This window comes from Drosophila novamexicana, unplaced genomic scaffold, assembly GCF_003285875.2.
Source record: "Drosophila novamexicana strain 15010-1031.04,08,12 unplaced genomic scaffold, DnovRS2.1 tig00000193-arrow-pilon, whole genome shotgun sequence".
Lineage (NCBI taxonomy): Eukaryota > Metazoa > Arthropoda > Insecta > Diptera > Drosophilidae > Drosophila > Drosophila novamexicana.
In genome coordinates this window covers 3,106,511-3,231,086 of record NW_020824787.1, presented here as the reverse complement: position 1 = coordinate 3,231,086, position 124,576 = coordinate 3,106,511, and the positions used below count along the sequence as shown (strand labels likewise).

The 124,576-nt window shown below is 37.8% G+C and overlaps 7 protein-coding genes across 8 annotated transcripts in view; 3 read left to right on the top strand and 4 right to left on the bottom strand.

Annotated features, from left to right (window-relative positions):
- Positions 1 to 6,494: 6,494 nt before the first annotated feature.
- On the bottom strand, positions 6,495 to 7,406 carry LOC115759253 (protein FAM8A1-like). The gene has a single exon (XM_030700154.1). The coding sequence runs from the start codon at positions 7,404 to 7,406 to the stop codon at positions 6,495 to 6,497; it is 912 nt and encodes a 303-aa protein (XP_030556014.1).
- A 21,926-nt stretch (positions 7,407 to 29,332) lies between these two features.
- Positions 29,333 to 60,984, bottom strand: LOC115758776 (polypeptide N-acetylgalactosaminyltransferase 2). The gene is made up of 7 exons (XM_030699542.1): positions 60,805 to 60,984; positions 58,823 to 59,042; positions 32,189 to 32,667; positions 31,956 to 32,122; positions 30,585 to 31,272; positions 30,327 to 30,499; positions 29,333 to 30,014 (listed from the first exon to the last, which is right to left on the bottom strand). Exons 2-7 carry the CDS (start codon positions 58,907 to 58,909, stop codon positions 29,713 to 29,715), a joined length of 1,896 nt encoding a protein of 631 aa, XP_030555402.1. The 5' UTR covers positions 58,910 to 59,042; positions 60,805 to 60,984; the 3' UTR covers positions 29,333 to 29,712.
- Positions 39,480 to 40,277, bottom strand: LOC115758777. The gene is made up of 2 exons (XM_030699543.1): positions 40,071 to 40,277; positions 39,480 to 39,983 (listed from the first exon to the last, which is right to left on the bottom strand). Exons 1-2 carry the CDS (start codon positions 40,165 to 40,167, stop codon positions 39,643 to 39,645), a joined length of 438 nt encoding a protein of 145 aa, XP_030555403.1. The 5' UTR covers positions 40,168 to 40,277; the 3' UTR covers positions 39,480 to 39,642.
- Positions 60,985 to 81,662: 20,678 nt separating the features above from the next.
- Positions 81,663 to 82,457, top strand: LOC115759098 (60S ribosomal protein L10-like). The gene has a single exon (XM_030699932.1). The coding sequence runs from the start codon at positions 81,743 to 81,745 to the stop codon at positions 82,400 to 82,402; it is 660 nt and encodes a 219-aa protein (XP_030555792.1). The 5' UTR covers positions 81,663 to 81,742; the 3' UTR covers positions 82,403 to 82,457.
- Positions 82,458 to 91,840: 9,383 nt separating this feature from the next.
- On the top strand, positions 91,841 to 93,772 carry LOC115758784 (lipase 3). The gene is made up of 3 exons (XM_030699555.1): positions 91,841 to 91,995; positions 92,509 to 93,234; positions 93,299 to 93,772. Exons 1-3 carry the CDS (start codon positions 91,894 to 91,896, stop codon positions 93,692 to 93,694), a joined length of 1,224 nt encoding a protein of 407 aa, XP_030555415.1. The 5' UTR covers positions 91,841 to 91,893; the 3' UTR covers positions 93,695 to 93,772.
- A 19,077-nt stretch (positions 93,773 to 112,849) lies between these two features.
- LOC115759252 (mucin-5AC) lies at positions 112,850 to 118,741 on the top strand. Its single transcript, XM_030700153.1, has 5 exons — positions 112,850 to 113,232; positions 113,294 to 113,374; positions 114,020 to 116,314; positions 117,167 to 117,950; positions 117,984 to 118,741. The coding sequence occupies exons 1-5, from the start codon at positions 112,947 to 112,949 to the stop codon at positions 118,429 to 118,431; spliced, it is 3,894 nt and encodes a 1,297-aa protein (XP_030556013.1). The 5' UTR covers positions 112,850 to 112,946; the 3' UTR covers positions 118,432 to 118,741.
- A 1,454-nt stretch (positions 118,742 to 120,195) lies between these two features.
- Positions 120,196 to 124,576, bottom strand: part of LOC115759134 (protein rhomboid) — an 18,049-nt gene continuing 13,668 nt past the window's right edge. Inside the window, exons 1-4 of one of the 2 annotated variants that reach the window (XM_030699983.1) lie at positions 123,339 to 123,634; positions 121,213 to 121,356; positions 120,947 to 121,126; positions 120,196 to 120,592 (exon numbers count right to left, since the gene is read on the bottom strand). In XM_030699983.1, the coding sequence (XP_030555843.1) occupies positions 120,365 to 120,592; positions 120,947 to 121,126; positions 121,213 to 121,356; positions 123,339 to 123,533 (747 nt within the window). In that variant the 5' untranslated portion in view covers positions 123,534 to 123,634 and the 3' untranslated portion in view covers positions 120,196 to 120,364. Of the gene's footprint in view, positions 120,593 to 120,946; positions 121,127 to 121,212; positions 121,357 to 123,338; positions 123,635 to 124,576 lie in introns of those variants that run through there. The other variant, XM_030699984.1, reaches the window with a different exon arrangement.

Below are 124,576 nucleotides of genomic sequence, written 5' to 3'. Positions count from 1 at the left end.
TTTTGTTGGGCTTTTTTTTCTGGTTGCCTTTTCTAGTAATTTGGCTCGTTTAATTATGCGACGCTCTGATTCGTTGTTGTTGTTGTTGTTGTTTACAGCTGACAGAAAGCTTTGGGCCGACTCGACACTCACATGACAACCCAATTAGTTAGCACTCAATGTGGGACAGCAGGGCGGATTCCAAACAGATTAAAAACATTCGGCATATACGAGTTTTTGAGTCAACTTTTGCCAAATTCGAAATGGAATAATGCGCTGTTTTTTGTTCAAGCTTAAATAGAAATTAATTATCAGAAATGTTTTTGGGGAACTGGGAGACTCAGTAGCCAAAGTACCCGAAGTACATTTAATTCAAAGCGATATAATGAATGTAAATGTTTTGTAAATGTATAGAAATGTTTTTTTTTTTGCTAACCAATCAATTTAAGTAGGAGTGACAGACTAGCAGATACCCTGCACTGTGATGTATATATATACAAAAGTATATACAGAAGTGCATAAGCCCTTTGTTATTGATAGAAATAGAGGGTATTTAGATGATAGTTTTGTTACTGATAAAGGATATATATATATATATATTGATAAATGGTTCGACTTTTGATAACATTCTTAAACTTGGCCCTTTTACTCTGTATATATATCGGAATAGGACGGATCGCACTTCTATAATAGTTAGCTGCCTTAGAAAAACTTTTTTCAATATAACTTATGCTTCCTATATAAGTATAAACCCTATTTTATTAACATCGGACTACTATATCATATAGCTCCTTAGAAAGAATCGCTCAAAATATGTTTATGTTTTTCAACTTACTCTCAACAAACTAAGCAACTCGAAGCTCCACAATTCTCTGCAAAACCTTAAACCACTTGCCAAAAAAGGGCATTTAATCTTCGGCTTACTGTTCTTTACCATTTTGTTGGCCTCTTTCAGTTGGCTGCCGAGCTGCGCTCTCGACATTTTTGTTTTATTCGCTGGCGAATCCTTTGGAGGCCTTTAGTTTTATAATTGTTTCGGGGCGTTGTTGTTCGTTTATTATTGTTGTTATTTTTCGACAGATTCGTTTTGGACGCTCACAGTTCCCCTTTCCGCTCTGAAATTGTTTTATTTATACTCGCCTGCGGGCTGCGGGGAACGGCGTTGGCGTGGGCGTGAGCGTGGGCGTGGGTGTTGGTTATGGGCGCGGATTTGGCTCAGATCGGGCGCAATTTGCATTTTCGCGCGAAATTGTGTGTTGTGAGGCGTGTGAATAATGTGTGAGCTTACAGCAGCTACGAGCTGCCCCCACTCCAATGCACCCCACACACCCCACACACCCCACATACCCCACATACCCCACATACCCCAACACCCCCCTTGCCCGAGCGCTATTCACTCAGTTTTTGGTAGGTGGCTGCGTCGCTTGGGTGCCATTATAATGATTTGTAGTCGTGGCAATCTAATTAATGCTGTCGCAAAACAGGAAACAGATAAAGAATTCCCAGGCCCAAGCACTTGCCACTAATTGTGCCACCAAATGTGGCAGCAGTAGCAAATGCCGTCCCCCAATGCTGTCCACGCCGGTTTATCTGCAAGTTTTCTTCAGCCGAGTCGTTGATGGCTTTTGTCATTACATTTTCATGGCTTATTTTAAAATATATACACAAACCGACAGACAGTCCAAGTTTGATTCTTAACGAGCTGTTTGTTAGCATCTGCCACAGAATCCTCCTGTTTCCTGATCCCTTTATGCTGTTTGTGCTTGTGCTGCTCCCCGAATTTGATTTGGCCCCAAAAGGTAGGCAACACTTTTGCAAAATACAATGCAACTTCAATGAAGAACTAACACGCTAACAGCTAACGTGTAGCTTGCATAAATTATTTGCAGCATGTGTGTTTCTTTTTGTTTGTTAAAAGTGTGTTTATTTGAACAAGTTTGTGCAACATTTTTTTTAGCAAGTCTTAACTAGCTTAGTTAGTGCGAACTCTATTGTTGGCACTTACGAAAGTTTGTCAAAGCTTAACTGATTTCCCTTTGGAATATCCTTTCGCTCAAGCTACGTCCCATCTTTTTTTTTTTTTTAAATATATAATTTTGGTGAACAATTTGACAAAAATACATTATGCACTTTTTGGCTATTCTTCTAGTTGCTCCTTAAAAATTAATATGAAAATTAATATTAAAAAAAAAAAATTCTCAATATAATAATATTTTAGAATTTTATATATTTAAATGTGACAAATACTTGGTCAATTTTTCTCCTTCCTCTTCTGCCAAAACGCAACTCATTTTTATAAGATTTAACTTTTCTAGTATTTTATATATTTTTTTTATTTATTTAAAATCCACAATAAATTCATTTTCTGGTCTCGACTTGTGCTCTTTATTAATTAAAACATTTCATTTTAATTTATTTAAAACATTTTTCTGATCACACACTTTTGGAAATCTTCCCAAATATTTTATTCACTTTTTGTAGCAAAACTTTTGTACGCTTAAAATAATGAAAATAATTTTTAAATTTTAACTGATCTCTGTCAATATTTATTTTGAGCTGCAGAACTCTCGATTCCAACATTTTATAATGTTTTTTCGCAAGCTTTCAACTTGATTAACACTTGACTCATTGTCATCAGATAAATATTACCTAGTTTTGCATACGCCAGCTTTTAGTGTGTTGTGTTTTCTGAATAGAAAAAAATAGAAAAGAACTCTCACTAATAAAAAGCTTAATGAAATGCTGCTCAAGTGTGTTACAATGTAAGTTGATTTTCTCACTTTTGTTGCCACATTCTTCAAAAACTCTCTCTACCCAATTTACGATGCTGTTCCACACTCTAGAAACTTGGGTTTTTTCTTTGGCTGGTTCTTCAAATACGCCACATTCGCATCATTCGCATCATTCGCCACATTCAACTTGACCAGTGCAAGCTGTTGCATCTTAAGTAGCACTCGACACTGTTTCTTTCCCATTCTCATTCATTCACTCAGGCATTCATTCATGCATTCGTGCATGCACTCACTTATTCAACTTCTCCTCACTTCTCTTCGTTTCTCTCACTTGAATTCAAAGTTTTTTGTTTTTCTGCTCGTTTGTTGTTGTCAACTTTTTAATTACGTTATGTTCCTGAAAATGTTTATGACTGCCAACTAACAAATGCCAGCAAATTCAGCTGTGTGTTTGTATGCAAATCTCTCTCTCTGTGTGTGTGCGTGCTTGTGTGTGTATGTGTGGTGTAAGCCGCCTTTTGTGTTGTGCAATGGCAAAAGTTTGTACACAGAGCGCTTTAGAGTAAGAGTTTGTAGAGTTTTGCGGGTGTATCTATAACTGAAAGTATCTCAATGTTGCATTCGTTTATTGCAGTTGAAATCTTAGTTTGAATATAGTTTTACCCAAGGGATGCCCATTTGCAATAAATGTGCAATAGGGTAACATAAAACTGTGCAGAAAGTTGTAAAACCTGATGGCTATAGTTGATAGGAGTTGAGGAGTGTGAATGCGCTAAATATAGTTAACTTTTATGCATATCATGTGTAATATACTTAAGTCATAGGTGTCTAAAAGTCGGCAGGTCGCCGGTTCAAATTCAACAGCACTTGTCAGTTACTTATTCAAAGACGAACGCTTTAAGGTCCGGGATTTAATTTATTATATAAAAATAAAAGCTATTTTGCTTTAATTAATATTTTTTCTGCAATATTAAATAAAAGTTGAATTTATTAAAATAAAAATTTAAACTGTTTTGCTTAAACTTTTTTTCCTATTTATTTAAAAAATTACTTTGGTATAGTATTTTTTTTTCTAAAATTAAATAAAAATTTAATTTATTTAAAAATATACAATTACAATATTTAATTAAAATATTATTTATTAAAATAAAATTGCAAGCAATTTTGTTATTTTATTTTTTTTGTTGTCCGATATTTTAAAACAAAATTGTGTTTATTTTTATTTTAATATTTTTTTTCCGTAATATTTAAACAAATTTTTAGTTTTTATTATACTAATTCTTTTTCATTTTATTTAATTAAGTAATCTTTGTTTTTCTGTCAGGGTATTAAAACTGCGGCACTTTAAAGAACACAGTTCTTATTTGTGTTAATTGAATTTTATTATTGCAAGAACTGGAAGTTTATGGGCCTTTGTTGGTTGCCAGCTTTTCGAGTTGCCTTTCTGCTGTTTAAACGCACACATAGTTGACTTTGCTGGGTGTGAGTGTGTGTGGGTGTGTGTGTATCAAATAGCAATTACCCAACATGGCAACACACACTCACACTCACACCCACCCAAGGAGAGGGAGAGGGGGGGGGGGGGGGGCTGTTGAGGCAGTTGCGGAAAATTGTAGAGCCCTCGCTTTATTTATTTATTTTTTCTCAATATTATCTTATATTTACTTGAACTTATATTTGCTCTGTGCTGTTTGTTTTGTGCATGCCATTGGGTTGACTTGATTTCTTGACATGCTTCCCCTTACGTGGAAATATGATCAATTTTTACAAAAATTCTGAAAATTGCCACAAGCCACAAAAAAAAAAAAAGCTAAGGCAAAGACAAGAGAAATAATCTGTTTGTAGTATATCGAGAGCTCTTGTCGTCGGTTTATTGAAATTGCGTATTGAATTGCAATGCGAATGGAAGTATGGAGAAAATCAAAGGCCGCCGGCTAGACACACGCTTCAAGGATGTGCTCTTTTATTTTTTTTGATTTGCAGGATATTAAAATTGTGAGTTCAACTTTGTGCTTATTGACATAATAATTCAATGATTGTGAAATTGAACATGAAATCGTTTGCTGACTCAGGCGTAAAAATTCAAAGTTTTCTATGGTAACACAAAGGTTAAGAAGTATTTTTTGGGGTTAAGCGCTTGTGCATTGAAAAATTTTTAAGTGTTATGTATATTAGACTCGTTTCTCAGAATCAGAGCAAGGCTATCAATGTCATCAAGGCGTTCAGGTTATTATTTGCTCTTTCTCAATATTTATCAGGCAGCTTAGCTACCGGTTATTTAATTGACATGAATGTTACTACTTCATCTTTTAATGGAGCTTACATTTGGTTAAAAATGGTTAATTGACTACGAATTTGTATTGTTGTCATCTCTAAGGAAATCTTATTAAAAGTAAGAGTGTTCTCGCCGAGTGTGTCCGACTAGGTGATACCCTGCACTTTTTACAACCAAAGCTAAATATAAATAATTTTGAGTGAGGGTGTCGACGCTTTGTACGAAAAAAAGCACACATGATTCTTTCGCAGCTGGCTATAGGGTATCATGAAGACGGGCACAAACCATGCACATACTCAAATCGTAATTGAAGTTCAAGATATTTTCAATGGAAACCTAAGTGAAATTAGCTACTTAAATGATTATAAAGCAGTCGTCACGACCATGCTTTAGCTTGGTTAATTAATAGTCCCCGGTTGAATTGCGAATTTATTTTTAATTAGCGGTAAGCGGGGCATAACCGTGTTGCTGCACAAGTATAAGTAGGTCGTGCAAGAATATTGTAGCTGCAACCATATCTGAGGCAGAGCACATATTAAATGCCCGTGACTGCGTGTCAACATGATGTAATTGCACACAACACAACAGAGATGTGTACACACACACACACACACACGCACACACATAGCGTGATGCTGATTGCATTGTCCTTTCGATGTCCTGGCCACTCGTTGCGGTCACGTTGCTCATTTTCGCATAATGTTTTATGCACAACTAAATACAAATGTGCTTTAATGAGCGGCGAACTAGCCGACCAGCTGACCAGTCATGCGGTTAATTTATTATGCAAAACGGGGTTTCACAAACGAGAGAGAGAGTGCTATGCTAGACACTCTGAAAACTAATAATACGCCATTGTCCTTACACACAACAATTACTTGCACGCGTAGCTTACACTTTAGCATATCAGCAGCGGCTACTGCTGCAGTAGGTCGTTAAATGCAGCAGCCAAAAATTCATGTTGCAACATAAACGTGGCATACTTTTTGGCATTGCAACGGCAAACGGCACTTGCCAGGGGGCTTAGTGCATGGCAACCTAAAACATTTATCATGGCCAACATGTTGTTGGCCTCTTGATTAACACCTTAAAAGCCAGCGAACAGCTCAAATAAATGTAAAATTTCTGAAACTGAAAGCCCAGGCGCTCGCATACTGTATACCCTGTAGCAGTCAATGGGCCACGGGGGGGTTGACTTAATCATTTAGTCTAGAGTATGAAAAAAAGATACTAAATCTCCACTTGATATTGATATCAAAGCTTTATATCAATAAGAAATATAGCAAAAATATATATCTTTATATATATGTATCTTATAAAAGTATGACAATATTATTTATAGAGCGCGTGGCTTTAAACGGGAATATCCCTAATATGTATATAGTTTTCCATAAATATGGACATATTAACAAATAGAGGGCTTTAGAAAATTAATAAAAAATAACATATATTTATGCAAGATTTATTATATGATTTGTGAAAACTCCTCGAACGATATTTGTTGGATTCTAATCTTGATGCGGGCGCAGCTGATGCAGTTGCTCGACGCTGGGGCCCTCGATAACGGCTGTTTTTGTTATAATATCGTAGGTGGTGCGATTGTTCTTCAAAAATATCAATACCACACAGATGGGAAAGAAGACGGTCATGACCATGTTTTTAACAAATGCCCGCAGAAAAGATCTCATAAAACACGGCGTTTCGCCAGGATAAACCAGGGCCCAGAACGGTTCGCGCTGTGATTGGAATATGAAATGGGGCGCCGCATTTAGACGCAGCGGCAACATCGCCTCAACATAGACGACACGGATATTCATCAGGGATTTGCCGGGCGTGGCGCCATTGTTGTAGGTCGTCCAGAGGCACTCGTAGAAGCAGACAATCAGCTTGGTTAGCAGTATGATGGCCAGCAAATTGTAGGACAGCGATATAATGTCCATGGATAGATCGAACAATGTCGTAAACGTGCTCTCCTCCTTGAGGGTTTTGCTCAGGATGCTCTTCTCGAAATCGATATTGAACAAATGAAAGAACAGAAATGCGACAATCACCTTCAATATAAACGTGATCAGTGAATCCACAATCTCGGCGAGAGTGCGCTTCCAAAAGGGCGCCACCTGCACTCGAGTACCGCCAAATCGACGCACCAGCTCCCGTTGATGCATATCGTCCAGCACGCGAATCGCATTGAAACGCGGACGCACAGACCTCGGTTCCAGTGCCATTGGCTGGTACAGCGCACCAAAGTGGAAATAGTTGTCGTTATAGTTGAAGATGAGAAAGTTGGGCAACATTTGGACTGCCCTGGCCTGTTGGGCCCATTCGGCCAGGCTGGCGAAATATGCCTCCTTTGGGCTACACGCTTTGGGCTTCTCGTATGCTGTCTCCTCGGCGTGTACTTTTTTCTGTGCTGCGTCCATGATTTGCTTAAATTAATGTTTATTTTTGAAGTTTATTTATTCAATATATACGTATACATATATATAAAATTTATATATTCTACTGTGTCCAATTTTTTTTATAGTTTTAGAGATTGACGTGTCGAACAAATGCTAAAGTTTATAAATATGGCAGTCATATTTAAAGCTTGACATAAAAAAATGACAAAATATTATGTCTTCACACTCCTGTCTACAGGGTATCTGCTAGTCATATCATTCATCAACAGGGTATCTCCTAGTCTCATTATTTACTCACACGGGGTGTCTACAGGGTGTCTCCTAGTCTTAACATGTTTCACTCTTATCTACAGTGTATCTCCTTATCGTAAAATTAGTTCACACTCTTGTCTATAGAGTATCTCCTAGTCTCATCATTTGTTTAGACTCTTGTCTACAGGGTATCTTCTAGTCGTGCATTTGTTAACACCGTTTTTTTATTGTTGCTGCTAGTTTGTTGTGTGCATTTAATATTTGTGTTATTTGTATGGCTCGTTGGATATTGTCCAAAATATATACATTCCTGTGTATATTGTATGTGTTTGTGTGTGTGTGTGTGTGTGTGTGTGTGTGTGTGTGTGTGTGTGTGTGTGTGTGTGTGTGTGTGGCACATGGCATATGCGAGTTTCATAAGTCCTGAGCGGTGTCCTGTGTCCTGTGTCCCGATTTAGCCTGGCAGCGCGGCGAACGCCTTTGGATTTGCATGTGTTGCAGTGCGGGATTTGCAGCTGTGTAGAACGTGCCAGAGAAGCAACTAGCCAATGCCAATGTGACGCATACTAAACCCAACAACAGAAAAAACGAACAACAAGAACAACAACAGCGCACGCGAAATTCTGTTTAGCTTAAACGGATTTTAAAAGCCCTTGCAAAACACTTGTGCACACCAAGGATTACAAGGATGGGGCGGTTGCAGCAACTGCTCAATCCCAAGCGAAATGTACTCAGAAATTGACACAAATTGAGAGATGGTCAGAGATGGAGAGGAAGAGAGAGAGAGGAAGAGGGAGAGGGAGGAGAGGCGGTGCAAATGTGTTTTAGGGAAACGATTGCAATAATTTCAAATCTAAAAGACAAAGTAAGGATATGTTTGGCACGCTGAAGATTAAAATATTATTATTATTATTATAATTAACTATAATACATGCATATTATATTCCAAATAATGCTATAGTTATTTACAACAAAAGAACGCTACCGTCTAGGTCTTCAGCTCATAAATTAAATATATATCCATCTAGCCGTGTCCATATGTCTGTCGATCTCAGAACCTTTAGGATATAGAGATTTGACATTTTAAACCCAGTTCCAATGCATGAGCCCGTTCAGTTTTAATCGTTTTAATCATCGTTAAATGGCCCTACTTTCATTAATTGGCATTATCAAATCATCTTAGGCTTGCCTCTCTTCCATTAAATTGATATAAGTAGATAATAAAATTCTGTTCTTTCAGCATATCTTAATACGTATATATTAACGACATTTCACTTTTTGGATAGCTCTTCCCATTTCGCTGAAAATTTGAATGAAAACACATTTCCGCAGGAAGCGCTTTTATTTGCTTTTATAAGGAGATTTTGTAATACCAGCCTCGTGTACAATCTTTTTTACCCATTGTAAAAGTAAAACATATCGCTGCTCATTTCAAAACATCTAAAAATAGTTTTCATACTTTTTATACCTCGCTTCGCTAAAACTCTGTGCGCTGTTTCATTTGTGCAGCGAGCTTTCTATTTCACTCATTTGGACGATTCTATTATCATGGTTTTTGCATTGTTTTAGGGATTCCCTTTGAGCGACTCTGCCAAATACTGTCCATTGTCCTGTTCAGTCTCTGTCTGGTCGCTTGGCATTGTGTTACACATTTTTCATATGCTCTACATGCCTGTCCTCCAATAGATTCACATGGTTAGTCATAAATAAACTGCAGTCCTTATCTCTCTCACTCAGTCTTCCTCCTTTCTCATTTTTCCCTCTCCTCTCTCGAGTATCTCCCTCGCTCTGTGTCTCTTTGTGTTTATCTAACATATTTCGTTTCCTCTTAAGGCTCTTAAAACCTTTGACAAAAACGCAATAGAAGAACGTATTTGAAATGAATGAAAACCAAAATATTTGTCATTGGGTTATGGTTGCCATGTGGAGTGTCATGTAGTTTGCCATGTGGATTGCCAAGTGGATTGTCATGTGGATTCCCAATTGCCAAGTGCGATTTATCGTCTACGCAATAACAAAGTTTCAATTGTTTCGAGCTTTGCGCAAGGTTTTCAACTTTGTAACTTTTTGCGTGTTGCTTTGAATACACTGTTCTCGAAGTATAAAAAGAGTATATTGGCTTTGGCTAGGCAAATATTCGATGATGATGTTCAACTGCTTTAGTCTTAGAGCCAGACTCACCAACTGCCAGGTGGACTACTGCCTGATCTGCTCTAGGGATCGAAAACTTCGCGAAGCTTCTCAATGAAGTCAAATTCTTCGAGTCACGAGCTCTGTCACTGATTTCGGCTGTGCACTGTGAACAGGGTATTTTGCAGTCGGTCGCGGCCAAAATGCTGGCAGTGGGAGGGGGCAACAGCTGGCTTCTCACAAAAAGAAATGGTTACCCGGACTTGTCATTAAAATCATATGGTGCATTGGTCAGAAGCGGGCTGACTGGATAACCAACCCCAGAAAAATTAAAAAAAAAAAATACACTGTCGAAAGTTCAGTTATTGCTGACACTTTTTTCCAACCGCAAAACGGCGTCAGAATACGCCGGAACGTGTTGGCAGAGCTAGTACGGTGCTCATATTTCTCGCAGATACCGCGGCTAGTCAGTGCTTGAACACTCTAAAAATATTTATTAATATAACTTTTATAAGAGTATAACATTTACAAGTTTTTTAACATTTTTAGAAGTAAAATGCATACAGGTTTTTTTGATTTTCAAAAAGAGCTTTTAATGTGCCTGAAATTTGTTTTAAAATGGTTTCAAATGGGCTCAAGAGAGTTTCAGGAGAGTTTCAGAAGGCCTTAGCCAGAGACATAAAGAGTACTAAAAAAAATTTTTAAGGAGTTTTAAAAGAAATTAAATGAAGTTAACATGTTTAACAAACATTTCAAAGGCAGAAATAGTTGAAAAATTAGGAATCGTTTCTATAAAGATAATTAAACAGTTAAAAAAAAATTTGTTGAAAAACTGAAAATATATATTATTATAAAATTTGTATCTCATTTGAAAGTGTTTTTAAATGCGGTTAAAAGTTTAAAAAATTTAAGAAAAAAGTGTTGAGAAATGGTCTAATTTCTTCTATATATATACTTATATCAAATATAGAAAGATTCTAAAAAGTAGATGAAAAGCATTTTAAAATGCTTAGTTTTATGCATTGCGAGGGCAGATCTATTTACATTTAGACAAAAATCATAATGCCCTCAGGCCAAGGGTATTGCAAGTGTTATAAAAATAGATGGGCAACGTCGTCTGGCCGCAATGCAAAAGTTTCCAATATCAGACTGGCGAAAATTCATTCAGTATTCACGAGTATGCACAAGTATTCCCTGGTCTACACTCTGGTCTATGGCGGCTGCTGCTGCGTGGGAGGTCAGCGTGTGGCCAGTGTGTGTGGTGTGTGTGTGTGTGTGTGGTTTGTGTGGTGTGTGTGGGTGTTGGCTTCTAATGCTGTCAGCTCCGGTAGCCGCGTGCATAGAATTTCATGACGTCATTAGTGTTAATGACATCAGAACTGTGCATAATGCAACACAAGTTTAAATATTGCTGCCACACTTTGGCTTTGGCTTCTTATGCCACACATAATGAAAACTTGCATGTTGCAAATGAGCAGCAGCAGAAAAAAAAGAAAAATAAAAAAAATGGTTGGAAAATAAAGGAAAATGTGAACGCTTTCCATTGAAAATAATGAGCCATAAAGTGCACGCAATTACAGTTATGTGCGTGGCTGGGGAGGAGAAAGGATTGCTGTGAAAAATATCTAGAAATTGTGTTGCTTTGTGGTGCTGCCTTTCAGCAAATAGTTGAAAGGCTTTTTCCCCATTCAGGCCTCTATGTGTGTGTGTGTGTGTGTGTTGGGCCTTTTGTCCTTGCCACAAGCTGTTTGCCAAGATGGCAGATTGTATTTCACTCAAAGTTCAGAGACACAATTTTGAGCGCAGTTAACAAAACAGTTTCCAATCTTGAATCATTAATAGGAGACATTCAACTTTCAAAAAGAAACAAAACTCTGTTCTCATTTGCACTTGAAATACAAATTTAAATATTTAAATTGTCGCCTTGCTGATTGGTTTTCTGTTCAGGAGTACAAGAATGTATTCTATGGAAGTTGCCTTTGTTGCACTTGAACTAAATTAGTTTGAAATTTGCAAAGGGTGTATTTCACTTCTATGAACCAGTCTGAAAATTAACTTTAAATGTTTCAAAGTGTGTTCAGTTTTGTGGAAGAGGTTTAAAGTAATTAAGTCTAGTTCGAACTTCTAAAAATGTCAGAGTTATTTTTATTCAATAAGCTCATTTCAAAATAATTCCAAGCTGGTTCAAAAGTATATTGAAAAGGCTTCTTTTTCCGCGAGAGAGAGAGAGCTAGGAAGAAATATTTACTGTAGTTACCCCCTTTAATTCGATATAGACAAAGGTCAAAATATCCCACTCCCATAACTCGGTCAAAAATCAACCGATTTGCACGAGTCTTGTTTTTTTTGTACATAGTTTTCCCTCTAGATTAATCTGGCATTCAAATCTGAATACATAATTTTTAGTCGAAATTCATGTCAAAATCTTACCCCTTAGATTCGTACCTCTAAGATTCGTATATAGACATGACATAGTTCGAAATTTCCCACCCCCATAACTTGGTCAAAAATCAACCAATTTTCATGAGTCTTGTTTATTTTAACATAGTTTTCCCTCTTGATTAATTTGGCATTCAAATCTCAATACATAATTTTTAGTCGAAATTCATGTCAATATCTTAACCCTTAGATTCGTACCTCTAAGATTCGTATATAGACATGACATAGTTCGAAATTTCCCACCCCCATAACTTGGTCAAAAATCAACAGATATGCACGAGTCTTGTTTTTTTGTACATAGTTTTCCCTCTAGATTAATCTGGCATTCAAATCTCAATACATAATTTTTAGTCGAAATTCATGTCAAAATCTTACCCCTAAGATTCGTATACAGACATAGGTCGAAATTTCCCACCCCCATAACTTGGTCAAAACTCTACCGATTTTCAAAAGTCTTGGCTTTTTGTACATAGTTTTCCCTCTAGATTAATCTGGCATTCAAATCTCAATACATCATTTTTAGTCGAAATTCATGTCAAAATCTTACCCCTAAGATTCGTATACAGACATATGTAGGTCGAAATTTCCCACCCCCATAACTTGGTCAAAACTCTACCGATTTTCAAAAGTCTTGGCTTTTTGTACATAGTTTTCCCTCTAGATTAATTTGGCATTCAAATCTCAATACATAATTTTTAGTCGAAATTCATGTCAAAATCTTACCCCTAAGATTCGTATACAGACATATGTAGGTCGAAATTTCCCACCCCCATAACTTGGTCAAAACTCTACCGATTTTCAAAAGTCCTGGCTTTTTGTACATAGTTTTCCCTCTAGATTAATCTGGCATTCAAATCTCAATACATAATTTTTAATCGAATATCGTGTCAAAATCCTACCCCTTAGATTCGTACCTCTAAGATTCGTATATAGACATGACATAGTTCGAAATTTCTCACTCCCATAACTTGGTCAAAAATCAATCAATTTTCATGAGTCTTGATTATTTTTACATAGTTTTCCCTCTAGATTAATTTGGCATTCAAATCTCAATACATAATTTTTAGTCGAAATTCATGTCAAAATCTTACCCGTGAGAGTCGTATACAGACATAGGTCGAAATTTCCCACCCCCATAACTTGGTCAAATCTCTACCGATTTTCAAAACTCTTGGCTTTTTGTACATAGTTTTCCCTCTAGATTAATCTGGCATTCAAATCTCAATACATAAGTTTTAATCGAATATCGTGTCAAAATCTTACCCCTTAGATTCGTACCTCTAAGATTCGTATATAGACATGACATAGTTCGAAATTTCTCACTCCCATAACTTGGTCAAAAATCAATCAATTTTCATGAGTCTTGATTATTTTTACATAGTTTTCCCTCTAGATTAATTTGGCATTCAAATCTCAATACATAATTTTTAGTCGAAATTCATGTCAAAATCTTACCCCTACGATTCGTATACAGACATAGGTCGAAATTTCCCACCCCCATAACTTGGTCAAAACTCTACCGATTTTCAAAAGTCCTGGCTTTTTGTACATAGTTTTCCCTCTAGATTAATCTGGCATTCAAATCTCAATACATAATTTTTAGTCGAAATTCATGTCAAAATCTTACCCCTTAGATTCGTACCTCCAAGATTCGTATATAGACATGACATAGTTCGAAATTTCCCACCCCCATAACTTGGTCAAAAATCAACCAATTTTCATGAATCTTGTTTATTTTTACATAGTTTTCCCTCTAGATTAATCTGGCATTCAAATCTCAATACATAATTTGTAGTCGAAATTCATGTCAAAATCTTACCCCTAAATTTCGTACCTCTAAGATTACAGAATCTTACAGAAATAGTTCGAAATTTCCCACCCCCATAACTTGGTCAAAAATCAACCAATTTGCATGAGTCTTGTTTATTTTTACATTTTTTTTAGTCGAAATTCATGTCAAAATCTTGCTCCTAAGATTCGTATATAGACATGGATCAAAATTTTTTTACTCCCTCTAGATCAATTTGGCAGATAGGTAAAAATGTTCCACTTTCATAATACATAAAAATATTCTTTCAAAAACATTCTTGTAAATATTATTTTTACTTACATTTAGCTCCGTTAATGTCTTTTACTACATTAACTGGCTAATGGGCTTCTCTTAGCATCTATTTAATTATCTTATTTAATAAGCTGTTACAAGTTTGCCAGCAATTAACTTGCCTAAAAATTGCAATTGTTAACAGTTTTCCAGTACTTTTCATTTTTGCTTAGCTGCTCTTAGCCTGGCTAAGCTTCTAAGGATGCAACACGAAAGTTATTAACTCTCATTTTGATAGCTTTAAATTATTAGCTAAATGAAACAAGCGCAAAAATAGAAATGCGCAACGCGGACAAACTAAAATTTACCAGCAACAGCTAAGATAAGTTCGTGCATGTCGGCTGTGCCCGGCTGGCAAATACCCTCAAATCAGCGATGAGCTGTCGCCATTTCTTCCTTCTTCTTCATTCGATACTCAGGACGGAATATACTTGAATAATCTGGTGTTTCAATCTTCGGAAAGTAAATGTGACATCTTAAAGTACGTATCAAAGCGCAAAGTTGAGGCTTTAAAAATATGAGTTTAATTCAATTTCGTGGGAATTCGGTAGTCATATTAATAGTTTGGCTAGTTGTTGAAGCTTCTGAGAGCCTTCAGGAAAGAAGTACTAGTTCTCACTGATCTGAGCAGGCAAATTGACCTATGACCTATGAGGACCTCGAATAGCCTTTAAACAGACATTCTGATATGGTTAGATTACCTCGCCAATTGAGGTTAATCAGGACTCTGTGAACCAAATTACAAGACTCTAGCTCTTATAGTCCTTAAATCGACTCGTTACACTGGTTAAACTTCGCGTTCCAAGTGTTTAGCACGAAAAGTTCCTAAGATAAAGGGATAAACAATTAGATATGGCTAAATCGTCTCGGCTGTTTAAGTTGAAGAGGAATTTAAATACAGGTTCACAGAAGCTGCCTTCTGTTTGTTACATACAACTACGAGCAAGACCTTAATACCCCCTTTATCCATTTGCAATGGGTACAGGGTATAAAAAAAAACTTGGCCAAAACTCTGGACCAAGACGTGGCGAAAACAAGAGCTAGCCAACGGGAAATGGCAAACAACAACAAACTTTTGACTGGCTGCTGCTGCTGCTGGGGCTTGCCAGTAATTGCACAGTTGTTGCCTTGCCAGTTGCAGTTGCAGTTGGGCGCGAAAATTGCCAAAGTAGAAGAAGAAGCAGAAGCAAACTTCAAATGCGCCAAAAGGCAACATTATAGAAGCCACCGGCTACAGCTTCTTTTCCGCTGTTGCTGCTGCTGTTGCTGGAGGAGACGGGACCGCCAGCACTCGAATTCTCAGTCCGTTTTAACCGCGCGCCCGCTTTGTTTTTCAATTTGCGCCGCAGGCAGCCGCACACAAATTAAATTGGCAAGCGCTTTACGAGGTGTTGGGCGCCATTCACAGTATTTTTTTATGGCTAGACACACACACAAATACATGTTTTTTGTTTTATATGCAGCTTCTAGCCTTATCCGTTCATGGTTTTTTGCATTATTTTATACATATTTTATTTTATACGAATGGTTCCTTTGCATTTTTCATTACCAGCCCAACCAATTGCCGTTGACAACGTCGGGTTTTTTTTTCCCCCTCCCAAAAGGATGCGATCAACAACAGCATTCGACATTCGACAGTCGACAGCAAGGACAAGCCCACAAAATAAATTTTAAATTGATATCAATAATATATTTGTGGACTTGGTAGGCACAATCGCAATCATGTAAAGGTCTTACCTCACCCAACTTCCGCACAGAATGTGCCATCAGTTGAGAAGCGGGTAGAAGGGCGCAACAGCAGGATGCCGTGTAAGTGGTTGCTGATGAGCTGCCATTGATGATGCCCCACAACATGATTGCTATTATTAACTCATAGCACATGAAATTACATATTTACAATATGTTTTTTTTCTTCCGTTGACTTAACCAACGGCAGCGATTCGAGCGGAAGCTTTTTCTGTTGACAGCTACGAAAGAGTTTTCCAGCAAAATGTGGCGTAAAACAAAAGAGAAAACAATACAAATGATTGGGTAATATTAAATACCCTGTTTGATGTACCTCGCTTATGTGCTAAGCTTGGTAAATATCTTGATAAAGAAAGTTTTCCAAAAACCTTTTTTCTTGATAGGTTCTTCCCATTGAAGCTGTTTGATATAGAAGTTCAAAGTTTGCTACCTTGGAAAATAATAAAGTATGTTTTACAAGATTATCTTAAACTTACGCGCGTACAAGCTTTGACCCATTATTTCCATCTGGGGCGTGAATTTAACGATACATGTGAAATACGTTGTGTATGAGTTTTCACAAACATCTTTGAAAATGAATTAGGCGGCGATCAGTTGAAAAGGGTTTTCTATTACCATTTTCACAGATTCTTCCACATCGGGATTTCTTGATGAAAGTCACAATTACAACAACTCTAGAGTATTTAATGTTCGTCTTTTTGTTAACCTTTGACTCATGAGCATTTCAAAATACACATTCATAAAAATACATTTTCTTTAGCATAAAAAAATAACTTCTATGCCGAACTCTATTAAATGTTATTTCTATGATATTGTATTGTATTGGTTTTTCTTTTGGCCCATGGAAAATGCAATTAAACCATGACATATTTCATCCCATGAAAATGTAGGGGAAAAATCTTGTTTTTCGATTTTGGAAATAAAAGAGAAGCCATTTTAAAATCCGAAACGTGTCGCTTGCCAACCGCAAACTGAATGTCACGCGCGAAAAAAAAGAATGAAAGAAAATGTCAAAAATGACGCATGCAGTGCGAATAAGAACAACAACAAAAGATGGGGCCAAACAGCCGAACAAGGGCAGCAAAACGGAAGCCAGAAACTCGTGCCATTTTGGCTGCAATTCGTGTATTTTTAATTAAACCCAGCGACAATTTGACATCAATATCGAAATTAAGATCTTGCAGGCAGGAAACTCGCAACAGAAACGCGACTGGGGGGCGGCCACATTCCAGCTGAAGGGGGCGGGGTGGGGGGAGCATGTTGAACATACGACTCCACTTGCAGTTATGGTGGACGGAATTGTAGGGTGGGGGGGGGGGGGGGGGAGGAGGAGGGGGGGCAGCTACCGCTTGCCTCATACAACGGATATCCGCTGCAACAATTTTCACAATTTTGTTTTGTCATTTTCAATTTTGCACACTGCGTGTGCGAGGGCGTGGGCGTGGCTAGTCGAAGGGACTGGGGGCCGGATATTGATGTGAGAACATGTGCTCGTCGACCCCATATGTGTTGTATACCGCCGCTGCAGGTCCTTCAAGCCTGACACACAAAGATACGAGCATAAATTGACGCGGCAATAAAACATTTGCCGGCAAGCAGAGGGGTGGTGGGCGGGTCTTGGGGTAATGGGAAGTGTTGGTAAATGCTGGCGCAATTGTCGAGTAACGGCAAAATAATTACGAAGTCTGCAGCAGACGCAAAATGTGACATCAAAATGCAAAAATCGTTGTACTCGAAGCCTGGTAAAAAAAACTTAATGAAACACTAAAAAATGTTGCAAAAGATAAATCGTGGCAAATATGCCGAAAAAGCACTAAAAGTACATTTAAAAAATCATTTATCTATATATGCAGGGCGCGAATGAATCTTTGACTTGACGAATATTTGATGCCCTTGATGATCGATTCATAAATTGATTGTTTTTATAGCAACGGCTAAATCGAGTAGGGATTAGGCTTGAAAGCAGTTCTTCTTATTTTTCAATTCGAGTAAACAAATCGGTTATTGAAGTTTTAAGAAAGAAAAAACGATATAAAACGAACCAGTAAGAGGCTCTAGTCAGGAGCTCCCGACTAGGGGATACCCTGAACCCTCTTCTTCCAACACCAAATGGAAATATATTTACTATTCTAGAAGCTATATGTCAAGTTTGGTTACTCTAGCTCTTATTATTTATAAAAAATTGACAATAAAACAGTATTACGATATAGATTTTTATCGATTACTTGGAAACGGGGCAAGCTATCGATTATCGAAAACAAACTCGAGCTGCGCAGGCACTAGATTCTTGAGATTCCTGCTTTCATACATACGGACAAACGGACAGACGGACATGGCTAGATCGACTCGGCTCGGATCGAACCTACCTTTTGAACGATTGAAGGTTTTCCACTCAACCGATCGTTCCTATGCCAGCGATATGATAAAGTCGTTCGTCTGCATCAGAAAAACGGACCTAAGGAAAGTTTCATGACGATGTCAATAAAAATGAGAGACTATACGCCTAGAAATAGATACACGAGCAGACGAACAGATGGATATGGCTATTTTCACTCGGTTGCTTATGTTGATCTAGAATAAATATACTTTATGGGGTCGGAGATGTCATTCTCTATGCATTACAGTACCCTCTACAGGACATTATAATTTTAGTTTTTTTTAGTTTCTCGCTTATTGGGATTCACGTAATTATCGGTAATTACTTTTTGTAATTTGAAGAAGTAAAGCATTCGATTGGGGCAAATTATTCGATTTGTGGAAATTGGAATAAGATCTCCACAGTGAAGTTATTAAATATCAATCGAAATAATTTAGTTTAATATAATTTTTTAATTAAGTGAACAACATAAATTTAACTTATCTTAATAAGTACAGCTTAATAGTGGGAGTCAATAAACTGGCATCATACCAAAGTGTGAATACTCTACCAACATATATTTATATGTAAGCAAGTAAATGGTGTGCAAAATAAACTATTGAATGTCAATAAAAAAGCAAAATATACCGTGAATTTTCATAAATGTTTTTCGGTGTGGCAAGGGGGCGGGGCTTGGCAGTTGTGGGCGTTAACTGGCAACAGCTTGTTGACACTCAAAAGTGCAAAAAAACTGTTGTTGTTTTTTTATAGCTTTTTGTAATCTAAATTAAAAATGCATAAGCGTTTACGAAGGGCCCGTGGGTTGTTATAAATGGAAAGGCTTATCGAATTAAGATCTGTTTTGTTATTGACAGCCCGTTGTATTTTAGTTTTTAAATAAATGCAACTCTTATGTGAAGCCCAATAGCACTCAACTGTGAATATTTGAATATGAGTGTGAATATTTGCTATGCTTTGGCAGAATTGGAAGAGCATTTACATGAGGATAAGTCTCACTTATAGGGAGAGAGAGAAACTGTTAAAAATGAATATTTTGCGATTTTTAGAATAATGATTGATGGTATAAACTAAAATAAATAGAGCTTACAAGATGTTTTGAAACAAATTAAGCTATTTGCTGGCATGCGCTTAAAAGTATGCTACACAAAATTGATTGCTTATCCCGATACTGGAAGCCATTTAAAATCTCAAGAATTTGTACCGTTAGGCAACGAAAAAGTTTAGCTAACACATAACTTGGCTGCAATTTAAGCTGCCGGCTAAGCTTGAAGCTGCGAAAGGAATAAAATGTATTAAATAATGCCAAACATACAACAATAAACAGCGGCACGCACACACACGAACATAAAAAACATATACATATAAAAGAAAAAAGAAATGGGCCAAATGAATAAAAATGATTGCGGCAATGCAGCAAAGTGAAGACAAAGGGAGACACGCGGCAGACGAACGAGTGCGAGGCAATAAAGCAAGCAACACATCTGCCGCACAAGTGTAAGCGAGTGGGAAGATAAGACGCAGGCACACACACACCCACACACATACACAGAGAGACGCACGCGTTGAAAGTTTTCAATTTTTACGACTTCATTAGAAACGCATGATGAGCAATAATGATAGAGCGTCGAGAAGGGGGAGGGGGGGGGGGGGGGGGTAAGGGCTGCTCGCAGCTGCTGCGCTATGCCAGACACTCGCAAAACTACAAATACAACTACAACTACAGCGACAACAATAATAACAAGCAGACCACAAAACCGAAAAAGGGGCAGAAACCCAAACCACAAACGCAAAAGGTCATAGCGAGTGGGAGAGAGAGAGAGCGAGAGAGCGAGAGACGAAGACGGAGCAAGCAGCTGCAGAGAGCAGAAGGCGTTGGCATTGCCGCTGGCAGAATTGCCAGCATAATGAAGGAAGTGAAGCAGCTGGAAAATTACTCCACACACTTTATGAATGAGTGTCGCTTAAGTGGCCGAATGTGTGACTTTGGAGAGGGCGGCAAAAAGCGCAGGGCTTGACTGATGAATAGCAAAAACGAGAGAGAGAGAGAGAGAGAGGGCGACAAGTGCTTGACTGTAATGAAAGTTTAAATTGTTTTTGTTTCCTGAATACTTAGGCAAATGTGTAATAACATGCGTTACATTTTGTATTGTTGTTGTTCTTTTTGCCTAACAAATTTGGTTTTCATGGCAAAAAAAAATGAGAGCGAGCTTAGCAGAAATGTATGTGTATGAGATGGGTGCATGCATATGTATGTGTATGCGTATGCACACTCAAAAAGGCTACTCATGATAACTATTTGGTTAGAAGGAGACGGCATATGCTAAGCTGCTAACTGTGCAATTGTTGGAATTACCCATGCTGGAATGGAATTGACGATCTTTGAATTCATTCTACTTGTGTGTATGTATGTAGAGACAGAAATGCTTAGCTTTTTGCTTTGACTTTAAAGCCTTTTACAATACTGGAGCAAAATTTATGATCGTCGATAAACGATTTTCTTATATTTATTAAAACGAAAACAAAACTCAAGCTAGAATTATTTTTAAATTGAAATAAATATTAAATAAATAAAAGAAAAAATCGCTAAAGCTAGAATTAAAAGATTTCTTTTAACTTGAACCAATTGAATCTACTTATAAAGTCTGTGAATTTTCCGACAACTCCTCATTCCTACACTTTAAGCAACCTTTTAATCTCACCATTTTTTTCAAATTTAAACAAACGCCGCCTTGAGTAAAGTTATTAAAGATTTTGCCAATTGCTTGAAATCTATTCGGTACGAATTAACTTTGTAATCGACTTAGAAAAACTTGTTTCTTTATCAAATCAAAGGCAACCATCGCAAATATTTGCCCGAAAAAAAAAGAAAAAAAAAACGAAAGAATAAAAAAATTAAAACAGACAAACTCAAATGAAAGCCAATAAAATACTTGCAGGACAGTAAAAACAATTTGTCGACTTGCTTTTAGTCCCGACTCCTTCGACTAGCCGCCGGGCGACTTCTGTGCAACTTTCCGTTTCCGTTTCACTAATTTCATTTACTACGCCAACTGAGGCAGAAGCTGTAGAACTTGTTAACTGGTAATTGATTTCATTAAGTTCTTGGACTGGTGGCAAAGTGCAAATTCTCTCAAAGCGACAACCATAATATTTCTGCAGTACCAGAGCAATATCAAATTATTGTCGCTGTCATAGCAAAATGGCATTGACAACTTGTCCGACACGTTCAGCATATGTTTTTGCTCTTTCTTTTTTTAATATTTGTTGGCTGGCTGGTTCCGATTTGTTCGCCAAATAGTTCGAACGGAACAAACAGATTAGTTTTTTTTTTTTTTTTAGCTTAAACTCTGGCGGACCCGTTTAGCAATATTGACAATTGATCAGTATGCGGCTATGGCAGATGTACATTTTTCAACTATTTCCGCTACGACTCCCATGAAGTATTAGCTTAGGGTATTGGGGCAGAGGCATTAAGCATGCGACATGTTTGAGGTTTTCGTTTTTATTTTTCTCTATGATTGTTTATTCCTTTGAACTATATTTTTAACATTTGCCTTCATTTTATCTGATTATTTGCCTATATATTATATTTTTAATTATATTTTTAAATATTTGTATGTGTATTATTATGTTATTTACATCATTTTTAAGTGAGTGGCATATATATTTATATTCCATCAAACCCAATTATATAGATTAACCCTAACTTTGTCTGAATTTTTGCATTTTCATTTATTTTTTACTTATCTATATATCTATCTCTCTCTCTCTCTCTCTCTCTCTCTCTCTCTATGCCTATGTACATACCATTTTATTCTTCAAATTGTTTATAGTTATTTTTTTTTGAATATTTAATAGACTAATTATTTCATATAATCCATAGATACATTGTCTTTATCTTCTTCTTATCTTCTTCTCTGTTATTAACTTCTAACCTTGTGTCTCATCTCTTCTTCGTACTGAATATCCTTATTAAGTTTTGAGTCTTAATCTTTATATTTTCTCAGAATTTAGTTTCGCCCGCTATTTGAAAGTGCATCTAAGCTTCGGTTGAACCACTAACCAGACATTTTCGCGTGCATTTTTTTCTGTTATTCCTTTTTGTGCTTGTCATTTGCAGTTTGTGTGTCGCTGACATTGTTATCCTTTCGTTCGGTTGCTTATCCCTGTCAACTGGCAAATGGAACACGGCTTTCGCTTTGCCATATGAAATCTGAAATCTGCGCGTTAAGCAAGCAATCTCTCTTTTCGTTTTCGTTGTCATTTTCCTTTTCGTTTTCGTTTTCCTTTTCAATTTCTCTTTTTCCGTCATCCTTGCCCGTTGCGCCGCCATGCAAAATGGTTGAGCTTCATTTATCACCCGATGTTGACTTTTATGTGCACCATAACTTCGGACACTGGATGCTTTGGCTTTCGCTCAGACATTGATTTGACTTTCGAATCCCAGAATATGCTGTCCAAGTGGCCAGAATACGCTTGATTATCTCAATTGCGCTCCCCTTTGGGAGGAAGGGTCGTGGGTAATTCACACGTTGCCTTTCACTTCAATCAATTGCATCTGTAATTGGTTGCAGTTGTCTTCATTGTTGTTCCTGTTGTTGGTGTTGTTGTTGTAATTGGCAACTGCTTTTGCTTTGCTTCCTTCTGGGAAATCACTCTATTTACATATAATCAAGCGAATGCAAATTGATGGGGTTTTAACTCTACGAATACTCACTAGTACCCACGTGTCAGTCAGCTAATTTATGGGCCACATACATTTAATCGATCGGCATTTACTTTGGCGCATAATTAGAAGGTTAACCGCGGTACTTGGTTTTAATTATTGCCATGGTTATACCAGATGGACTAACTGGTAATAACCCAGTTATTAAATTTAACCATTTTCACATGTATTAACTTCGTCTTTCCAATGTGGTTACAATTTACGACAGGCTATTAAATGTGTGGGCTATTTAGAGTTTTGCTGATAGATTGATGAGCAAATCAAGTTATCTGTGGTCCACATCGTTTCATTAGTGGAACATATTTTCTATGCTTTCGTAATCACAGTGTTGTAAAACGTAATGCAAAGTTAGCAAATAAAATAAATGATATGCTTCGTTGAAAGCAAATGCTATTTTTTAATGATAAAATTTCCTTAAAACTTCCTAAAACTTTCTTAAAATGCTGCTTGTTTTAACTGGTTATACAACACTGACTGACAAAACTTTTACCGTACAGCGTTGTAAAAGGCTTTTGGAATAGAATATATCAGCATTATTATGCAGTATGTCTTTAACTAATAATTTAAAAACATCTGAGCCTTTTTATTAAAATAAAAATTGTTGCCAGTTCTTCTTCTTTATCTTAGCTCTTATCACGTTTTTATTTATATTTACCGCACAATACCAGCGTTAATTATGCATTAAATACAATAACCTTTGGCTAACCGCATCAATATTTAAGCATTAAATGTTTGCAATCGGAATTTCCTGGCATATACAACACCCTGTTAAATGGTTTCATTATTAATGCATGGGGTTTAAAACACATGTTTTGGCATTCCCTGCAGCAGGCACGTGTATGTTTATGTGCGAAAAGTAAGAATAATCAGGGCGATGGAGAAGAATGTAACGGTTAGGAGATGCCCTGTGAATGATCTTAAGCCAGGGAAATCAAGTTTTTGTGCTCAAAATCAGGCCAATTTCTTAGTCTTTTCTTTCAAGCACATTATTGCATATTTTTAGTTAAGATATATGACTCTGAATTGGGAAATACTAAAAAAAACACCTTATAAAGATTTTTATATATTTTAGGAAAACATTGTTTGATTCTATTATTTTTCTTACTTTCTTAAATAAGTTATATATTTGTTGTGGAGAAACTGGATTGAATTTTGCATAAGTAGGGGTCTGAGATATGAGTGTAAAAAACAAAATTTCACATTCTTAGGTTTGAAATGTTAAATAAAATAAACCGAGCAACGTCGGGTGATTTTATCTAGTATACACCAAGAATATTTACACAGGCGAATGCTAAGCTGTACAGATTGTTTCAACTGAACTTTTATTACTTATTTAGAAAATATTTATGTATGACATAGGTACTCGCAGAACCAGTATGCCACTTTTTAGAAATTTGATGGCTACAGGGTATCGAAACAAAAGTAAACTGAAACTAAGGGAAAAATACCACTAAATAAGCAAAGACTTTGGCTCGCTCGCTCACTTAGCCGGGCTCTCCAAATAGTTGGCCGGGGCACTTGAGCAATGCGAACGCAGGACATTAGACGCCACCAATGCTGCCATAAATTGAAGCCTGTGGCAGCATCTACGTGCCGCAGCTGGCAACGACATGCACGGACTTGTGCCATGTGCCTCAATATTTGGCCACGGAACGGTAATGCCATTGTTGTTTCTGTGGGCGCTTGTTATTGTTTTTGTAGGCGTGCGTGCGTTAAGGACCAACACTTTATGACTGTGCGTATGTGTGTGTGTGTGCTTTCCAATTAAGCCTGATAGATAAAGTACAACATGAAACTGAGGTGAAAGCCAAAGTTGGACTTGGCTAAGACAATGCCAAAACAAGCGTAGACAGCATTGGCTTGTTATGTCAGCGACACAGGAAGACACACACACACACAGGCGCACACACACACGCACAAACACACACACACACAATCAGCGACGAGTGTCAAAAAGCGTTGCCTGCTTCTAGGCGCCTGCTGTAAGCCGCTCACATTAACTCAGCTGCAACCTGTGGGACAGCCCCCAGCCATACCCACGCCCGTCTCTCTTAACTCGACAATCAATGAACATTTGCCTAATCTCAGTTTTTCACTTTGGAAAATTGCGCTGCCGTTGTTGGCGCTGTTTGGCTTTTGTCATTTTGGCGCGCTTCGAGGTTATTATTCAATTTTCGCACAAATTGCGCACATAAGCGGATTAGGTTGACAAACACATACCCTGCACAACACAACCCAGCACCGCCCCACACTGGCCATGTGCAGCTCGAAAACAAGCTATAAATCAGCTTAAATTTACACTTTGCCTGTGACAGCTTCAGCATACAAAATAAAATAAATAGAACGACAAAAAATGTGAACAAACGCAAATTTTCTCTTCTTCAAATATTTTTCATGCGTGCGTCCTGTAATCGATATTAAAATCCGCTTAGCTTTATCTCCCATTTGTTTTTTCCTCAAGTATTTTCTCGATGTCGCCGTCAACAATGGCCCAAATGTAATAACAAGTCTTTTATGTGTGTTCCTTCCTCCAGCCCAATCGCCCATTTGTTCAGCTCGAGCAAGGCAAGTGTTAATGAAGCTGAAACCGAATATCACATCGACTTTTGGCAGGTTGAAATTGTGTAGTATACTAAATAGAAGGCGGCCTATATATTACCTTTGTTGCAGGTGTGAACAAAAGACTTGTCTTAAAAAGCAGGATATGTAAGGGTTAGAGTTAGAAAAGTTAATAATATATAAAAATATAAATTTCGATAGGCTTCTCGGTCTCATGATCTCTCAAAGTTGGGAACAAATTTGGCATGTCAGCTGTTCAATATTCTCTAAAATTGCGAGAGATAAACTCTCTTTGAAATTTATAAAGCTACAGATTCTAATCGTGGGCAACTACAATAATAAAATACACAACCAAGCGAACTCCTTTGCTAGAAATATCAAGTAAAACCCAATAAAAACAAGCTCAGCTTTTGAGAGGCTTTAATTTCCAGCCGAGCATCTCGCTCTCAATATGCCCCTATTGACTCGTAATTCTGGCCAATTTATATGTGGTCAACTCAGGTGCTTAACGTGTTTTTAATTATGCCTCAACGACAGGCTCATTACGAGAGCGCTGCACATGAGTTAAACAACGTTTGAGAGGCCCATGATTAATGTATGAGAGGCCGAAGGACGACAGGACGACAGGAGGACGGGGCAACATGACTGCAGGAAGTGAGAAGCCACGGCTGATAATGACTGAAAGTGTGCACAACAACATCCGAGCTACTGAAACACACATGAGTGTGTGTGCGCGTGTGTATGTTTTTGGCACGTAAACTGGCAATGACGTAAGGCGTTAGGCGTAAGGCATCTACGTAACGAAAGAGCGCGATAAAATTGCGGAAGCGCTGAGAATGCCGATGGCATCGTCCCGCAGCTAATGATGAAAATGTCGCCTATACCCATTGAAAAAAGCAGAGGGTATATTGGTAATGTGCAGCATAAGAAGGAGCTCAGCAGAAAACGGACCCCATCGCGTACAAGTTATTTAAGAATACGTCTTTCGTTAATTGCATCAGCTGAACTCCGTAGCAAAGAGTCTGTTTTTTGGCAGGTATAAGCTTCATATAGGGTATCTGCTAGTCGAGCTTGATTGGGTAGAGCTGTTGTTGTTTGTTGCTTTTTAAGTGCCACGGGCCAATCGCATCGTCAACCTTTTTCACCTCTTTTGTATGCCCAACACATGCGTTGTCTACACTAAAGAATATGTAAGGAACATTTGGAAGGTGGAGGGGAAGTGTGCACGGCATGTGCAGGTGGGAAAAATGTAACTCACCTGTCAGGCAGGCAAACAAGCTAAACGCTACAGCCATACAGCAGGCTAACCATATGGGGCTCAGGTTTCCTGACACTCTCATAAACGATTCAGATTCCGTTCCAGTTGCCTGTCCTCCACCAGGCCCCCCTCGCTGCCTCTGTGTGGACTATCTCTGGCTTAAAGTTGTCGTTGGCAGCAGCCTTGGCGTATCCGTTGCGCCGTATAGCGACTGGCTTCAGTTCCGCTGAGGTTTTCATACGGAAATCGGTTTGTCTTACGGCTGCCTGCACATGCGGCTTGCCAAATGCCGCTGCATTTGTTGAATTTCTTATGCACAGCAGCAGATGACAACGAGTCTGAAGTAACTTAAGATATAAGATAAAGATGTTCTTGAATTGAAAAGCTTTTTGATTTCGCCATTGCCAAGTGGCAATGCAAATTCCGCGCTGCGCAAGCTCTCAAGCTGTCGTAAGCGTTCGAATAGGTTGGGAATTGGAAGCAAACAATTAAATGCTTTAAATTAAGTATTTAAAGCTATTTTTGAAGACAATTGTAAAAATGTGTCTTATTTTTGAGAATTGCTTTCAATATATATAAGCGCGTATTGAAGAATCTCTATAATTATTGTTGATAACTTTAATTTGACATATTTTGTTCTTAAACTCAAATATTCACCTAAGTTTCACTTTTTGCAAACTTCTTGCGCAAATCCACTCATATTTCGCAATTGCCACAAGTCGAATTTGAATCGTTTCGAGTTGTTATGGAAACACCTGCTCAAATATTTTATCTCTGGCTTGTAGATGCGGCAAACGAGCATGTTTTATGTAAGGCTTTTATGCTGTTCATGTTTACACAGACAGGCCACCAATTCCCTACGGCGCCACACCCGTGGCATCCACTTACCTTTAGATAATTTAAAGTGTCTGCCCTGCTTTTGCTTTTTATGATGCCTTAAAAAAAATATATATAAAAAAATGACAAAATTAGCGCAACAAACTCGCGTCTTACGTGTCGTATGCGCAATGTGCCGAAAGTTGTTGACTTTGCTGCGAAAGATGAGAATGTTAAGTCGTTTAACCTACATGCTGCACATTAGAGTATGCGTTGAGTACTTGACGCTTGACAGATTTGATGACCCGGCCCCCTGCCCCATCCAAAGTCCCCGCCAGCTGCGGCCGTTTCAGCAATTACATTAAGTATACGCCGGGCTGTTCAGAGTTTTTCTCGCTTGCCGCTCAAGTTTTACGGTGTTTGCTTACTTTTGATTTTGGTGTAGAATAAACCACATTTTGCATTTAGTTTTATAATTGTTTTTGCAATTTTTATTTGACGTAAATGAAAAACGCATTTCAATTTATTACGCATACGCACTGTATGCGGGCAAATAAATATACAATACTCGTATTTGGTTTTTTCTTCTTTTCTCTGGATTTTCAAATTTTCCCCTTTCGTTTCATAAAAACTATCAAAATTCATTTACACACAACAACAACAAAAGAGAAAACTCATCAAAATTAACAATCATTTTATACATAAAATAGAAAAAAATAAAGTAAATGGAATGTCAAATTGATTTGGACATAAACAAAAGGCTCAACAATATGCACAATTTAAATGCTCGTTCGTGTGTGTTTCTGTTAAGTAGAAAAACATGCTTCCTTTTATGGTGAAATTGGAAATTTTCAATAAATTATTTGCGAGCAATTGAATAATAAAAATTTTAAAAAATTAGTTTTTTTGTAAATTTTTTTTCAGTTTGGCCTTGCTTTAAACAATAATAATATATACACTTAAAATTTGTTGTTGTTCTTCTTTTTTTTTTTAAAGGTTTTATATACTTAAATTTATAACTAAAACTAATGATAACATTTCTCTCTCTCCCACTGCTGCGTCTTCTGCTTCTTTTGCTCCAGTTTTCTTATTTATTTTCTTGTTAGTTTTATGCTCTGAATAGTTGGAATTGTTTTTTTGCTCTATGTTCGGCTGCTAGCTAGATGGAAAGTGTTTGCTTTCAACGGTTAATTGACTTGAGGAATGTGTGTTAAAAATTGAGTTGAGTTGAGCTGAGTTCAGTGTTGGTTAATGGAAATTAATGTTGAGTTCTTAAGCAGTTTGCGAAAAGTATTGTACGAGTACATGCGTAACACATATATGTATTTTTTAATATATTTTTTAAATATTTTTTTTTTTACATATACAAAAATTAATCAGTCTAAGTACGTGTTTTTATTTTTTTTGTATGCATTGTGTTGGAAAAGCATACATATACATATGCACATACATATATATATATATATATATATATATATATATATATATATATATAGACATATTTATACATATACATATGTAAAAATATATGCCAATGCATTTTAACAATTTTTAGCCGCAACGGCTAGACTTATACACATCCAACTTTAACTTAAATATGGTATAGTTGAAACTTTTGTTTTTGTTGTTTTTCTTTTATATATAAACCCATTCTTGTACTTGTCGTATTTAAGTTTGTGTGTGTGTATTTCTGTGTAACTGAGTATATGTGTGTGGTTAACCGTATTTCAAACATAGAAACCACATACTACATCATTATCATCAACGTCATCAAATCCGAACTGTTGTAACTTATATATCACGACCCACACTCCCACTTTTTCCTTGCCAGCAGAACGTCTTTTTTCAGGGAGCCTCAAATTCTCGTCGTATCGTAATTTTCTCTATTTAGTTGGTCGATTCCTGCATTTGTTCTTTAGTTTCTCACGCATATTTGGTAAAGGCCCAACGTTGCGTGGACAGCGCCGAATTGCAGCCCTGCGCACTGATGCCCTGCTCATTGTGATCCCGACTATCCAGACACACATTGATCTTGTTGTGTTTCACGAGACCGCCGTCCCGCATGATCCAGCGTTGGTTTTCCGTATCGTCGCATGACTTCAGCACCACCTGCGAACCGCGGGCGAACTGGACGAGCGTCAGGCAGAGATCATCGTGCTTGATTTCGCCACGTTTCGAGTACGCCCATTCCTGATTGCCGCCCGTATTGTGGCAGGGGAATAGACCTGTAAATGAGTTAATGAAACAAAATGGTAGTGTTGCAAAATGCAATAATCTCAATACGCAAAGTTTGCTTATAGAATTTGCTGGAGTTTATCAGGCTTTAGTGTTAGAAAGCGTTTGATAAACGTTTCAAGCTAGCTAGTTACAAATTACAAATTACAATTACAATTAATTCAGTGCCGTAAGTGTTGCAAAGTACAATACTTCTGATAATTAATAACAAAAATGTTGTTTTTAATATATTATATAAATCCACCATAACAACCTTTTAAATTATAAACTTATTCGAATTTGTTTTTTTCTCTTTCACTTACCCACAGTGCCGTCAATTACATGACCCATAGTATCCAAGCATTCGGTTGTATCCTGTCTGAACTGTCCCACCTCTTGTGGCTCAGGCGCCTGCAGATCGGGATAGACGTTCTCCAAATACCATTTGAACGGCTTGCAATGTAATTTCTCCTTCAGAGCCAAACGATCATCAATGCTGAAGGGGGCAAACAAAACAAAAAGCAGAAGCAACAAATTGAGATTAAGATTCGTAGCTAGCTTTGCTTACGCCTATAACTCACTTGCCAAACGGAATATTCTTGGCCAGCGGCACCGCATTGTAATAGTGCTGCTTGTAGTCATCCATCCAGACCTCGGCGGCACGTCGTGTATTTCTGGCAAAGACATTGCCACTGCCGCCGGGGAAGGTGTAAGGATGACGCTTGCGGAACACATGGCCAACACGACTGCAGGGTATTATCTCCAGGCTGCCACCACATTGCCACACCCTGAACGAGATTTCCAAATTCTCACCGCCCCACACATCCATCTTCATATCGTATTTGCCCAGCTTATTGAAGTACGCCTTATCGATGACAAACAGCCCTCCCGCAATCATGGGCGTGCGTATGGCAGTGGTTGGATCATTGTGCCGGGCCGCACGCTCCGTGGGGCTCAGATATTCCCATTTGAATATCAGATTCCAATCGAAACCGCCGCGCAGATCCGCCGAGGCGCCAATATACTGAAAGTTGTCCATGCTAATCACATCGATGACGGGGCATACCACACGCGTGGGATCCTCACGCACACGTTCCAAGAGTGGCTCCAGCCATTGCTCGTTGCACTCCACGTGGCTGTCGAGGAAGGTCAAAACGCTGCTAACGGCTGCATCGGCACCGCGTACACGCGATCTGACTAAACCCTCGCGTTTATCGTTGCGTATAATGCGCACCTTGTCGATCTTGGCCAGCTCCAGACCGTCCTCGGCTAGAAGGCGGAGTTAGATAGCAAGAGATAGTTACATTTTGGTAAGTTTCACATTATAGAAATCTTTTATTTATAAACTTTATTATTGCTATATATGAGCTGGTATAAAAAAAGTCGCTAGTTTAATTGCAGGTCTGGGCAGCTAGTATTGCAATCTGATCTTAGGATCATATTTGTATAGAAGAAATTTATCGATAGGTTCACTTTCTTAACTCGGGCACTATCCGAGTTATAAAGTTTAAATTGTCTATTTATGTGCCTCGCATCTTATTAACATATTCTGCAAAAGTGGTCCAAGCGTAAACGTTTTATACTTTTAGAAATTATGAAGATATGCGGACAAATCAAATACTCATATGTAAATTGTATATACGGGTTCACAGTCTCAGCATAAATCTGATCTAAGAGAAATATTCATGATTCTCATATTCCAAACTCTTTACCTAACAAAATTTATAGAAATCTCCTGTCTTCATCAGTAATTCACAATTTTGACGCAGCATATATTTGACATATATTGCTTTGTTAAAATGTGAATTGAAATATATCCCAGATAAAAGATCGAAATTAACGTGCTTGCAGAAAGCCGAGTGAAATGTTTGAAATATATAAGGGTTGGGCCTTAAGTTGGTGCTCAAGAAATCTGAAAAACCAAACAAATCGTAATCAATACAAATACTTACGATGATCACTGTAATCATCGACCAGCACAATTTCGCGTATTAGGTGCTCAGGACTGCGATTCAGAACGCTGACAATGGTGCGCAAAAGCGTTGATCTGGCTTCATTGTGGAAGGTAATGATGACGCTCGTCTCGGGCAGATCCTCACGATACTTTTTCGTGCGGCACCTAAAGAACAAATGCCAAATTGCAGCATCAGTTCAGATTGTGCTATGTCTTTTCATTTTCACTTACATGGGATTCCGGGTGTCGGGTATTTCGCGATTGCTGGGCAGCGCATCGCTGGCCTCCTGATTGAAGCGATTCCGTATGTACGGATCCTCGCCGCTGCGCAGCCCACCGCCGCGTATGTAGCCTGCCTCGTCAAAGTACTCGACCTCGCCGCCGCGAGCGCTCGGCCCAACGGCCAGCCGACCGCCGACTGTGCCGCCGGCGCTGCCGCTGATGCCTTGAGAGGTCTCCTCCAGAGCCACAATGCCATTCAACTTGAGGCCATGCACCGCATTGCGTTCAAAGTCCTTTACAGAGCCGATTAAAATGACATTGCCACCGGGATCATCGGCGCCGCTGCCACCGATGCCGCCAGCCACACGTATGCCAGAGTTGGCAGCCGGCGCCCACTGACGAGATGTCGATGCGCCTGCCGATATATCGTCCTGATACTGTTGCATGGCCGTTGCCACCTCACGCAACCGCAGTGCTCGATTTTCAACCTGAATAGCGAGAGAGAGGGAGAGAGAGAGAGAGAGAGTTGCCCCATTTAATTTATTTCTTTAATCTGCGGTACTTTGGTGACGCCGCCAATGCGGCAATAATTCAACACAACTGCAAACAGACGCTTGTTGAAGATGGGTAGGGGGGGGGGGGGGGGTGCAGGATTAGAGCGTTCTACAACTTGCAACAGAACCGGGAGGGAGGCAACAAAAAAAAAACCTCTTCAGTTTACACTTTTCGAGCCAGAGGCTGACTTATGGCTCAGAGCGCACAGCACAAAAATTGTTGTTTGCCAGTTTCGTGTTTTGTTTCAAAGATTCATAATCTATAAAGAGTGGCAAAGGTGCCGTGGTCTGACCCAGTTGCAGTTTGCTTAAACCGGAAAAAATACACTTTAGTTTATATGCGACAAGTTTTGGGTATGCAATAAATTGTTTGAAACTCTTTCTAAGTTTAAGACAATGCCGGAATGTAATGTGTGCAGTTTAAGTATACCAGCAGAGAGAAATATCGATTATTAAAATCGAATATCTTGGAAGTACTTTTATATGTATATAATCCTATCTTATATGTATATAATTCATTTCTTATATTTACTAATATCCTAAACGCTTTGAGTTTATATTTTTGTAAAAAGACTAAGAATATATAATATACATTATATTCATAATGATATATATTCAAAACTTATTGTAAATTGCGATTATTATAGATTTGTAGCGATTATTTTCGACCTGTCCTTTGGTCAAAAAATAGTCTTTCGTTGAAATTATAAACATTAATATTTGCCTCAATAGTATAACGTATTAAAGTTAAAGTAAATCAAAAGGCTGGTCGCAGGCTGCCCCACGTCCAGCTTAAGCTTGTATGTGTCAAGTTTTCCAAAACTTGTGCGAAAATCTCAATCAAATTGCAAAACCCTGAAAAGGGTAGCAGCTGCTGAGGAAACACTGCCAAACTTCCTTGTACAGAGTTCAATTGGCCGCCATTTGGTCTTAAAGTTCGATGAAGAGGCAGAGCGTAAACTTTGGGACTTAACTAATGATCCATTGCTTTGTTGTTGTTGTTGCTGTATTTGTTGCTTAAAGCTATTAAAAAAGCCAAATATTGACCGACTGCAGGCTCGCTCACTCATTCCTTTAATCGAGCGAGACAGAGTGAAAAAACGAGAATGAGAAAGAGACGTCGGGCGAGGCGTCCCTTGGTCATCGTGAGCGCTGCCCTTGACTCGATTATTAATTGCCTTCTATATTTGAATCTATTTGTCATGCTTTTTCCAAAGCCAAAGTACAGGGCACAAAAATAAACGTTGCTTGTATTGCAGACCCTCATTTGTTATACGCTGCGTATGCGTGTTTTTTTTTTTATATATTTTTAATTTTTAGCATAGTGCGTCACGTTTCAAATTCGACTTTCGTTTCATTTGACTAGGTTTTGGTTTAGCATTTTCTTACGATTTACATGAGACGTGCGCCTTTTAACGCCATTTCGAACCCATTTTTTATTGCGATTCAAAGGAGCGCAACAGCCCCAACTCAAGAGAGCTTTCAGCACATTCAACACGAGACACAAGTCGCCAAGACTTTTGGCCCCTTTCAGCGGGCAACGTGTCTGCATTTTAAAATATGTTTTTAAAATGCTCTCAAAGCTTGAATTATGTGACTTTCTGCATTTGTTTCAATTGAAGAGAAAGGATGCGCGAGAAGGGTTTTTGTGCGTCTGTTTGGTGCTCATTATATATAAGCTCTTGTTTTTGCTTGTTTAAAAATCACAGCTGAAATGTTTGGCTTAATTTTTAAATTTAGAATGTACCTTTATTTAAAAGTAGAAGTTAAATTAAGTGTAACTTGCAAATTCTGTTTAAATTTCCCTTTAGATTTTATTTCATCTAAGCAAATTGGCACTTTCAAGTCAACAATAAAGAAATCTCACGCAGCTAAAGTCTTATAACTTCATATTTCTTCATATATAAAGAAATTCCAGTTAAATATTATTATGTATTTACCAACACTTTTGCTTTTTAATAAACTACTCGATTTATCAAAATATTTATGTTCACAGTAAGATACCTCCACTAAAGACTTATTCCCGTCTTAAGCCAACTATAAATATTGTGCTCATCTAAATGCGCATTTTATATGAGTGTGTCTCTCTTTACATTGCCCATAACAATGTTCTTAGTCTGTTTCTGTATCAGATGAGCTTATGGTATAAAATCATGATGCATTCAGCTGCGATGCCATTGGATATTATCCTTAATTACGAGCAGAGATTGAGCTGCTTTTTACTTTTGTGCATACACTAAGTGACGGGTGGGCTAAGGGAAAATGAAAGAATAAAGTACAAGAAGAAGAAGAAAAAGAAAACTGTGTGTGATATGTGACAATGGAGTCTGTGTAAAATGCAGACAACAAAAGACGATAATGAACATGGTGACAATAAACAAGCATTGTGCATGGAAAGCCGACAAGAAAATACCTTAGCAAGTGTATTAAGTACATGTTCAGAATGATATCGACTATGTTTATCGAATAAGAACTTTGATAATGTGTATCGAATACTGCATCGAGTATTTATATCACATGTGCATATTGTCTGTGTGTTTATATATGTTATCCAATTATTTTGTTTCCAAATCATATCCAATCAAATCGAAACGAGTATCTTTTACAAACTTGTATATCGAAGCAGTCTGTCGTATGTGTATATCGAATACTTATATCTTATATCTTCATCGCTTCGTATATCGAATTTAAGTTTAGATGATGTATGATTACGTAACACTATCTGTCATGTTTTTATTAATCATTTTTAGGGTGTGTGTCTAATTGATTTTGACTTCGTATTCCCATCTGTAACTAACATCTTTATCGACTATGTGAATCGACTTTTTCTATCGAGATATACATAAATAATAAGTACATATCGAATATATATTATAATGGCTATCGTTTATCGACTATATGTGCATCACTACAAATCAACTTCAATGCCTTGCAAGGTCGCAACTCGACACATAATCAACGTACCCTTTGTAGTGCTCAGAAATGGCTGTGTGGGTGCACACTGCGTATACGCAATGTTCCAGACATGAACTAGTACGCTTCTTATCGCAGGTCATCCCAGTATGAAATAGGTATTGTACGGATACCCCCACTTAAATCACATTCCTCCACTAACCGACTTCAGTTGCCATGCAAATGCCATTGGCAACAGTTTCAATTTTGCCATTCGATTTGTCGCTTTTGCATCGCTCTTCGCTCATGTGTAACTTAATTAGTTTCATTGTTTGTGTTGTGTGTGTTGTGTTGTGTTGTGTGTGTTGGTCGAATGAGAGTGGGAGGGGACGATGGTGGGGTAGTTTGGGGACTTATGGTCATTGATTGGCTGCGATGCTGTGTGCCCGGACGCTTTATGTGCTGAACTGTGTAAGCGGCTTATTTGTAGATCATTATGCGCATTTTGTAGTTGTAATTGACAGCAGCAACAATCGAGAACACAACCAAAGCTGAACTCGACCCTGGAACAACCTCAACACAGTAACCCGTATGCAATCGATATATTGGTTATTAACTTGTTACTGCCACTAATTAGGCATAAATCAAATGATTGTGTTTTGCCGTTATAATAAATGGCACCCCTTCCCCACTCTCAAAACTAGTTTTATAGATGGGCTCAACACGAAAATTGGCAAAGTTTTTATGCGTGGTTGCAATTCCTGATAACAATTGCCAGTATGTGCTTAAACTGTTTTGATAATCAGGCTAGTAAACACCTCTTATTTACTTATTAACAACATTTGAATTTACGAATCCTCTATTTATTTTAAAGATATATAGATCTTACCATATCTGTTTGGTTGCCAATTTTGGGTTGTGATTAAACATCTCTAAGAATATATGTAGGTGCAATATTTCCAGTAAAATTTAAATGTTTATTCAAAATTATAAATAAATTACTTCACTTAAATTAAAAAAGTAATATTATATTCTTTTTTACATATTTTACACGTTTTCCCAACAATTTTGGCTACTATAAACTAACGGCTAAACTAATCTTCGCGAACTGTATCTTATGCCTTGAACCGAGCTACCTTTATTTAATTTATTTTTGTGTGTGCAAACCTCAGTTGAAATACTTTTTGCCAGCCGTAACATACAGAGTCTCTCATTCATCACACTGTGCTGAAACAGAGCTTAATCAGGGTATAATATTATATTTCTGTTTGCGTTGCCATCAAAACTAGCGACTGCCAGGCTCATATTCCATTCTATAAATAACCACGATTGCTCCCCAGTGTGCAGCACGTGTCAGACATACGCTATATACTATATATCTTTATATATATAATATATCTGAAATGTGATTAAGCTGCTGGGCACTTCAGCACTTAAGTGTGCAATCCGTTTTGTGGAACGTGATATTTGGGGCTTAACTAAACACGACGCTTATTTCAGCACCTTTTGTTCGACCATCAATCAATCAAGCGTTCAATAGACACTTATGTATATTGACCCAAACTACACAATTTCCCATTGCTGCTCATCCAAACTGTGTCATTAGTCAATCTGCAACAACAACAACAACAACAGCAAACAATCTCATCGATATGGTTGAGGCCGCGCAACAAGTTGCCACAAATGGATTTTATTTTATTTTTCTTTTTTTTTTTTGGTTTTGGCCTTTTTCGATAGCTCTATATCTTATGAAAAGTTCAACGTTTGAGTTCAATGTCTTGTCTTCTATTTTTTTTTGCTATTTGTATTTTGTTGTTTTCTCTTTTTTTTTTGGTTTTTTACAAACAACTCGAAACAAATCATTGAAATTAGTTCGGACTTTAATGGTTTTCAGCTTTAAATGGCAGCTGCGCAACAAAATAAAAGTAAGAGTGCTCGAGGCAAGTGCACTCGACTGCACGATACCCTGCAGCCAAAAAAGTGCTTTAAATAAGCATAATACACATTATCCAACTGTTTATGAGCTTAAAGGTATTAATAAAACTCTCATGTAGAGAGATAGCATGGCCAAAGATTAAGTCAAAATTTGAAATGTTCCAAATGTGGTCTTGCGCCTGTTTTAAACAAAAGTTCATTCCGTCTTGTCGGGTGTAGGGTATAAATATTATATATCTATTAAATATTTTTTATATAATTACTTTTCATCTGCTTTCGAATATTCAAACACATCTGCCTGCAACTGTCTAAGTGTCTTCTTCATGCTTGCAATTAAAATCAAATTTTTAGCCCAAGATGAATTTTTATACACTGTTCACAAAGCAACAAAGCAGTATATATATATATATATATATATATATATATATATATATATATATCTATTTTGCTTTTAAAGGCAAAAAGTTTATTTTTATTATTAATTTTTTTTAAATTAATTTTATTATTATTATAATTATTTTATTTTTATCAGAATTTTATTATTATTATTCTATCTTAAAAATGATGTTATTATTATTATTTTATTTCTTATTTTTATATGCATTTTATTATTTTTCTTACAAGTAAAACTTTTATTATTCGCCAATAATTAATTTAAATGCAATAAAAGAGCATTTTTAACAAAGTTTAGTTCTTTGCCATTTCTGTAAGCCAACATTTTGTACGTATTTAAAATTTCCATTAAAATTTTGTGCCCAAGTCAGGTTTCATTTTCAATTCTGTTATTCTTGGCTGTGTGTGTATTTGTGTGTGTGTGTTAGCCTGTCTTTGGTGTGTTTGTATGTTGCCAACTGTCTGCAGACGAAAATATTTTTGTGTTTTGTCGAATCAATATTTTTGGGCGTGCATAGATTTTTAATTGAATTGTGTTGTTTCTTTTTGTTGTCATTTTGTTGGCTTTCGGTTCTGGCGTTGAACAACAATGCCACATGCTGAACGATGGGTTGCTTGGTTAGTTGCTTGGTTGGGTGTGCCCCGCATTCGATTCTTGGCATGTGCAAGCCCAGGTGAAAGGCCTAAACCAATTCACAATGCGCTTTGCCATACAATTTGTATTAAATCCGAATTCTCAGAATTGCATTAAGCATAGAAAGCCATAATATAGCTTAAATGAAATATTATTGAGTTTGATTCCAACTATGGCAGCTTTGGCCAAAGTATTGAAGATGTAGCCCGTTTGCTGGCAAATGTTATCCGTCTCTTTGACGTTAACAAAGACATTTCGGGTGAAAACAAATTTGATACGTTCCAATTACTAAATTATGCACTCTACTTGGCAGCTGCCACACATGAAACTACGCGATGGGAAAATCATTCAGCTGGAAGACTGAATAGCTGAGTTCAGAAAAAAAAAACAGATACATAAATAAATAAAATAGAAACACAAAACACGAAACACGTAAAAACCAAACGAACCAAAGCTGGGGTTAAGCTTCAGCGATTGAGGGGCGAAAAAAAACATAAATGAAAACATGAAAAGAAAATGCTGGCGAAAATGTTCACTAATTAAGAAAAAGAAAATATATATAAAAGTAAATGAAGCTGAAGCAAAATAACAAAAAACAAAAGCAAATTTGGGACGCCGAAGCTAAAGATAAAAATTAATATATATATGTATCGAATGATATATAATATAATGATAAACAAATTTCCAGTAATAATTGTTACGACTGCACAGTGATAACATCTGATGCAGAAAGGTTTGAAGCGAAGAATTTCTTATAAAAATTCTTTCTTTGTAGACCTTTTGTTTCTAGCAGTTCCTTGAACTCTACAGACCATGTCTTACAACATATAGCTGCTCAAGAAGCCTAGTTTCTATACGTTAAGTCCCTAGACAAATAAACTGAAACTTTGCGCAAGATTTCGAATACATTATATTTGCATCGCTTTAACTGCACGCACAAAATTCTAACAGTGAGTAAAACAATTATTTAAAAAAAAATGCTAGACTTTTTCAAGTCTTCCTAAATAACGCTCATTCCTGAAGGTTTGCGTTATATGCTCAGGTAAATTGGTTGACTAATTTCTTGGCTTATCGCTGCTAGGCTTCTCGGGACTGATGTCGGCCAGCATCTTTTGTGTTTCCTGCGCCAGATTCACCAGTGTGCCCAGATCACGTTCCAAGGTATCAATGCGCTTCTTTTGCAGCTCAATAACATTTAGAAAGCGTTCAATCTCCTGGCCGCGCGACATGGCCAGTGCACGCCAATAGACAACATCATCGGTGACATCAACATAATCGGCCATCGATTTGGCATGATTCAAACGCTTCTGCAGCATCAGCACAACCTGGGCCAGGGTGTGCAGGCTCAAGCGTCTGTTAACAGCTTTCACCTTTATTTCACTGTCCCCGGCGGAAGCTAAAGCGAAAGAATCAGGCATGCTAACGTCCAAATTCGGATATATTTCATCCCCCATAATATAATCTTTGGGTTTTTTATGAATACTTAGTTCATTGGGTTCACCAGGCTCTGCTATGATCTTCAGATTGCTCATCATATCAACGGCTTCGTTAACCAGTTGATTATCCAAAGTGTTGTCCATGTTCTTGATAAACTGATTCAAATAGCGCGACTTTAAAATTAAAATCTAAAATATTAATTTGGACTTTCTGCCTGGTTGATTGGATAAAATTTTCAAAACAAATTTCATTTGATATATATTTATAAACATACATATATTTCTCTTTTTGTAGCACACGGCAGAGCTTACTCTGAAAGGTGAAATATTCGACAACATTCTCTGTTGACTATTTCATACGAAACTTTATTTTAAAGCCGCTTTTTGAGCAATTGGCACAACATTTGGCTCCCAACCGAAATCTTATTTCTTTTACTTGATTTCTATCATAAAAACCTTAATTGCTGCGTGAACATTTCCGCAGAAAATTTTCACTCGCCAGCTTCAATTTCCGTGCGTCGCATCTTTATATATATATATTATATTTTTTATGGCACATTTAACAACACACGAAATCTTGTACATGGCTAATTTCCAATTCGAGACCCCAAACATTTTCTCTCTCTACTTTTAATGAGCTGCTAGCTTTAAGTTTTGATATTGTTTCCATTTTCACTGAGGTCACATTCACATTAAGACATTTGCACGTTGATGATTGCAATAGAGCGATAGAAATGTTTTTTCCTAATGTGCAATTTCTTAATGTAATTTGTCATGAAAAGCAAGTGCAGAGGTGATCGGCTTGCAGATGCCCCGTGCTAAATCTTTGTTGCTCTCATATGCATAAAAGTAGTATTACTTTATTTTGAAACATTTCAATTTATACGTCTAGAAGTGCAGCCAAATTATATATGGGAAATATGACTTTGGTAGGAAAAGACTCCAGTCTTTAATTTAACTAAGATCCATAACAGGCAGAATTTATGCTAACCTTCTTATTTTGTATGAAGAATCAATTATCATTAACAGAATAAATAAAAAAATAATTGCGATTTATTCATACAGACATATGCTAAACACTTTAGTCTTAACTATTTCTGCAGAAATGTGTTGGCATTTTCCAAACATAAAGTAAATCGTGTGTACAAATATGCATCCCTCGCGTCTTAGTTCTAAACCCCAAGCACGCTGAGCTCAGCAAGGATACAGACCTCTTTATCACTCTTGTCTGCCCATAGACCTTGTTTTTTATGGCTATAGGGTATATAAAAAGGTTAACAAACTTTACAAGCAAATGGCAGGCGCTTATCAGATTTGCCTGTCAATCGGCTGCTTTTGGGCAATTTGCGAAAGCCGCAAGGCAACAAAAATTTGTTGGCCCAAAAAGTGCAAACTGTAAACATGACGAGTAATTTATTGTCTTTGGCCAAACAATGGCAATGTTAAATGCGTTGAATGCTCCACAAAATATGGTACAAATAAATAAATAAATAAATAAATGTATATAATTTATAAACTATTACGAGGCCGTTGCATGTGTGAAATGCACTGCAGCTGCAGTTAATTGGCCTTAGAGGTTAATTGAAAAATCTCTCACATGCAGACACGTAAAGCTGTGTACAACCTGCCTTTCCCCCCACCCGAAACTCTCTCCATGTGCTTTGTAGATCTATCTTTTACTCACACACTCACAGTCAGCTGTTGCTTTGGTGTCTCGCTGTGATTGTGGCAATGCGAAGTTGCGCAACTTGAAATTCATTTGCTGCAGATGAGACTGGGGCGGCGAGACGAGCAGATGCCAAACCGAATTGCGGCCAAAGCAACAATTGCAAATTGTTGTGTAGCAGAGTATTGTGCATGTGTGTGCATGTGTGTGTGGCATCTTCACGACGATGGGGCAACAAAGTCGCGGAGTCAAAAGCCTTCCTTGTGTCTTATGGCTAAGTAGCTGCAGCTGTCGGTTAACTCGTCTCCAAATTCAGCCTTCATTTTTGGTTAAGACCAAAAACCAACAAGCTGGCGGCCTTTTCTCTCGGGCTGCCAACATGCAAAACTCAATTAACCAATTTCTTTGGCGGGGGCAGGGGTCCTCTGCCAGTTGGGGCTTACGCTAAGCAGCCAAAAAATTAAACCACAAATTTTGTTGCTGATGGAAAGTTGTTTTCTTTTAGTTAAGCCTAAAACTTTCGACGCAAAGAACTTAATTTAATTTACAAAACATCACTTTTACTCATAAGCTTAACTTTAAAGTAATTTATATACTTAAAGATATACCTAAAGATTTTAATGTATTATCTCTATATATAAAACTGTTTGTCTTGACTGATTGGTGATCAACGCACAGCCCGTTAAGATGGGGTTTCGAGAAACTCTACCCAAATGTCTTATAAAATCGCGAAATCAAAGATCTTTCAAATTAATTTACGGAGTGTTTTACTTTAACCATAACTCGGTCAAAAATCAAACGATTTTCATTAGTCTTGGCTTTTCCTACATAGTTTTCCCTCTAGATTAATCTGGAATTCAAATCCCAATACATAATTTTTAGTCGAAATTCATGTCAAAATCTTACCCCTAAGATTCGTATATAGACATAGGTCGAAAATCCCACTCCCATAACTTGATCAAAACCCGACCGATTTGCATGAGTCTTGGTATTTATACATAGTTTTCCCTTTAGATTAATCTGGCATTCAAACTTGAATACATAATTTTTAGTCTAAATTCATGTCAAAATCTTACCCCTAAGATTCTTGTATAGACATAGGTCGAAATTTCGCACTCCCATAACTTGGTCAAAACCCGACCGATTTGCATGAGTCTTGGTATTTATACATAGTTTTCCCTTTAGATTAATCTGGCATTCAAACTTGAATACATAATTTTTAGTCTAAATTCATGTCAAAATCTTACCCCTAAGATTCGTATATAGACATAGGTCGAAATTTCCCACTCCCATAACTTGGTCAAAACCCGACCGATTTGCATGAGTCTTGGTATTTATACATAGTTTTCCCTCTAGATTAATCTGGCATTCAAATCCCAATACATAATTTTTAGTCGAAATTCATGTCAAAATCTTACCCCTAAGATTCGTATACAGACATAGGTCGAAATTTCCCACCCCCATAACTTGGTCAAAACTCTACCGATTTTCAAAAGTCTTGGCTTTTTGTACATAGTTTTCCCTCTAGATTAATCTGGCATTCAAATCTCAATACATAATTTTTAGTCGACATTCATGTCAAAATCTTACCCCTAAGATTCGTACCTCTAAGATTCGTATATAGACATGACATATTTCAAAATTTCCCACCCCCATAACTTGGTCAAAAATCAACCAATTTTCATGAGTCTTGTTTATTTTTACATAGTTTTCCCTCTAGATTAATCTGGCATTCAAATCTCAATCCATAATTTTTAGTCGAAATTCATGTCAAAATCTTACCCCTGAGATTCGTATACAGACATAGGTCGAAATTTCCCACCCCCATAACTTGGTCAAAACTCTACCGATTTTCAAAAGTCTTGGCTTTTTGTACATAGTTTTCCCTCTAGATTAATCTGGCATTCAAATCTCAATACATAATTTTTAGTCGAAATTCATGTCAAAATCTTACCCCTAAGATTCGTACCTCTAAGATTCGTATATAGACATGACATATTTCAAAATTTCCCACCCCCATAACTTGTTCAAAAATCAAAGAATTTTCATGAGTCTTGTTTATTTTTACATAGTTTTCCCTCTAGATTAATCTGGCATTCAAATCTCAATACATAATTTTTAGTCGAAATTCATGTCAAAATCTTACCCCTGAGATTCGTATACAGACATAGGTCGAAATTTCCCACCCCCATAACTTGGTCAAAACTCTACCGATTTTCAAAAGTCTTGGCTTTTTGTACATAGTTTTCCCTCTAGATTAATCTGGCATTCAAATCTCAATACATAATTTTTAGTCGAAATTCATGTCAAAATCTTACCCCTAAGATTCGTACCTCTAAGATTCGTATATAGACATGACATATTTCAAAATTTCCCACCCCCATAACTTGGTCAAAAATCAACCAATTTTCATGAGTCTTGTTTATTTTTACATAGTTTTCCCTCTAGATTAATCTGGCATTCAAATCTCAATACATAATTTTTAGTCGAAATTCATGTCAAAATCTTACCCCTGAGATTCGTATACAGACATAGGTCGAAATTTCCCACCCCCATAGCTTGGTCAAAACTCTACCAATTTTCAAAAGTCTTGGCTTTTTGTACATAGTTTTCCCTCTTGATTAATCTGGCATTCAAATCTCAATACATAATTTTTAGTCGAAATTCATGTCAAAATCTTACCCCTGAGATTCGTACCTCTAAGATTCGTATATAGACATGACATATTTCAAAATTTCCCACCCCCATAACTTGGTCAAAAATCAACCAATTTTCATGAGTCTTGTTTATTTTTACATAGTTTTCCCTCTAGATTAATCTGGCATTCAAATCTCAATACATAATTTTTAGTCGAAATTCATGTCAAAATCTTACCCCTGAGATTCGTATACAGACATAAGTCGAAATTTCCCACCCCCATAACTTGGTCAAAACTCTACCGATTTTCAAAAGTCTTGGCTTTTTGTACATAGTTTTCCCTCTAGATTAATCTGGCATTCAAATCTCAATACATAATTTTTAGTCGAAATTCATGTCAAAATCTTACTCCTAAGATTCGTTTATAGACATAGCTCGAAATTTCCCACTCCCACAAGTTGGTCAAAAATTAACCGATTTTCAAAAGTCTTGGCTTTTTGTACATAGTTTTCCCTCTAGATTAATCTGGCATTCAAATCTCAATACATAATTTTTAGTCGAAATTCATGTCAAAATCTTACCCCTGAGATTCGTATACAGACATAAGTCGAAATTTCCCACCCCCATAACTTGGTCAAAACTCTACCGATTTTCAAAAGTCTTGGCTTTTTGTACATAGTTTTCCCTCTAGATTAATCTGGCATTCAAATCTCAATACATAATTTTTAATCGAATATCGTGTCAAAATCTTACCCCTTAGATTCGTACCTCTAAGATTCGTATATAGACATGACATAGTTCGAAATTTCCCACTCCCATAAGTTGGTCAAAAATCAACCAATTTTCATGAGTCTTGTTTATTTTTACATAATTTTCCCCTTAGATTAATTTGGCGTTCAAATCTCAATACATAATTTTTAGTCGAAATTCATGTCAAAATCTTACCCCTGAGATTCGTATACAGACATTGGTCGAAATTTCCCACCTCCATAACTTGGTTTGACGAGTTTTGGCTTTTTGTTCATTATTGTTTATTTCTAGATAAGTGTGGCATCTAAACCTGGCAACATTATGATTTGACCAAGTGTCAAAATTTATATGAAAATGGTACCCTCAAATATCCTAGTTAAATATAGCTCAAAATTTGTCACCCCATTGGTATTTAATAATGTTTATTTATTAAGATATTTATTTATTTAAAAGGTAAGAAGCATTTAAGAAAGCCGGAAATAAGTTGATTCAAACTAAAGTATGCCTCCTAAGTTCGCCTAATTATTCTTTTTCTTCCTTAGGGTATTTTTGATAAATTATATATAGAGATTGACTTTAATCAGAGAATTACTTTGTGAAAGAATTATTTCATCTTTTAGCTATGTCCTTAGCATATTTTAGAAGCTTGCAACATGCAGAAAGTCCATTAAAAGCCTCTTGAGTATACATGAATTTCAACTTTAAGAACTTAAGACTATTCAAAGACTTTCAGCAGGTTTTAGATAAATAACAACTAAGCAACAAAATAATTGTTGGCAGCTCTTAAGATTTTAGTCTCAGAAAATCTGCCTGAAATGTTTGCAAATTAAGTTCAAGCTCTGCTTTGACTTTGAGATATATAATATGCTAACTAGAAATATTTGCTTTATTAACCCGAAAGCCTCTTAACTCTTAACTCTTAGCCCTTAGCGCTTGCCGTTGCCCTAGACTTGACTAATATTTCAGAGTGTTGGCGTGCGGCAGACGTTGTGGCCGTTGGTGGCAAATTGAAGTAACTGCCACAGAGGCGGCAATAAATTGCATGTTGCATAAATAGCAGCAGCAGCGGCAACAGCAGCGGCAACAGCAGCGGTAGCAGCAGATGTTACATGTGTTAGTGTGACTGTGTGTGTGTGTGTGTGTGTGTGTGTGTGTGTGTGTGTGTGTGTGTCTGTGTGTGTGTGTGTGTATTTGTGTCAAAATTGCCGCAATGAGTGCAACTTTGACTCGACTGCAGCTTAAGTGGCCATGTTTGCCGCTGCTTGCAACTGCCACTGAATGTTGCGGCTGCCACGGCTGCAACAAGAGAATCTCTTCATAAAATATATTGAAAGTGCTTTGCATAAATTTTAGCTGCCAGTGTGCCCAAGACAATGCATTATTGCCACTGGCTTTGTTGCCTTTTGCTCTTTATGTTGGCAACCACAGACAGCGTCTGCAAAGTCTTTGTTCGCATTTCGGGCGAGAATCAATTAAGGCCGCAGTCGCAGCTGCAGATGATGAAGTGACATTTGGGAACTGAACTTTCAATTGGTTTTCGTTTACAAGCGGGTTCGATCTGAAGACTTAGCCCAATCATTAGTCAAATTCGAATGTAACTCAATTAAAAATCGGGTCATTCATTAAGGCAAACACTCGAGTCGAGTGGCCAGACCCCACGCCCACCCATGACGCATGCATAAAAGAATATGCCATGATGTCGAGCACTAGGCGCAGATGTGGCATCAATGTGAACTGAACTAAACAAACTAGAACTCAAATGCAGAGTGCTTTGAAGGGCAGCAGACGTTTTGTACGCTCATCAGTCAAGCGCTGAGCTCATAGCCTATGGCTGTTATAGATACAGATACAGATACATATGCATAGATAGATTCCAAGCATTTGATGGATGCATGCCATAACAACAACTAACAAGGGCGAACAACACAAATGCGACAAATTGCCAATTGCGCGACTTTTACACACACTCACACACACAATGTGGCACACGCGCGCATAAAAATGCCGCAGTTGGAGATACAAATGTATCTCAAGCTGAGTGTGACGCATTCTAATTAGACAGCTCTTGCCAGCGACCATAGCTATGGTCCGTTTATGGCTCGCATTTGTTTAGCCAAACAATTTGATCAACATGTCAATGTCAACAGCAGCCACATGGAACGACATGAACCGCATACAGACACATCGAGTATACGCCCTGTGGTTATTCAGCTTTTGTTTTACTTTCTCTACCCTGTACCCATAAAACGATTGCAAGGCATAGAATTAAGGATGTTTTATTTAGGCAACGAAAGAGAAATTGGCGTCTCGCACAGCATTAAGTATATATTTTAGTCTGAATGAAGAACTGACTCCATCTAACCCCACTGTCGCTTTGTAAACTTTGTGTTTCGCATTAGAACTGTAAAAGATATTTCACTTTTTAGAGATCTTCGCCTGGTTCACTTATTATTAGAACCTAATTTGCATATCATGCAGCTGTGGCAAAATAGGCCCATTCGCCATCCAAGCTAGCTGCAGGGTATTTCATAGTCGTCTACCCTTGCGCTCTCAAACTAGTTTCATATTAAATCGCAAATTATGTTCGGCCACTAAAGAGTTGTTTATTTTATAAGCCCATTTCGAAGTAATTAGCTTAATAATTCCCATAATTTTCGAATATTTTGACCGCAAAAAAAACCATTTACTATTTTACGCTGCTGCAAAAATTATTTAATATTTATTATTTAATATTTAATTCGATAGCCTTTTCGGCATGTGGCTTCAATAGCGGCTTTTAATCGACGCAATAATGAAGCTCAACAGCCTTTATATAAGCTGTGTTTATTATTAGACCACAGATTTTGTGAATATTTTACAAACTGTTTATGTTATGTACCCTGTACCGTGTTGAACGTGGATTATATGGGTTGCAAAAATATGTTTGAGCTATTAAAGTGTGTATATTCGTAATCTGGACAATGAGCTAAGCTTTGTCCACGTGCCTGTCAGAAAAAGTTTACCAGTTTCTTTCGATAAAAACTGTCATTCGATAACTATCGATTTTCAGGTTCAGTTTTTTGTGCATATTACGGAGTTTATAAGAGCTGGACAAGTCATTTGGCATTCAGGTTCTTGCTTAGCATTTTTAAATGAAAAGTATATCCTATTTTGGATAGCTGCCTCTTTTTGAAGAGATATAGCTATATTTAAGGTTATATCACTCAGAAATAACTCTTATTTACGTTGACTTTAAAATTAATATGTGTTCTTGTTGGCAGTTAACCTATGTTATTTAACTGATATAAAATTATGGGTACAATTAGATTCACCTCGAATTCCAGCTTAAGTAAGATGGAATGATGACTCAGCTCACTTTTCATTTTGTTTCGCTTTATAAAACTTTTCATATCACTTTGGCCAGACAACTGAACTGTAAGTTATTTCGTACAGTTACTTTAGCCTAGTTGTTGCACTTATTTCCACTACATCTGCTTTATGGGCTGCACTTTGGTAGAATTCTCAAGTACAACACCATAAAACGCCAGCCGAGATCCTTGCCAAATGCAGACTCACTCCACCCAGCCATAACTAAAGCTCATCTCGTTGCGGCTCATTTCCCGAGGGCCTCTGTTCTGTAGGAGTCATTCGCTACACAATATAAAGTGTTGCTTGTCATACTCAAAGACGCAGCTCTCGCATCCTCGTCTCCCCGCCCGCTGGGCTCAACACTTACTTAACGTGTTTTGCGTCATAAAGTTCAAGTTCATTATGCCAACAAACAGACGCAGCAACAACAACAACAACCAGTTAACAGGCAGGCGGACAGCACACACACAAACCATCTAAAAGAGGCCAAAGCGTACAGAAAAAGAAAATGAGTAGAGGTTGGGCGAGATCGACTAAAAGATATCCTATATGCAGGATCGAGCTGCCGTCACAAATATACGAACTTCCTTTTATGCTTACACAATTACGCATATATATACACATAAACAGAGGCTATGCTTATTTTTAACTGGAATTTTAAATGGAATTAGATGGAATGTGAAACATCTCAAATCTGCATCTACTATACGAGAACCTATGTATACAAACTGGTTTACTTACGAGTTCTGCTTTTGAAATCTTCTTCACACATCGATATATATCGATTTTATGGAAATGGAAGCAAATATCGAAAGCAAATATGCTCAATCTGTGTGATATACTTTAATATATATAATAATAATAGTAATAATATTATTGGGAAGTCGGCTTCGTCCATTCACAATCAACTGCACTCAATCATAATACCCTTTTGTTACACATTTTCAATGGGTACAGGGTATATAAATTGTTAAGTGCCACTTGCAGTGATTACACAAAAAAGTGAAACCAGCGACAATAAAACACAAAAAGTTGCTGACCAATTTCAAGCAGAAGATGCCAACAACAGAAACAACAACAACAACACCAACATTAGCAACAACAACAACCGTAAGCAAACTGTAAAAAAACAAAGTTAAATAATTATTATTTAATGGCATTGTGCATTGGCTCGTTAGGCTGAGGCCAGCAGCTGCTGGGCCATGTTCGGAAACGTTTAAGCTGCATGCACATGAATTGGCCAAAAGGTTGCGACCACCCTCTCCCTCTAATCCCGCCCCCACCAAACGTGATTCGCACGCTTCTCCATCGGCCATGTTGACATTTTAGCTTGGCTTTTGTTTTTTTATTTGGCTTGGGTCACCTTTCCCTCACGTTGTCAATGTGCTCGCCATTTAAATGCCAGCTAAATGCCTTGAGATCATCATTGAAATAAAAATAATTTAAAGTTTACTTCAAGTGAAAGTACAAAATAATCGAACAACTTGAGAAAGTCACAAGACATAAAATACAATCCAAATTCAAATACGTATTGCGCTGCCCAAAAAACCGTTTTGTTCGCTTCTGTGCATGATCAGCCCCCCCTGCGCCGACACGCCCCCGCCCTGAATGCAAAAACCAAAAGCGACAGTCGCGACTTTTGGCCATTTTAGCCACTTAAGTTGTGGCATTCACCTCCGGACTAGCGGCTTCTCCTATTTTCGTATACCCTGTTTAACATCGACTGGGCACATGTTGGGTCTCCTGTTGCCGGCATTTTCGCAGACAAAGGGTAGCTTATGCGATGGTATTAAGTGTAATTCAGTATTTTTATTACATTTTCTTTTCTTTTATACCTATTTATTTCTTATCTTAATATGACCTCGTCAAGATCAAAAAGGTTGCAGGAACGTTTTCCTGTCATTAAAATAAAATAATTGATATGCATATATATTTAATAAAATAAAAAAAATACCAATACCAATACCAAAACCATAATAAAAATATAAATCATATAAAATAATAATCTAATTATAATTATAAAATATATTTGTTACTTCAAGTGTTTATAGGGCATCAATTAGTCGTGCATTCCATTTACTCCTAATAGTTTGTTTTTGTTTTTTTTTCGGCCTTTTAGCTCTTTTGCACAGCGAAGCTTTATAGTTAACGGCTGTATGCGTGTGTGTGTGTGTGTGTGCGCCGTATTGTGTGTATGTGTGTAGATTGATTGCTGCGCTGGTCTTCTTTTTTTCTTGTCCAGGGTAGCACTTAAAATTTGCACTGCTAGCGCTTCACATGAGACTCTTTCTCACAGCGGCTCAGCGAAAAAGACTTGATGGAGGAGAAGGAAGTGGAGACGGTGGAGGAACAGCACCAAGTTCCCAGTTTTGGTTAAGCATTATATCATTCAATTAATTGCATCCCATCTCAAATTTCAAAAACTAGCTGATTTCAACATTGTCATATTATCGCTGAGCTAAGTGGAGTTGAATTTTTTCACAATTTCATTCATGAACAGCAAAATTTATGCTCAATCATCATGTGATATTACCTAAAAGCTGACTTTGAAACAGTTCCTAGGCTATTAGCCGTAAGATTTTAATGTTCCAATGAACGATAGACAATCTGGAAATATAGATATATGCTCCCTGAAGCCCACTTCCACATTTTGTCACACATTTAAAAGCTCTTGAAATTTGTTCCCTAGCCAAAACCTTTAAAAGTCATTAGCAAATATGACCTTGATATTTTCATTAGGACCATTGTGAAGAGAGAAAATTAAAAAATTATTTTGCTGAAAATTCCCGGAAAAATACTCGTTCACGTAAATTATAAAACTCAAGGGGCGAAAGAAATGCTGTACGCAGTCATGTGAATTTTGTTCGGCGCTTTATTTCGCATGCATGTTGAAATGGAATTCGACAAGAATATTCAGTGTTGTGCAACGACAACACATTTAGATGTCCTCAAAGCCAAACGGTAGTATTGGCTTGAACTGTACATCCTCATCGGTCCACATGGTCACCATTTCGGTCGACAGCACTATCTTATGCAAATGCGATGGAAACAGATCGTTCTTCTCAAATTGATAGCCCACCAAATGATGGCAGCCGGCGCATAGAACTGGTCGCATCTCCAGGCCGCTTCCGGCGAGCAATCCCTCCTGTAGCACCACGTTACTGGCATTGTTTATGAAGATGCAACCGCCCTCCTTGCAGATTATTTCGCCCTCATCGCTGATGGCTGTGAAGCACTCGCTGCATCGAAATATATGATTAATTGTCTTGCGCACCATGTTGGTCTGGGTCGATCTTGATATATGAATATATATACATATACACTGTATACAGTGTATATATATATATATATGGTGTATGTTGGCTTTTTGCAATTCTTTATATTGCTTTTTAGAAATATCTTTGGATATTTTTTATGTGTTTGAGTTAGTGACTGCTTAATTTCAGTAAGGTAGCTCTGAGTTTTCAGAACTAATATATCAAATTATTATTCTCATGGCAAGCTTAGTTTCATAAGGTTGAATATGTTTTTTGCCCTGGTTGATATTTTCGCTTATCGATTATCTCAAACTAGTGTTGTAAAACACCATTTAAGTATTTTTTTTTTCCGGAAAATATGAACTTTTCATAAAAGATGATGAAGCAATGTGAAAGCTTTTCCAACGGGGGATAGGTCTGATGAGGATGGGTGAGGTCTAGTGCATACATGTCCCACATACTATATTGGGACAACAGTTTGAGACACAAAAAATTTATAAATATTATAATAGTACTTGATTTCTATAATGATCTACTTGACACGCATGCGTAACTTTTAATGATCCTTGAGTGCAACTCTCTTAGGAATTATTTATAGCTGAAGTTCCTCTTGAAATTTGAATCAATGCCCAAAAGCTTCGCCTTGACCCGAACGCTCCATTCAAGCCTGCTGTTGTATCCCAATCCTCAACCATTTCCGGCTGTCTATGTTCACATTTATCATTGTTTTACTAGTTTTGTTGGGGAATGGTTATGGCTGCCACTGTTGTTGTTGTGGCTGCCTGTGGCAAGCATGCGACCACTCACACACAACAGGCAGCGGTCCAAACAAGTTGTAAAATAACAATAAAAACCATCGAAATGAAATTGAAAGTTGCAACAAGCGAACCATCAGCGATAACATTCAATGATTATTACAAAGTCCACAAAAGTGTTTGCCGAGGGCTACACAATTCCGGCCGTCGACGCGGGGGTCGGGGGCATGCCATAAACGCAGCTCGAGTTCAATAAAAATTATTAAATAAAACGCGCGACGGCGCGACCTTGCGCAGTTGCGATGGTTTACATTGCGTAATGGAGAGGCCAGTCAACAGCTGGCAGTCAACAGTAACATGAAGACAAACAAGGGGAGCGCGGCGCTGAAGTTGCAGAAGCAGAAGCAGCAGCCGCAGCCGCAGCAAGAGTTGAAGGCAACTGCAAACCGGCTCCAAGACTGTAGCAAGAGCCGGTTAAGCGAGCGGCATTTTGTCATGAAAGTCAACTCAGATTTGTGTTTTGTTTTTTTGGAGTTTGCGTCTGAAGTAAAATAACAAAAAAAAAAAAAAAAACAACAAGAATGAAAAGATGTCTACAGCATGCTGAAGTTTAAATACCCTGATAGACTGTAGTTCTAGCGGGGCCAGGTCAGGGGCCGATATTATACGGCTGACAGATAGTATGGAAAAGAATGAATGAAATGTTTTTCATGTTAAAGCTAATTCTTTAAACGATTTTTCCAAAAGAGCTGTATGATATATTAGTCCGATATTGATAGGATTTCACCCATCTGTAGAGAGCATTCCGAAGCTCGTAAGTGCTAAAGTTGTTTAAGATATTTTGCAAAATGAAAATGTTTTTCATTTCAGAATGAAACGCATCTGTTGACTGACAGAAATAGTAATACCCTCTGTTAGGGTAGAGAAAAAAGAAAACAACATAAAAGGCCAAGAGCTAAAGTCATTTGCCTGACTTGGTCAGCCGATAGACATCTTTAATTATTTATTCTAAATCAAAGCCAACCAAATGCCAAATGTCTAACAAAAGCTAACGCGACACTACGGGAGGGGGAAAGGCGAATCGCTGTGGGCGCTGCCCATGATAAAAATGTTAATTAGCTGTTAAAGCAGAGGAACAGTCAGCGCCAGGCAGCCAAACATTTCTTATATAGCCACACCTGAACTAGAAACTCCAAACTTGAGTGCACAAAAACCGGTTTCGATACCAAATTCAAGTTTCAACTCAAGAATTTTGAATTTAATCGAATTCGTGTTTACTGTTTTTTTTATTTTAAGACTTCGAATTTTGACTGCATTTTGATAAAAATAAGCTAAAAAAATATATAACAAATGTGTTAAATACAAATGGATGAGGTCCATTTTATTTTTAATGTAAACTTTCAGTTTTGAACTACATTTTTTTTGGTCTACCTCGCAAACTTGATGGATAAACAATGTCAAAGCTTGAATGAATAGCTAATATTCAATGAATAAAATTTTATATTATTTGAAGATTTGTATTATTATATTAGTATACGTTAGCATTTTCCCATTGAGTAATAAGTAAATAAATACTCAATGGCATTTTCTAATCTTTGCGAAAAGGTTCCCCTCTAGAGCTTTTACCTTCCTTATAATTCTCAACTGTTGTAAACGGAGCTTTTGCATTATTCGCTTTCAACATATTTTATTGTCATTTGGATATCAAACAGAGCGTAACTGCATGTCACGCAATGCCAAGCTTGACTTTTGCAAAGTTTCTTGCTCTATTATAGAGCCCTAGAGTCCCCAAACTGCCCCAGTACTGCCCCCCGCCTCTATTCTCGCTCTGCCACTGAATAATGTGCTGCTTTGACCGTAAATCGAATCGTTGATGCGTTAAGTTGTATTTGAAAGCTTATGTGTTTGAACTTGAAATTCGTTTCACAAACTTGATCTAATGATGTGCCCCAATTTTGAGTGTGCGAAATATGAAATTCTTCTTTGGCAAACTGATGAAATAGTTGTTAAGAATTTCCATATTTGATGAGAACATTTGCATAGAAGCAAATCAAATCAAATTTGATGTGCGACAATCTGTTTGGAGGAATGTGGGCATGAGAACTACGCTGAGAATTGAAATGAGATAAGTTGAAATAGCTTTGGCATAAATTTATTCATAAAGCCTTTCATATGTGCAGCATGACACAGCATATTATTTGCATAAAGAGAGCAGCGGGACGTCAAAAGACAATTAATTAGTTATTTTGGTTTAATCAACAAACTATTGCAGAGTTGACACCCTGCTGTTAACACACAATTTAGTTGATCAGTTTATGAATGCGGTTTCATAAACAACAACTTTCGCTTTTGCTGGAGAGGGCCCCATATATATATATATATATATATGGTATATGGGTCAGGTGTGGGAGTTACTTTGCCTAAAATATAAATGTATGATATATAAGTTATAAAGAAATCTAATTTTAAATATATAATTTATGTGTCCGTATCTACTGAAAAATGCTACTCAACAATTTTTCAGGGAGATCTTGTACAGATAAAAAGTAAGTCCCTTTGGGCCTTCACTTATTTTAGATTATATTAGACCATATATCTTTAAACTACGCTCAGAAAAAGGAAAAACATGAATTTTATATTCAAGAAATTTTAATTCAAGCAAGTTATTGTAAGATTCAATGCCTCTTATTAGGAAATTGAATTCAGATATTTAATCTTGTTAGTACTAGAATACGAAACAGCTTCTTTCTTTGAATGTTAAAAGCAAAAATATATTTGATATATATGTATGTATTATATAAAAAAACGCTGCATTCGTATAATTCCTGTTTTTGAAACCTGTTACATATGTTAATAATTAATTGAATTGCATTATATTATTTTTACGTATGCAGGTAGAAAATTTACTTATAAATTCCCTATCATTCGTTTTATGGAATTACCAATTAATATTTAAAAAAATTGCAAGCTACATTTTAACAGATTTTTTAATAATTTTTTTATTTAATTATATATTTTTTTGGTTTATTTATATAATTTTGCTTAACCTTTGCTTTTAAGCGAGCTGAAAAAATAAATATTTTCCAGGCTTATAAATTTATGAACGTTTTTAAGCAAAAAGCCAGCAATTTGTGTGGGCGACTATAAAAAACCTTTTGAACATTGCGATTCTCGGTAATTGGAGGTAAACGAAGGGGGCTGGGTAATAGATGCATTTGATATGTGTCATATAAAATGCAAACATGCGCAAATGAATAAACCTAAAAAAAAGGGTCAGCAATTCTCACAAACTAGAAACCTTAATACCCTATTTGTGAGTTAACTTGTTGCTATAAAAGTATATCGTACTATATTATCGATAAGCTTTTGAGTGCCATCGAATGATAAACCGCAGAGAAGGAGAGATAGATTGAGAAGGAAAGAGATAGAGAAAGGGAAAAAGAAATAAAGAGAGAAAGGGGATAGAGAGAGAGAGAGAGAGAGGGAGAGAAAGAGGGACTGAGAGAGGAGAAGGTTGTAGTATATTTAGATAATAATATAAAGCAACTTCTTTTATGAAAACCTACTTTCGTGGTGTTCGAAATACATATTTTTCTTTGCTCACACTTAATTACATATTTAGTTGTGGTATACCCACTCCAGGTGTCTTTAAAGGGTATACTGAAAAATGTTTTCATTTTTTCCGCTTGAAAGCTATTAAACTGCGCATGTTTCCAAAATGAAAGAATCAAACTCTGAATTAATGTTAAAAGCACTGGAAATAAAGCCTGCGAATGCCATTTCGCTGGCGCCCACACATCACACACTCGCCCACGCAAAGGGTACACCCCCCTCCCCCCTCTCCTTCTACACATACACACCCCCAACACCCCACCCACAAGCACACATACACAGTAGCGAATATATAATGAGTGTGACAAGTAATTCAATAATACGCTGTTAATTACACTTTTGATCTTTGCAATGATTAAAAAGAATTTTTTTTAAATGTCAAAAGTGTCGAAATGTTAAAAGGCAAAACGATGCGTAAATAAATTCGATTATAATAATATATATGTATGTAATACGTGTAATATATATGTTTGGGCAGAGGCTTTACAGACACTCAGAGCTGGCCAGCTTTTGAGCCGACCCCAAACGCAGCCCGCAGCCACAATCCATCTGAATTGAGTTGAGCTAAAATCATTTATCCACAGAAACTGGATTTCTTTTATTTTGATTTTCTTTCTTTTTTTGTTGTTGTGGAAAATGCAGGAAATACAGTTGCAAGTAATTGAGTTTATCGACTTTGTACAATTCGTATGGAATTGTACCTTTCATTGCTTTTATTTTCGTTTTCCCTTCATTCTTTTTTGATACAAGAAATATAAATTGTTTTAATCCCAAGCCAAAATAAAAACATTCTCGATAAGCCATTTCGGTTTTTATTAAGCATATTTGCAGCACTATTGATTTATTTGCTGGATTCCTTTTTATTTGGCGATAAAGCACAGAATTTCTAAGATTTATGAAGTGCTGAGAATGGCAATGTTAAGTGGGCTTGTCTATGGGCTAATAATAGCAGCTCGTTCATTTTATGACGTACACAATTAATTGCGCACAGAATGCCAAATTGGAACATGTGCAAGCTCTTAAGATACAAAATCGTATTATGGGAATAACGGATATCCCTATAAAATGATTAATTTAAAAGAAACTAGTTACATTTATTTTATAGATTTTTGTTGCGGGAGAGTTTGGTGAGGTTTTCTTTTGGTATATATTTTATAGATTTATATTGTTGAAGATATAGATCTAGATAGATATTGGATAGATCGTTGGGATTTTCTTTTCATATATGTATATTTTGTATGGGTCATGTATTATAATATAGAATATATCTGATATAATATAATATATTTATAATGTATATTTTTATATTTAGTCAAATACATTTAGCCGCGACTTTTTATTTATCCAACATATCTGAAAGCCATTCAGTTGCCTAACAAATATAGTTTGTTACATAAAATTGATTGATGATTTTGGCAGGCAGCAACAAAAAATATGCGATAACTGATTCGTCATTGATTGCAACAGTTAATAACTGTATGTCTTATATATGTATGCCTTATATATGTCCAAAAATTGAACAGCTGTTGTCTATTTTCATTGCAATTTTATGATAAAGAGCTTACTATACTATATAGTTTAAAAAGTCATCGCGACAGTCATTACGATAACGATAACAGCGATATGCATGAGTGCAAATAAAAAACAACTGATTTTGCTGCGATACGTGTGTCATCTGGGAGTCGGGCGCATGCAGATGACCCAAATTACCTGGGAAATTGCGCATACGCCATGTGTAACCGTACACACTTGACTGACACAACTGTCAGCAGTAAAAAGCTGAGACTCTAATTAAAAAGGAAAACCCGACGAAAAAATAACTATGGTATTAAAGGCCACTGTAAGAAAAGCCAAGGTTTGATGGACTGACAGAATACCTGTATAACTTAATATATAAATATATATATTAATGCATTAAAAGTGTCCTTAGAAATAAATTTTAAAAAATATAAAAAACACACCAAATATATACAAATTTATATAAAATAATAAATTAATAAATTGATTAAATAAATTCCCGTTTATTATTTTCTTATACGAAATATATATACATCTAAATTCATATTAAAATAAAATAAAATTAAATAATAATAAACTATAAAATAAATAAATTGAATAAAACCTTGCCATCTTATTAATTAAATAATGAAAATAAAAAAAATGTATATTAATTGCATTTAAATTAAATTGAAAAAGTTTCAAAATATTTTATTTTAGAATCTGAGTAGATATTTATATATAATGTATGTATATATATTTCTATATAACTTAGATATCTTCTACACACTTGTCCCACTTTCCCTTCTCTGCGCTTGCATGCATTTACAGGGTATATAAAAACGTAAGCCAAGTCAACTGCAAATAGAGATACGCAGTTTTGTGGGCGTCACAGGGCGTTCCTGCACTTGCTACCTGTCCGTAGACGTGCGGCTAATTATGTGTCAGAGTTAGAGTGGGAGAGGGAGCGGAACAGAGGGAGTGAGTGCGACTGAGAGAGAAGGCAATGCTAAAGTAGTAGCTATACACTGACTGTCGCTTTAGCTTTGGTCATGGTATGTTGTTGGTTGTTATATCTGGCAAATAATTACTATGCAAGTGGCATACGTAACGTTTGATGATCAATGCTGGTGGAGCGGAAGAGGTAGGAAATTAAAGAAGAAGCAGCAGAGGAAGAAAGCTAATAGTTGGGTGAGGAGTGGGTAGTGGGAAGTGGGGTGGCGGCAGGGAGGTACGTCAAATTCAAGCTGTAAATCAAACTGAAAGCGAGTACTCACCTTTTCCGTGCTGGACTGAAAGTAATAGACCATTACGAACATCCAAATGATGCTGACGAAGACAATTAATTTAATATTGCGACGCATGTTGATTGAATTTGAAATTTTATTATTTATTTAAATTTCCACTGGACAGCAAATGTTGCGGACGTTAAATATTTGTGGCTGTTGTTGTTGTTGTTGTTATATGTTTGGCAATAATATTTCACGTTGTATTTCACTGAGTAAAACAGAAACAATACAGCATTAATTACATTAATTAAGCATAACGAGCACGTGCTATAAATTGCAGTACTTAATTATTTAATTGGAAATCAGTTTGGTTTTTATTTGTTTTGTTTTTTTTTTCTCTTTTTACTGTCACTTTTATTTATTTAAAAACTTTTTAATTCAATAAAATTAATTAGCCAGCTTTGTGCGCGGCCTGCAACTGTGCAGCTCTTGTGGCAGCTGTTTGCAGCTTCCGCTTGTGAACCCAAATGTTAATTATCTGGCTGTTTGTTTATTTTTTTTTGCCCGCGGCTTATAATATACAAGTTTTTCATGCTAGACACACTTAACACACATTAATGCAATAATAATTGAGTGTGCTAAGCTGCAAATGTTGCAGCATTTATCAGAGCATTTAACTAATGATAGAGGAGGACGAATGTAACACATCTTCGAATAGAACGACGTGCTAGATATGTTTTTAGTATGCATAAATATGTAGCCTATGTAGCATATCTATGTAACCTATGTAACTGAAGGCATTCGACCAACTGAGCTGGAATCGCAGTCTTAAGAATTTATACAAATTTACAAATTTTGGCGAATATTTCAGGTGTGCGGTAGTTGAGTTGTCATATATACATTTAGTGGAATATAGACAAAACTTAGACAATCTTCATATCTTGATTTTGTTATTTATAATATTATACATTATAATAATTGAAAAAATATATAATTGAAATAGGATATGTTTAATTTTTCGCAGTTTGGAGCTGATCAGCTAGAAGATTTATATGTCATACCTATATGGAAAAGTATATCTTTATTTTAAGTGTTAGTTTTATGAAACAAAATAAAAAAAATAAAATTTAAAATTAAATGATAACAGCTTGAGCTCTTTTTCTGATTGTAAGCCTTATCCATTCACCAATATTTTACTTAAATTAATATTTACAAGGCTATGCCTTATAAATATCAAAGAGTTACGGGCCGTTGAGTTTGTCATTGTTTGAATAGCATTTTGTATTTAAGTGAAATAAAATATTATTACAATTATATTTACTTCTAAATTTCAAGGAAAAATGCAACACAAAACAAAGCTAAGCGAAATAAATGCCTCGCATTTTTATCTAACACTCAGATAAACTTTAGCTTATCAACAAGCACTATTCCCCGAAATAGTTAAGCAATGTCTGCCGCACAGTAGTCAAGTAAAGGCCCCAAATGAAAGCAAAGTGGGCAAATTTCAAGTTCAAGCCCCAATTGAAAGCATGCTCGAGAATATGCTCTTCAATAATGTGGGTCAGTTAATGATATCATGCGCCATAAATAGCTGGTAAACGTCAAAAATCAATTTGTTTTCTATTATTACTGTTTTTAAAAGCAGTGAAAGTAATTCACAGTTGTCTAGTTAACTAGTTGTTGTTGCTTAGTTTTGGACACGTTTCACAGTTCACAGGCGCTGGCATTAGGCATTAGGCATTACGCATACGCAGCGTGGTGCGATAAGATAGCGCGAAACTTAATCGACTTCGAACTTGGATTTTGATAAAATATTGCTCTCTTTTTGTACTCTCTTTAATTATTTTTTATTTGTTTGTATTGCAGTTACAGTTATGAGTGGCCATCAATTCTTGATGCCAGCGAATAGAGTCACAAGACAATTGACCAAATGTTTATGGCTTAATCATTGGCCGCTTTATTTTTGCTTTTGTTGCTGCTTTTGTTTATGGGGCTTTCGTATTTAACACATTTATATCTATTGCATTTACCGTTCACTCGTTTATTATTATGTTTTGTTTTATTATCGCGGCCGCCGCCGCTTCGAGCGTCCCAAAGGCGGGTGTCACGCGAGTCACGACTAGTCACGAGTTCGACACACCGTTAACGCTAACGCACACGCATACGCACACGCACACAGACAGACTGCGACTGAGAGACACTGGGCACGAGCGTCTGCGTCAGCGTCGCACACACGAATGGCCAATAAGCGCAGCGGCCGCGTATATTTTAATGGCAAAGGCAAATGCAGAACATAACGGTAGTTGGTTTTAGTTCGATGCCAACTCGGTTTGGCGTATAAGAGCGCGCGCGCGCTTGCTGCTTCCTACTGCGAACATGTTGCATGTTGTGTTTGCTGCCCGTGCATTGGCCAATTACAACTTTGTTTGACTAATACCAAAAAATCAAACTTGGCGGCAATTCATGCTCGAGCAGTCACAATTGCTTCGAGCATACAAAAGTGCTTAGGTCAACGCTGCGTATGCGTTATATTTCGCAGTGAACTAAACGGGGCCAAAAGCAAATGTTTATTTATCTGTGCACGCTTGATTGGACTGCATTTAAAATTTATTTCATAAAATTTGATATTATTTCAGCGATATCATTAATGCGCAGCAATTGATTCCTATATTTCTCATTGCGCAGCATTCGTAAACGTTTTGCCGAGGCGTTGCGTATGCGTAATTGGCAAAGCAAATGTTTGCTTATCTGTGGAATGTCGTTTGGAGAGCAACTGAGTCACATTCGTAAATGTTTTGATGAGAGCGAGCTGATTGTAAAATGTCAGTAGACTTGAATTTAACTATATTACAAACATTTTTGATTCTCCTATGGTATAATGTTCCTTTTAAAGATTTGTTTTATTCATTCACTCATCACTCAGAAATTCAAATTCTTAATTTTTTAATTTTTTCCCATTTCTTTCCCGGTTATATCTTTTCAATCAGGCCACAAGCTTTTTAATTATTTAGTGCTTATTTTTTCCTCTTCAAGTTTTGATATATTTATTTTAATGAGCTCTCCCTCAAATTTCATATGCTAGTGCAACAAAATGTTGCCATATTCAATTAAAACTAATTAAATATTCATTCAAATTGTTAGAATAAACTGCAGTTATGCAAATGCCACACTGCAATACCAACAACAAGAAGAAAATATTATGTGGCTAGCGTTTATTTGTAGTGTTGGTCAGTTTGAGTTTCGGGTGAGATAAATGCTTGCATTATTTATAAACTGACTGCCATTATGTGTGCCTGTGTATGTGTGTGTGTGCGTGTGCGTGTGTGTCTGTGTGTGTGTTGGTGTGTAGTTAACAAGAGCCATAACGCTTAAAGGCCAACTGAAGCAGCTGCCGTTAAAGGAACTTGGACAGAAAAAGAAGAAGCGGAAGTACAAATAGAATAACTAAGCAGGCAAAAGCCAAACATGGGCGACTGTCAGATACCCTGTAATGAGTAAAAAAGGAGTGTAAATGGAAAAAAGAAATATAGCATTGATAATTGTATTATTTATTTAAAGGCCGAAAAATTGAACAAAAATTAAATAGTAATAGGTAAAACTATTGCCAATGCTGCAGTTGCACAGATCCTAGAAGGACTAATACACAGTTATCCGTAAAATATATTGTCTTCTACTTTTATCAAGCTTTTATCTAAAAACTTAAAGCTGCATTAATTTTCTTTTAGCATCAGAGCACACAAGGATCTTCAAATTCAATACGCCCGCTTGAACACAATCCTTTTGATTGCATATTTTAGAGCAAGGATAAGCACATGGCAAATGTGGGTTACTGCCACTACGAAGCCGCAGCCATGCTATCTCTATACCTCTCACAGCATATCCTTGATTTTGCCCGCTGCCCCTCACTTATTTAAATTGGCTTAAAAACTCGAACGTACAACGAACCGTGCCACAAAAAGTCATGAATATGCAGAGACAGGCCGAGTGACAGAGAGACAGTACAGCATAGATAGAGACAGACATAGAGCCAGACACAAGAGTCAAACAGTTATAAAAATACACATACATATGCAGTAACAAACCCCCTCCCCCCAATCCCCCTCTCCGCCACAGTTATATGAGTGGCATTCCATTAGGCGTAATTAGAGCATTTAGCAGAGGAAAAAGTTAAGAAAAGCTAGCAGCAGCAGCTGCAGCAGCCAGAGCAGACAGTTGGACTAACATATGCACATGTTTGTTGAGCTATATATACATATATACACACATATGTATGTATATGTCTGCATTTGTTGTGTGGGTAAAACAATTTAGCTGCCGCTGCTGTTGCAGGTCTCGCTGTGACCGCCTCCAAGTGCAGCGACTTGGCTCAAGTACGATAATTAAAAGTTGGTTAAATGTTGCATGAGTTGCAGCATCCTTCAAGCCATGCCACATGGTCGCATAGCGTAGCGCACATTTGATTGCACACCATTTGCCAGTCTCCCCCCACTCTCTCTCCCTCTCGCTATATCTATCTGTCCCTTTCTGTGTGTGCTCACCTAGCCGTGAATGCCGCTGCTGCGTATCTATCCAACCGCAATGCACATTCGGCAGTCACCGACAGCTCCCCGGCTTAACACCTCCTTCCCCTCTACACAACATAGTCTCATTACTTGCTGACTTTTTATAAAATGGGTATATTGTTTTTGTGCAAATTTATGTTACGACAAGCGGAAGCACTCCCGAACCCATAAAGTATATATATATAGCTGAATCGATATGGTCATATCAGTCTGCCTGTTCTTTTGAATGATTTGGTCTTGAAATATGAAGTACTCATTCTCATACATCTAACACGCATAATAAGGAGCTTAGATAATAAAAAATGAATTTCCCAGACATATTGTCGAGCCAAGGAAGAAGAAGCACATACGCTGCTCAGCTTGCAGCGAGCGTGCTTATGTGTGTGTGTGTATAATTATGGGTGTGTGTATACGTAACCCAGGAGTATACGCAACCCACATATACACACACCCACACATACTGGCTGTACAGGGTATCTCCTAGTCGCTTATTTTCAACTAAAGCACCCATTTTTGTTTTTCCTACATATGCAGCCCCTAGTAGGGGGGCGGGGCAACCGCCGCCCCCCTCTCTCGACCACAATTCGGCAGAGCGTTTTTGTCATGTCTGCAGAGTTGGCGGAAATCAAAGTGCAAATGTATTTTGTCAAAAGCTGGCGCAAAACTTGGCGCCCATTGCGGAAATGTTGAAAATATATCTGAAGAACGCTTTTAAAATTAATGCATAATTGCATTAGTCACTTCATTTACGGAAAAAGAGGCGTGGTATTTCGAAAGGGGGCGGAGTAAATTGTCAAGGCTGCAGTCACCAAATTTGTAGCAAATTTATTAGCGTTGCGGTGCTGCAATGTGAGCGAAGAGAGTGGAGGGCGGCAGGTTGGGGCACGTTACCCTGCGGTTGCAACGAAGGCAATCGAGCCACTTCTCTCTGTGTTTGTGTGTGTGTGTGTGTGTGTGTGTGTGTGTGGGTGGGTGGTTAGGCGTGTGGCGCTTAAGTCTGTAGTCTGCCTAATGTCTTGATGACAAGCGCGGTGGGTAAAGCTGATAAGTGGCGTTAAGTGTTATCGTCCTTTGGCTGTGCGTGTATCTGTGTGTCTGTATATATGTGTGCGTGTGTGTGTGGTGCCAAGTGCCACTCGGCTGTGGTGTACAATTTACGGCATTTAACGAATATCTCTGAAGTACCTGTATGTGCGCGGTTTACTAAGGTAAATGCTGTTTAATCTTAACTACAGCTGCACAAGATTATTCTTTAATAGAAGCAACTTTATGCAGGGATTTGAGAAAAGGCTTACAAGTGCTTTTTATACTCTTTACTTGCAACCGATTTCTGCTATAAAAGACATATGTCATATGATTGCAATTTGATAACGTATTGCAAATATGTGCGAAGAATTGTGATGCTCATAAGTGCCAAGTTTGATGCAGATAGTTTTAGGATTGTGACAAAAGTTGATTATTGTTATTATTATTATTATTATTATTATTATTATTATTATTATTATTATTATTATTATTATTATTATTATTATTATTATTATTATTATTATTATTATTATTATTATTATTATTTTTATTATTATTATTATTATTATTATTATTATTATTATTATTATTATTTTATTTATTATGTCCCGAAATGTGGATTTTGTATTGAATTCCTCTTCATTCACAGCAAGCGAAAATGCTTTGCACTTTATGCAAGTAATTTCTGTCAGTGTATTTGCGATGCTTTTCAACCAAGTTTCACGCTCTCAGAGAATTGTGTCTCACTAGAAATTGCCGGTCTGGACGTGCTCTCTCGCGCTCTACGCCCAAAACACGTTTCACTTTCACTCTCTCTCCCTCGTTCTTCGAGGGTGGCTTTTGGTTGGGCAAAGCGACTGTCATCAAGTGCGTGAGGTTTCATTTTAAGCATCTAAATGTGCAGGGCTGGCCCTGCTTGGCAGACATCCCTTACTCCGCCCCCTTCTCTGACCCTCCAACCGAGCTGTCAGCTGCTGCAGTAATTTTTTTGTTGTTTTTTTTTTTACTATTGGCACGCGAATTGCAGGCGCGTCTTTTGTTTGTCTGCCTTCGATTTTTACAATAATTCACACACACACACACCAGCACACATACGCACACACACACACGCACACCCATTTAGGCACAACAACAAACATTGATTTTCATAGCTTACAATTTGTATAACAAAATAAATTGAAAACTTTAACTTTGTTTTCATTTCGTTTTATGCTTCACTCGTATTCTGTTAGGCAGCACTTGGATTTTATTTTACATCTACTTCTTCTTCTTCTTCTTCTTGATGTTTCGCGTAATTTGTCGTTAAATGCACTTTTGGTGTTTCCTTTATTATTGTTTATGGTTTATAGCAAAAATATGAGTATTTCTTTACAAGCTACTTATATTTCTAACTATTATTTAAGTTCTTATTATTTATTGTATATTATTTAATTAAATAAAGCGACGCGTTTCGTTGCGTTTGTTTCGTTTGCTGCGAGCAACTGCGGACGGCGTTTGTTGTTCTTGTCGTTGTTGTTGTTGTTGTTTCTGTCTCTGTTTTCGGGTTGTTATTCTTTCAATTTTTTTGCCCCTTCTCTTTTGGAGTATTTTTTCTTTTGTCGCGCATTTCCGTGTTTTGCTACCCTTTTGCTTCCTTATCGCAGTTTCGTGCGCTCTCTCTCTCTCTCTCTCTCTCTCTCTTGCGCTTTAACTGTTATAACAAAATGCTCTCTTGGGAGAGAGAGCTTTGCGCCTGCGCTAAAATGTTACCGTAGGAAAATTTGAATTGACAAATACCGTTAGTCCACAACTACCGGAAAAAGTCTTAATGGATAATATTCCTGTTCAATTATAGTATTGTCAAGTTTTTATTAAAAATCTTTGTAACTGCGATTAATTAATATATATGTATATGTACTTGTTAATTTAAGTATCCCAGGCAAAGATAATAAAAACTGAAGTATTTATATTTTCTTTTCCCTAACCCTGTTTATTCCGAAATATTCATTTGTGAGGCTTTGCGAAATGTAAAACGCATTATTAGAGTAAATTATTTTACTTAAAATGTATATAACCTACATTAGGCTGTATTTAGATATATTTGTTATTTATTCCAGAATCTCTTTATTTTGCCAATTCCTTATCATTTTTATTATCACAATCTAGCTTGATCGCCGATATTGCAATGTTATACCATTTTTACTAGCCCTAATCTCACAGTTCAAAAAATGAAGTTTAAAGTGTGACCAACACTGACTGAATTATGTAAAATTAAAATTTAAGTATGACCAACTTTGACAAAATAAACTATATCTTGCGATGGGGGTTGAATAACTATTTTAAATATGCTGTGATTACAATGATGTACGACAAATCCAAATATTATTTCAGGAAAAAATTGAACTTTGCCAAAAATAACTATATCTTGCGAAAAAGGGATTGACTTGGGAATGGTATACTATTTAGGGCACGTTCTAAAGCAAAAAATTTAAATTAAACTCTTGACCAAGCCTTACAAATGTGATCAAGTATATTTATTAACTATTCCAATATATACTCTTGCCAAATATTATGAAATACAAAAATACTGAAGAGTTTTGAGTTTAAAGTAATATCGTATTTTATTTATTTATATACTTACCGTGTCAATGCTCTCACGCTTCTCAGTTGAGTGTTGTATTATATATTAAATTACTTTAAGAGACTGTGGCTTGGATATTTACCAGCTATATATAGTTCGTGCTGCCATTATAAACTTCTGTTTACCCAGCCACACATCAAGTGGGGTATTTTCTGAGTAAACTTTTGCTTTGGGCTCTCAATAAATGCACATAAATTTCTATTAACATATTTACAAACATATACATTTCTATATGAAATACAATTTCATATATTGAAATTAATTTCATCAAACCCAACGCATGTGTCACATTGTTTTTGTTAGTTCCTTGCCTGCCCCAGTTGGAAAAGCCGCAAATAAGAAAAGCTGGTGACAAAAGAATTCGTGGCATGATGCGAGCACAAAAACCGAACTGACATTAAGCCCAGCAGACAGCAGACAGCATTCCAAAAACCATATTCATTCATATCCTCCGAATATATTAACCCCTTTCTGTGCCATACCACCCTCCCCTCTTAAACCTGATCCAACAACCCTTTGGCCGTCTTTTCCCAGCTGCCAAGCGACTTGCATGTCATTTATATGGATTATACATGGGAAATCATTAATTTTTGTTTTTCTTAGCATTTGACTTTTGGGCTCTGTGGAAATTTGCATAAAATTGTTTTTCTTTACGGGTTGCTTAGGTGCTTTGTGGGAGGCGTGGCAAGGAAATTAATAAGGCAACACACACGCACACGCGCCCGATTTGTTGCTCAGCCTTGGAATGTCTGTACGCATTGATAAGAAGTTGTCCTCCTTCTGCTGGCGTGTCGATGAGTTTGTCTATTTATATTTGGCCAAGTCTCTGAGTAGGCCTTGAAATACTTGAGAGATAATGTGGCATGAACTGGCGGTTGCTTAGACGACACGTGAGATTTGCCTTTATTTTACATATTCTTGAAAGAGCTTAATTTGTTAAGCACAACTAATTGGCACTCTTTCTTCTTTTTTTTTGTCAAGCCCTTGCGAATTTTTAGGCATCAGCAATTGACAAATTATACTTTCTTAATGTAATTTTATGCAGGGGCATGCATTTTATTCCAATTCTAAATACCTTCACAGTCGAAAACTTAAATAAACCACAATTATTTAGCGATTTTATTGGCCTATCTATAAAAGTATCGATACATTATTGTCCTAAAAATTATTTTGAGTGCGTTATCGATAGTTTTTCGATACTTATCGCCACTTATTTCGCACATTCTATTGTATTCTGTTCCCCAAGGCAAATACTTTCAATACTTTGGTGGGCGTTATCGGTAGTTTTTAAACTTTTTCAAAAGTATTATCGATAAATATCGAGTTAATCCTTTTCTAATATCTCTTATTTTCGATTGTAGATTTTGCGAGTGCGAGAGTACACGTTCGATTATTATTAAGTTCTCTACAGTTGTGCATTTTAAATTTGTTTTCATTAGAATCGCATTACAACCCTCACGCTTCGATTGCTCAAGACACACATTCGTGTGGCCATATTTGTTATACAATCTGACCTACTTGTCCTAAATTTTCATAGGTCTATAAACAATGCCTATGTACATTATGGGCGCCAGCGTCAACACGGCTCCATTCCACGGTACTTCCTGATGTAATAATTGCAATATTATGTTTGAGTCGCACATTTGGCCGAAGGCTGAGAAACTGTATACTAACTGAAAAGCTGAAGCACTGAAAAACTAGGAAAACGGGTTAATAATGCCATATAAAATAGTAAAGACGACACTCTCGTGACTGGCCCATGCCGGCAACTACTCAGCCAACATTGTTTGCTGTTTGTTTGTTTGTCCGTTTGTTTTTTTTATATTGCCGGAGAGCGGAAAGTGAAAGGCAACCAGCACATGAATATGTATTTAAAGACTAGTTGGCCGGGTCGGTGGGTGGCGGGGTGGCGGGGCGACGAGTGGGTTGCCGACTGTGAGGGGTGGATTGGTTGAACAACAAAGGCCAAAGCATGTCGTGGAATTAATGTTATCACAAGTAGCTGTAGCATGGCGGCAACTGTGGCAGGTTCATTGACACACACTTTAACACACACGACATGCTAATAAATTGTCATAAATGCCTTGCGAACAGCATTAAATACATGATGTTAGCAATGAAGCCACCTGCCCTGGCAACCAACTATCCACCCAACCACCCAGCCACACAGCCAACCACTTTGGCCCGTCTCATCCGCATTGCTTGGCATGTTGCATGTGTCGCAATTGCCACTCTAGTGGCATCCATCAAAATATTAAAAAAAAATGTAATTTGAAAACGCATTTTCCGCTTCTGAAGACATTCCCGTGCATTGCGGTCTCAAATTGAAAATTAATGAGGAGAAAAACTCGCACTTTCCGCCGATTTTTGCCATCATGTCTGACGTGAACGCTGAACGTGTCAAAATAAAAATGCATTGTAATGGCTTAATTGGTATTTATGGCCGAACATTGTAACTGAAATAATTACGCGTACGTGAGATCCCATCAAGGCATAATATTTGCACAAAAACTTACTCAACGGTTGAGTGACATTTATTTGTACGCCCTGTAAATGAACGGGTTAAAAGGGATTAGATCAACTGCATGCAAAGGATATAATAGGGAATTAAATCAATTTTTAATGAAAAAAGCTAAAATAGTAATTAAATTATCTCAAATAAATTTTTAATTTTTTAAATTTTTATTTTCTTTACATCTTGCCATTATTTAAAACAAATCCATAATTTATTTCATCTCTTCTTTATTTTAATAAATAAAAAAAATAACGCTTGATAAACATAAAAGATAGTGTGCCATAATCTGAATAAAGGGTATTTCTAGTCGAGCACTGGCAGCTCGTGCCAACTTGTTTCCCATGACAATTTGTAATGCATTAATTTTTCGATATTAACTGAAGAGGAATTTGTGCGTTGTTCAATTTATTGCATTTACGAAAAAGTAATATTATACTCAACTCTTTTTGCAGTAAATCAGGAAAATAACAGATTAAAGATTCAATTAAGCCTCAAAAAAGTGAATGACCGAAGGCAGCATTGCATTTGAAGCCTTGTCATATTTATGCTCTCACTCTCTCGAGAGCGTATGTTTATCCGTTTCTTTTACGTCTCGTATTCGTAAACGTTTTGCGTTTCTATGTTGTATAAAAAAGCGATACCAGTTATTGCTAAGACAAGGACTAAATTATGTTTAAGCTCTTTTAGGTTAGATTTGGCTTACGAAGCAGATTTTCGCTACGAATCTTTGTGCTGCTGATTTTCTTAAATTTCAGAAAACTTCTCAAAATTTTAATAAATTTTAATTGTTATTGTATAAAACTGATATTTAAGATTTGAAACATTAATCGAATCATTTACATGAAATACTTTATATTCTGTGCAACTATAAATTGAACCCTGATAAAAAACCAAACAAATCATTTCCTAAGTAGTATAATGCTTTGTATAATAGTTCTTCATTATTTCGCCAGCTAGAGCTTCGCTCATAATTCTAATAAATTTGTGTTAATATTTCTTTCGTTATTTATATATTCGTGTTGCAAATGCAATTTGTCGTCATTATGAGAAGTTGGCCGGCACTTGGCAAACTTTGACGCGATCTATTGATGGCTTATTGGCAACAAATGAGCGAAGGCAACGATTGGCAAGGGATTGTGCGGTGGCGGGGAGGCAACGTTTCATTGTGGGCCCTGCTGCTGCTGCTCGTTAGCCATGGCCATTATGCTGGATTGCGTATTATAAATACGGGAATATAATGGTAAAGTGCAGAATATTGCACATAATAATTTACAAGCGGACGCGAATTGATTTATGGCAAGTCACGTAGCTGCTGCTAACGGGCGAAAAGGTGCACAGCCAGCTTGGAAAATCTATATGGGTAGTTGGGGCGGGCTACCCTGGTTTCCCGATTGCACTTCTCAAAAGGCGGCCAGTAAATATCGTGCCAACCCGTGCCGCTTAATTCACGTGCTGGCGAGTTTTCCGAGCTGCAGCAGCTCTGTCGAGCAGAATGTAATTCAGCTGGCTTTGACTATCTAGCCGGAAGGCTGCGCTAGGTTCCATCCATTAGCATAATCGATGGCAATTCGTTTACCTCGGCTGCAACAATAACAACAACAACAACAAAAAAAAACAACAACCAGAAGTTGCCTCTTGCCATTGTTTTGCCTAGCATAAACAGTAGCAGATCTCCCCGCCGGCCCTTCACTTAAAGTAAACGAATTAATTAAGCATGTCACGAGCGGAAAGTTTAAACAAAAGATTCATTTGCTTGTACCAAGTGTACAGCAGTCCGTGAATGCGTGTACACACTGTACGAGTGCAGAAACGAATGCCATGTGCTAATTTAATTAAATTGCATTGTTCCGCACAAAACTTTGTTACGCTCCTTTTTCACAAACGGACGTCGAGTCGGAATCGCAGAAGTACGTGGAGCTAATATGGCAATTAAGTCTGGCTAAAGTTCATTTTTAATTGTCAGTTAGTTCATAATAGGGGCCAACTAGCTGCACTATGTGCTACCTAATTAACTTGGCTTGGACGTTCCAAATTTGCAATAAACATTTTAATTTATTTACTTGTGTTTTTCTTTCAAAACCAAAATAAGACACCGACGTGCAGAAATTAAAATTATTAAAGCTACAAATACAGACAAACGAGAAAGTGGCACGCCGAAGATTTAATACCCTTGTAGAATCGGAGTTGTCTCCTTCTATGCTTAACACATGCCCATTAAAAAATAGAGCTGAAATAGTTATTTTTAATAAGTTTAGTTAATTAGACTCTAACGCTTTTTCTAATATATTTAAGCTAACATTTTTAGGTTTTTTATAACAACTACTTTATGAATTTAAACAAGCTGCGCATAATTAAAACCAACCGTAACAAAAAGTGCAGCATCATCGTCATGATTCTGGCGCATCCTTCAACTTGGCAAAAGCCTGGTCAGCAACTGTGCTCCTCCCTCCTCCGCCTCTTCCTCCTTCTCCTGCTGCTGCTGCTGCTGATGATGATGATGACGGGCTTCTGCTGCTGCTGCTGCTTGCCAGGCAAACTTCATTTTGCCAACCCGCATAAAATGCGTTAACAACGTACATGATACCACACAGCCTCGCCCCGGGCCCGCGCCCCTCTCGGGGTCACCTGTCTTATCAGTCTAACATGACAACGGCACAATTTCAACTAAATTATTAATACATAATTTAAATAATTTTGCTCGCCAGCATAGCAGAGCAACTTTCACATGAAATGTCAACTAAATTAACAGCCACATGACCAGCCGGGGCCGGGCGACCGACCGTACATCTGATATGGCACCCTGATATTTGAGACATACTTCAACTAAACAACCAACTCCGTCACCTCCACCCCCCTCCCCACTCTCTCTCTCTCACTCTCTTTGTCTATCTCTCTATCTCTGGCATGGCAATTTGTGTTCGGTTGCGGCAAAAAATTTGTGATTATTCCACACTCATGCACATTATATCAGATATATAAATTTAAATTCAAATTGTACATTGAAGAGAATAATTCGTATTTTAAAGGACTAGAAGATGCCTGCTTGAAGTGTGAAAAAAATACTTCAAATATATGAGAAACTGCAATTTATATTGTTTTAATTTAATATTATTTTATACTTATTTATGCCAACTTATTTATCTGTTTACAATATACAAAAACCTATTGACCCAATTTATTTAAACAAGCTCTACGAGTCTCTGAGAGGAATAGATATGGGTAAGATATGACTGAAAGAACTTAAAAACCACAAAAATTTCAATAATACACCCTTCAATCATTTCAATGAGTACAGGGTATTCGTATGGTAAACATAAACTAATTTCCTCTAAACCAAATTTACGTTTTATTGCCATAAAATTTGGAGACATTTTTTAAAGGATTTCCTGTTCAATTTTCGGGGTTTTTTTTTTTGCAGCTTTAGATAAAATTTATGTTATTTAAATAATATGTTAAGTAGTCTTTAATATATGAAATGTATATGCGGACATGTATATGCGTTCTTACCGTTGCGTGGTAAGAAATTGTGCCACGTACACGTGCCCCATAAGCGCTTCAATAATTAAAAATGTAACTTTGCAAAGTTAATAACAATAACTAGAACAGCCGTTGGGGAAGCCATTGGGGAAGCCAAGCCCAAGCCAAGCACAACAGGAACTATAGCTCATACCTGCGACTTCTTGTAATTATCATTTATCTGTAGGCGGGCAGAGATTTGACCGAGTTATGGGGGTGGGAAATTTCGAACTATAAGATATTTAAGGGTACTATTTTTAGATGAATTTTGACCAAGAATAATGTTGCCAGATTTAGATGCCAAATTGATCTAGAGACCAAACCATGAACAAACTTGCGATAGGAATTTTTGTTCTCCAATAAGCATTCCACTTAACTTGCAAATAATCTGACTGTGATTCAACTGTTTAACACAACTTTAATTTAGTTGAAAAAGTATCATATACCTCCGATTTGCTTTAATTAAAATCAGCTCAAACTCAAATTAATTTTCAAGCTCATTTTGCGGCACAAGACGAATCAAATGTCAAAGTCGCAGCTTAAGGCGGGCCTTTGGTCAGCACGCAAATAAATGTAATTAAAATAAAATAAACTTTGACCGAAGATTTCGAGGGATTAACATTACGAGGCGCAAATCAATGGGAAACCATTTGAGCCTCTTAATTGGATGTTGCGTGGAATTTAAAGTGAAAACTGAAAATTGGGATGAGGAGCAGAGCTTCGTTAAACTTGAAATTGATAAGAAAAGTGATTGACTTCTGATTTTAAGTGTGTTGATATGACAACAGCAACAGCTTTTTGCTAAGCAAATAGAAAGTAAGTTTAGCCCGTCGACTTGAGGCGCCTTTGTCATGGATAAGGACAATGAGAACTGGGTTTTGGTCATGACTGGACGCACGAGTTGCACGCGTTGATTTCACACACGGATTGACAATTGAAATACGAGCCAAGTCAAATACGAAGACAGATCTGTGTGTGTGTCTGTGTGTGTCAGTGTGTAGCAAGTATATGTGGCAGCCACAAGCAGACAGCGCTGGCTGGGGGGCAGGCAGGCGGAGGAGTCTGGCAAGGACATCAGCGCATAAATTTCATGTGCTTTCTGTGGCAAACAGACAGCGCAAACAAACGGCGCAAACAAATAAAATACCAGGACTAAGCGCCGGCACAAATAAGGTTCAAGGACGAGCAGCTTAGGCTCCTACAGTTGCCACATGCACAAATTGTGGTCAACACTTGCCAAGAAACTGTGTGTGTGCGGTGTGTGTGTGTGTGTGTGTGTGCTGTATGTGGGTTATGTTACAAAACTTATTTAAATGAAGTGATGCCTGAGCTCCTGTGCCCAGTGTTAGGGGCAAGTGCGTCCATCACTCAAGCCTGCTGGAGCACCAAAAGTCACGTATACGGCATGCTCAACATTTCTGCCATAGTTACAGACTTTTCCGAAAAACAATTTCAACAAAACCGAATTACAAAAAGAAAGAAAAACTTTCAAATCATAAATCATACAAAATTCACCTACCAGCAAATTTTTGTCTTAAAAACGTTTTCGCCTCAAAAACGAAAATTGTTTTCCTAATGAGACAGGCTCAAAAAAAAAAAAAAAACAAACAAACAAAACAAACTCTTAAAATGTATTTGTTTAGTTGACATTTCTTTGGTGCAACCTTTAAATATGCTGACAAATGAGAAACATTATTAAGTCAGATAAATTGAGTAAAAATCTAAATAGAAAGGGAAATTTATAAATGTATATTGAGAAAGTGTTTTTAAAACTTATTCATTTGTTTCATTTAACTATTTATTGCTGTCATACCCCAACTTTATTCAGACCCAAATCAGTATTAAATTCGTTGATCATTTAAGCTCATATTGAGATTTGCAGCGAATTCGTTTTACGGAATAGCTCTCATTATATGCTGGACGGCCGCTTAATATGTAATCAAATGTTGTACATTTCGTCCCTTGCTGTAGCACACATTCCACCTTTCGAATGCTGCGTATAAATAAGGCAATAAATCAGTAAAATATAATACATCACCTGGTGGGAGCTGTCCAAACGCTTGGCCCAAGCTAAATCCTTGGCAGGGAAATCGTACTCAGATTTCATGCTGGATGCGTTCAGCATTTCCATGCTGCTCGCCATCATAAATTATGCGTGCTTTTCTGTTGGAAAAATGACATATTTTCTCCGTGGGGGTGTGCCATGCCACTTTGGGCGTCATGCCAAAGTTTAGGCTAGGCCAGAGGCCAACATTTCCCACATCTACTTAAGGATTGACTATAGGTATGTGTTTGTATTTGCTTGGGCTATTTATGAGTTGTGTTTTTGCCTTTGCCGGGGCAACGACAAAATTAATTAAACTTCAATTTAGCTTGTCAAAAGCTGATTAAATGCAATATTCTTGGATATCGGCACTGAAAGGGCGATGGAGGAAGACCCAGAAATGCGTGCAAGAACTTTGACAAAATGTCGAAGGACCAAGAACGATGATAAATGGCAAAAATGCTGAATTAATATGGAATCAAAAAGAAGTGGTTAACTTTGAGTGTAATTGAAATAAATTGTATTATCGTGATTTGCTGGAGCTTTATATAAAGGAACTGCTGTTGAGGTATGCTTTTGATTAAATGTTGATTCGCTTATTGGCATCAATGCTGCAAGAAGGCTGTGAACTGAATCGGTTCGAGTCTAAGAGACAAATCTGAGCGTGGAAAATGGAAATGCGGATAGATAAACAATAAATCAAAAGTATTATAGTTTAAGTGGATTTCAAAATGGCAACAAGCCAGAAGAAAGAACAACAAGCCAAAAGAAAGAAAGAAAGAATAAAAACTCGCTTGTTGAATACTCATTTTTTCTACAATTTGTATTTTTAAATTAAATGATTTTAAACAAAAGAGTGTCCGCCCAAGGGAGCTTTCACTGTACTCGCTTACAAAATGTTCATGTTAATCCCCAAACTATTAACCTCTATCTCGCTGTTAAGCCATTGTCATCCTGTTTATCTGACTTGGGGCAAAAAGAAAAGTTCAGAAATGCTTAAGAAAAGTTCATAATTTACTGCTTAAAATTCCATTATACTATTACACTCAGTTCTTGACTACAAAATTTGAAAATATTAAAAAAAAACTTGTTGTCTGTTGCTTTAAAAATATTCCATTAAGCCCATAATTAATGCAACAACAAAAACACGCGGGTGCGGGGCAAAAACAAAGTCCTATCAGTAGCAATATTTCAGTTTTTGCCCGTTTCTTTACGCTTGGCTGCGTTGCACATATTTATTGCCACTTGCATATTTGCTGCAGGGAAAATGCAACAGTTTTTAATGCAAAAAAACACACCTTAAAAATGGCAAAAACGCTAACGGGCAACGCTGTGATCCACTTACACACACACACACGCACACACACCATTTTCTTGTTAGCGCACAGAATAAAAAATAAATGGAAAAAACAAAAAATAAAAGCTAAAAATGGTTGCATTCTGTTCCACCAAAGTTTGTTTGCGCTTGAGATAACCATTCTGTTTACTTTACTATTTTCTATGCTCCACATTATTATTTTCTTTTTTAAATAAACATATAATGCATTACGATATACCACATGAAGAATAAACTGGAATTTTATATACAATATTCCGGTGGAGAAAGTAAATTGTTTCTCGCATCGTATTCAATATGTGCATATCTTGTTTATATTTATTTATGTGTGATCAGTGTCTTCTCTCGTGCTTACCCTCTCGTGAGCATATTAATTGCTTTTTCTTTCTATGCTATATTCGTAAAGGTTTGCTATTTGTTTTTAAAGATTTGCTATTCAATATTTACTACCTTTTTCAAATGATTCTCTATAAATCACAATACATAAACTTAATTATCTTGTATGCTTTTCTCCTGAACTTTTTAAAGGGTATCTTATAGTTAACTCTTGTAACTCAAAACTTTTTTCTTTTCCGTTTTTCACTGATGCCTTTCATTTCAACTGCTTTTATCTTATTTTCATTCTCATTTTTAGCCATAGAGTGTTTGTGCATGTATGTATTTGGGGTATACGAGATTTATTGTTTTGTATGTGCATTTTAAGCAGAATTTGTAAGCGCAGCTAAATCACTTCGAAGGCTTCTTACTAGTACAAAAGAGAACCGTAAGCTAACCTGCCACTTGAGTACACATATCACATATAGACACACACACAATCATAATTCCCTAGCCCGCACACACTTCACTGTCATATCGTTGCCATTTATCCTTATTTAACTCGAAAAACATGAGAATGGGCAAAACAAACGCAAACATCGGTTGTCTGAGCGAAATAGCTGGCCTGGGCCATATCCTGTACTAATGCCTAAAGTAGGGAATGTAAGCAAAAATATATCAAATTTATAGGAACTTAGTTCAAACTTTATATAAAGAAAATAAAAAGAAAATAATCTTTGCAACTTTAAGTTAAATAATAATTCAATTTGTATTTTATAAAAGATTTGTCTTCAAGCTCTCATTAATGCTGCATGCAAAGTCAGACAAAATCGGACATAAACATGCCTAAAATATTGATGGAAAATTAGGGTTGGGTTAAGTTTTGGCAACTAGATTCGAGCCAGCTACGTTTCGATTTGTTCCATAGGAGACAGCACAAGCTACTTGAACTCCATCACAAGAGTTTAATATTCCGCCTTTCCCTCTTTACAGGAATTGCAGAACCCTCTGATGCCTTGTTGAGACAATGTATTTGTACAGGGTACCAGCAATGAAATTTAAGCACGGACCTAATACTCGGATACCCTTGGGGCAGGCCATGTACGAAGCCACCCAGTGGAAGCCTCGGTAAGTACGAATCATTTTTTAAACTCCAACCGAGGCAAACAATTTTACAAATGCAACTTTAGCAGCATTTGCTGGCCAACTTGCGCTTAAAATGGCCATGGCAATGGGATACAAATTTCTATATGCATATACTGACACAACGTTGACCAACACTGGCCCCCCTTTGCCAACACTTGCTCACTTGCCTGGCCGCTGTAACCAATTGTAAGGAATTTGCAATTGCTCTGCCCTCGCCTGCCTGACCCAATTTCCTCTATGCAAGTGTGTGTGTCAGTGTGTGTTTGCCCATGTCCTGCGTGTTACATTTAACGACTTTCGAGTTCAAATTGTACAAAATTTACGATGGCGAATATTTTCGCACTACTGCAATTGCAGCATTTTTGGGGTCTCCGGTTTTTGGTGTCCATCGGCGCGTTGTTTCGCTTTCTGCAGTTGCCACAAGCTGCCGTTAATTGAGGCGCAAAGCACCGAAACGGGCAGCGCAAACAATGTGCACCAATTGTCTGGCATGCTTTTAATTCAATTGGACACAACAACAACATCAACATCAAATTGGCAGCATAATTAATTTTCCAAATATCGTGCAACAATTATTTTCATTTACGAGTTGCATTTTCAACGCTTTTCCCTGCTGCCATTAAAGTCAATTGTTTGGCTGCGGCTTCAATTGAAGATGACGCTCACGATGCAGTCAGACAGAAGGGCGAGTTAAATTGGCGCTGAAAAGCCCTCGAATTGTGTATGTCTAAAATGGTAGCTACATAGTCTGGATGAGCTGAGCTTTTGTTTTTTATAAAGCCGTTTTTTTCTCATTTATTTTATTTACTTTTTTATTGTGTTTCTTTAGTTACATAACAATACATAAAAACAATCATAGAATTTGAAGTGTTTCAAGATATTTAAGAACTCCTAGCTAACAATTTAAATTGAAGAAATAACCTGTTTCGGCTAAGATGTGCTGAAAACCGAGTTTATTATAGTAGTATTGAAAAAGCATAACATTTTAGAAAACTACTGCAACCATCGGTACTATTTACATACTACATTGTATATATATTATATATATATATATGATATATATATATATATATATATATATATATATATATATATATATATATATAAAGTATATAATCTATAAAAATCTTAGAAGAGTGAGCTTTTTTGAAACAAAGTATTCAATATTACAGGCAATTTGTAGGAAAGGAAGGCATATAAGTATTATATATTTGTATGTGTGTGTTGGCGTGTGTGTGTTAATGTATGCATGCATGTATGTATGCATTTATATATATATATATATAAGAAAAATATAAGAATATATGCACGCTGCAAATTTAAATAAAACGATTCTCGATTCTCAAGAATTCAAGTAGGCTCTGCAGTTTTTCATAATAATCTAATAGTGTTTTTTTTGTTATTGTAGCTGTTTTTTGTTTATTTTTGTATGTATGTATGTTATTGTATTTTTTGTATGTATGTATGTATGTATGTATGTATGTATGTATGTATGTATGTATGTATGTATGTATGTATGTATGTATGTATGTATGTATGTATGTATGTATGTATGTATGTATGTATGTATGTATGTATGTATGTATGTATGTATGTATGTATGTATGTATGTATGTATGTATGTATGTATGCATGCATGTATGTATGTATGTATGTATGTACGTATGTATGCATGTATGTATGTATGTATGTATGTATGTATGTATGTATGTATGTATGTATGTATGTATCTATGTATGTATGTATATATGTATGTATGTATGTATCTATGTATGTATATATGTATGTATGTATGTATGTATGTATGTATGTATGTGTGTATGTATGTATGTATGTATGTATGTATGCATGTATGCATGTCCATATACATGTGTGCGTACATATGTTCGAATATGTTCGCGGACATAAAAAATTAAATTTTTGTTTCTTGTCAGCTGAGCAACTCTGATAACATTTTTCTTTAAAAATGTCGTGGACAATGTCAATGCATTTTCTTATGCAAGCGGAATGACAATTCAAAAGTCTCAAGAGCAACAGCTTAAACAATTTTCAATGCCATCCAATCGTTGTCGCCTGCGCTATTTATAATAACTAAGTACTCTTGTTTTGTTTGCTTTTTATATTTGTTGGTATTGCTAATTGCTTAGCCTAAGCCAAGAAATCAGCTGCCATTCCAGAGTCACATTTATCTCTTTAGCCATTCACCAGGCATAGGCCACACCTCAGCAGCAATTTGTCAGCGGGGGTAATGCATGTGGGCCCCCATCTGCGCAGACTGCCCACCTTACTTTTTGCCATGGGCTTGCCTTTGTTTGTGTCAGAGACAACAACTCTGGTTTATGCTCAGTTTGCCATTCCTTGGCATAGTTAGGAGCTGTTTGCACAATCCACGCACAAGGTCGTGACGTGTGCTGCTCGGTGCTTGGTGTTGTTGATGATGATGGAAATACTGAAATACCATTTTCCGTAAATCAAGCCAAAGTCGCCAAACATCTGGTTGAAAATAAATAAGAAGCGATAAAAAAAACTAGCCATGTGAGGCGACTTCACGATGAGCGGCATGTTGCATAATTCGCGCGTGCAAACACGATTTTTGTGCGAACTGCAAAGCCAACCACCCAAATGCATCATCACGAGGCTGACACCACCTGTCCCCCTTTCCCTGCGTGTGTGTGTGTGTGTGTGTTTGTGGCGTGTGTTGCATGTGCCACACATCGTCCAATATTCGTGCGCGCATAAATCTTTTGGTGACTGTGGCGCACAAATATTTTAAATCTTGTCGCTGGCTGAGCTTAAATATTAAATACAAACGACACCAACAGCAGTAGCAACAACAGCAACAGCAACTACAACGGCAGCAACAAGATTATCAGCGACAGCCACAGCAACAACAACAACAACAACAGCAGCAACAGTTGCTGTTGTCATTCAATTGCCGCTGCGCTTCACTCCACAATGACATCAACAACAACAAAAGCAGCCACAACATTGGTTACAATTTCCGTTTTCCTATTTTTTTGTTGCTGTGCCCATACCCTGTAACCAGAGCAATGAGTATGGGGAGTAACAGATTGCTGCGCAAACTCATCTATCATAGCAGTGAAAGTAACTCAATAACAGCGATTATATCTTGCTGGATATATTAAATTTAGCATATAGGTTCATGAATATCCTATATAAAAAGGAACAATTAATTAATTGTAATTTTGTCTATCAATTAAGCCAAATTAGAGAAAGTGATTTTAAAGGCTTTTAAAGAGTATCCCTTTCTATTGAAAATACTGCGAAGATGTATATATGGCATTTTGTGAGTAGGTTTTTGAATACCCTACAAAAGAAGAGTATATTCATAATTTGTTATAATAATTATGTCCACTCATTAAACCGAAAAGGAAAAACTTACAATTATATATATTATATATACAAGAGAACAAAATATTGTTCGATACATAAAAATGTAATGAAATAACAATTATCGATTGTTGCCCTACATAACACAGTAAGCATTTATTTACAGGATATCCGCTAGTCAATCAGTCTAGCTTGTTGCAATTTTCTATGTTTTTGTCTGTTTTTGATTTGACTTGGCAATTAATTTGCCTTCGCTTTGAGGTGTTCATTAAAGTTCCTTGGCAGCAAAAGGAATTGTCAAGCATGGAGCTCTAAGTTTTAGTTCAAAACAAAAAGTTTTAATCACGATTGTTCTACATTTCATTGAAAATTTTCTAACAAAGGCAGCAGCTGATGTTAACTTTGCCAAACTTGGGCATGTTTTCATTTCATTTCATTTGAAATTTCGACGAAACACTTCCTAAGGAAATTTAAGAAAATTATTTGAAGAAATTTATAATACATTTTTGTGCCGTGACGTGTGATATATAATTTAATATGGGTCGTCGGCCAGCCAGATGTTATCGTTATTGTAAAAACAAGCCGTATCCGAAATCGCGTTTTTGTCGCGGTGTTCCCGATCCCAAAATTCGCATTTTCGATTTGGGCCGGAAGAAGGCAACTGTTGAGGACTTTCCATTATGCGTCCATCTAGTTTCTGATGAATGCGAGCAGCTGAGCAGCGAGGCCCTCGAAGCTGGACGCATTTGCTGCAACAAGTACCTGGTGAAGTTTTGCGGCAAGGATCAGTTTCATATCCGAATGCGTTTGCATCCATTTCATGTCATTCGCATTAACAAAATGCTGTCCTGTGCCGGCGCCGATCGGCTGCAAACGGGCATGAGGGGTGCCTACGGCAAGCCCCTAGGCACAGTTGCTCGGGTCCGGATTGGCCAGCCCATCATGTCGGTGCGTTCCACTGACAAGTATCAGCCACAGATTATTGAGGCTCTGCGTCGCGCCAAGTTCAAGTTTCCGGGTCGCCAGAAGATCTACGTATCGAAAAAGTGGGGCTTCACCAAGTTCGATCGCGAGCGCTACGAAGAGCTCCGTGATGACAATCGCCTCGAGCAGGATGGATGCAATGTCAAGTATCGGCCAGAGCATGGTCCAATTGCAGTCTGGGAAAAGGCTCAGCGTGCTCTTTATGCTAATTAATTTAATAAATCGAAGGATTATTGTTCGTTAAGAAAATAAAATAAGGTATACTTGTGGAAAAACAAGATATCTTGCATTATAACATAATTTTTGTCAGATCAGTTCATAGCAACTATATGGTACTACCCAACCTGTACGGCTATTGTGAAATGCTAAGTTTTCCTTGTATTTATTCCTTAACGTGGTACTTGTTCGCATAGAAATAGGCAATTCTTTGATTGTCTACTATATTTCATCATATCACATGCTACTAAATTGTCCAAAAAAGTTTTTTAACAACTCATAATCCATGGCAGTTCTTATGTAAACATACCAAGAAACGCCTAAAGCCAAGATAAACTTATCTATACGCATTCATCCCGGCTTTCCCCACAGGTTCTCTACTAATTTTGTCAATTTTGTTGACATTTCCAGTGGGAAAACGAAAAACTTTTATCTTTTGCCATGACAAGCTGAACTTTGGCAAATCCAATAAGTACTTTAAAACAAAATATAATACAAAAAAAAAAAAAAACACAAAAACCAAAAAGTAACAAAATGTAGGTTTTATTTCACCTTAGCGCTAGCTGGATAGCCGAATAAATAAGCTGAACCTAGTACAACAAAAAGATAATATATAATAATAAATATGAGGAGCAAAAGTTGATGACTGTGCTGCCCGCCCACAGAGGGCGCCACTGCGGGATGATTCGAGCAGAAGCATGTAGAGGTTATTAAAATGTTGTCACAAAATTTTTAACGCGCAGAAGGAGATATTTAGAGCCTCATGAAGTATATATAATGTCAGCATCAACAACCAATAAAGCCAAGCTCGTCCGTCTCTTTCTATAAAATCGTAAAGTCATTTATTGTGGCAGTTATTGTATGCAACAGTTTATAACATGGGTATTATACTTAATAAGAATATGGAATCATTGGTTAAGAAAAAGTTGTATAACAATCCATCAAAGTCAACATATCTGTGGGGTAACTTGTTCTCGGCGTGCCAAAGTTGCTTCCCCGTTTTATTTAGCTTGTCGTTTTGCAGCACTGTTATCCAAATACACCAAAATGATTGATATAGGTATATATAAATATTTATATATATAAAGGTACCTTTATATCTAACCCTCTGTTCGATTGCGCCAGATCGTTGGCAATTGAATGAAATTCAATTAGTTTTACAATTTTCGACGGTCATCGCGACCGACTTTGAAGCATTTGTCAAACAATTAAATTGCAATTTTCGCAATCGCCAATAAACCATTAAAACTCGCTCAGGCAGCATAATGAGCGGTGCCCCACACACACCCCCCACCCTACCCTTCCTTTTAGCACCAATACAAACGAAAATTGAATTTGATTGATGACCGAGAAACTCCGGTATTGCCAATGTTGATAATGCTGTCGTATTATGATTTTAATGAGCAACAAATGAAAGTGTTTTTAGCCGAAATTGCGAGTGAATACAAGTGTGAGTATGAGTATGAATATGAATACAAATCGGGCTATACTCACTTCATTGCTTAAAGTTTGACTTTTCAGTTTCTTTACAGCGAGTTTTTGTTGTTGTTTTTGTTTTTCGCTTTTGGCAATTCCCTGACCTATGCCTAGCTCATAAGAAATGCGCAACCCCCTTTTGGCTTAGAGCTTGAATTGTGAATGGGGGCCATTCACAACTTGTGTTAGAGTTTGTCTGCAGACTAAAAATAGCCTTTAAAAGAAATATCATAATGGAGTTGTCGTTGTCGTTGGCTGAGCGTGAGCCCATTAATAATTTGTTATTATTATTATTTTTCTGCTTGAAATATGCCCGTTTTACAGACAATATAGGCAGGCAAAAATAATTTCCAAACTTATTTCATAATTAACATATCTGAATAATATGAATATTTATGCCAAATTGCCAAATGTGCTAAATAAATTTTATGTAAACATTTTAATGGCTGCGAATTCATTTACATTTTGATAAATATGAATGTTCCAAAAATACGTTTAATTAAAATGCATATTAAATAAAAACAATTAAATTCATGCAAGCACATTTGCTTTAATTTGCTAATATGAACATTATTGCTATTAAATTCTTTGATTAAATAAGTATAACACTTAGTTAGTTGGAGGTTAACAACAAAGTTAGCCCAATAATATCTCTTACATATTTAAATTTAACCTTAGCTACGCTTCTATTATACTCGTTTTTTTCATGGCTCAAATATTTTTCCAGCATTTTCTTCTTTTTTAAATTTAAGCTCACGTTGGCTTTTGTGGACCTTTCTGGGGCCCAAATTCGATTTGATAATTTGTTCGTAATATCAATAAGACTCTGGGTACAAATTTGTAACCAGAACGACAAAAACTGGTCTCTACCTCTGAGTTATTCCGTACAAAGTGTGGAATACGCCCATTTGCATGCCCCTTTCTCATTCTGTTTCGACTGCTTCGTGTTGCGTTTAGAATTCATAAAATATTCTGGAGCGACTGCATAGAAATTGTGCTCGAATGACTTTTTGTCTCTGTTGTTGGCCATTTAGTTGCCAGTTTTATTGAATTTTACAATTCGGTGAGCTCCAGACATGGACAAGCTGCACAATTTGATACCCGCACCGCACCATTATCACCCAGTTGGAGTTCACTTGGCCGTTCCGAGTGGATATTGAATTTAATTTTTATTGGCAAATGTAGAAAACACTTTTGTTGCCGTTGCCGTTACTGCTCTTGCTGCTGCTGCTGCTGCTGCTAATTGATGCATGCAACTGTCTGTGGGGCATCAGTCAGCCAACAATTGATTGCCAGCAGCTCTCACCTGGCTTTGGCTCTGGCTTTGGTCCAGGTAACAAGAGCTCAGCAGCGGAGCTAATGGAGTAATTACTAGCGCATTGAAATGTGGTAAAGCTGCACGTGAAATGGGTGAATGGGTGAGTGGCTCAACGGTTGGGGAACCCAGCACGCTCCACCCCACCGCACCGCACCGCACCTTGCTGCAGCCCAGCTTCATTGCTGGCCAAGTGAGTGGGTTGACTGTGCAAGCATGTGGGTCTGCTTTTTGTGCCCTTACCGAACGGGTAACAACACTTTTTGCGGTATTTTTTAGAGACCTCCACATTAAATTATATTTAATTAAGAAAATATTTGTGCCTGCCCTGTTTATACCCACATGTTCATCTTCATTTGGTTTTAACTAAGTTTATATCTACTTTATTTAGTTAATGCTGGATATGGCGACCTTTTAATGTTATAACTATTTTATTTAAAGTTATGCTTTCTTAAATAAATCTATAGTTGTCTGCAAATTATTTAAAATTGATTTAAAAATTATTGAAATTTTTTGTTGATAATAAGCGTTACATTTATTTATATATTTTTATTAAACTTACGCACTTCTTAACTACATTTTCATTTGTTGATGCTAGACTTATAACTTCTTTATTAACATTTATTAAATGTAGTGTATGCTTAAAATAAAGTTTATTAGCTTGACATTAAAGCATAAGCCCATCACAACAGTCTTTTCGATAGGGCATACGATATTCGCTCTATTGCAGTTTTCAATTTTTGCCCCTTTTTTTTCTTTGTTTGTCTCGCCGTCTTTTGGCATGAGCCAAAGCATCGAGGCGCCGCAAGTAGCAGCTTGGTCGTAGCTGTCTGGCCCTATATCCAACGCCCCTTTCTGTCATATCCACTTCCCCCTCACCCACCCTGCTGCGGCCTTTCGCATTTTACCACTTTTCCGCGAAACGCTCGAGTAAAGCGGCGAATTATAATGCGAAACTCTTTGGCCAACCGGGCATATCAACAGTTGGCTGCCGGCGTTCAAATTGTTTGTTTGTCAGTGTGATGGTGAGTGTAAGAGTGGAGATGGGTGTGATGGGGCGGGCTAAGTGGGGAAATGGGGCGTATAGCATTAAGCATAACTTTTGATTTGTGTGAAATGTCTTCAGCCGTCGTGTTATAACAGACGCCACAAAAGGGAACAATTGGGCGAGTGGCTGTTGCGCCTTTCTCGCTGTCGCATTGTCTCGCCGAATACATTGTTCAATAATCGCATAATGTGTTATATATTTTACAAACAGGTTCATATTATAATGACAGTATTGCGCTGCCACAGCGACAAGAGTATTGAATTGCTTAATTAAAGTTAATTTCCTACGCGCCATAGTTGCGCCCATTTTAAATTAATAAGACAAAAAATAAATAAACATTAGAGTTTTTTAACAATACGTCAGCGCAGCTCGTTATCACAATAATGGAAAATAAATCGCAGTAATTGATTTTCACCATATATTAGAAATTGCCTCTGTTTTTTATTTTTGTAATTATTCTAGTTAATGTTTACATATTAATGTATATTTTCTTTATTTCTTTACTTTTTTTTTTGCTACAATTATTTTAATGATTTTAATTTGTCATTTTAGCTCTGCATGTGAGCAAATTATAGTTGATTGAATCGTCCGGCATTCAGGCGAGTGTTTTTTTTCTCGATGTGTTTGTGGCATTTGATAGATTTGAATGGCCTTTTCATTGTCAGTTTGCTGTGCAGCAACCCTTGAACATTTAATGACCCTTCCTGGTTTACTGCCAATCTAAATCGCCATTGGCCTTGCCACAGTGGCCATTAAATAAAAATATAAAATAAAAAAAACAGCAAAGAAGAGACTAAAATCTAAAAGCGCATCAGCTCAAAGTGAAATTCATTTTCCTTTTACCAAATATTTAGTTTAAACGTGCAGTTTGTTAATCAGCTCTTATACTTATCCATGCAGCACGTATAAGAGTTGCATTGAGTTCGGTTCAGTTGTGTTGTGTTGTGTTGCTTGCCGCAACTTGTTTGATGATGTCTGAGGCTTGTTGCGTTTGTTGTTAGCTTGTTGGAATGCAGTTTGAAGGTTTCGTTTGAGTTTTGAAATATTTGAATATGCACTATTTCAAGAACCAAACCAATTACGTACTCTTAGAAGCCCCATTAGTTGGTCGTATCTAAGGAACTGGGGAGAAGAGAAAACACTTTCCAATCAAAAGGCATATATGTGGAGTAAATGCTAACTATTTGCCTATTGGACATATTCTTAAAACCTTTCCAATATTATACGAACTAAGTTCGCACTTAGTTAAGCGCACATTCAATCATTTAAGTTTATTTTAGCTTTATCTTTGTAATTGAATAATATACTAGCAAAAAAAGGGTCCAAAAAAGATCCATCAAATAATATGAATTTATATGTTAAATCCATTTTCTACATCTTAAAATATATATAGTTGCTTAAAGCCATACAAATGCTAGAGCAAATTGGAGTCCCAATTGTGTGCTTTAATTTATTTCGTAAATTTTCAATACTTAACATGCGCTAAGTCGATAAACGCGCCACACAATTAGTGACCAGCTGCGCCAGCAGAACTGAAGAGGCTGCCCCTTCAACCAAACATCTTGAGGTGCTAAGAAGGTTGCAAGAGCCAACGAAGCTGAAACCGAAGCTTAAGCTGTAAAGCTGCCTCCTAATGAAGCAGCCCAAATGCAATGCATCAGCAGCTAAAGACCCGCTTAGGGCAGCAGCAGGTGGCCGGCCAGAGAGGTGGATGAGGAATGAGCAGGAGAAAAAAACAATACAAACGCAGTTGCAACTAAATGCGGCAACGTTTTGTGGAACAAACGTTTCGAATAATTAAAATCCATGCGTTGCAACGCGAATGTGAAGAGAGGCGAAACCAACTAATTGGTTTTGCATGAGTTGCTGATGGAGAGTGCAAAGCGTGGGGTGTGGGAGAGGGGAGCTATGTGCCACAAGTGGTAGCAAAAATCGTGCTACCCATTTGTTGCACAAATTTGTTGAAAAGCATGCAAAAAGTCAACGTAACAATTTTCGCTTGTTTAGAAAAAACAAATGTGCCAAATCATGACGATGACATAATTAAACGCCGTGCTGGACACGAATTAGGCCCACACTTGCCGCTCTTGGTGGCAGCTGCAAATATGTAAATTGTAAATAGTAAAAAAATATTACTTAGCGAGCGGCGATTTCCAAGTAACTGCAAATGCTGCCAAATAGTGTCATACATTTGAGATACAGACCCCTTTCCACACAAGCAGCATACAAATTGTAGCTCATACCTATATATATATAAATATATATGTGTATCTGACAGATACACATACAAATGTATGCATATATCTCATAGATACGTGCAAGCCATAAGCAACTTTTGGCCATATTTTACAATATATTGTGCCTGTCAATTGCCAGCAGCCAACGAGAACAACAACAAGAAAAGAAGAAAAAAGATTGTAGGGAAGTTATAAATGTATCTCCCATATAGAACTTATTGTTCGCGTCATGCGTTTGCATACATGTATATGAAAAATACTCGTAAGCACATTTATTCTGCTGAAAATATTGCACTTTGATTTCTGCAAAAAAAAAAAACAAAAACAAGACAAAATAAAATAAAATGTGCCTGCTTAAAAAAGTGCTGTTATAATAAATGTTGGCAGAGTTGCAGCTCAGATTTAAAAGACAAGGCAGACAAATGGAAACTTTGCAGCAGCAGCAACTGTAACTGCATATTTCCCGAAGGCAATTTTAGATATTACCAACATTTTCACTCTTGGAAAAGAAACAAAAAAATACATTTGAAATAAACTTGATCTACGCATCGCTTAAGGAATACACTCATAACGTATTTCATTGCTCAGATATATGTAGTAGCACAAGGGGACAAGCAAATAATAGACAGATATATAACCAAAATATATTTGCTAAGATTTAATAACATGCTCGAGCAATACCTCAAATACCTGATGTAGACCAAATGTAGTCCAAATCAGCTTCCCACTGCGCTGTATATTTTAATAAAATATAAGTATTTTGCTTTAGCGCCCTTCTATGTGATTCTCACGAGCTTACGTGTTACTTGCAAGCATTTATGTCGTGATTATATATATTATTTATGTCAATATTTATTTGTTGGCTGGCTCGAGGTCCGTGTTTGTTAAAACAAACAATGAAAACAATTTTATTTTAATTTTCTTCCGATATATTGCGGTTGCACATCGGCAAACCGTCTTCAGGGCAATTATTTTACACGTCTGCGCTTTTTGACGTGGAGATTGTTACTTATATTATATTATATTATTTATGTTAACAAGATCACAAGTTACTCGCAAATGTCGATTCCAATCTTCAATCTGAACTCCTTTTCAGATTTGTTGGAATTTTGTTCATGGCCTGAACTCTAGTTTGATGCTGCATCTATAATTGATGCATACCAAGTTTGTTTTCTTGCAGCTTCGGCACATTCAAACACTCTTACATTGTTTGCATAAAGTTTGTTGCTTCTCGAAGGACTTAAGTTATTTTTAAATTCAAAATCAATAAACGATATAAATATATAATTGGCCTTAAGTGGTCGAGCTTTTAAATCTTGTGCTATCATTGTTGCCTGCTCTTGTGGCATTCATCTGGGGCATGACCCGAGAGCAGGCCACAGCACAGTCAAGACTCGCAATGTGGCCAACTCATGTGCGGCTTCTGCCCGCAAGTGGCTTTTTGACTTTGGCCATTAACATAAACCTGAGACGTCTTTGTCGACGCCTCTGACGAGTTGTCAGGCAGTTAACACTCGACTCGCCTACTTGGCTATGGATAGGTACGTGTTGGTGGTTGGTGACGGCCCAAGACGTTACTTTAAAGATTTATGATTAGTCACGATTTCGAGTGCTAAACGGTTTTGGCAACGAGGTGCACACAGTTTGCAATTATTTTCTTTTGTCTTATTATTGTTGCTTATTTTTTTATGCAATGGCAATTCAACAACAATCCGCGGGTGGGCATTGGGCAAACACAGTTTGGCGCTCGTCAGCTGCCAATTATGTGGCAAGTTGATTGAATTATGAGGCGTGCGTTTTCGAGTAGCCGATGCAAAGCTGCGGCTAGTGCAACTGGCAGCAAACCGCAAGCAATTTAGCGAACTAGCCTTGAATTTCTCTCCATCTATCCAGCAGCATTTACAGCAGCTGTAATGCTACAGTTTATTGCCATTTATATACCATGTAAAATCTTGTTAAAGGGTATATAAGACAAGTTCTCATTAACCATCTGATACGCATTGATTTCATCAAGATCACGTGGAGTCCGCCAGGTATACCGTATTAAAAAGAAAGAATTATCTGAACCTTTCATATAGGCTTTCCTCCTTTCTTAATGAAATTATTTATTGAAATTAAAATTAAGGAAAAAAACAATATTGTCCATATTAGGCTTTTTACAGTGCATATTCTTGTCGCCATAATCTAAGCCATAACATACCTCATAACTTACCTCTTTTTTGTGCAATTGCAATTTTGTGTGTGCCTCGTAGCTTGCTATCGAATGTACTATTTCCATTTTTGCAAAGTTACTTCACATAATTTCAAGGAACCGCATTTACATTTTGGTTTATCTGAGTTTCCCCTCGTTCCCTCTGCCAATCTCTCTCACGCATTAGCTTTCTCTTTCTACGAGCTATAGCTGTTTCTCTCTTGCTGCATATCCCTTGGCTTGGGCGTTGACAGTGCCCTCGGTCGTCGGTCCTTGACGATTCCCCATTGCTCGTAGTTTTGTGGCTTTTGGCATGCTTAATGCCAATCTCAATGTGCCACATGAGAGCCACACGTTGCACCACTTTCACACAGCATAATGCAAAAAAAAGAAAAAAAAATAGCAGCAAGTCAGGCGCAACTCGCAGATACGCGTACTTTGTGCTCATCAGCCCGCTACATTGGCTCAATTTAGTGACTGCCACAAGGAGCACCTGCAATTAGGCATGGGATAGACAAGAGCAGGTCCTGAGTTAGTATGATATCGTTCTTGTTTTTATGATTGAGATTGCAACTAAATATTATTAAATAAATCAAAAATATAGTATAATTAATTAAATGAGGATATAATTATGATAATAAGAAGGCAAAAAGAATTTTTATTGAATGTCACATTTCAGTTGTCCATTCCCTACGACTCGGAGGCAGACTGCGTGCTTCCATTGTCTATATTCATTGATTATTTTTGATTGAAATATTTGTAAATATTAGAAATATTAATTGAAAGTGAGCAACTTTTAATACGAGCTCTGTCACTCACACACTTCGATCCCTAGATCTATAAAAACAACTGCTGAAGCCTCGATAATTAGGTAAAATTATAGTTTATTAATGCCATTTGGCAATTACTTGTAATCTTGTATGGCATATACCCCCCCGGAATTGAAGTGTGCGCAATCGAACTGATTAAAACACACATAAATCTCACAAGGATTAGCTGAATAGCGCCGGCATGGGGGCATATGGTATCTTATCGCGGGCATGCCAAAAATAAAGACTCCAAGTCAAGTGATTCCCAATCGTTAGATAAGATTTGCTGTTCATATTTAAGTAATCGACAATTATTAGTAAAATCATTTAGCTTAGTCGTGCGTTCACTTTGAAGCTGAACAAACACGAAGGCCCACAAAAAAGGGACACAAAAATAGAGAATTACAATAAAATGCTGAAGGAAACGCTGCTCATCCTGGCGCTGACTGCCACAGCGTTGGCTGCCGACTATGATCCTTACCTAGATATACCCTTTAAGCGACTCAAGACTTCGGTGAGTGTCAGCACAAATTGCGGTTTCATAGCTAAGTGTGTTTACCTTAGAGTCAGGCACGTGTCGTCCTCTTGTGCTGCTCGCCGTGCTCGTGTTCGATAATTAATATTTGTGCTGTTCGTGAGAGTGAAAATTAAAGTGTCTAAAATGTCGAAGAAAAAATTATAATTAAATAAGTGTTTTAATAATGAAATTGAAAGTTACTGTTAAAAGTTTTTAAATAAAAACTGCAACTTAATTATTATTTGCAAATTTTTTAATAATACTCAGAGCATATTTCTTAATACCTAAGTTTTATTTGAAAGTAGCAAATTAATTATTTATTTGCAATTATTATTTTAAAGCTACCAAATAAGAGCAGAAATGTGTGTGAAGTAAACTTAAAATGGAAAACGAAAATGTAAAAAAATAAGAAATGTGTCTTTTACGCTGTTTTCGTGTTCGTATCGTGTCACGCGCACATCTCTAGCTTGTCTATAACATTAAGCAATGCTCTGCGTTGGCATTTTGCAGGCTGAACGCATCGAATCGCATGGCTATCCGGCCGAAACGCACGAGGTGGAGACTGAGGATGGCTATGTGCTAAACATGTTCCGCATACCGTATTCACCCAAGCTGGGCAATGCTGGACAGGCACAGCGTCCGGCTGTGCTTATACAGCACGGCCTGTTCAGCTGCTCCGATTGTTTCCTGCTCAATGGGCCGGACAATGCTTTGGCCTACAACTACGCGGATGCGGGCTACGATGTCTGGCTGGGCAATGCCCGTGGCAACATTTACTCCCGTAATAATACCAGAATAAACACGAATCATCCATATTTCTGGGCATTCAGCTGGCATGAGATTGGTGCCTACGATCTACCGGCCATGATAGATCACATCCTGGCGACGACCGGTGAGAAGGCGGTGCATTATGTGGGTCATTCCCAGGGCTGCACCACATTCTTTGTGATGGGCGCCGAACGGCCCGAGTATAATGCAAAGATTAAAACCGCCCATATGCTGGCCCCGCCCATTTTTATGGGCAACACCACCACGGACATTATTCTAGCCATGGCCGATTATGTCGGCTCGCCGGGCTTGGGCGCTGAGCTGCTGCAGAATCAGGTGTTCCTGCCCATGAATCCCATAATTCAGCGTATCCTGGACACAGCCTGCAGCAATGATCCCTATCTGTTGAACTACTGCAAGATTCTGGCCATGATGTGGGGCGGTGATAGTGAGGGTAATCTGAATGTGGTATGTTTGTTGAAGCTCTGGCTAAGCTCCTAGCTGAAATCACGCCTCCCTCCCTTCTGTGCAGACGCTGCTGCCACAGGTCGCCGAAACTCATCCCGCTGGCATTTCCACTAACCAGGGCATTCACTTTATACAGTCCTATGTATCGAACGAGTTTCGTCAGTATGACTGGGGTCCAAAGAAGAATAAGGCCACGTATGGCTCGGAAGTGCCGCCGTCGTATGATCTAACGAAGATCACATCGAAACTCTACTTGTACGTGGGCCTGGCCGATGAGTCGGCCAATGTCAAGGATGTGGCACGCCTGCCGCCGCTGTTGCCGCAACTGGAGGAGCTCTACGAGATACCGGATGAGACATGGGGACACCTGGACTTTATATTCGCAAAGCAAGTAAAATCGGTTATCAACGACAAGGTGATAGCCACAAGTGAGGCCTACGATCGACTCTACAATAACTAAACCTTCAGTTTAGTCCAATCTAATCGCAACTGTCTTCTGTCTCAATAAAATTTTTTGCCACAAGAAGCAAATCTGTAATGAGTTATGTTTAGGGAGTGATAAGAGAGTAAGAAAGAGAGAGAGAGAGAGAGAGAGAGAGGGAGAGAGAGAGAGAGAGAGAGAGAGAGAGAGAGAGAGAGAGAGAGAGAGAGAGTGAAAAAGAGCGAGAAAGAGCGAGAAAGAGAGAGAGAGAGAGAGAGAGGGGGGAGAGCGTGATTAGTCGCAGGCTACTCCGGCTAATTACACAGCGAGGCTGCTCACACTGCCTTCTGCAGCTATTTTTGATATATATATATACATACCCTGTAGCCATAAAAGTGGATTAATGGGGTATCATAAAGTAGCCAAGTGCATAAAAATTACAGATAAGCTTAACCAATTACCTTAAAGGAAAAAGAAAAGTGTATTTATAACCAACAAGTCAGTAACTAGATAGTCGCATTGCTTAAACAAATTTAGTTTGTGTAAGCTATTGCACATTATTGGACACCTCGCGCAATTAAATGGAGTTTAATTATAAGGACAAACTCAAGGTTATCTGGCATATGCATATTATATAAAGTTTAGGATCTTTCTTTTAAATCTTTGTAACAATCATCGAGTAATATATGCAAGAAAGTTATTCGAAACCCTTTTATATCTACTTTTTCGAAGTTTGCATAACATTGCAAAAATATATATTTTATGTACACCAAGAATTTACCAATATTTTATAAAAATCAGTTATAAATATGTGTGTTTTCTAAGAACTATTAATTTTTTAATTCACCATTCATCATTTTATTTGATTTAATATATAAAATATTCATGTGTTTGGCATTTGACAGTTTTTTTGCAAAATTACAAAATACATAAAAACCTCTTCATCTGCTGTACACAGGGTATTTGCTCGTCGCATACTCTCTTACAATTAGCACACTTAATTGTTGGTTTTTTTGTTTGTTTTTTTATTTTCTTTTTTGTTGACAAAGTTGTTCGCCAAGCACGTGGTTAACACCAAGCACAACTTATCCGACAGCTCGTGTCGGACTGTAAACCGTAGCTGACAAAATTATAGTAATTAGCGCCTGGCTGGACCGTCCGCTGCTGTTTGTTGGCCTGGCCAAGAGCTGCAAATACGGTTATAATTATGATTTACTGGCTTAAGGTGGGGTAATCAAATGGGTTGCCTTATAAAGCCAAACACAATTATTGATAGTACACGAAGTGCATGACTAAGAAATGGGAAATTCCATTAGCTGAGTGCGCCATTAAATAATGCGAATGAAGGAGTCCAAATGTTACGTTACAATGCGTTATATTGGCCTTAATAGTAATGGTATACGTACTCCATATTATAATTGCCAGAGTTTGATGATGATATATGTATATATCGACGTGGAAGATTTATTTGTGCATTTTAAGAATACTCGAATTATCTTAGCTTAAGAACTGGAGAGCCTTAGACAATGAGATAAATTGTAAGTAATACTAATTAACAATAACAGAGAGCGAGGCAGAGGGGAAAATGGAGAGAGAGAACGAGAGATAGAGATAAAAAAGTATTGAAAAGTATAAACAAGTTTATAAACATTTTAAGCAGTAGAACCTTCTAAAAGTACAAGCAGTTATTTAAGTTTTAATATAATATCTAAAGATTTAATTAATTTAACTATATATATACAGAAGCAACATAAAAGCCAGACCAGAACCTAAACCCACATGCGAGCACTTCAGAGTGCTCAAATGATGGTAAGAGAGACAGGGACAGAGAGAACGAGAGAAACTCAGAGAGATTTTCATGTGCAGAGTTTAACCACAGGCAGCGAAGCAACGGAATATTCATTAATGACAAACCGCTGATGTGGAAAATGGATAATGCAGCTAAGGATAGGAATGGGATGGAAATGGGGTTGAGATTGAGGATGGGACTGAGGTTGGGATTGTAGATGTGGATATTGTGGGGTCGAATAGACTTCAAGCAAAATAGAAATAAAAACAAATTAAAATTAATAAGCTGTAAAGGATTTGTCGGGGCCAGATAAAACATTCGAATTCGGCCACGACCATTAGGTGGAGTCAGGTGTCCTTTATATTAATCCTTTTTTTCGCATTCAATTTGCAGCCGAAGGCAAACAAAAAGTGTTAAAAGTATTTCTCATGCGGCAAAATCAGCAATGCCAAAGTTTTTGCTAGACTAGCAGCAGGAGCAGCGGCAGAGAATTACTTGCCCCTGAGTGTATTTTTTTTTTGGCTTTAGCTGGTTACATATTTTAGATGGCGGAAAACAGGCGTCAAAGCGGCAGCGACAACAATCACAGAACTTGGAATTGTGAATTGAAAAATTTGCGCTTAAAAATGAGAAATGCAAAAGTTTTACATAAAAACAAAAGAAATTTTACAAGTGGCAAATGGCAAATGGCGAATGACGCAGCGTCTACTGCGTTGCCAAATGTATATTGTCAAAGTTGTTGCAGCAAAAGTTTTTTTTTTTCGTACTTAGCCCAGTTAAAAGAAGCGCATTTATGTAAATAGTCGAGAATATTTATGTAAATGCGTACGGCTAAGTAAACACTGCGAACATTGTTATTTAAGGTCTGACATTTTGTTGACGCGCAAACTTTTTCCATTTGCGGCAATTAACTTGTAATTTGCATATTAAATGAGTTGCAAATTTGCATAAGCTGCAAAATATTCAAATCCAACCGACAGTTGGCCGCACAAGCAGTGGACGCAAACAGTGCACTGCTTGCCTGCAAAGAGAATTGCCAAATGGCGTGTAGGCAAGCAGTGTGTGTACCAATAAGTATAAGGTTGAAAACTTAGCTAAGCTTGAATGAGAGAAACAAATTGAGTTTTAAAAAGTATTGTTGAAATGGTTTGATTGGCTGACTGACGAACTTTCTGATAAGTAATCAATTTATAGACATGTGCAATGTAGTAGGAGAAGGCTTAAAAAAAACTAATGCATGAGATTTTAAGATAAACTTAGCAAGGTCGAATAATACCCTATGTAATACTCTATGTATATTAACTAATACCCGACGCAGATCTAGTTTCTATAAATTCCGCTGCGCTGCAAATCATAGAGACACGTATTTTTTATAGGGCTCTTCCTTGCGATTCTCATAAATTTAAGTATGACTTAATAGGGTGATATATTGGCATATAGTATTATTTTAGCATGACTGAAAACTTGACAGTTGCCAGCCACAGCTTCTGACAGCAGCTCCCGATGATTATTGTTTTTACTCCCTACATAACTTAAGCACTTTCGATAGAACAGCGTTAGATGACATGCTTATATATAGCTGTCCCTTAGCCAATCTATATTGCCCGCTCAAAGTAACTAATTGGTTGCGGGCGGGGCGAGTGAGATGAGTTTATTGACACGCTGGGAACGCGAGTTGAAACATAATTGAATGAACATATCAAATTTCAATCAGAGCTAAATCTTATTAAGTGCACAACTGCCAAATAGCAAAAATGAACAGCAAGAAATTCTTACTCGGCAACAACGTAGACGACAACAACACGCCCCGCAGCTAATCAGGCTCTAATGGCGATAAATATTTCATTCTATATATTTTGGCAGAGCGCACGAGCAGCGGCCAGAGACACGCCTTAGCCACATGCCCAGACGGTGAAGAGGAACGAATCGTCGCAGCTTTGAGCATCCTCCCAGCCAAAGACAAAGACAGCGGACGGCAGCAACAATGCCAGACAAAATCTTGAATGCGATCGACAATCGTGAAGACGACGACGATGATGACGATGATCAGACACAGACCAGGCACTGGCCGGGCACAGCCAGTCATTCAGTCAGTCAGCCGGTCAGCCAATTCGCCAGTTGGTCAGCTCAAGGCGAACCCTCTGTCTGCCTCCTCCTCCTGCTCCTCCGCCTCATCCAACTCCACCTCCGCCCCCACTTTTGCCATGCCTTTTGCCATTTTTGTGTTATGAATCGTTCGGTTCTTAAACAGCTTTTGTGCAGAGCATTGGGCGGGTGCGCCGCCAAGGATGGGGATCTGAGGATGAGTCTGAGCATAAGGATGCAACGGGCTGCCATTATGAGTAATGGGAGTAATGCCTGGCATTTGTTTACTTGCGGCGCTACATTGTCGGCCTCTGAAAGCCCCAGCCCAAAACTCATGACTGCTCTGCGTGTGCTCTATGGGTATTTTGTTCTTCGCATTGCAAAGATCTGGGCATAGGCACTAAATGTGGTTGCATTGCGGAAAACAATTTTACAATGAGTCTGAGACGGTGAAAGAGGGCGAGAGAAGGGGAGGGAGAGGGGGAGACTGGGTGAAGACACATGATTAGGTCTGCTAAAAAAAAACCAAATAGGTTTTATAACATGTTTGGTTTAAATATACATAAATAAATTACAATTGAAAGATCGAGCTTCAATTTTAATTGTAAGAAGTAAATATTTACCATGTATAAGAGTCATATATATTTAAAAAATGTTATAATTATAATTGTGATAGTTTCTATCATTATTACTAATATTTCTTTTTATTTCTGATCTCAAAATGAAAGAAATCTTGTTCTTAAGCAGGACAAGAGATACTTGACTTCACTTAATATTTTAGAAAATGTTTAGATAAAGCTTTAAAATAATTTAGATAATTTGTTGGGATTTGGTGACCTATTTTTTTTATTTTTTATTTATGGATACGTTTGTTAAGATGTATACTTTATTTCAATATATATGGTTTTTGTTTTGGCTGTGTTGTGGCGACATTTTTGTACCTTTTTGCTGATATATTTCGATATATAATAATAAATATATTTCGATATAAACGAATATTCATCATATTATATATATATATAATCCGCTGGTTTTGGCGACGATATATATATATATATATATTGTATTCTTATACTGATTTTACATCTTAAGTAAAGCTTAAGCTTTCGAATCAAACCTAAAGCAAGGCAACAACAATTTCTAAAGCCTGTTCAATGACAGCTCCCACATTAACTGCATACAAAACAAACATCACGCTCTTAAGTTACGTAGTTAAGATAGAGAGCCTCCCTCTTTCTCTCTCTCTCACTCTCTCAATCTCGCTCTTTTCGTAGCAGCTTTCAAACAAGAATCTTTGGCGAGAAGAACAATTTTGTATGGTTGCAACTTTCTTTGGGGGTCGCTTTTCTTAAAAGCAACGCGCCAACACGATGGGGACCTCAGTTAGTGGCCAGCACGCGACGCGTTCAGAACGAGCAGCGAGCAAAGTAACAGAAAGAAGCAAAGCTTAACTTAAAAATAAAATAATAAAAAACTCTATGATCTAGTGGCAAAGGATGAGAACGAAAATAAGCGAGAGAAAAAGAGAGAACCTTAAAGTGAAGTGAACTGCAGCAAAGTAAAACAAACATCCAAACGCACAACTGCGATTTTTTTTGTTATTGTTTTGGTAATTCCAAAAGAAAAAAACATAAAAAATAAGAGTAGCCAAACGAAAAGCAAATAAAACTTAATGGCCAGCACATAAGTGGATAAATAATATCAACAACAACAACAACACAAAGAACTGCAAAGAACTTCACAGGTATGTGAACTCTTGGGCACTCTTCAGGGGTTCTCTAGAGTTTAAGAGGAGCCACAGAGCTGACGCACTCATTAGCATGACAATGTCTAGAAAAAAAAAACAACAACTAGCTAAAGAAAATTCTGCGCTGCGGTTTTCTTTCTTCTGCGTTTTTCCTTTTTTTTGTTTTTGGCATGCAAAATGCTGAAATTTAATAAGTGTTTTCCGCGAGTTTTTCTTCGCTTGCGACGTGGTCGCATTTCAGCTAACAGTTTTTGCTGTCGTCTTTCCTTGTTATACCCTCGCAGAGGGTATTTTAATTATGCCGTGAAATGTGTAACGCATAGCAGAAGACATCTGCAGCCCTTTCATATATCATATATATTCTCGTTCAGTAGTCTTGCAGTCATGTTAACTGCCATTAGAATGAGAGTCTGATAAGCTTTTTTTTATATTTCAAGTTTTACAAAGCATTTCACATAAGCATCAAATTTTATCTATATCGGAGCGCTATATCATATATTTCTGTGGAGTGCATATGTTACGAAATAAGCTTTTGTTTGGAAATATGTTTGTCTTGCATAAATATTTTCTTCACATATCTGCAAGCCCACAGGCCATATATTTAGTAGGGTATTCTATCTTCGTTGCGCCGAAGACAACAACTCTTTCTTTTTTTGCGGTTGCGTTGCACAAACAACACTCACACACAAATATAGAGGAAAAATATTCTTGCTGCATTGTGGGGTTGTCGTTAGGGGGAGGGGAAGGGGGGCACTGAAATTCGCTTGGCTAAAATATGCAGTCGCTGGCTCATTCGCTTGGGTTGCGGCACTTTGCGGCATTTGCCACACAACTGAACTTGGCAAAAATTTTCTGGGCAATGTTTGTGCAACGTGTTGTGGCGTGTTAACGGTATTGTTTACAATGTTAATAGAACCCGGTGCCGGGTGGCAAGTTAAATAAATAATTGAGACGCAGAACGACAGCCAAAACGATGCGCTTCGCTGCACTCAGACAAACATACACACACACAGCCACAGTTGTAGAAAAGTCGAAGCAAACAAACGACTTAGGCAACGAACTTGGACTTGCCGAGCAGGCCTTGCCTGAAGTGACTAATAGCCAGGGCAAATAGTGCAGTCTAAGACATACAGCTGGGCTAGACACACACACACAAATAACAAGGAGTTCTCACGACTTTCTGGAATTTTCAAAAGCTTTGCAAGAAATATATTACCTGAAGGATTTTATGATTTCTTTTGGGATTTTGCTTTATTTGAGATTTGTATTTTTTTAGCTTTGGAATAGTTTAAGACTAAGCTGTCCAAAATAGAAAATATTCGCCATTTTTTGAGTTCTTGTTTTATAAAAAATATACTTTTAGGCAATTTATAATTCGATTTTATCAAATGAATTTGTTTTATTGTGGTATTAGCATACAAATTTTCTGCATCTGAATCATGCATAACACAACAAATCTAAGACTTTAAAACAGAGGGTTTTAAGTAGATCGAAAGTTAAATACTACAAGCTTTAAATTAAAAAAATTCCAAGCAGTATTCAAATACGATTCATTTAAATAATTATAAGAAATTTATAATTTCCTGCACAAGTCAATAATATCCAGATATACCCACTGTCATTCATGCAGAATCTGCGCGAACACAAAATTAAATAATAAGCCAGGTAATTAAAAAAACGTCAAACGGCTTTAGAAAAAAAAGAAGACAACAAAAAAACAAGAGAAGAAAAAGGTCATAAGAAATTTCGTATTTATTAGAGGGAAATGCAAAGCAGAAAAGCTGAAAGCAACTGCAAACACAGTTCGCTCTCTCTCTCTCGCTCTCTCTCTCTCTCTCTCTCTCTCTCTCTCTCTCTCTCTCTCTCTCTCTCTCTCTCTCTTTCGGTCTAATGCTAATGATGTAAACTAAGCATTTAACTGTTAAAAGTGCCGACAGCGCCATAAGAAGACGACAAAAAAAAACTGTGTTTGGCATCAGTGGGCCACAGCAGCCAGCGGCGACGACGACGACGTTGACGACAAAAGTTGAGCTCGCGAGTCTCCCGAGTTTTGTGTGGCCTGAACGACTCCAAAGTTCGACGCCAGGTACGACGCGCAGACTAAGACTAATCAAAGCCGTTACAATGGACACAGAATGCGGCTAAGAAACGCACTCGGCAGCGCTTGAGTTGAAAGACGTCAACAGTTGGAAGCCAAACAAAAGGGTTTCCACATACCCGAGTGTGCGAGTGTGTGTATGTGTGGAGGAGCATGTGAAAATGTAGGTTGCATTGGCAATGAGTGAAAATGTTCACGGTAATCTTTACAGAAATTACCGTTTCATTATTGTTGCTGCTGCTGCTGTTGGTGTTGACAAAGCGGCAACCAGTTGCTGCTGCTGCTGCTGCTGTGATTACAGCTGCCTCTTAATGATCATCATTTGATTGCTGACGCGCACTTAAAGGGTTCTTATTTTTATAGTCACAACTAGAAGAAGAAGCAACAGCAGCAACTAACGTGACAGCATGCAATCCGCAGCAGCAACAGCAGCAACAACAAGAAGAACCGCAACAACAACCGCTTCAATAATATTTGATAATGCAAAGCGGAAGCTATAAAAATCCCAATGTGAAAGACATTTGTGTTAGTTACATAGTTGCTTGGCTAAGTTAGTCAGTTAGTTAGTTAGTAGGATCGTTACATTAGAGCGCAGAATTTGCTAATTGCCAGCAATTGACTGGCGGAACTGGGGTAGGGCAAAGACGGCCAGCCTGGCAGCCAGGAAGCAGCATCATTAATTTAATAGTAGACGGGCAACGAGCGGTACACTCGCAACAAAAATAAAGAATATTAAAGTTTCTTTTACTGTAAAAGAAATTCTTAATGAAAAAAATATTTCTAGTAATTATGACAAACTAACTAAAAGACTGGCAAACTTTAAATGGAGTAAATGTTCGACTGCAATTGAGAGCGTTTTATGCCTATTTAAAATATTTTATGCCTCAAGTAGTTGTATGCTTGATTTAATCGAATCGATTTAGTCGATATATCCCAGTCACATAAGCATGCAGCGCTTTTTCTCGCAGTGTAGCAGCTGCCGGCTTGCCCAATCTTTGAGCTTGAGTGCACTAAAAGAAAAATAGGCAAAAAAATACTGTCTCTAGGGGGCGTGGCGCAACGAAAACACTACCTCAAGGTCAACTTCAGCCAAATGGTGGGCAAAGCTCCTTTTTGGCAACCGAGCCGCCGCAGCTCAGTTGCAGCCACATCTGATATGCCTAAAAGGCCCCAACACAAAAGCACACCGAAACCCGAACGAAAGATATAGAAGAGTCGCACGTAATCTGATATTGCAGCAAAAAAAAACTAAGAAACAGCAGAGTTAGTTTGCCATATGAGGCGAGGGTCTGTTGTCTGCAGTTCTTTTTTGTTTAGCTATCAAAACAGCATCAGCAACACACACACTCGCACACACACACACACACTCGTCTACTCTAAGGAACTGGCCAAGACAACTTGGCTGGCAGTGGAGCTGGCTAAGACTGCATGCACAGTTCCAGGCGAGTGCGCAGCCAGACGCTGTGCTGTAACAGAGAGCGGAAGAGATGACAACCAGGTGCATGCAACGTGTAGATATAAATCAAGAGGTGCTGCAGCTACAGAGTAGAGAAAAGAATTATTTTTCCATATATGCTGCACTACGCCTTCTACGCCTTTCAATGAAAAATAAGAATTATATATATTTTATATGTGTAATCAAATTTGAGCTATATAGGCTATGAAAGATAACTTATATAGGACTTATATAAGGAAATTCCAGTATATGCTTATATATTCCATTATCTGCTAAGCTCTTTAGTTGTATTAACAAGGGTTTTATTCATTTTAAAGTTTTTATCCATCATATGGAACAGAAAATACAATTCAATAAATAACAATTATTATTTGTAGAAAAATAAACGCCAGTCTCAGACAACTGAAAGAGGGAGTTCGAGTTCGAGCCCCAGGCTTAGACTAGATGTTATCCGCAGCCTATCGTATTTCATGCCATTTAAGATATAAGCTTTATAGTGTGATAATAACTATCAATTACTTATAATGACAATATTAAAGATAGTATTTACATGTGTATTGGCATAACATAGGCTCTGCTTTGAGATTTCAAAGGAAAGTAAACTCAATATTTTGAAATCAAAATAGAATAGAACAGATACAATCAGATTTTGGTTGTAAACTATAGGAAACTCCAATAATATTTAACATGAACACCCTCCAGATAATAAGTTGTTGGTACTCCATAAATTGTAAGTACACAGTAATAATTGTTGTTTGTTTTCTCCTAAGCGGGCTGCGACAACTCAGGAAGAACTGTCAGTTATTTATCAGAACTGTCTGCGAATACCATTTACGGACTAAGGAGCTGAGCAGTCGATAATAAAATTGCCTGGCACGCAAATTTGGTTAGCCAAACGGCATTTGTCTAACGGCTCTTGGCCATGTTTACAAGTCGAGTTGACAAATGTGCCCGGAAACTACACAAGACACACACACACACACACACTCGCACACACATTCGTGCGAATTTGCATTAAAAAAGGGTAAATGGAGCTCAGGCTGGGAAACTTTGCTTGCATTTTGATAATGCATTGTTTCGTTGGCCAGAAGCCAGCCAGCCACAAGCCAACTGAATTCTAATAAAAGTCCAAACAAGTTTGCCGCCAGCAGAAGAAGAGCTGTGGCAGCTACCTGAGGCAGCGATTGGGTCGTTGGCTTTGGCTACAGAGCTTGCTTGCAACGTCGCATCATTAAATTCACATGGCGACTAGAGGCCAAGTTTGTGTTCTAAGTCTTTTGTTTTGTGTTGGTTCGGTCATGATTTATGCTTTGCCAAATTGAAGTCTATATTAATCGGAGCTGTCAGGTTGACAATTTTATTATAATGCGAACGCGAATCACGAACTAGCCAGAGTCAAAGTCAAAAGAAGCCACAACAACAGCAACAACAACAACAACAATTGGACTTAATGACCCAGTACAAAGCGACAGACAAATTTATGGCAAGAGCTGAAAATGGCCAATGAACTTAATGCTCTGGTACTTAATGTGGCTTAGAACTTGACTAGCTCTGTGAAAGGTGCATGCTGGTGTGTGTGTATGTGTGTGTGTGTGACTGTGCGGGTCCAGCACTTTGTATTGAGTACCTTTCCATTGCAATCGCTTTGACGTGCAGTTGTTCTAATTTCATTTACCCGCCGACTTTCACCTGCCCAGCTTAGGCTCAGACTCTGGCCATATACAGGCCAGCTCTCAACGCTGCGCCCAGCCCTATTGACAGATAATTAAACAGAACACGTGCCAAGCACAGACAATCAGCCATTGCATAAAATTTATACTCCCATTCCACACTCAACTTAACAACTGAAGCAACCAATTTGTAAATCGAACTTATCACAGAAATTCAATTAGGTTTTATGTCAAGCGCTGACTGTGAACAAGAGCTTTGTGAAAGAAGGCAAGTTTGTGAAAAATAATAATAATAATTTACTTAAATGCATTTTTGACAGCACCGTGGGGGGCACACTTAATTTGCCATGAGTCTTGAAGAGATTGGAGAAATGCCCAAATGTGTGAAGATCAAATTCGAATAGCAAAACAAATTATGTTTTATTAATTTATAAATTTGTATTATTTATTATATATATAATTTACATTATAAAAAAAAAGGATTATTTTATACAAATTTAAAAATATGAGGAAACTTACCTCTATAAAAAAAAAACAACAACAATAAGTTATAGGAGCTGTCGATTAAGATAGTTTCAACATACTTAACTTTTAGGATGGGACTACGTGGTTTAATTGGCTGCGCGTAGAGCTGCTTGGCAGATGATTTGAAACTCAAGCCCAAGTCGAAAACAAATAATGATTAGGTCCCATTTGTGTTAGCCCAGATACAGTTTAACTATGATCCGAATATTTCTGAAAGTCGATTTATCATGTGAAATAATATATATAAAATACTTTTTACAAGTTATATTTATTTATTAATTATTATTATTTAAAATTTTAATATTTATTTACCTTAAACTATTATGACGTGTCAAAGGCTGCGTTAGATTGAGCACATATGTATATTGCGACCTCTAAGATCTATTGTATATTCCCTCTAAGCCTGAAATTCCCACTCATCATTTTCTGCACGCATCACTTTAATTGAAATTTCCCCATTCTCAATTAGTAATTGACTCAAGTTTCTAGGAATTCTTTTTGTTGCATTCAACTTGCATGTGAGAATTTGTGAGAATTCCATCTAGATATTTATCATCTGAAAGTCTTCCATGCAAATACTCTTCTTTTTAAGGGCATGCACTGTTCGTTGTGCGTATTTAAGCTTAGCGCGTTCTTGTTCTTTTTTTCATTTACAACTTCCGCTTGGCAAAAAAGAACCTAAAAAACTGAAACAAGAAGAAAGAAGATAAAAAAAGAGCTGCAAAAAGCATTCGATGCCGATCACTGCAATCGCTGATGATGAGGTGCATAAACGACGCCCATTTATTGAGCCCTCGCGGCTTTAATAACTTGGAACGTGGAGCTGCCGTTGCCGCTGCCGTGTGGATTGATTATGGTAGGCACTGTCGAGGGGGCAGGGAGTGCCAGGGGGGGCAACTGGGTACCTATGTTTGCCTGCCAACAAATGACAGGCATTTGTCTGTCCACTGTGAAGAGGAGAGCGGGCGAGTGGAACAGGCTGTCTGTCAGGCAAGAGTATCATCAATTGTGAGTTCGACATGAAAATTGCGCGCTGTGTAAAATGCCCGAGACTTCAACTTGTTGCTGTGTGTTTGTTTGCGTGTGAGTGTGTCCAGAATATACTATATGTTTAGGAAGCCACACATGAAGCTAAATGTACCCACAAGCTGACGCTTCTTTTATGGTCAGGTGTGTGTTCGTAATGGTCAATCTGGCCAAATTGTGAGCACGCGTGGGCTACAAATTCTTTTGGCACACTACAAAAAGCAACTGCAACAACAACTGGCACAAGTTTCACTCGGTATGAAATGGCCCAGCTAGAAATGGCCATTAAAGAATAACAACAAGAGAATTCTCTACTAGCCGAGTTCTCTACTTATTATTCACTTGATTCGTATGCTACTCACTTCATTCAGACAATTGGATTTCGATTTCCGTTTTTCAATGCCCGCGTTCGATTTGCAAAAGTGAAAATATAGGCTCTATTATTATCTTGGCTCTGATTTACATAATCTCTGCCTCGGCCTGGGTGAAAGTTTCTGCCACAAATTATAAGTTAGAACGCGCGCAATATGCCCAGTAGCCAATTGAGGCAGATTCGAGGCCCAGATTGCAGCCCAGTTGCGCGCCTTTCACAAATCAACGTTCAAGTCCAAGTCCCCCAAAAATAATATAGCCCAAAAGCGGGACACAAAAATCTGTCAGTGGGGCGTTGCCACTGTGTCAAATAGTCAAACGAATCGTTTGCAGCGGCAACAACAACAAAAGTATCTGTCAGATACAAGATACACAAGTGCTCAATAGCTAATTTATTGCCTTGAATTGATGTCGCACTTTAGAATTTATTGCTCTGCAAGTTTTTTTCTTTATATTTTTCTTTATTTTTTTAGATATCACAACTGAAGAAGCATTGTCTGTGCATTGTCTTCATTTTGTTCTGCGTCTTCTTAAGCTGAAGATTTGTGAATTGGTATATGGCACAGCTAACAAAGCTGCAGTTAACTGGGTTGATTTCTTTGGCGACTCCAAAGAAGCAGAGCTAAATGATGGATACTAAAATTGGTCAATGTATGACACATTTTGCTCAATACTTATAATATAATATAAAAGCTTTAATGTGCTTATAAAGCTTTTGAGAGAAATACTGGGCTTCAAAAGCTTTAATGTGATTTGAAAGATCGTTTTCTGGCATATTCTACATCAGCCTTTAAAAGCTTCCCTCAAGTTAATCTTTCATATATTTGAACCCACATTACGTTCTTATATATGACTAGAGCCGCATTCTGTAGCTTACCTTAATTTCCCATTAAAGCTTTCAACATTTTTGAAATATCTGAAAATTGCTTTCATTCACTCTCTAAAGCGTCTTCAAGAATAACTCACACTCAAAGCTCATTCTCAAGTCCACAATTAAAGCCCATTTAAAAATCTTTCGTTCAAGACTTAAATTCTTAAACTAAAACACTCAATTTGGCTAACTAGGTACCCAAATCTAGCTGCCAAAATCTTAACTACGTTGAAACTGGGTTGCAGAAATTGTGAGTTAAGTTCAAATTTCCTAAAATAATAAACCGAGCCGAACCGAGGCGCTTAATTTGCCACTTTCGCCGGGTAACCAAGTCAAGACATAATCAAAATTAATTGCTTTATTAATTTGTCTAGCATTTCTCGCAGTGTAGCTTTTGACAAAAATTATGTTGTTGGGGCGTAATTGTTGGCCCCGTTATGATGTTGAGCTTGAGTTCTTGGACACACTCTCGGGTAAGACAATTGCTCCCACAGCCGCAGAAAGCAGCTTTCTTTGGCTTTGGCTTTGATTTTGGAGGGGGACTTTTGTATCTCGTATCTCGTAATAACTGTAATTTATTTATGAGCTTTATGCACACGTTCCGAATACACATTTTAATTGTAACTACGATTCTTCACAATTCTTTTGTAATATAACTCGCCCTAAAGAGCTGTAATTAAGTTGATTGAGTTTTCCAGTAGCTTTTCAACAGCTGCCAGCTGCAATTTTCACGCAAAGAAAGTGCCAAATTAAGTGCTCACCAGCTTTAGGCCCTAGGCCAACAGCTAACATCGCTCTGCAACGACATTCTCTTAAGTTTGAACGAGAAAGAGAACTGACAGCTTAAGAGAGAACCTAAGAGAGTGCCTCTTCCACAGCCAAATCCAACTTAGTTTGCTTGGGGGGAATTCTACCAACTTTTCATGGCCAAGTACGCGCTCGAGGCATGCAAATAAGCGCCAAGTGAATTCAATTAACAAAATCCAAAGCAGGCAAAAATAAAAGTCAACTGCAGTGATTTAATGTGTGAAACTGAAACTTCTTCTTTTTTGTTGTTGTTGTTGTTGTTGTTGTTTCTTTAATTTTAGCTTTAACTGGTAGCGTGAAAGTTTCAGCTTAGATCGCAGTGCGCCAGTTCAGAGGCTTGACATTAAGATAATAGCTTGACTAAAACTTGTCATGAGAACGAACCGCATCAGCCGAGTCTGTTTTCTATGTACGAACACCATGCCATGAGAGCTCCAATTAAGCGCACTTCTTGATCATGTCGCACTTTCTGTCATTTTAGCTGGACATGTCCGGCCGGTCGAGCGACTTGTTACACACAAAATATATATATATATTTGATTGTTTTGTATTATTTTTTAGCTCGTATTTTATTTGTCATCTGTCTTAGGACATTAAAAAAATGCTTAGCATGTAAAGACATAATGAAACGTAACAGAACTCCAATGAGTTGAAATAATATATAGCATTAAAGTTTGCTTATTGAACCTAATTTATTTGTGGAAGATCCAGCACGTTCTTACTATTGTCCGCCATGTTTTACTTTTTGAATTTGAATATTTTAATAGCCACATACTTAACTAAGATATTCGCACTCGGCATTAATTTCTGTCCTTTATGGTTAACTGATTTTGTTGTTGTCCTTACCAGATTTTGAAAGTTGCCTAATTTCACTTGCTCAAGAGTTAAAATATGCGCTGACTTAATATTTGCATTCGCATAACCACATACACAAATAGTATGACAACCCTGTCAGTCTGTCTAAAACTATCGCATATAAACAATTTATGTCTTCACGGGAGTTCAAACCCTGAATTTCGTGCTCAGCATGCCGGCGCTTAGAAGTAGCTCTCAGAATTGCGCAATTACAACTCTTTATTAGTAACATGGGTTTTCTTTTGTTTTCTAATCATTTTATAAAGGTGACAGCCCTGTTAAGTTTACACAGTGTGCTGAGTACAGATTTAAACTCTTGGGCATATTTAATATGACTACATCCAAATTAATTCTAGACAAAACTCATTTAAAAAAATAAGATGACAACCCTGCCATATCCAATACCAAGCTAACCCTTTGCATCCGTTCTTAAGGTATTATTGTAGATGTGCTCATGGTAAAAACACACAGCTAGATTCAGTTAGGGTATTCCAGTTTCGGTATGGCGAACACACAGCATCCACGATGTTCCTTGTGTCATGTTCTGCATTTGCATGCAAGTTTGTCGAGCTCTGCTCTGCTAATCACGTTCTCAATGAAAGTGGATGCAGTGGTGCATGCAACTGACGAGTGCTGCGATTCGTGTTTTCGTTCTGGACAAGTCGAAGACGACGTTTTGGCTCTTTCACTGGCAATGACCGCCATTTGCTGTGGCGTTGTTTGATTTTCACGTTAGTTTATTTGTTTGTTTGGGCTTTTCGCATGCAACTGGGAAACCAAGACACGTCCGAGTGTGAGTGGTTCTTGGTGCTGTGCTGATTCTGGGTACCAGTTTCTGTTTGTTGTTGTTTTTCTTTTATTTCTACTCCTATTTTTAAGCTGTTTCTCTTTTATTTTTGGTTGATTCTTATTATTTATAGCCGCGGTTCGTGTCTAGAATTTAGCTGCAAATTTAATTAATATGCTGTTTCCTCTGAGATAGGTTGTTTGCCATAATTATCTGCCCTATTTTGGACTCTATGTGCCAATTTGTTTTGTTAATTTATGGCTTTGTGCTCTAGTGTGTGAGGGGAAACACATGCTAAATGTAAACAAGCTCATAAAGTTTTCAATAATATTGCAATTGTATTAAGTGCCGGACAAGTGGCAAACAGAGCAGTGCATGGGGAATAAATAAGAATAGGAATGAAATTAAAAGTAAAAACTTGTATTTAAGAAACGACATTAGTCTTTGAATTGAATCTGAAAATAATATTCAAATATAAAAGAAGCGATCTTTAAAATATAATTAGTTATTATTTTATTTCCTTCTATCAATTTATGTATTAAAATTATTTGGAATAATACCTCACAAAATTCGGTATGCATTTTTTTAATTTGCATACGTTTATGAATAGAGTAAAGTATTCATATTTCCAATTGAAATTGAATGCAGGCATATTCATCGAGCATATAAACCAAAATTAAGAGTATGCTAATAGCTCAGCTACGCTCAAGTATTTTATGTGATAAGTCCGAAATGTGAAACTAAACGCATTTCACTTGAAATGCCTTTGCTTTAGAGAAAACCAGCGTGCGCAATATTTGTTGTTTCTACATAATGCCTAGATAAAGCACGAAATGCCAAAAACTCAGATGCTTATCTCAGTTTATCAGATGGTTTCGAGCGTTGCACAGCTGAAAGCGGTCGTTGCTTTAGCCAAATTGAGCTGTCCACTTATTATGCCATTATAATAACTATATAGAGTACTTATAAGGCAGTCCACTCACCTGACTGCCATCCCGCTCTCTAACATCACTTTTTTTGTTGTTTTCTTGTCTTACAGCTAACAATAAACGGCGTCAAAAAATTTCTTTGGTAAATGCTTCATTAAAAGTGTGGTAGAACTTTGGCAACAACAACAATAACAAGAGGGACAACAACAGCGATAGCAACCTGTATCATTTGCCAAGTGCTGCTCAATGGCATAGCGACAATTGTGCGGGTAATTCTATCTGGTTGAATTCGGCTTATGAGCTGAGCATGCGCTGGCCACCAGTTGCCGGCAGACGCTTCAATTCGCTTGTCATTGGAAAGTTGCCGCTGCGTGACACACATTTCACGCATTAGACACGACCCCAGCTGTAGCTGGACCTGGACTTGGGTACTGGGATCTGGAACCAGACCAGTTGTTGCCCAGAGACAGTCGAATCACAAAGCTGCCGCAGCTAGAGCCCGCACTGGAGCCACACTCCAAGTGCAAGTCGAACTTGGGAGTCGCAGTCGGAATTAGAGTTGGGCTTGCAGCTGCCCCCTTTTGCATTATTCATGCGTGCAACGGCCCGAGGTGAAGGAGGAGGAGGAGGAGTAGTTGCGGGCGGGGTAGGAGAAACAAAGATGACGCTGCGCTTAGTCAGCATATTATCGGTGGCATTAATTTCTGTGCTGCCCGCACAGTTGGATGCGTTCATCACGCAGAATACAGGTGAGTTACAAACCATGAAGCAAACAACAAAAACATGCCTAAAAACTGTGGTAACAATAGTGCGAAGAGGATGGATTGAGGGGCAGTTGCAAGGCAGATAATAGGAAATATAACTTTAAATTGGTTTTAAGTATGTGCTAGTTAGCCCATCAGAAACTAGCTTAACTTGAGGTTTTCATTCGGAAATTCAAGTTTATTTTTAAGACGTTTTCTTAAGAAATCAATTAAGATAATAATATATATATTCAGATATTGATAACAATTATAAATAGCGTTAGCGTTAAAAAAAAAAACATTGGAAAAGGTTAAGTTAAAGCCATTGATTCACCTCGTAGATCCTAACTTAAACAATATTTTAGAACGCGATTTGAACTTAAAGTATTTTTAAGTACAATCCTAAACATAGCAAATAAAAGTGTTTAAAACAAAACAGTTTTACAGTTTTACAGTTTTCCAAGTGTAAATAAAAAACGCTTGCATATCTTTATTAGATTCTTAATGGAAAAATCTTGTTTGTTCTATTTTTGAACTGTATATTTCCTATATGCAAGCTATTCGATATTGGAATTTTCTAGCAATCATTAAACAAAGACTTTCGAATTCTTAAATATTTTCTTAAAATAATATTCGAACTGCTAAAAACTCAGCTGAGCTCAGTGAGCTTTGCTCTGATCAATTCTTATGCAATAAATTTCGAAACTATTCAAAACTCCGCACATTTCACATCGTCGTTCTATAGCTTGAAAACAAATCGCTTAAGCGCAAAAATTCTATATTTACTTTAAAAGTTGTAGTTAAGATAAAGTAAATGCAACCCAATCGGTATTTTGATATGTGGGCACAAAAGTATAATGTGCATTTGGGACAGGAGCAGATGCCCTATCAGACAACCGTTTACTTGCCCATACCGCAACAGAGTATAGTGCCCAATACGATGGCCACCAGTGTACTCAGCATGCCGTCCATGGCACCGGCACAGGCCTTCATCGTAGTCACCAGTCCCCAGGGCAATCATGTGCAACCGTATCTGCTTCAGCAGCCCGTGCCGTCCGGCGACGGGACGCTGTGGGGCAGGGAACAGCTGCCCCAACTGCAGCCCCTGGCGCAGCCACAGCCACAGTGGCTAGCCCCAACGATGCCAGCCGCGCCGGGCGAGACTCATGAGCCGCGGGAACAGCGGGAACAAAAGCCTACACAGCCCAAAAAGTCGCACGCTAAGAAGCTGTACCGCTATGGTGCCTCACCTGAGATGATGAAATCTGGCGCCGCTTTTCCCTCCTACTATGCCGATCCGCAGAAGCTATTTAATCGCTACTGCATGGATCAGTAGGATCGAATTCTAACGGATAACCAGTTCAAGCAGATAGCACAGAGTATCAACTCATTTGTGTTTTTGTTTTTCGACTTTGTGTGAATAAATCCTTAGCATTTTGAAACCCATTTTTCGTCTTCTTTCTGTCATTTCTGCCTTGCAGGCTGTCATCATAATGGCACCTGGTATGCGGACAAATCGGTGGTGCCCAGCATGGAGAAGTGCCTCAATTGTCAGTGCAATCGGAAGACTCTCGTCTGTCGCCTGAAAGTCTGCCCGGAGATGCCGATGCCGCCGCCACGTGGCTGTGTGGTGGTCCAAAAGAAGAACAGCTGTTGTCCCTACCTCTCCTGTGCCCGCTTGGATGCCTTTTATAAGATACCCACCAAGCGACGCATCATCGCCTACCTGGATCACTATGAGCGGGAGTCCATCGATCGTGTGGTCAATGACAATATGCTGCAAAGACGCTCGGATGACTCCGACGTCGACTTGTTTGGTAAGCGTATATAAAATCTAGTTATGATTCGATTCATTTAACCATGGGTCTCCTTTTTTAGTGTGCGTAAAGAATGGAACTGTGTACAAGTCCGGATCGGCCATGTCCTCATCGAATCTGTGTAGCTATTGCTATTGCATTGGTAAGTGGAAGACAACAAGGTTTTAGGGAATAGAAATTATTGTGAAAGTAGGGAGAGCAATGAATGGGAACAGGAAATTGCAGCATTAACTGGGAACAGAATTTAGGAGCTACAAGTTGAGGCAGCGATTAGAAGTCTGATTAAGTGGCGACAAGTGGGAACAAGTTGCTCCCATAAATAGTGGGACTAGAAATTGAGTTATAGTGAAGAACTGTTGATAGCATGAATGTGAACAACAAACTGGGAAAACGATGAAAAGATAGCTAAATTAACAAAAGGTGAGAAAATTAAGTTAAATAAGAATATAGGAAGAAGTTAGAAGAGACTGAACGACCAAGATCATGTAAGTGAGAACAATGTATAAGGGACAAAAGATAATGGGGACAGAATGGTATTTAATCTAAAGTTATAGCAGTAATTGGGAACAGTTAATGAAAATAATATGTAGATAGGTGGGAATAATAAACACAGCCCATATGCAAAAGAAGCAAGTTAGAATATTATTGCGAACAGAAAGTCGGAATAGTATACGCAATTATTAAATAATAATAACTGAAAACAGTCTGTTTAAAGACTAGTTAGTAAGATCTAAGAATGCCACCAACTAATCATTTTACTGACACCTACTATTTCCACCCATTTCAGGCGGAACCGAAAAGTGCGTCAAGCCCAAGTGCATGTTGCCCGTGGAGGGCTGCAAGCCCATTTTCGTAGACTCCACCTGTTGCCCAGTGCGCTACGACTGCAGCAGCAAGACATCGGGTAAATCCTCGCAAGAGGTGCGCTATCGCAAGAATTCGAACAAGCACTTCCAGCGCATGTCGCAGAGACTGCAGCGGAATCGGGGCTGCACCGTGGGCGCCCAGTTCTACGCGGAGGGCCAGAAGATGCGCTCGGATGCGGACAGGCCGTGCGACATATGCTTCTGCATACGTGGCACGCGACGCTGTGCGCCCAAGAAGTGTGCGCCCGCGCTGAAGAACTGCATCCCGGTGGTGCCCAAGGGTCAGTGCTGCCCCTCCAGCTATGACTGCGGCAACCAGCGGGACTATCGACGCTCGCAGAGCTCACGCCAATTCAATCTTTACAATCTGCTCTTTGGCAAGGAGGAGCAGGAGGCAGAGGCTGCGGCAGCCTCTGTGCTGATGCCGCAAAATACCATGGCAGAACATTATCCGCTCGATCGTCATCCCACCGAGCCGCCCGTGGGCGATGCGCTGCAGGCGAGCAGCGAGAAGAGCATCCTTGATACCCTGCGCGAGGGTCTAGAGTTCATCGATGGCAACAACAATCAAATGCTGGCCAACAACATGGATCTGGCGGGGCTACCAAGCACAGCTACCCCACAGTCCCCAGCGAACCTGCCAGCGACCGAAGTGAGCAGCACCACAGAGCTGAGTTTTCTAGACTTGCTGCTCGGACCCAGTACAGAGCATGCAGCCAATCCAGTGCCGGAGTCAACAACCACTAAGAAGCCCTTGTCCTGGGTAGATTTACTGCTGGGCCCCGACGAGGAGGATCTTGCCCAGGCCGACGCAACGGTGACCGAGGGATTGGTGGAGACCACCACTGAACTGACCCAACCGATTGAGGCATCCCTGGCCAGTACAACAATGCGCAGCATTGAACGCATTGCGGATGATTTCGATGATCATTTGGCTGACGGCGAGATTGCGGTGGGTGAGCTCCCGGCGGAGGCGCAGCAAATTGCGATTGCCAATGCGGCGAGTTGGCCCAGACCCAAGGATCCACTGGCTAGCACCACTGCACAGCCAGCTGATCTGTTCAATGTACTGCTGGATGGCCTTTCCGTCATGCTAGAGGGGAATATCAGCAGCACTAGCACAACAACACTAACGACAACAACTAGGCAACCCATTATTACACATGCACCACCCATGTTCCGTCCACTGCCCAACAATAAGCCACAGCACACCCGAATAAACTCCAAGCTGGCCAATCTGACAGTAAGCCCGCCCATGGTGGTGGTCACTGGCAAATACGGACAGCCAGTCACATATAGAACCATGCCCGGCAGAAGCACCACCACCAGCACCACCACAACAACAACCACAGCTAAACCTACATCAACTTCAACAACCACGAGACCGACCAGCACAACCACGCACATGCCAACAACTACAACCACAAAAGCCAAACCCAAAACCACCAGACGCACCACAACAACCACAAGCCAACCAACAACAACAAGCAGCAGCACCACAACAACAACAATAACACCGAAACCTAAAACCACCTTTAGACCCCCAATCAAACACAAGCAACCACCCTACATTATCAGCACCACCACCACCACCAGTGTACCGCTTATCATCAAAACGAATCCGAGCATTTTGGAAGCGGAACCTTTGGATGACGGGGACAGCACCGCGCCCACATTGCCGCCCAGCTTGCCTAATTTAAAAATCATACCCTTTCTGCCCACGGATGCGGTGGATTCAGCGCCGAAAATCCAACCACCGGAAAGCTTTAACAGCCACAGCTACTATCAACAACCACTGGCTGCCGATAAAATGGGCATTGATTACGATTCGCCCTACGCCGAGCCACCGCAACACCCCAACAACTACAACAACCACAACGATCAGGCTGCCTACAAATACAAATTCAATGTGGAGGTGCCGGCAGCAGAAGCACCACCCGAGCCGGTGGTGCATGTGGGCGGCCAGTATGAGGGCAGCTCTGGCTATGTAAAGTATGATTTTAAGGAACAGGTAGTGCAACCACCAGTGCACAGCGGTTTCTCACCACCCACCGAAACAGAGGGCGGCTTTATGCCCAAGGAGCCGTTGGTAATCGATGGAGAAGTGCTTCAGGAGCATGTGACATCGAATGTCCTTCTGACCGATACCTATCATGTCACACAGCATATTATCGATATAACAACAGAACGGGAAGATAACGACACCGCATCAATCGGTAAGATTTCAGATGCTTTTATTATATAAATATTATCTTGAGCCTGATGTAACTGAGAGTTGAGCAGTTGCCTGTTTGATTATTTAAATTGAATACTACTATTTATTTAAAATTCCAAATTCTAGATACACTAATGAAATCTGTTTGTGCTGACGGCCTACTGACTGACTGATTGATTAATTGATTGATGAAAAATTCACAGCTCAAGCCGCTGAAGTTTTCCCTAGTGGACATTATGACCATGGACAGTTTCTCTTTATTTAAGATGGAAATGTTTAGATATATTGCAAAAATATATTCATACTGACTGATATACTGACTAACTGATTGATTAACAAAGATGGAAAGCTTAATATTTCACTAGTCCACATCAAGACAGGGTCTTGGAAAATTCCTATTTATTTAAAACGGGAATATCTACATATATTTTTCAAATACTCGGCTGACTGAATCATTTATAAACTGATTGATGACTGATTGATTTATAAACTGATTGACGAACAACTCACAGCTCAAACCACCGCAACTAAAAAGCTCCATTTTTCACTAATGCACATAACGTTGTGTTCTTGGATCTTCCATTCGCAATACTTTTGTTTAACAGGCTTCAAATTTAACTTCGGAGCAATGCATCGATTTCGAAAAATTAACAGTTCCGCGTGCCTTTTGCTTATTCAATCCTCTTTAATTTTTTTTTCTAAATACATATAAATTATTTTTATTTTGAGCATATCCCTAAATATTAGTTCGTTGCGGCAAAAATGGAAACATTCCAAAATCCAGCATAGATAAGCTTTTCTCCAACTACAACTATTTATTTCTTTACCTTGCTCTTTGTGGAACCTATCACAGAGATCACAACGCCAGATCCCTTCAAAGATGTGATACACACGGAAAGACCGCCAAATCTCGACACACTCATCGAGGATAAACAGCACAAGAAGCCAACGCAAGAGCAGCTGCAACAGCAACAGCAACAGCACATCGAGAGTGTCACCTACAGCATCAGCAGCTCTTCCGGCTTCAAAGCAACAGCTGCAGCCACGCCATCAACAACACCAACAGCACCAACAACAACAACAACAACCACAACAACTAAACAAACACCGCTGATAGATAAAAATGAGATCAGTAAACTGGATGAGCTGCTGGATGAGCTCCTGGGCATGAACCTTCCCAGTCTGGCCCACAGCAGCAGCAGTAGCACAGTGCCGCCTTTTAAAACATTGCCAACGCGTTCAACCGAACTGCCCAGCACAGGAGCAGCAGAAACAAACGCAAAAGTAAGTACGGCGACAAGCACTGCGCGACCACTTGCCACGCCCACAGCAACACGTGGCCACAAAAAGGGCAATAAAACGAAGCAGAAACCGTCAGGCAACAGACGCCAACAGCCAACGACAATAACAACAAAGCCCGCCAGATACAAAGGTCAAGCAGCCACGCGTCGAACTCCCGCCAGCAGCAGCAGCAACAGCAGCAGCAACAGCAGCAACAACGGCAACAACAACAGCAACAGGAACAACTCAACGGCCACCGCAGCGCAAACAAGTACCAAATCCAAAAACACGTCATCAACTACGACGACACCAACAACAACGCCCAAGCCGCACACAACAATAAGCACAACAGCAACAACTGCAACCACAACAACAACAGCAGCAGCAACAACAACAGCAGCAGCAGCAACAATTGCTTCCAGCACAGTGCATCCATTTTTAATGTCACCGTTCGACAAATTGCCCTTCATGGACACCAGCTATGAGGTGAGACCACACCAGCAGCAGCAGCAGCAGCAACAGTTGCAGCTGTTAGCCGAGCAACAGCGACCGCAGCAATTTCATCATTATCAGCACGCGCCCAGCAGCAGCAGCAGCACAACAACAACAATGGCAACACCAGCCGGAGCAGCATCCGGAACAGCAGATGCCAATTTGTCGGCTGGAGGGGGCGCGGGCGACGGCCTCATGGATCCCACGGGCATGCTAAAATTAGCCGGCTGCAACATTTATGGTCGCATGTATCGCGTTGGCCGCATTATAGTCGAATTATCCAATCAATGTCTGGAATGCAAATGCACCGAGGTGGGCGTCAAGTGCGGCCCATTAGACTGTTAATTTAAGCAAAGCCCCTCCGGCACCCCTCGCATCTCTCTGTGTGCGTGCTTGTGTGTGTGTGTCCGTGCATGTGTCTGTGTGTATGAGTTAGCATTTTAGCCAGCTACTATTTGCCCACTTTTGATTTTAGCTGTTTACTTTTGCATTTAACATCTAGTTTGTATCACGCATATTAGGCTTAAAGCTCTCTTTGGTATAGTCGTCTAATCGCAAAGGATTTAAGTTAGTTGTAGTTTTATGTATTTACTTAATATTAAGTTGTATTATAGACATAGCTATGCGCTGAAACTATTTTTATCTAACGCAACTTGAACTTACTTCAACGCATTTAAAATCTAATATTATTATTTAATAATTTTATTTTTAATTCTTTAATTTTAAATTTAAGTAAATATTTGCCTTTATCCACACGAAAAATAAACTTAATTGTCATCATTTTTATTGATAGCAAGATTATTTATTTTCTCAATTCCTTTTTTGCGTCGTATCGTTAAACGTCTAACTCTGCTTTAAAATACAAAAGAGAAATTTAGCTTTTATAAATATATTTAACATTTATATTATAACACCAAATACATAGCATATATCTCAAAGAGTATACATATATACCTAAAATCTTTAAAGGCCTTCTGTGTTAATTTTGGAAAGTGAGAATACTTCCCATTGGATTGTCGTAGATGAAAAGCAAATGCAAACATAAAACAGACACACAGAATCTTCTATAATTAGCCACACAATGAGGTTTTTGCAAAAATACCCTATTTTCGATCGAGTATATTCAAAGTAGATTAAATCCGATATTAATAGGAATATGTACATATTTTAGGCACATGATAAAGCTTCTAACTGCCAGAGCTTAACAAAAATATCTTGGAAAACAAAAAAGTTACCCCCCTTTGACGAAAAATTCTATAAGGTCTTATAAGGTAGAGTCAAGAAAACTCAACAAATAATTCAGTAAATTTATTTTAGGAATGTTCAAGCTTGCCGAAAATTGTTTTAAAACTGTGTAGTCTAATCTAAACTACAGATGGTAAAATAAATGTCAATAAGCAATACTTGATATCTGGTAATTTTCAGCTATACTTAGATTACATTTTAGTCTCTTCTGACAATAATATTATTCCTGAATTCACAAAGACCACGATCTAATATTTTTCTAAAATTATAATCGATTTTTTATTTATAATTCAAAATAATCAATAATTTTTGCTCAACGGAATACGAAATGGAATGGAAACTTTATTTGCAGAGTATGCAGCTCTTTTGACTCATTTTCGAACAGCAAAGAAAATTCATGCAAAACTAATGGAATTTACTAACATTTACATTGTCTACACATATTCAAAGGCTTTTCGGGTAAACTTTATAAAATTGAGAGTTTCCTTAGAATTGTGAATTTATCTATATCTGATATACAATCGAACTTAGAGGAATTTAATGAGGTACTGAGAATGTAATGAAAATGCGAACAATCTCAAAGCTGAATATTTATATGCCAATGCTGAAAATAAATGAAAACTAATTACATTTCTGAAAATCACAATGATCCAGTTAAGTTATGCTCGCATAAATATTTAATGAGCTGACATCGAAAATCCGTTAAAATTCGCCTTGTAAAATTGCGTGCAATCTTAACAGCCAATTAGCTGAATCATCAAATTGGGATCTATAAAAACAACTCGAGGGTGTAACAATAAAATTTATTCAAACAGTTCGTATTGCATAGAAATTTGTGCATGCCCTTAAAGAACGCGTCGAAGTCAATTGCTTGACCATCAATTTAAAGCGAGAGCTACCAAAAAAATTACAATAAATAAATAAGCAAAAAATTGTTTAATATGCTTTTTCCGGCGGACTTGACTGGAATTACAAATGTTAACACTAAATTTAGTCTAAAAACAGAACAAATATCTAATTATAGTCTTAGCAATTAGTTACGTATTTGCGGGCCGAGAGAGTCGAGACGCTGCCATCGCCGATAAACGAGGAAGCCGCTTAACAAGCCGGCCACGCCCCCGCCGAGATGGGCTTCCAGGCTGATGCGGGGATTGAGATTGTGATTGATGCAATAATGAAAAATTGTGAATGCCACATTGCTGACAAACAAAATCAACAAGACGGCAATGCGCAAAAAGCGATGCGACAATTGCGAAAAGTTCTATAAAAAATAAATTTAAAAAATAAAAAACAAATAAACAAACAAAGTAATGCAAGTAAAAACGTTGCAGTCAACTGCAAACGACTGCGCCATACTCTGTTCACATATTAAAAGAATCAAAAGGAACCTTTAGTTCGATATTAGAGGCTGGAGGCGGCTATGTTCTTGTTTACCTGCCAATTTGTGAGGGACACAATTCTCAGCACTCTGTCAGATGAGGAGACACGAGTCCAAGCTTCGAATGCGAACAGACAGACATTTTGGAAAGCTAATATACCCTCTACACACATTGCGAACAGAGTATGCAATAAAATTAAATTGCGGTTGCATTTGATTTAGACACAGTTGACTGACCAAAACCAGGTGCGGCACATGACTGCACAGCAAGGCATAGACGCCCGCCGATGCGCCCAACAATGACAGCTCCGGCTGCAGCCAGGCATTGGCCAGTGCGCCGCATATGCCGCCCGTAACGTAGACCACGCCCACACGCCAATGACCCTGCTCCAGTTCCAGCCAGACACCAATAAAGCACTAGCAAGAAAAAAAGGAAATGCAAAAGAAAGAATCGTAAACATTAAGCCTGAGTGCATCTGAAGTGGTTCAGTGGGCCAACCCACCTGCAGACACATGTTGATCCACAAGTGCCAGGTATCCGCATGGAGCAGCATGTATGTAAAGAAGCGCCAATACTCGTGCCCCAGCTCCGGCTTGTAGATGAGACGCCGCTGCATGCAACCATTGACAATCAGATGCAGCGATAACTGCGAATGTGGAAGCGGCAATAAGTGACCTTAAACGTTAAACATTAACATTACACTGCGCTACAAAACTAAAGGCTAATATGCCAACGACTACAGGCTTTTGTGGCGAAAACTTTTTTGAAATTGATTATAACTTTGCACAGGAATATAACAATATTTATATAAAAAAGTTTATTTAATGATATGGTTTATAGATAACGATATTTTTTTGAAGTTTTCTCATATTACAATCTATGTTTAGTTTTTACTGGTAAGCAATACCGGTATACGAATATATTTGCCTGATTTTTATATTTTGTAAGTTTCATTTGACTTTTCTTACAATTGCCAGAGTAACTTGAACTAGTAACTTATTTAATTGTGAATCTTTAATAATATTTTTAATGAACGTTTCAATTATTTTATATATTTAACATTTAACAAAAACTAGTTTTTTCTCCCTTCAAGCATTTATCATTGCAACATATTTAAACATGTTTTTGAGGGAAGAGTTTTAGTTTGATATACATTAACAATATGATAGCAATTTACACTCTAATAAACTCATAGGCGCTCGGTATTTGTTGCACAGTGTAATCAATCAAAATAAAAGAAAAAAATTATGTCAAGCCATCTGTCACTTTCGCTCAGCAGCCAAGTGTGAGATGTCCAAGTGTGAGTGCCAAGAACAGCTTGACATGGCAACAACAACAACAACAGCAACAACTACAACAAAAGCAACAAAAGCAACAACAAAAACAACAACGCCAAATCGGTGCAACATGCCTCACGCCAAATATGACAAATGTCAGTTGCAACATTTAAGTCAACGCTGACTAAAATGGCAATAAGACTCGAGCCACGTCGATTGTGATTCGAATTGAGTTGAAGTTTGAGATTGTGTAATATGGAATGAATATCTTAGCCTAACCTAGCTGGGCTGGGCTCAAACAATTAACAGCGAACGCGACATTACAGCGCATAGTTAGCAAATATTGCAAATATGTTATAAAATGAGAGGAGCTAATCATTAATCTGTGCCACAAATGGGCCAACTCATGATGGCTAAGACTGGGAAGCACTTGTGTGACTTCGCCCCAGTGGGTGCATGGATGGTTGGGTGTTGAGTGTGGTGAATGCAACCACAGCACTTGCAGCAGCCCAAAACTTGCAATCAAGTGGAACACTCGTCGCAGTCGTCATGCAGATTGGAAAGGAAGCAAGGGATTTGTCATCAAGTGAGTCAAAAATATGCATCACATTCAGTAAGCCTTAGGGATCACAAATAAATAATATTTATTAATAATCTATCAGTAAATACCAATATATTAATTAGGAATCCAAAGTGTGTGCTTGTTTTCAATGCAATTTAAATGTTATTTAATTGTAATTGCATTTAGAACGCCTTCGATTCAACTGCGCAGACACATCGTAAAGTCAGCGACAACAATTAGCTAATCAGTAAAAGTTAATGGTACACTTTATCTGCCTCATACGAATTCGAAAGAAAATGATTCACAACAAATCGCAACAAACGCGATTGACATGAGGAAACTCTTTGTTAAAAAAAACAATTGCTGATTAAAGGTTGAGCGACCTCAGAAACCGCGTATATAAACAGAAACGCATAGATGAAAATAATTGCCTGATAAGTGATATAGAATTCCATGAGTAAAACAATAAATTATCATAATTTGCAAAAGAGATTCACACGAATTCTGAGGGCTAAAAATAAATCTGAAAATCTTCCGTCGAGATGCGGGCGAAATATATGTGTATACAAAAGTAAAAGTAATTATGAACCGCAAGTGGCGATAGAAATGTGTGCAAATGAAAATGAAAACACAAAAATCTTCTGAATTGTATTTCGAGTGGAAAATGATAACAACAAATAACACACACACACACACTTAAACAGGGCGCACATTGCGCATACGCCGTGTGTCACGGGTGCCAAATGTGGAGCAACTGCAGCGAGGGCAGGCAGCACGTCAACTATGTACCTGCACAAGGGACATCAACAATAGGAACCAGGGCACATGCCAGAGTCGTCGTCGCTCCAGCGAATGCGTCGCCGTCAAATCATCAATGAAAACCTTTTGCAATGGCGCACGCGGCGGCACAAATGCCGGCAGCAGGAGCCTGGCATCCTTTGTGTCCTGTTCTCTGTCAATGTGATGCATTGACATAATGCACATGCACAACACACACACACACACACACACACACACACACACACTTAAAATATTTTCGTCGAGAGCACAAAGTCTTAACAATAATTCGAACAACACAGCCGGCAGCGACGTCCGCTGCGCTAAGCGCTTAACCCACGACTACACAAAACACAACTCACACACACCCCAAAACAACGCCGCACACCTATCGGGCGAAGGCGCCTTTGTTGTTGCTTTTTTCTTTCTTTATTTGCTGCTTCTTGTTCGTTTGCTATGTTTAAATCGTACACGCATCCAATCAAAACCATCGATCGTTTGATCTTTTATTGTGCGGTTCACTAGAGCGCCGAACATAATTGCAGCATACTTTTATGCGCCGTCATAAAATTTATTTTGCAACGCATGATTTGGTTTGTGTCCTGACTAAACGTGCGAAAACCTTATTTTGATTGATAATTTGAACGCATCTTTGCTGCAGATTTAAAGCGACATAGTTCCGCTGATCTAAAAACGATTTTTAGACTCTATCGCCTATTCATATTGATCGAGAATATATACTTTATGGGGTCCTTCTGCCAATTACATACTTTCTACCCATTTTCAATGGATTCAGAATAGAAAAGGTGAAGCTAAAACTAAAATGTTCTCAATTGAATTCATAATTAAGTTCTCAACATGACCTTAAATGTTAAAAGCATAAAATATTTTATGTTTAATAATACAATATTTTGATTTGTAAAAGAAAAGCTAAAACTAGGCATACAAAAAAGCTACCCATAACTGACTTGATCTTCAGAATACAGACATAACATTGACTTACAGCAACTTGTAAAGAGCCATCGACAATTGCTGCACGCATCCTTGGCATTTGACATTTGGACACAGCCAGAATATTGCCCGCTGTGCGTTGCCCAGTGCATATTGTCAGTTGCCGAGTTACATTCCAAAACTGGCGGCAACAACAAATTAAACTCGAAATGTTTGAACGAAAAGTTGTTGCCCTGTGCGCCAAAATGTGTGGTGAAAAGCTCAGAGGAAAAGCGGCAATGCTCAATTTCTCAATTTCT

Bases quoted from the DNA above. Each gene is read 5' to 3' on its own strand.
- LOC115758776 (XM_030699542.1), bottom strand. From the start codon at position 58,909: ATGCGTCGCAATATTAAATTAATTGTCTTCGTCAGCATCATTTGGATG. The intron at 32,123-32,188 runs GTAAGTGAAAAT...TTTGTTCTTTAG, and splicing joins CCCGACACCCGGAATCCCAT to GTGCCGCACGAAAAAGTATC. The intron at 31,273-31,955 runs GTAAGTATTTGT...TCCGCCTTCTAG, and splicing joins CGATGATTACAGTGATCATC to CCGAGGACGGTCTGGAGCTG.
- LOC115758777 (XM_030699543.1), bottom strand. From the start codon at position 40,167: ATGGACAACACTTTGGATAATCAACTGGTTAACGAAGCCGTTGATATG. The intron at 39,984-40,070 runs GTATTCATAAAA...CTTTCGCTTTAG, and splicing joins TGGTGAACCCAATGAACTAA to CTTCCGCCGGGGACAGTGAA.
- LOC115758784 (XM_030699555.1), top strand. From the start codon at position 91,894: ATGCTGAAGGAAACGCTGCTCATCCTGGCGCTGACTGCCACAGCGTTG. The intron at 91,996-92,508 runs GTGAGTGTCAGC...GGCATTTTGCAG, and splicing joins TTAAGCGACTCAAGACTTCG to GCTGAACGCATCGAATCGCA. The intron at 93,235-93,298 runs GTATGTTTGTTG...CCTTCTGTGCAG, and splicing joins GTGAGGGTAATCTGAATGTG to ACGCTGCTGCCACAGGTCGC.
- LOC115759252 (XM_030700153.1), top strand. From the start codon at position 112,947: ATGGAGAAGTGCCTCAATTGTCAGTGCAATCGGAAGACTCTCGTCTGT. The intron at 113,375-114,019 runs GTAAGTGGAAGA...CACCCATTTCAG, and splicing joins TAGCTATTGCTATTGCATTG to GCGGAACCGAAAAGTGCGTC. The intron at 117,951-117,983 runs AACTGCAACCAC...AGCAGCAGCAAC, and splicing joins ACAATAAGCACAACAGCAAC to AACAACAGCAGCAGCAGCAA.
- LOC115759253 (XM_030700154.1), bottom strand. From the start codon at position 7,406: ATGGACGCAGCACAGAAAAAAGTACACGCCGAGGAGACAGCATACGAG.
- LOC115759098 (XM_030699932.1), top strand. From the start codon at position 81,743: ATGGGTCGTCGGCCAGCCAGATGTTATCGTTATTGTAAAAACAAGCCG.